This window comes from Rhinatrema bivittatum, chromosome 2, assembly GCF_901001135.1.
Source record: "Rhinatrema bivittatum chromosome 2, aRhiBiv1.1, whole genome shotgun sequence".
Taxonomy (NCBI): domain Eukaryota; kingdom Metazoa; phylum Chordata; class Amphibia; order Gymnophiona; family Rhinatrematidae; genus Rhinatrema; species Rhinatrema bivittatum.
Window position 1 is genome coordinate 52,510,281 of NC_042616.1, and position 106,085 is coordinate 52,616,365.

At 45.6% G+C, this 106,085-nt stretch overlaps 2 protein-coding genes across 3 annotated transcripts; both read left to right on the top strand.

Annotated features, from left to right (window-relative positions):
• The first annotated feature begins 10,787 nt into the window (after positions 1 to 10,787).
• Positions 10,788 to 51,535, top strand: LOC115083948 (gastrula zinc finger protein XlCGF57.1-like). The gene is made up of 5 exons (XM_029588103.1): positions 10,788 to 10,969; positions 11,469 to 11,639; positions 22,448 to 22,574; positions 31,572 to 31,685; positions 49,998 to 51,535. Exons 1-5 carry the CDS (start codon positions 10,826 to 10,828, stop codon positions 51,092 to 51,094), a joined length of 1,653 nt encoding a protein of 550 aa, XP_029443963.1. The 5' UTR covers positions 10,788 to 10,825; the 3' UTR covers positions 51,095 to 51,535.
• Positions 51,536 to 74,038: 22,503 nt separating this feature from the next.
• LOC115083949 (gastrula zinc finger protein XlCGF57.1-like) lies at positions 74,039 to 102,289 on the top strand. 2 transcript variants are annotated; one of them, XM_029588104.1, is made up of 4 exons: positions 74,039 to 74,294; positions 76,830 to 76,956; positions 86,148 to 86,249; positions 93,751 to 102,289. In XM_029588104.1, exons 1-4 carry the CDS (start codon positions 74,271 to 74,273, stop codon positions 95,499 to 95,501), a joined length of 2,004 nt encoding a protein of 667 aa, XP_029443964.1. In that variant the 5' UTR covers positions 74,039 to 74,270; the 3' UTR covers positions 95,502 to 102,289. The 2 variants fall into 2 exon arrangements, with proteins under 2 accessions (XP_029443964.1, XP_029443965.1); XM_029588105.1 differs by having other exon boundaries at positions 93,754 to 102,289.
• The last annotated feature ends 3,796 nt before the right edge of the window (positions 102,290 to 106,085 follow it).

Genomic DNA, 106,085 nt, shown 5'->3' on the forward strand with positions numbered 1-106,085 from the left:
TGCGTAGTGACGCAGTGACGCACTAATTTTTAGCGTAACGTAACGTAACTCCATTTTGGAATAATACTTTGTATTGTATTAATACGAATGACAATGTAAAATGTCTAACACGTCAATTAAATGACGAAACAATAGTCTGATCTTAAGCTACACCTACTAGAGACCACGCTAGCTATTGCTTGTTCAGCAGTTTGTAAATTGTTTGTTCAGCAGAAACCAGAACGCATGTGTGAAAGATAAGAACTGTAAAGTGCATAAAGGTTTGCTCCTAAGGGGGCGTGGCATGCAGTTGTACTGAGCCTTTGTCTTAGCTGCATCTTGCTGGCAATAAAAGTCTATCTTTACGGATCAGTTGTCTGGACCTCCTTACTGACTAAAAAGAGACGGTTACATTTGGCGAGCCAGCCAGGAGGTACCGGGGACGCTATTTTAGCCCCCCAGTGGGTCCGGTAGTTTGGTGGCGGAGCGATCCCCCAGACGCACCTGGTGAGTGGCCACCGCTGAGTTCAGCGATCAGGTTTCTGAGGGGACCGTTCCACAGAAATTCTTCTGAGACCTCTGGGCTGGTGATCTGGGAAGAAGGCTTTCGTGACGATCGGAAGAACCCTGCAGGCGAGTATTATGGGAATGATGGGAAAAGTGAAGAATAGCTAAAAGAGTAGCAAATAACCGGTCCATCCGTGAGGGGACCGAGGGGGCTTTGATCACACCCCAAGCGGTGGTTTGGTAGGAATTGCATTCCGAAAGCCACGCGCATAAAAAGAGGAAAAAAAAAAAGAAGAAGTAACGCGTACGATAGTGGGAATAGGTTTCTTGTTGTGTGAAAGAGAGTGAATGGCCTCGCAGTTCTAGACCGGGCGACCGCGTTCTAGTCGGGGCAATTGTGACCCTTTTGTGTCTGACGGATACGGACCCCTTACCTATCCGTCTTCCCTTCCCTCCTTTGTCTGTGAATTCTATCCTAATGGGAGGGGGCTATTCAACTCCACTAAAAGTTATGACGGAACACTATAGTGAAGTGTTCGATAAACGTAAATGTACGAAGCCCGGAATGGTTCAGCGATGCACCCATAGGTGGCCCGGTTTGTGTGTAAATTGGCCTCCGGAAGGAACTTTCAATTTCCAAACGGCCACAAGGGTCCTGAAAATAGTTGAGAAAGAAGAGAATCCGGGTTGCCCTGAGGATAAGCCATACATAACTGCTTGGATTGCAGTTATCGAGAATCCTCCGAAGTGGGCAAAGAAATTAGTGGAGGGAGCCGCCCTCATAATGGTGGCGCAAGTAAACAAAATGGGAGACCGGAAGTCCTCAAACCGGAAAAGAAAGGGAAGGGCGGCCATCTTAGGAATAAAGGACCATGCGTCATCTGCGGCGGCCATGTTTGTAGTGCAAGGGAACTCACGGACTCAAGAAAAAAAAATTAAACCCCTGCCGCCTGCAGTACTGCCTGACGCAGAAGATCTTCTGCCGCCACCCTATGCCCCTAGCTGCCCTCAATCGTATAATGCGCCACCAGATCCCCCAGCTCCCGCTGCTGCCCAAGTTGATCATGAAATAATGCCGATTCCCGAAGTACGGCTTGAAGCGGAAGCGGCGGCGGCAAAAGTTGAAGACGGCGGCGAGTCGTCCGTGTCCGGTGGCACTCGCAGTAAAACCCAAGCCGCAAGTTTGCAACTACCAATTAGAGAAACAACCACCGTAGTTCCCGTGGTCCCTACTGAAGAAAACGAGTATAATACTACGCAAACTATAAAGTTGTTTACTTACATACCTTTCACTTCCAGCGATCTTTTTAACTGGAAACAGCTCGGTCCCTCTTACGCTGATAATCCAGATCAGATGCTAGATTTTTTACGAGGAATTTTTGCAGCCCATAACCCCAACTGGGCTGACATTCGGCATCTCGCCTCCATCCTTTTTACCACCGAAGAACGCCGACAAATACAATTAAACATGGAAGAAGCAGCTCGGCTGGGAGCCGGGTCAGACGGTAATCCAGATGAAGTAGTGAGAGAGCATGCCCCTGTCGCCGATCCCAACTGGGATTTCCAGACGGCTGCAGGGCGAGCCCGCATTGCTGCATACCAAGTCGCCTTTCTCGGAGCTTTAAAGAAAGGAAAGCAGAAAGTCATGAATATGGGGAAGATCCACGACGTGGTGCAAGGAAAAGACGAGACTCCTGGAATCTTTTTGGAGAGATTGATGGATGCATATCGGCAATACAGTCCGTTCGACCCAGAGGACCCCAAGAGTCAGTCCGTCATAGTGATGAGCTTTGTCGGACAATCCTGTCCCGATATCCGCCGGAAGCTACAGAAATCAGAGGGATTTGAGGGAATGACTATTAGCCAGTTAAAAGCCATGGCTGACAGAGTTTATGTAAACCGAGAGCCGGACGGAGACAAGAAAGAAAAGAAAGAAAGTAGAAAGTTAAGAGAAAGTGTTAGTTTGTTAGCCGCAGCGCTGGAAGAAACGAATTTCGGAAACTCGGCCAGGCACTATCAGGGATATCCTGGGCCGAGAGGAAGGGGCAGGTCACCCTCGAGGGGACCGCCCAGAGGACGAGCTAGTAGAGGAGGATCGTTTAGGGGTGGAAGGATGCCGTTGGGAGCCAATCAATGTGCATTCTGTAGACAAGAAGGACACTGGAAGTCTGAATGCCCTGAGTCCCTGCAAATGAAGCAGGAAGGATATACTCCGTCCAAACCAAAGGAAGCTGAATGGCAGATGACTGTAGGAGAAATCTCTAGTGAAGACAGTAGTGAGGCATGACTAGAGAAGGGAATTCTTCCATTCGATCCCTTAGTAGAAATCAAAGTAGGAACTGAGACATTTAAGGGATTGTTAGATACCGGGGCACAAAGATCAGTCATGACTACTGCTATTACCACGCCCACTTCGAAAAACATTTCTATTGTAGGGGCCTCTGGAAAGCCACTTATCGCTCCCTTTCTTCAGAAACGACAAGTTCGAGTGGGAGGACAATTAGTATCTCATCAGTTTCTCTACGTCCCAGGATGCCCAGTTCCCCTTATAGGGAGAGACCTTCTTTGTAAGTTAAGGGCTAACTTACAATTCGAATCGACAGGAGAAATAAGAGCATCCTTCGCTGATAACCCAGTCTCTCTCATCTGTCCACTCCAAGAAGAATGGAGATTACATCTCCCCATAGTCGAACATACTACTACGCACCGATATGGAGGAAACACCGTCCTCAACGAAAAGCGCAGACAGCTAATGGACAGTATACCTAAAGTATGGGCTGAACAAAACCCAGGAGGGATAGCCATCAACGCTACCCCCATTTGGATCGAGATGAAACAGAATGCACAGGTGATAAATCAATCTCAATACCCCATTCCGTATATGGCCAGACAAGGAATTCAGATACACCTGCAAAGATTGTATGATTTGGGCATTCTCCGGCGAATCCGATCTGCTTGGAACACCCCTCTGTTGCCAGTAAAGAAGCCTGGATCAAATGACTATCGACCAGTACAAGACTTAAGAAAAGTGAATAGTCAAGTAGCAGATCTAGTAGCCCTCGTCCCAAATCCGTACTCAATCCTGGCTCAAGTCTCTCCTGCATCAAAATGGTACAGTGTCATTGATCTCAAAGATGCCTTCTTCTCCGTCCCGGTGGCGGAGGAATGTCAAAAGATTTTTGCTTTCACATGGGAAGATGCAGATACTGGAGTAAAGCAGCAGTACACATGGACTAGGTTGCCTCAAGGGTTTAGGCACTCACCTACGCTGTTCGGTGAGCAACTGGCAAAAGATTTAAAGATGTATCAAGTAAAGTATGGGCCAGTCATACAATACGTGGATGACCTTCTGTTGTTTCGAGAGACGTACCTCGAATGTGCGGTATCCACTCTTCAGCTGCTAAAGACGTTGTACTCAAAAGGGTATCGTGCAAGTAAAAAGAAAGCGCAAATCTGTGAATTGGAAGTAGAGTATTTAGGCTTCCAAATACGTGGAGGAACCCGATGTCTGGGGATTTCTCGCACCAGTTCTATAAGAGATCAACCTGTACCCACTTGCAAGAAAGAGCTCCGGGCGTTCCTTGGAGCTGCAGGATACTGTAGGCTGTGGATTGCTAACTATGCAGTTATTGCCCAACCCCTGTACGACAAACTGCGGGGTAAAGAGGCAGAATCTCAACCCTTCCAATGGGAAGGAAACGAACTGGCAAGCTTACGTCAACTAAAAGAAGCCTTAATTGAACCACCTGCCTTAGGATTGCCAGATGTGATGAAACCATTCCATCTATTCGTCGACGAGAAAAAAGGCATGGCCATAGGGGTATTGACTCAAACCTTAGGCTCATGGGAACGACCTGTTGCATATCTGTCAAAAGGAATGGACAATGTGTCAAAAGGATGGCCGGGATGCCTCCGAAGCATTGCTGCTGCATGTCTACTGATACCCGAAGCTGTTAAGCTAACATTTGGACAAACTTTACAAGTAACAACTCCTCATACAATCCAAGGACTGCTGGAGACCCATGGACCAAAATGGATGACAAATTCACGTCTTGTAAAGTACCAAGCGTTATTATGTGAAACTCCAGAAATTCAAATACAGGACAGTAAAAACCTGAATCCTGCAACTCTACTCCCAACCCCCACTTCAGTTTCTCATAAATGTGGGGAAATTATGGCAACAGTACATTCCAGCCGACCCGACTTACGCGACCAACCCTGGCAAGGAGCATGGACTTTATTCACTGATGGAAGCAGCCAGGTCATAAATGGAATCAGGGTCGCTGGGTATGCTGTAGTCTCCGAAGACGACATTGTTGAAGCCGAGCCCCTACCCCCAGGGACATCAGCGCAAAAAGCTGAATTAATTGCGCTCACAAGGGCTCTGCAGTTGGCAGAAGGAAAAACTGTCAATATTTATACTGATTCAAAGTACGCTTTCCTTACGATCCAAGTACATGGAGCCTTATACAAGGAACGAGGATTCCTAACTGCAGAAGGGAAACAAATAGCTAATGCATCGGAGATACATCAATTGCTAGACTCTGTATGGGCACCAAAGAAGGTAGCTGTCATGCATTGTAAAGCCCATACAGGGAGAACTGATCCCATCGCCAAAGGAAACCAATGGGCAGATAAGACTGAGAAAGAAGCAGCACGTGTGCAATCACCACATACTTCAACTCCCACTTGCCCACTTCTGCAGTTCACGAATGAAACCCCCATTTATTCAGCGGAAGAAAATGATTGGGCACAAACCGAACAATTTCATCAGCAGGATGGGTGGTGGATTGTGCAAGAAGATAGGGTATGGATACCCGACGCCCTGGCATGGACTGTTGTCAGGGAAGCCCATAATAAAACCCATCTCGGCCGAGATGCATTAGCAACCCTGTTGGCAAAAACTTACTACATTAATAGACTCTTTCAGCTAACTAAATACGCTGTTAATCAATGTGTTACCTGTGCAAGGAACAATCCCAGAAATGGACCTGGTCCAGCTCCTGGACATATATTGCGAGGAACAACTCCGTTTCAAGTTTGCCAAATCGACTTCACCCACATGACTGCTTCAAAAAGATACAAAGCAATGCTGGTAGCTGTCTGTACTTATACCGGATGGATCGAAGCCATACCAACTCGAACTGAGACTGCCAAGGAAGTAGTAACATTGCTTCTCCACAAAATTTTACCACGATATGGATTACCACGGCAGATAAATTCAGATAATGGACCAGCTTTCACCAGTGAAGTCACGCGACGCCTGAGTCAAATTCTAGGCATCCAATGGCACCTGCACTGCGCCTGGAGACCTCAAAGTAGTGGAGCAGTTGAACGAGCTAACAGGACACTAAAAAATCAGCTCGCTAAATTGTGTCAGGAAACAAAGACTAAATGGCCAGACATCCTGCCATTAGCTCTACTACATGTCCGATGCACCCCACGGAAGTCGGGTTTAACACCTTATGAAATGATGTACGCAAGGCCTCCACCTCTTCCATCTTTTCCTGAATCGCTGCAAATACAAGGGGAAATGTCTCTCAGTAACCAACTCAAAGGACTATATAACACAGTTATTGCGATTCAAAAATACACCTGCGACACTGAACCATTAGTCCTGCTAAACCCGATTCATCCATACCAGATTGGGAATTCGGTGTGGATAAAAGACTGGGATGAGTCTGATTCCCTCCAGCCCCGATGGAAAGGGCCGTACACTGTATTGCTAACTACTCCGACAGCTGTCAAAGTTTTTGGATGTTCTTCATGGATTCATTGGACACGTCTCAAACCAGCTTCAGCCAACTGGCAGGTCTCCAGGATTGGAGACCACAGATTAAGATTCACCCAAGGCAGGCCCAATGCTAGTCCTGAGTAAAACGATATCAGTAACTGCAACTGAATATTAATGTGTCCATTTCTTTCCTTCCTTTCAGAATCCATTACTTATGAATGCAGCCATCTACGTCATAAAGCAATGTCACAGATTCCAACTTCCAAGATCTACGTTGCACCCATCTTCTACATTCACTTACTACTCTTCTGTACACCGACTACATCTGTTTTCCTGTCCTTGAGCAAGAATTGCACCGAATGTATCAAGCTAATTCGTACTACCACTCAAACTGGATTTCAAGTTGTCTCAACAATCATCCACCAATCTCAACCACCAACTTCCTGTGCCACACTACCTGCTTGCGCCCTGAATACTACTCAAGGCTATCAGTCCTTCCATCGATGTTTAGAAACTGGCAAAGTCATATGTCATACCCCAACCACTCCTAAGTACTACAACATCACCCTCACTGCAGGTCTACCAAAGAGCTACACATCAAGTATTGTCCCAGAAGGAAAAGGCATCTTGTACTACATCAACTCCACTAAGGTTCTTATGGGAAGTGAAACGATTGTCACAATAACGTTCGATGCCTGTGAAGCCATTGACAAACACCCAAATGCACTTCACTGTGGGTCTCAAGCCTGGAGAAATTCCTATGTCTACAATCACAAATACCTCTGCCCATACAACCGGGCAGCTAATCCATCCAGTTGGCTGCCATGCGGAGGGGACCTGACACTGTCAGGATGGGCTTTGGTTTGTGATTACACCGGTGGAGGTTACCATGGCTGCCACGGAATAGGACGGTTAACTGCAGTAAATGGTAATACAGTATCGATACAATGGCCTCTAAGAAGTGAAGGAATCCCTTGGCAAGATACTTGGGGATTTGGTATCGACGGAACTGGAAAAGACCCCATGACCTACATTACCATCACCCAGCGAAAAGACAAACCTCGTCCAATTATTCACCAGACTACTGTGGTGGGGTATCAATCCTTCTTCGATGAAATATCTCATGCCTCTGAGGAATTAAAGAAACATACAATTTCTCAACAAGTGAAAAACCTGTTTGTCAATTTGGCAGAAAACATAGCTCTCTCTCTCGAAGTCAAGAACTGTTTTGTATGTGGAGGGACAGATACAGGAGAGCAATGGCCATGGGAAGCCAAGGAAACCTTCCAATCTGATCTTAACACCTTGAATACCACTGTAACCTATAACCGTAAATCTCATCCATATGAGTGGGCACTCCAGACTGATGTTATTGGCAGACTATGTATCTCTCGACAACATTCACGCATCTATACCGTGCCTGTTGGAAATTCTCCATGCACAGGAGTTCTTACTGCCAACCTCACCACCCAGACATGGTGGCAGACTGAAAATTTTACCATGCCAACTCCCATCTGGACTGACTCAACTTTGAACAAGACATGGACAGCTGCAGGCGTTGCCACTACCGTTTTCAATGCTCCAGATGGTTATTATTATGTATGTGGACGAAGAGCCTATGAACAATTACCAACAAACTGGTATGGAACTTGCTTCTTGGCTACAATTCGGCCAAGTTTCTTCCTACTTCCCATCACTGCTGGAGAAACCTTAGGAGTTCCAGTATACAGTCCCATGAGACCCAACAAACGTCGCAGCACTCCCAAAGTATCCATAGGAGATTGGAAAGATCAAGAGTGGCCTCCTGAACGAATTGTACAATACTATGGTCCGGCCACCTGGGCTGAGGATGGTTCTTATGGATATAGAACACCTATCTATATGCTCAATCGAATTATAAGACTCCAAGCAGTACTGGAACTCCTGACAAATGATTCTGCCTTGGCTCTCAACATCTTAGCCAAGCAAAACACTAAAATTTTAACAGCTGTTTACCAAAACCGATTGGCTTTAGACTACCTCCTAGCCCAGGAAGGTGGTGTATGTGGCAAATTTAATCTTTCTAACTGTTGTTTACAGGTAGATGACAAGAGTAAAGTCATTGAAGAGATCACTGATCGCATGATTCGCCTGGCCCATGTACCCGTGCAGACGTGGACTGGAATTCTTGACTGGACAGGTTCTTTACCCAACTGGCTCACTTCCATTCCTGGCCTTAAAGAACTCCTCTTTCCTCTGATACTTCTTGTTTTGACATGCATTCTTTTTCCTATTTGTCTCCCTCTTATTTTTAGACATCTCCGATCCATGATTGAACATATTGCTGATCGGCGAGCAGCTGCTCACGTCATGATGATTAATAAGTATGTGTCTGTCTCCACATTTCCTTCATCTGATTCTTCTGACTACGACACTAACAATGATTCGGATACTGATTCTGATAAAGAGTACCTAACTACTAACTTATAAGTCTGATAAACTCTAACCTCTAAGCATTACCATAATGGAGCCAACGTGTTGTTGGGGTAAGTCGGGCTACAAAGGGGGGTGACACCAATAGGGTCCACCCGTCTCAAACCCGTGAAGCAACCAACGACCTAACAACATATTAGGGCTCACATTCAATGTCACTGGTATTAACTCTTATTGTCGTTTCAGTTACTCTTCAGATATAAAGTGATACTTCTGCCTTCTCTTCAAAGTTGAAGTATCAAAGGGGGGAATGAAGGGGTTCAATTTCGTGACCCCCCTGAAGTACGAACGAGCAGCTGAACATCCTCCGACTAATCATGCCAGCAGTGAAACGCACAGCCATCTTGAACATACTAATATTTGCAACGCAAATGATACGTAATGCGTAGTGACGCACTAATTTTTAGCGTAACGTAACGTAACTCCATTTTGGAATAATACTTTGTATTGTATTAATACGAATGACAATGTAAAATGTCTAACACGTCAATTAAATGACGAAACAATAGTCTGATCTTAAGCTACACCTACTAGAGACCACGCTAGCTATTGCTTGTTCAGCAGTTTGTAAATTGTTTGTTCAGCAGAAACCAGAACGCATGTGTGAAAGATAAGAACTGTAAAGTGCATAAAGGTTTGCTCCTAAGGGGGCGTAGCATGCAGTTGTACTGAGCCTTTGTCTTAGCTGCATCTTGCTGGCAATAAAAGTCTATCTTTACGGATCAGTTGTCTGGACCTCCTTACTGACTAAAAAGAGACGGTTACAACCTTAGCTGGATAACTTTATCATAACCGGATATTCTTTTCTGAATATCGCCGGCTATGTCTAAAGTTATTCGGCTATGATTAGTTGGATAACTATAGGCATAATAACCTGCTATATTTTAGCAGAATATAGCCGGTTAAGTAACATTCTTGTTAAAACAAACAAAAAACTAACATTGTGGCCTGTCCCCCACCTCTCTCCCACCCGAGTTGCAAAGGCCCTATGAAACCGAACAAGCTACCCCTTCCCAATACGGCCCATTTCATATTTAAACAAAAATTCTTGGGGCCGGAAGGCCCCCCTCCTGCTCAGGCTCAGATCCCCAACACCCACCCCAACCCTTTCTCTTCTACCCCCTGCCCCATACCTTTATTTGTAGTGGGTCTCCAGGATCGCAATAGCCTTCTACCGCGATCCGGGACAAGCGCTTCTGCTGATGCTTATGTCGTTGCTAGGTTACTTCACAACAGATCTAAAGTTATGTGGTTAACTTGCAGGCCGATGCAGTACAGTGCGCTCCAGTGGAGTGCACTGTACTGTATTGGCCTTATTCAGTAAGGGGTAGGCGCTAATTCAATAACGGGTAGGCCTTATTCAGTAAGGGGTAGGTGCTAATTTCTGAAAGTAAAATGTGCAGCTTGGCTGCACATTTTACTTACTGAATTGCACGGGAATAACTAATAGGGCCATCAATTTGCATGTTGCAGGCGCTATGAGGTTCGGGGGGGGGGGGGGGGGGGGGGGTGGACACGTGTTTACTTTCAGAAATTAGCGCCTACCCAAAGGTAGGCACTAAGTTCTACCGGCACCGGGAAAGTGCACAGAAAAGCAGTAAAAACTGCTTTTCTGTACATCCTCCCACTTAATATCATAGCGATATTAAGTTGGAGGTCCCAAAAGTTAAAAAAAATTTTTTTTAATCGGCCCGTGGCTTGAAAACCCGGATGCTCAATTTTGCCGGCGTCCGGTTTCCGAACCCGTGGCTGTCAGCGGCTTTGAGAACTGAGCCTCTTTTTACCGCGGGCCCTAATTTGCATAGGCCACCCTCCTGAATCGCTCTCCCGCGACTTTTACTGTATCAGCCCGTTAGCCGGACATACCCGATATTTGCCTCTGGTAGTCGGATAACAGGATCCCTCCCCAACACACCCCTTTTATATATATCCAGCTAGATTATAGCAGGATAAAGACATATCCAGCTATAATTTAGCCAGATAAGAGGCTCAATATACCCGTGGAGGCAGCTCCTCCTCTCCCCCACAGCTTCCTGCTTACAGAAATGTGAGAGAGAGAGAGAGAGGAGAGCGGGGGGGGGGGGGGAGAGAGATTGTGTCCCTGCCTGCCCTTCGCCTCCCGTCCACGCTGTGATGCAACCCTGTGGGGAGAGGAGGCGGGGCACAGCCCGGTCCTCAGCGCCTCTGCAGTGTTTCACCGGTCAACGGGCGTCTGGGCTGCGCTCACTTTCAAACTACCTGCAGAGCCCAGAAAGAGAGTGCAGGGTGGGGAAAAGGGTGAGAGACATAAACGGGTCACAGAAGGGAAAGGGAGGGAAGGAGGGGAATGGGCAGAGCGAAGGGAGAAATACCCATCGGTGGGGGGCATGGGAGGAGACAGACACAGAAGGATGGAATGGGGAGAAGTGGTATGAAGGGGAAACAATGTCAGCTTTAGGGGGGAAAGAGCTAGAGAATGGAGGAAAGTCATTGAAGGTAATTTGGGGCCATGCTAGGGACAGGTGTCCAGTGCCCATGTTAGGTTAACTGGAGTCTTTGAAGCTTTATGCCAGCCAAAAGATGGCTGCCTCCCTGCCAACCTGAGCCCACAGGGTTCCCCCTCTAGTCTTTCTTTGCCTCCATCAGATTTGATAAACTTTATTGGCATGTCAATTTTACATGTTTTGAGAAAGTAATATATAGAATAACTAAAATAAAAGACTAAAAAAAAAGAGAGGAACCAATTACCAAATAACATTAAGTAAATTCCCTCCTCCCCTTCCTCCTAACCCGGTAGCATTTCCTGCAGCTTCTCTGCAAGTGCAAACATCAGCCGTGGAGAGAGAAACGAAGTGAGACCGGAGGGTATTTATTCCTCCTTATCTGCCACCTTCCAGCTGAGATCAAATCCTCCTGCAGCTCCGTCCCCAGAAAAGTAGGAAGAATGACCAAGGCAGCGCCTGCACAGGTACAGCAGCTTGCACTACAGAGCTGGGGAGGGGGATATCACAAGGGGATACCTATAGTTTGCAAGATTATTATTAAGGGGAGAGAAAGGAAGAGGTAACTCTGATAACAATGTTTAGAATAGGAATGGGATTGATCTCCATGTTGTAACGAATCTCCTAGGCAAACGGGCCACCGTAGATAATTATACGCACAGCAAAGGAGTAACCAAATGCTCTTAAGTTTTGACATTTTTTTTTGTATTTAGTTTTGATTTGCTCACCAACCTTATTGGTGAGTGCTTTGTTCTGTGCCTAACAGGAAAATGAAGGGGATGCCTGGTGGGAAGACTGACTGATTTAGATCCTGACAAGCTGCCTGGTGATAAAAGAAAGAACAGGGAGGGAGCATGTGTGGAAGTTAAAGGAAAACCTGGCATGCGGCTTACAATTGCATGCCAGCTTCAAAGAGCATGTTTGTGACTCCATGACCTGAATGTGTGTAAAGTAGTTTGGCTGCTGTGTTAGTCCACTTGAATGCATAAGTAGATCAACACTGCATGGGAGAGGAGCCTGAACAAAGTAATAATCTTAAACCAGAGTTTCCTAACCAGTGTGGCGTAGCACACTGGGATGCCTTCAGACCTGATCAGGTGTGCCACAGAAAACTCACCACTGCCTGATGCTCAGATCCAGGCCAGCACCTGGGCTCTGCACTCAGCACCTCACAGCAACAAGAGTCACCAGCGGTAGCTTTTAAGTGTTTATGAACTCCTTTCTGAGAATGCAAATTCATGCATGTCTTTTGTTTGGGGTTCATGCTGTAGCTAGGAATATGGTAATTAATGGGCTGCATGTAGGCCACAGATAGCTGGGCCCCTGCTTACATTTCACACAGTACCTCCTCCTCTTCCCTCCTGAGTTTACTCCTTTGTGGCCTTCCAGCCTTTCTTATCTCCAGGCTGAATGAGACAGGAGAATGTGCATTGAACACTGGATGTGACTCAGTGTGAGTATTGGAAGCAACTACAGTTACTCCTTGGGGAATTCTACACATCTGCACAGTGCAGAATTCCCCTCCTGCGCAGAATTTAAATGTTTTGTGCAAAATTTGGACTAGAGGCCTGGTGGGCCATGAGCAGAGTCCATCCCGCTTGCAGTAAAGATCAAGGAAGGCCTTGCAGACCGCAAACTGAGCCCATCCCACTTGTGGTGAAGATCGGAGAGGCCATGAAAGGAGCCTACCCCGCTCATGGCCAAAGAAACAGAAAAGAGGCCTGGCATGGCTGCAGGCCGAGCCCATCCACCTGCAGCTGTAAGCCAGCCTGTGAACCTACTGTGAGAGAAAGAGGAAGGGTGTGTGTGTGAGATAATGAGAACTTGCGTAAGGTAGTATGTATGAGAGTATTGGAAACCTGTGTGCATGAGTGAGGGTGTATGTAAGAGAGAAGTTGTGTGTAAGAGTTGAGGGTATGTGTTTGTGTGTGTGAGAGAGGGAGGGAGCCTGTGTGAGCGCGTGTGTGCGAGAGAGGAAGGGAGCCTGTGTGAGGGGGTGTGTATATGAGAAGGACAGAGGGATCCTATGTGAGGGGTTGTATGAGAGAAGGGTCAAACTCTTGTGATTGGAAGAGGTTGAGCCTGGAATGGGAAGGGAGAGATAACTAGTTAGTTAGTGCTTTTTTAATCCGGCATTCATGATTTACAATCATATCATGTCGGTTTACAAGGAACCAGGGGAACAACAACCTTAAACATTAACATAGCGAAGGGAAGTAAAAGTTACATTGAAACAGGGGTGATAGAACTGGGTCCATCAATCGTCTGGAAACCAGAGCGGTTCAATTTGGCGTTGGAGGCATTCTTCCCGCTTATCAGGGTGAAAGCGGTCAGGGTGCTGACCGACAATGCAACCACGGTAGCATACATCAATCGCCAGGGAGGTACGAAGAGCCAGCCAGTGGCGGTGGAAGCTCGATTGTTAATCGCTTGGGTGGAGCAGAATCTCATCAGCATAGCAGCATCCCACATTGCCGGAGTCAACAACATTCACGTGGATTTTCTTAGTCGGCATCTTCTTAATCCTGGAGAGTGGGAGTTAGCGGACAAGGCCTTTCAGCTCATCTGCGACAGATGGGGCACTCCATGCATGGATCTGATGGCGACGTTCAAAAACGCCAAGGCTCCACGTTTCTTTGCCCGTTGCAGAGAAACGGGGGCAGAGGGCGTAGATGCTCTTGTTCTGCCCTGGCCGACAACTGTTCTGCTGTATGTATTTCCCCCTTGGCCTCTAATAGGCAAGGTGCTCAGAAGGATAGAAGTCATCCAGCCGACGTGATCTTAGTGGCTCTCGAGTGGCCACGTTGTCCGTGGTTTGCGGATCTAGTCAATCTGGCGGTGAAGATCCCCTGAGGTTTCCATATCTTCCGAACCTTCTTCATCAGGGACCCGTCTGTTTCGACCAGGTCGATCGCTTCTGTCTAGCGGCTTGGCTTTTGAGAGGCGGCATCTAAAAGTCAAAGGTTATTCGGATGCGGTGGTAACTACTTTGTTGCGTTCACGGAAGACTTCCACCTCTCTCTCCTATGTTCGCATGTGGAAGGTCTTTGAGTCATGGTGTGTAGACCGGGGGATTGTGCCCACTCGTGCGTCCATTCCTGACATCTTGGCTTTCCTGCAAGCAGGTTTAGCTAAAGGATTGTCCTGAGTTCCTTAAAGGTACAGGTGGCGGCTCTTGGATCTTTGCATGGTTCCATTCAGGGGACAGCATTGGCGGCACATCCTGATGTCTCTCGATTCTTACAGAGGGTGAAGCATTTGAGGCTGCCGGTGAGTTCGCCATGTCCTTCCTGGAATCTCAACTTGGTCCTTAGGGCCTTGTGTTCGGCGCCTTTTGAGCCTTTGCGAGGGGCAACGTTGAAAGACCTCACATTGAAAGTGGTGTTTTTGGTGGCGATTTCCTACGCTCGGAGGGTGTCCAAGTTGCAAGCCTTATCGTGCAGAGAGCAGTTCTTGCGGATTTCAGATTCTGGTGTGTCTCTGCGGACATTCCTTCCTTTCTGCTGAAGGTGGTTTCCGCTTTTCATTTGAATCAGTCTGTGGAGCTCCCGTCCTTCTGTAATATGGATAGGTCGGATCCGTTTTCCAAGGATTTACGGAAGTTGGATGTTCACCGGGCGTTACTGTGTTATCTTGAAGTAACTAATAGCTTTCGGGTCTCTGATCATCTCTTTGTTCTTTGGAGTGGTCCAAAGAGAGGTAACATGGCATCCAAAACCACGATAGCCCTGTGGCTGAAGGAGGCGATACACTCTGCGTATTTACTGCATGGTAAGTCCTTGCTGTGGGAATTCGGGCACATTCGACAAGAGTGCAGGCAACTTCCTGGGTGGAATTCCAGCAGATTTCTCCACAGGAAATTTTGGGGGCGGCCACATGGAAAACATTGCATACCTTTGCAAGACATTACCGTCTGGATGTTCAGGCTCAGGATGTGGACTGTTTCGGTGCAGGCGTGCTGAGAGCAGGCCTCTCCGGATCCCATCCCCGGTAGGTAAGCTCTGGTACATCCCAGGAGTCTGGACTGATCCGGGCACGTACAGGGAAAAGAAAATTGGTTCTTACCTGATAATTTTCATTCCTATAGTACCACGGATCAGTCCAGAATCCCGTCCTCGTTGAATACTGCGTCAGTTAATGCATAGACATAATGGAGAGTCCGCTCGTTTACTGTTGATTTATTCTGGTCTGCAGATCAGTCTTGTTACCAGGTCTGCAGATCAGTCTTGGTTACCCGGTTTTCGAGGGTTAGGGTCACGATTGGGGTTAGTGATCTGGTTCTGTTTATGGTTTCTGTATATAGTTAGTTTGTTGGGCCATACTGCTTTGATACTGAGTAATACTGGCAGACTGTGGGTGGCACCCAGGTATATATGGCAGAGTCTGTCACAACTTTCTCTGTCTCCATCTGCTAGTGGGGAGGCAAAACCCAGGAGTCTGGACTGATCCATGGTACTACAGGAACGAAAATTATCAGGTAAGCTGGGTTCAAAAAAGGATTGGATAAGTTCTTAGAGGAAAAGTCCATTAACTGCTATTAATCAAGTTTACTTAGGGAATAGCCACTGCTATTAATTGCATCAGTGGTGTGGGATCTTCTTGGTGTTTGGGTAATTGCCAGGTTCTTGTGGCCTGGTTTGGCCTCTGTTGGAAACAGGATGCTGGGTTGATGAACCCTTGGTCTGACCCAGCATGACAATTTCTTATGTCCCTTTTGGTTGTCAGTAGTGTGGACTATTTACAAGTCCTGGGATCCATGGCTTCCATGTTGGATTTAGTTCCCTGGACGTTTGCGCACATGAGACCTCTACAACACACACTGTTGTCCAGGTGGAACCCTTTGTCAGAGGAGTATCATCTTCCCTTGCCTCTGACTCGAGAATCCAGGTCCTGTCTCTTGTGGCAGCTGTCTCGGCTCAATTTAAAGAAGGGGATGGTGCTGGAACCCCTGGACTAGGTGATGGTTTCCATGGACGCAAGTCTCTCTGGTTGGGGGGCAGTTTGCTTGGGCCAGTTGGCACAAAGTCTTTAGTTTCCTAGAGAGAGACCCTGGTCCATCAATCGTCTTGAGACAAGGGCAGTTTGTCGAGCCCTGGGGTTTTCCTGCCCCTGGTCAGATGGTTCGGATATTCTCAGACAATGCGAACACGGTGGCATACATCAATCGGCAGGGCAGTACAAAGAACCATGCTGAGGCGCTGGAAGCTCAGAGGTTGTTTGCTTGGGCAGAGCGCCAACCCAAAGGTCTAGCAACGTTGCACATAGCGGGAGTAGACAACATCTAGGTCCAGGGGAGTGGAAGTTGTCCTTTGAGGTGTGGAATTACATCTGCGCCAGGTGGGGCATCCCCCAGTTGGATTTGATGGCGACAAGAGCTAACTCAAAGACGGAAAGATTTTTCAGTCTATGAAAGGAGCCCAGTTCTATGGGTCTCGATGCTCTGATGTGCCCTTGGCTGACAGGAATACTTCTTTATGTGTTTCCCCCATGGCCCCTCATCAGTTGGGTCCTCAGGCGCCTAGAAGCGCATCCTTGGAGTGTAGTGCTGGTGGCACCGGAGTGGTCTCGCCAACTGTGGTTCGCAGATCTGGTGCAGCTTGCGAAAGAAGGTCCCCTCAGGCTAGCTCATCTTACAGGGTTGCTGCATCAGGGATCCATATTATCGGATCGGGAGGATCACTTCTGTCTTGCGGCCTGGCTTTTGAGAGGTGTTTGGGTGGATCCTTGGACCCTGTGGCAGCTGACCACGCCCACGGGGGGCAGTCTTGTGAGGGACCACGGTGTCAGGCTAGGCTCTGGACACACAAACACAGATTTGAATCTTTTATTAAACAGTTTGGGTAACCACCAGAGGTGGCAGTAGTGAGTAGTGGTTGTAGATCCCGGCTGGGCGCGACTCACACAGAACGCTGGAACAGCGGATCCTCTGCAGGGCAGTGCTGTAGTGGAAAGAGACTGAGAGTTATGAGCACACAATGAGAAAAGCATTCAGAGTCCCAATGTAGAAATAGGAGAAGCTCCGAGACAGGTAGAGCAGGCCCTTGAGGAGCGAGTACCTGATCCCTTAGGGGTAGATTTTCAGACGAGCGCGAACAGCCTACTTTTGTTTGCGCTCCAGGCGCAAACAAAAGTACGCTGGATTTTAGTAGATACGCGCGGAGCCGCGCGTATCCACTAAAATCCTGGATCGGCGCGCGCAAGGCTATCGATTTTGTATAGCCTGCGCGCGCCGAGCCGCGCTACCTCCCCCCCGTTCCCTCCAAGGCCGCTCCGAAATCGGAGCGGCCTTGGAGGGAACTTTCCTTTGCCCTCCCCTCACCTTCCCCTCCCTTCCCCTACCTAACCCACCCGCCCGGCCCTGTCTACACCCCCCCTTACCTTTGTCGGGGGATTTACGCCTCCCGGAGGGAGACGTAAATCCCCGCGCGCCAGCGGGCCTGCTGCGCGCCGGGCCGCGACCTGGGGGCGGGTACGGAGGGCGCGGCCACGCCCCCGGGCCGTAGCCCCGCCCCGTACCCGCCCCCAAAACGCTGCCGACACGCCCCCGGAACGCCGCGACGACCGGGCCCGCCCCCCGACACGCCCCCCTCCGAGAACCCCGGGACTTACGCGAGTCCCGGGGCTCTGCGCGCGCCGGGAGGCCTATGTAAAATAGGCTTCCCGGCGCGCAGGGCCCTGCTCGCCTAAATCCGCCCGGTTTTGGGCGGATTTAGGCGAGCAGGGCTCTGAAAATCTACCCCTTAGAGCAGAGAGACTCAGTAGCGTTGTACTCACTAAGCAGTAACAGAGATTCCACTAGACGAGAGGTCTGGCACCGGAGCAGAGAGCAGGCCCTCAAGGAGCGAGTACCTGGTTCCAGTGAAGCAGTACTGTGGAAAGAGATGGTTTCTGTACTCACGGATGGTAACTGTAAGTTAGTTTGCAGGGAACATGTAAGTTAGTTTGCAGGGAACTGTAAGTTAGTTTGCAGGGAACTAACTGTAAGTTAGTTTGCAGGGAACTCAGGGAACATGGGCCCTCGAGGAGCGAGTACCAGTTTCCTGATAGTACCTGAAAGAAGCAAAGAGGGGCCCTGAGGAGCGGGTACCCCGTTAGAGACCCCAAAGGGGAGTAAGAGTTCCAGATAGCGCTGGAATGGCAGAGTAGCTTAGGAACGGAGAACGAATCCCATCCGTAAGAATCCTGTTGCTAACTCAACGAGCTAGCAAATACTGTAGGCAGATATGCCCGACGTCGTGACATCAGAACATGGGGATGCCCCTGAGGTTCGCGCCAGTGTAGAGTTAAAGATGAGGGCGGCGTGCGCACATGCGCCCTAGAGGTACCTTGAAGGAGAATGGCGAGAGGCAGCACCAAAGCCGGTCCGGGAACGCCGGAGAGAACGGCAAGCAGACGCCACAGCGGCCATCAGTCCAAGGTGAGCGGGAGGAGCCGCAAATAGAGAGAGGTAGGCGGAAGCCGTCGAAGACCAATGGACGCAACAAGAGGTGGAGGCTGCGTTTAAAGCGCTACTCTGAACAAGTCATTTCCATGCTTCTGCAGGCTAGAAGACCAGCTACATCCTTGGCTTATGTTAGGGTCTGGAAGGTTTTTGAGGTGTGGTGTCTTCAGAGTCTGCTGGATCCCCTGGAGATGGATATCTCACATATTTTAGATTGTCTGCAGCATGGTTTGTCCAAAGGTTTAGGGTACAACTCATTTCGTGTACAGGTGGCAGCCTTGGGAGCGCTAAAGGGCAAGTTTCATGGGCGAACTCTTGCCGGTTATCCAGATGTTATCAGGTTTCAAGGGGGTAAAGCATTTACATCCTCCGGTGCGTAAAACTTGTCTGGATTGGAGTCTAAACCTGGTTCTGTGCGTCCTGTGCGGAACCCTGTTTGAGCCTTTATGAGAGTGCCCTGAAGGATTTGACACTGAAGGTGGTGCTTTTGGTGGCTATTTGCCCTGCTAGGAGGATTTCGGAGCTTCGGGCTCTGTCTTGTAGACACCTGTTTTTGCAGATTTACAGCGACAGGGTGTCATCGTAAACAGTGCCTTCCTTTGTGCCAAAAGTGGTGTCCTCCTTCCATGTTAATTAGAAGGTGGAGCTACTGGGGTTTCCAGAGTGGTCGAGAGATTCCCCTCAGGATAGGGAGTTGCATCTTTTGGATGTGCGGCGGATCCTTCTACGCTGTTTAGAAGTCACAAATGCTTTTTGCCGTTCCGATCATCTTTGTCTTGTACGGTGGAGTGAAGAAGGGGGACAAAGCCTCTAAGGCTACCATCTGGTTGGCTTAGGGAGGCGATTTGTTCGGCGTACACTTGTAAAGGATGGCAGATACCTGTGGGTTTGAAAGAGCACTCCACAAGGGCACATGCCGCATCATGGACTGAGTGTCAGCTTCTGTCGCCGCAGGAGGTTTGTAGGGCTGCGGTGTGGTCTTCAATTCATACTTTCACCAGACATTATCGGTTAAATGTAAGGGCGCAAGATTTTATTTATTTATTTATTTATTTATTTATTTTAGTTTTTTCTATACCGGCATTCATGAGAGTATCACATCATGCCGGTTTACAATAAACAGGGGGAGTGATAAAAGTTACAGTAAAAGAAATAACAGGTGCTGAACGAAAACAATTACAGTTACAATAAAACAGGGAAAAGTACAACTAGGAGCAGAGAAAAGTGATAGGAAATTAACAGAATATATTAACCAAAATTTAACAGAGTGCATTTACAGAGTTTATGGTATTTACTACGACATGTCGTTTGTCATTTTGTAGTTTTTGCGTAAGGGTAGTGACTGGAAGTTATAGTTTTCTGCATAAGTGTAGTGATTGGAAGTTGGTTAGAGGTGAGTTAAGATTTATTCGGAGTCACCTCCGAATAACACTCTCACCACAGGAAGATGAGGCTTCCTGTGGTGAGAGTGTTCTTTGCGTGGGTCTTCTGGGTTCTCACCCAGTTAGGGGTGGCTTGGGTACATCACATTGGTCTGGACTGATCTGGGTATGTTCAGAAACGGAAAATTGGTTCTTACCTACTAATTTTCATTTCAGTAATACCACAGATCAGTCCAGAGGCCCACCTATTTGACTCTGAAAGACTGAATTTTTCCTGCCATGTTAAAATAAATAAATAAATAAAAAAGAAGAAAAGGAGTATTTTTGTTGGGCAGGATATATAGTGTTTTTCAGTTCTTGTCTTTTTTCATTGCGGATGCACAAAGTTTCAGTTGTTAGGGGTTTCCAACCTTTGATTCCGTTTGCCCGTATGAGGGATGTTTAGTTTAATCTTGGCTTGGTGTACAGGACAGTACTGAGTTGGCACTTTGTTGTGTAGCAGTGCATCAAAGTTTTGTTTCTCTGACTCCATTTACTGGTAGGGATGCAAAACCCACTGGTCTGGACTGATCTGTGGTATACCAACAAAACAACAAGGAAGGCTATCTAAAAAAGCCATGAGGGCAACAAAGTGGATTAGAAGCCAAAATGTCCGATCAGACATTTTTTATTGAGATGTATTTCCTTCTGTGGTATTACAGGAATGAAAATTAGCAGGTAAGAACCAATTTTCCTATAGAAGGTGACACAGGGGAGAGTGAAAGCATTGTGAGACCTGTCCCCCCCGCTATCTCCTCTTTTTCATATGAAAATGTTCATTTGTTTAAAACAAACAAGGAATCTGAACCAAAAAAAGCCCATTTTAGTTTTTTTTATTTAGATTTACATTCCACTTTTCGCACTTCAGGTACTGTAGGTATTTCAGCAATGGAGTTGCCCAGGGTCACAAGGAGCAACAGCAGGACTCAAACCCTGGTCTCCTGGTTCATAGCCCGCTGCCCTAACCACTAGGCTACTCCTCTATTCATTGTCTTTTTAAAAAAAAAAAGAATCCAGGGGACACTAAAAAAGACCTGAAAGTTTTCAGGGCATTTACTTTGAGAAATAGCGCAAACTGTTTCCAAACAGTGCATGCTATTTGCAAATAGCACACACTATTTCTGAATAGCGTGCACTATCCAGAAATAGCATGCACTGTTTCCCAAGATGAGTAAAACCTGAAAAAAAAAACTCACCCCAATGAACCAAAATGAGAATTTGGGGCGTGCACATCCCTATCATATGGGTTTCCTGATTGGAAATGAAGCCTACACGGAGCTAAGAAGAAGAGCAGGCAGCCTCTGGGGTCAGTAAGCCCGGCACTTTCACTGTTCCATGCATTGCCTATGGTCTCTTCTTTAGTTGTGTTTGGCTGCTTTTCCTGAGTCCCACTGCTCCTAGGATTGTGGCGGATGCACTGTTGCTGCTCTCCAGTTGCCATAGAAGAGAGACCAATTTTAGGGAGATGGATAGCTAAAGGAGTGGGATGAAAAACTGGGAATGGGGCTGAGAGTTAGAGAAAGCAAATAGGAAGAAGTGAGAAAATGGATTAAGAGGAGAGGCTGGTTGGTGGCAGTGGGGATTAATCAAAGGTTGTGAAAAACTAATAGGGAGATGGAAGGTTGAGGGATCTGGGGAAGAGGTCAGGAGATAGGTTGACAGAGGTCTGGGAGCTGTAGGGGAAAGCTTTTTGGATGTTTATGTGGGGGGGGGAGGGGGGAGGGGAGAAAGACAGGGAGAAGGAGATGGAGTACTGGGTGATATGGGGGAAAAAGCCAAAGAGAGCAAGAGATGGGGACAGGGAGGTCTGAGATCCAGCAAAGAAGAGATGGAGGTCTCAGAAGGTTTATTAGGAAGGGAAGAGAAAGGGAATTAGAATAGGAAATGAAGAGATGAAGGATGACAAATGGGAGGGAGCGAGGTAGTTGGAGAAAAAAGATGGAGAAAAATGAGATTAGAGAAAAAGATCTGAGATACAGGTCAGGGAAAGATGCATAAAGAAAGGAAATAAACATAGAAGGAAAGGCAGACAGGATGAAAGCAGAGACTAAGGAGATTTAAAAAAAAAAAAGAAAAGTATAGTTTTTCTTAAATTTGACATTTTTTGAATGAAAGCATACACAAGATATCTCCAACCCTTCCTAAAGTATGCAGTCATGAAAGGTTGAGAACCACTGACTTAAGGAGCCTTGGATCTGTTGTGAGGATGCAGCCTTGGTTGGAAAATGGAAAGTGATCTTCAATAAATGTTCCCTCATCCTAAGGAGTTTGATTACTGATAATGCTATGGCAGTGGTAAAGCCACAGGGTCTGAGTTATTGCAGTAGGAAGGGAACATGGACAGGCCGAGCAGACCTTGCTGTTTTTATCAGCCATCACATTCTGAGTTTATATGTAACAATTTGTGTTCCAGGTCCCTGTGACATTTGAGGACGTCGCTGTCTATTTCTGGCAGGAGGAGTGGGAGATCTTAGAAGAATGGCAGAAGGAGCTTTACAAGGAGACCATGAAGGAGAATTATGAGATTCTGGCATCGCTGGGTAAAGATTACTTCTAATTTTTGAAATATTTAAAATGAAGAAGCTTTTGCCCTTGAAATTTGCTAAAATGTATTCTAATTTCTGATCTTTTCAATTTTTCATATCATTTTGATTTTGTATCCTTTCTCCCATTTGCTTACACACTTTCCATTAAGGGCTCTGTTAATCCTGTGTTTTGAGCTCTGGAGAGTGACTTATCTCAGGATATTGGGGTTTCTCAAATAGCAAATCTTTAGGGTTGGTTCAGTGACAGTTTTATGGACTCCCATGTGAAGGGACCTGTGTTTAATTCCTGGCTCAAATCTTCTGCTCCCCCGGGTTGGCTGGGGCTGGGGATGCCGCAGAGGCCTGGGGGAAGGGAGTCATCACACAATCGAGACACCTAGTAGCTGGATTTCGACCCCATGATTGAAGGATCCTGAAAGGGAATGAGCTGCATGGCCCTCAAGGTGAGGATTATCGTTGAGATGACCGGGCTCATTGATATGGAAAGGGATATAAAATAGGGGGAAAAATCCCTAGGTAGTTGGAAATGAAGGCTCATGGTGCCAGATTTCAGTCTTGGATCTGATTTGAGATGGAAGTACGAAAGAACAGAAGGAGACTCACCGTGAGACTTGTGTCACAATGCAAAGCATTGCAGTGAAAAGGCAAATAAGAATGTGGGGAGCATAATTTCAGGGGCAGCAGAATATGAAGCGGTGGCCTTAGGAGTTTAGAACCAGAGAATTTGACAATAGAGCCACAGGGACTCTGAAACTGCAGAGATCTCCTGGTAAAGTCCACGAGAAGAAAAGACACGGAAAACCTCCCAAACTCGACTCTGTTGGTGCAGCAATAGGTGTGGTCCTAATAGACTGCTTTATATAAGGAAGTCTCATTTACCACACTTTTGCTGGTACAATAGCTCAGCTAGTGTCTGCCCTGTGGAAACAGCTATTGGTTTAGCTATTGATTTTGGGTCATCTTCGTGTTCGTTGTCAAGCCTTAGATCTACATCAGACTTAGTAAGCATGAGTGGAGCATAGCGCACATCTAACAAGGTAAATCATGAGAATAAAGATTAACATTATATAGTTACAGCATCAAACATCTAGCGTATTGGAATATGAAATGGGTGAATCTAACCCTGGATCAAGGCCCGGGAGAGGAGTAGCATGAAGTGGTTAAGGGTGGGAGAGAGTAGTCTGAAGTTGAGGTGATGAGATTATTGAAACCTTTAAGTCCTTTAAGTGAAGGCTTTTGTGAAAAGCCAAGTTTTAAGCTTCTTTTTGAACGTTCGACTACAAGGTTCTAGACGAAGGTCTGTGGGGAGGGCATTCCAGTGAATGGGACTGGCAATCGAGAATGCACGTTTCTTGAGCAGTGACTTGGCTGGAGGTGCATAGAGGGTGCCTAAATAGCTGGTTCTGATCAAGACTATCCTCCCCAACCTGGACACTGCTCACCACAGATGCCAGTCTACACGGGTGGGGAGCACACTACGAAGAGTTAACCGCCCAAGGGCGTGGAACGAAGAAGAAGCGGGATGGAACATCAACCGCCTAGAAGCACGGGCAGTCAGATTAGCCTGCCTGCGGTTCGCCCACAGACTTCGAGACAAAGCGGTCAGAGTGATGTCTGACAACGCCACGACAGTGGCCTATATCAACTGGCAGGGCGGACCAGAAGCCAACAGGTGTCCCTAGAAATAGACCTTCTGATGGCGTAGGCGGAAGCAAATCTCCAGGAGATCCCCACTGTCCACATCTCCAGGAAGGACAATACCACGGCAGACTTTCTCAGCAGGGAAAGTCTAAACCCAGGAGAATGGAAGCTGTTGTCCACAGCCTAAAGATGATAGTGAATCGGTGGGGGACCCCAGACATGGACCTTCTAGCAAGCAGATCCAACGCTCAAGTATCCAGATACTTCAGCTGCAGGCAGGATCCGCAGTCCCAGGGGATCGATGCCCTGGTACAGACTTGGCCACCTGGGACCCTGCTATACGCCTTCCTGCCGTGGCCCTTGCTGGGCACAATCATTCACAAGATACAGCGACACAGGGGACTAGTTCTTCTGGTGGCCCCGGACTGGCCAAGAAGGCCCTGGTACGCAGACATGAGAAGACTACTGGCAGGGAACCCACTACCCCTGCCTCCACACAGAGACCTGCTACAACAAGGTCCGATCCTCCATGAGGATCCAGCTCAATTCTCTCTTACGGTCTGGCCATTGAGAGGGCCCGCCTGAGAGCGGATACTCGGGAGCAGTAATAGATACTCTCCTCCGAGCATGCAAGTTCTCCACATCTCTAACGTACATAAGGATCTGGAGAAACTTTGAGGCCTGGTGCGAAGACCACAACGTCAAGCCATGCTCCTCTAAAGTTCCCGTGATCCTGGAATTCTTACAGAATGGACTACAGAAGGGTCTGTCCCTCAACTCCATCAAGGTACAGGTGGCTGCATTGTCATGCTACGGCTCCAGGAGCGAGGGCAACAGCATAGCCTCGCACCCAGATGTATCACGCTTCCTGAAAGGAGTCAAACACATTGGCCCACCACTAAAGTGGCCAGTACCTCTGTGGAACCTCAACCTCGTCTTGGAGTTCCGAGCGGGATCCGCCTTCAGACCCCTCCGAAGCCTGACCCTCCGTCTGTTAACCTTAAAGACGGTGTTCTTGCTGGCCGTGTGTTCGGCCTGCCGCATCTCGGAACTACAAGCACTGTCCTGCCGTGAGCCGTTCTTTAGACTCACCCCGGGGGCCATCCAACTACGCACGGTTCCCTCCTTCCTCCCCAAAGTGGTCTCACACTTCCACCTTAACCAAACCATCTCACTACCAACGATGGACGGCTTGAAGAATTCAGAAAAGCCCGTAGTCTACGCCACCTCGACATCGGCAGATTCCTATCCAGATAACTGGAAATGTCGGAACCAGTACGAAAGACGGACCACCTTTTCGTCCTTCACAGCGGAAAGAGGCAAGGGGAAGCGGCCTCGCGGGCAACCATTGCCACTCTGGATCAAGGAAGTCATCAAGGCGGCCTACGTAGAAGCGGGAAAACCACCACCTCTACAGGTCAAGGCCCATTCTACCAGAGCCCAGGTGGTGTCCTGGGCAGAAATTAGAATGCTGTCACCTGCCAAGATCTGCAGGGCAGCAACATGGTCCTCCATCCATACTTTCTCCAGATTCTACCGTCTGGATGTGCAGGCTCAGGAGGACACGTCATTGCAAGGGCAATTCTAAGTGGGCCATGGGCAGCCTCCCACCCGGTTCGGGAGTAGCTTTTATACATCCCATTGGTCCTGAGTCCATCTGCTACCGCTAGGAAATGGAGAATTTAATTACCTGATAATTTCGTTTTCCTTAGTGTAGACAGATGGACTCAGCATTCCACCCTTGGCTGCCGTTATGCATGTTTTTTTCAATGAATCAAGGGTAAGCCATTTACCTAGGGCATCCACCCTGCTGGGTGTCGACGCTTTCCGGTTGAGTACACTGGCGGTCTCCAGCTATAGTCAATCAACCAGTTCAAGTTAATCAAGTTTTAAATGTTCTAACAAGTTATTTAAGTTAACCATATTATTAAGTTAGTCAGTCACACATATATCCACAATGCTTTTCGAGGAGAATACTGAAGAGCTGCACTTCCTGCAGGGGTATATGTACTAGGGCTGACGTCAGATTGAAATCTGATCCGTCTTCAACTGCTAGCAGGAGTACACTATACCCATTGGTCCTGAGTCCATCTGTCTACACTAAGGAAAACGAAATTATCAGGTAAGTAATTTCTCCGATAGTATGCTAAACAATACAGCTAAATAGTATTTATGGAAACTGGCAAATTTATACCATCCTCCCCCCCCCCCCTAATATTTCTGCAGTAGGTTCAAGTTTATTCTTGAACATTTATTGCCCCCCAAAGGAATCCTATAACTTTATTTAAGAATTTAAAAAACACTGATGGCAGAGTAGTAGGAATCATTGTATACAAGTAGACAGCTCTGGGTAGCCATTTCATTCATATCACATTAGCTCTACCTAACCAACTAATATATAACCTTCTCCATTTAAGCCAGTCCTCTTTAAATATCTTCAATAAGGGGACATAGCTTAAGTGATATAACTGTTAAGTTATAAGGGAAACTAACCTTTTTGTTAGGAAAGTATGTAAAGGAAAGAGGAAAAAGAGGCCACTCTGGTTTAATAAAGAATTAGCTGAAAATGTAAGAGAGGAAAGATTAGCATTCGTAAACTACAAGAGGAAGTGGAAGACAGGCAACAATATCTGGAAAAGCTAAGAGAAACTGGGAAAGTAGTCAGGAATGTAAAAATTCAAATGGAAGAAAAATTAGCAAATTTATTTATTTATTTATTTTAAGTTTTTTTTATACCGATTTTCCTGCATAAAATGCATATCAAACCGGTTTACAATGAAACAGAATGAGCAGGAAGTAAAATTCCTTAGTCTAATACATTTAAACATCAATAATGAAATAATTTTAAACAAAGCAAAAAGCTAAATAACATTAATAAAAGTTAAATTATTAACATAAACATAATTATATTAGAAGGAGCACAAAGGTTAGCATGAAGGGAGCACACCCGGCACGCGACGCCTGGTGTAATTGTGCCGTTAATCGGGTCGCCGCTGGCTGGTCGTCATGACGTGGGGGGGGGGGGGGGGCAAGTCTTCACATCGCTGATTTTCTCTTTTAACATCTCAGTTCATTTTTACTATTTTTTTGTGTCTTTTTCTCACAAGATGTAGTTTTCTTTAAGTGCCCGATGGTAGTGGGCTGCCCCTCTGTAACAGCGCCTGGTGGAATCGTGCCGTTAATCGGGTCGCCGCTGGCTGGTCGTCATGACGTCGGGGGGGGGGGGGCGAGTCTTCACATCGCTGATTTTCTCTTTTAACATCTCAGTTCATTTTTACTATTTTTTTGTGTCTTTTTCTCACAAGATGTAGTTTTCTTTAAGTGCCCGATGGTAGTGGGCTGCCCCTCTGTAACAGCGCCTGGTGGAATCGTGCCGTTAATCGGGTCGCCGCTGGCTGGTCGTCATGACGTCGGGGGGGGGGGGGGGGGCGAGTCTTCACATCGCTGATTTTCTCTTTTAACATCTCAGTTCATTTTTACTATTTTTTTGTGTCTTTTTCTCACAAGATGTAGTTTTCTTTAAGTGCCCGATGGTAGTGGGCTGCCCCTCTGTAACAGCGCCTGGTGGAATCGTGGGGGGGATGAGATTTTTAGATATCTTAATGATAGAAGGAAGTGCAAAAGTGGCATTGTGAGACTCAGAGGTGAAGGGGAGGAATATATAGAAGATGATGAGGAAAAAGCAAAATTGATCAATAAATATTTGCTTGGTGTTCCCTGTTGAAGGGCCTGGAGCAGGACGTCATAAAACGAACACAAATAAGATTAGAAGTGAGGTAAAACTCAAATCAACTTTAAGAACAGTGTATCTATAATGAGTTAACTAAACTTAAACTAGATAAGGCAGTGGGGCCGGATGGGATACATCCAAGGGAAATTAGAGAAGTCCTGGTAGTTCCACTGGCTAACCTTTTCAATGATTCTTTAGAGTTGGGAGTAGTTCTGGAAGACTGGGGAGGGGCAGATGTGGTTCCTATTCATAAAAGTGGAAGGAGGCTGGGAACTACAGGCTATTTACTCTTACCTCTGTGGTGAGCAAATTAATGGAATCGCTGCTAAAACAGAGGGTAGTGCAAGTTCTGGAATCCAATGGATTGCAAGATCCGAGGTAGCATGGTTTTACCAGCGTTAGATCTCGTAAAACAAATCTGATTAATTTCTTTGATTGGGTGAACAGACAGTTGAATCAAGTAAGGTCTTTGACACTGTTCCACTCAGAAGATTTACAAATAAATTGAGCACCCTTGCTATGGAAACTAGAGTGACTGACTGGGTTAGAAACTGGATGAGTCGGAGATTACAAAGGGTAATGGTAAAAGGATGTTGCGTCCGTCGGTCCTCGACAGCTTCGTCCTGTTTGCCTCACCTTTTTCACGGCTCCTCCCGCTCACCCTGGAAAGATGGCTACCGCCGCGTCCGCATGCCGCCCTCTCCGGCGTCCCTGGAACGGCTATGGCGCTGCCTCCCGCCATGCTCCTCCCAAGGTCTTACTAGGGTGCGCGCGCACTACCCACGTCTTCCAGCTATGGCGCGAACCTCGGGGTCGTCCCCCTCGGTGACATCATGCCATCCGGGTATTTAGCCTGTACTTGTTTGCTAGCTCATTGAGTTAGCAAGGACTGGTTTTGGATTGGTCTCGGCTGGTCTAAGCTACTCTGCCACTTCCGTGCTGCTGCTGGAAGCTCTCTCTCTGCCCTTTGCGGGTAACTACTAACCTGGGTACCCGCTCCTCGAGGGCCTGCTCTCCCTGCCTCGGTGCCTGTACCATCTACTTCAGCCTGGTGGAATCACATACCTACAGCTACCATCCAGTGAGTAATCTAACTCTCAGTCTATCTCATCTGCAGCATTGCCTTGCCTGGGAACCCTACACCAGAACCCCATATACCAACGTGGTGAGACGGGTCCCCTCTGCCGAGAGTCCCGAGACTGCTACCTCTGGATTACCCCACTACTGCCACCTCTGGTGGTACACATCAAGCTGTACAATAAAAGATCTAATTCTGTGTTTGTGCATCCTGAGTGGGTAGCCCAGTACTGTGGCTACCCACGGGGCTCCTCTCCGTGGGCGTGGTCATCTGCCACAGTACCCAAGAATCCACCCAAACACTGCTAAACCATAACAAAGGCGTTTACCCTGAGTAGGGTGTTACTAGTGTGCCTCAGGTATCAGTCTTAGGACCGGTTCTTTTCAACATTTTTGTGAGTGACATAGTGAAAGGCTTGTCGGGAAAAGTTTTATCTTTTTGCTGATGACACCAAAATCTGCAACAACATGGACAGCCAGGAAGATGTGGAAAACATGAGGAGGGATCTAGTGAAGCTCAAGGAATAGAGCAGCAGTTCTCAACCAATGTGTCGCCAATCACATGCAGGTGTGTCGTCATACTTCCCAGTCTCCCACTAGCTCGGCTGCTCTTTTCTCCTTCTCTTCCACTTCAGGGGGACACACTCTTCCTCCACCTAAGCTTGAAATGCTGATAGCCTAGACGGAATGCAGCAAAACTGCTGATAAAAAACACTTTAGTGCAGTGGCACTAGTGGCAATGGTCTCTCCTTCTTCCTGTTCCCGTGGCCCAGAAGAGGAAGTGCTGTGCAGTGTGCCTACAGCAGCGGAAAAAGAAGAAACCATGCTGCCATCACAACAAGTAACAGCAAAATCGGCCTGAGCAAGGGGAAGAGCAGTACGGCCCAGAGTAAGAAGAAGAACAGCGTCAGCTCCCGCGGCCGATGGAACTCTTCTTATCTTGAATCCGTGGGGGTTGCAGGAGATGGAGGTTGTTGCTGCCACCACTTGTTCTTTGGTGGAGGGGTGGGGGGAGGAGTATGAGAGATATTGCAAGTGACTAAGATCCTGTGTGTAAGTGAGAGAGCATGTGTGTAATTATGTGAGAGCTGTGTATGTAAGTGAGAGAGAGAGCATATGCGTCTAACGAAGAGAGAGTGTGTGTTTGTAAGAGTGGGATTGAGAACCTTTCTGTGTAATTGAGAAACAGAGGTAAAGAGCATGCGTTTTTGTGTGAGAGACAGCTCCATTAATTAGCTGTTTTAAAATAATTTGTTCTTTTTAGTAGTGTGGTTTTACTACTATTGATTTTATATTTCTTGATTTGTTTTGACAGTTGGTAATGTTTCTGTTTTTGCATTGTTGTACTGCAAACTGAGACTCTGGCTTGTTCAAGTTTCCAGTTTAGTTTTTGTCTGCATGTTTCTATTTATACTTTATGGTCTTCTTTGTTAGGTGAGGATCTGATATTCTGCTGGCATGTAGTTTCTGGTAGGAATGTGTAGCAGCCTGGTTTATTCTGTTTTTTCTAATAGGCAGTGTATTGCTGTTTTAGGGCCTGGTGTAATATTTGCAGTGTTGCCGTTTCTTAGGTAGGTTGTTACTGTTTAAGTGCTGGCAGTTAGTGCTGTTCTGGTATGGGAGGATTACTATATATGTAACTTCTGTTCAGAGAGAGTACTCTTATCTTTCCCTTGTGTCATTGTTAAGTAAAATAATACTTAAGCTTTTTTTAAATTTCCGCCATGGATTGTAATGAGTAGTGTATCACACATGTGAGTGTTGTCTATGAGGTGTGTCACGATGGGAAAAAGGTTGAGAACTACTGGTCTACAGACTGGCAGCCAAAGTTCCCTCTAAGGATTGGATTTTTGTGCAAAAATGTTTGTTCATGAGCAAAACATTTTGGTTTCATTACCCTGTCAGCACTATTTTCTTTGATGCAAAACACCTATCAATTTTATGCCCACAGCAGCCCAAACCGTAGAGGGAACATTGGAAACAGCATGCACACAAACTTTCTTACAGACACGCACATACACACACACTAACCCACTTGCATATTCAGTCTCATACTCTCTCACACATACATACTTATTCTCACAAACACACACACTCACTCTCATTCACTCTGCAGACTCTCACGCACATGCACATTCACTCAGTTCTCATACTTCCTATCTTTTTAGCCAGGTCTCTGGTTCTCTGTTTTGCGCTTTGTGTAACTTATTTCACTCTTAGAATTTTCTCTTAAGGGAATGGTTGTAAAGATCTTAAATTTGTTAAAGTTCACGTTTTTAAAGTTCATTATGTATTGTTTTCTATAATTTGCTCTTCCTTTCCTTAGAATTTTCTTTCACCTTTAGATTTTCACATCCAATTCCTCATCTATTAATGAGGATCAACTCCAGAAGGACTTTCTGTAATATTTTATCAGCAGATGTCTAGGTGGTCAAAGTGCCCTGTACCCCACCAGCTCATGTGCCTTGAATACTTTTGTAAATATCTTTTTTTGCTTTATTTGGTGAACTATATCAGGTATAATTATCTTTTAATACGAATAGGCTATCCAGCTGATAAACCTGATCTGATAGTAAGGATTGAGCGAGAGGAAGATCCGTGGGTCAGGGTTCATATGGACTCAAGCAACAGAACCAGATGGAAAAGCTCCTACACAGGTGAGTGACTGGATGGAAGAATTCTATAGATAGGATCATACAGGTCAGTGCTTTAGTTCTACGAAGGGTCTATCCTTGACCCCTGTTACAGCCAGTAGTGAGGTCAGTTAAGAAAAGGTAGCTGGTGGTGCATTGTGATAGGTGGATTTACTGCTTAGAAATAAAAAAAATAAAACAATTAAAGACTTAATGGTTGTGTCCTCCCACTGAGTCTACATATATGTCACATATGTGAGAATGATGTTCATTTACCTAGTAATTCTGTATCCCACATATACATCTTCTGCTGCAGACACTATGGGCTAAATCATTTTAGCATACAGGAACATGGTTTAATGCACACAAGAACAGTTTAGTGCATGATAATACCAGCAGTCCCAATTCCAAAACAATATGGAAGTCAAACTCGGCATAGAAACGGGATGGCAGAAAACAGTTGTATGGCCTATATAGTTTGCCCATCTGCCCAAATAATTTAGCATTGCAATTCCCATCACTCCCTCAGAGATTCCATATGTTTATCCCATGCTTACTTGAATACAGATACCATTTTTGCCTCCATCATCTCCACTGGGAAGTTGTACCATGCAACCACTACCCTCTCTGTAAAGAAATATTTCCTAAGATTACTCCTGAGCCTTTCCCTTTCATCCTCATTCCATGACCACTCTTTCTAGAGCCTCCATTCTGTTGAAAAAGGCTCATCTGTGCATGGAAATCTTGAAGATATTTAAATGTATCTGTCTTATCTCCCCTATCTTGCTTTTCCTCTGGGGTATACATGTTCAGATCTTTAAATTCCCTGTACGTACTCGGATCAGCCACCATCTGCTGGAGACAGATTAATACTGATCTACTGTAGGTGGCACCAGGGCTTATCAAGCAGTGTCAGCGAGGCTTTTCTCTGTCTCCATCTGCTGGCAGGGATGAATAAACCCAGGAGTCTGGACTGATCCGTGGTACTACAGGAATAAAAATTAGCAGGTAAGAACCAATTTTCCTTTTATCTCCATATGCTTTAGATCAAAGACATCTGACCATTTTAGTAGCCACCCTCTGGACTGGTCTATATCCTTTTGAAGGTGGTTTCCAGAGTTATACACAATATTTCAAATGTGTTCTCACCAGAGAAATCCACCTCCCTTTTTCTGCTGCCCATTTCTCTATGCAGCAAAACATGTTTCTGGCTTTTGCCATCACCTTCTCTCCACCTGTTTGTATCTGATCATCTTAAGGTGGCCAATCACCCCCAGATCCCACTCTTCTTTTACGATTAGAAGAATTTGACTCTCAGTACTGAACCTCTCCCATGGGATTTTGCAACCTAAATGCATAACGCTGTATTTTTATAGCATTAAATCTTAACTGCTGGCCTCTAGGCCATTCCTCAAGCTTTGCTAGATCCCACCTTATGTTTTGCACACTTTCCTGCGGTCCATCCTGTTGCAGATTTTGATATCTTTGGCACAAAAACAAACCTTTCCTGACAATCCTTCTTCTATGACGCTCACAAAAATGTTAAAAGAACTGGTCAAAGGACTGATCCCTGAGGCATACTACTAGTAATGCCCCCCCCCCCCTCATCAGAGTGAACTCTGTTTACCACTACACTTTGTCACCTGCCAGTCAATCACTCTTAAGACCCATACCAAGGGCATTCAATTTATTTACAAGTCACCTATGCAGAACCATGACAAAGGTCTTACTGAAATCCAAGTACACTACATCTAGCACTTTCCCTTGATACAACCCTCTGCTCACCCAATCAAAGAAATTGATCAGATTCGTCAGACAATATGCACCTTTGGTAAAACCATGCTACCTCAGAGCTTGCAGTGCATTTGTGGTAAATTTTGAATGGAAGTATTGAGGCTTCTACCCTTAGCAGAATTTAAAACCAGGGAATCCTGCCTTGATAAAATATCCCACTTCCACTTCTATTTCCCTACCCTTTCTGCCTTGAGACAAAAAGTTTACTTTCAGGGGTGTGTTCGAATCTACCACAGACATTTTTTATTAACCTTTAATTCTTGCAGCACATCATGCATAAATAAACCAGTCAGTTTATTGTAAAAATATTTTATTTCAGATAAAGAAAGGCATGAATAAATATCTCTAAATGACTAAAACACTTTTATGTTCAAATCTTAACTTTACCAGAGTATATCCTACAATCAATGCAAGAACCATTAAAAAAGTGATTGAAATTATTAATATCAGATAAATGTCTATTAATGTCATCTTTTTAGAAATTAATACATTTCTAATACATCTGCCAATGTAGAAACAATAGCAATTTAAAGGTTCTCATATACTTGAATAAAAAATTATATTTACCAATTATCTGAAGCACCCCGCTTGTGTCTCTCTCAATCACGTGCGAAGAAAGTCTAAGTAGCACCTCTCCCTCTCCCTCAAACTGCCACTGTTTTATACACTTAAGACCCTTTGATCCAGGGTCGCTGTTACACTTCCATCAACACATCTATATTTTATTCTGTTTATAGCTTCGCCCATTTTTGATTTTTAATTGGATTTCTTTTGTAGTTCTAAGAGAAAATCTTTTTCACTCCCTTCTGTCACAAGATTCACGCTTAATTGGCTGGCCATCTGTTTTTAGGGTGGTCAATCATGCCACCTGCGTTAGGATGCTCAATGTCATAAAATGCAGGTGCTTTCTTACTTGAGATAAGAGAAAGTGGTAAACAACTGTACTCTCAAAGTCTGAAAGTGGGACAAAGGTGAAATCTTGAGGTTTTAAGTAGGGGAAAGGTGAAAGCTATGTGCTGGAGCTTTTTCAGCACAGCCATGACCGATGTCATGGCTTTTAAAAGTAAAGGCTTATGGGTATTAAATGCTAACATGTTTCTTTATGGCTAATTGATTACTGACTTCACTAAATATAAGTAATTATCAATAAAGCACAAAATATTAAGATATTTTCTGACACCCCCCCATGGAGTCAGTAAAACAAATACTAGACATAGCTAGATACATATAAATCAGTAAGGCACTAATAAGCCTGGGGGAAAATAATCACACAATAAACTACATATAATAAGTTGTGTCAGTGCTCAACATTGCATAGATACAAGTGAAATAAAAATTGGTTACATTACCAAATTGATTATAAAGAGATATGAATTGACAAATCTGAGTTTGTTTCTAATAATAACCAGATATAAAGAATTTCACAATATTTCCTTATGGGAAATAGAGAACATTCATACCCAGGGAATGTAAATTTTAAATTTGAAGCTGCTCATCCAGTCAAGTAAGATGAGGGTTCATAATTAAAATAATCTCTATGGGTCAGAAATCTGTGATGTGACATCACTGATTCCATCATGTGTAGGGATCTGTGGGCATTAAATGCCTATTATACTTACCAATTGACGAGCAACGATCCTGAAATGGCAAGGTGCATTTTGAATAAGACACATACCAGTCCAGTCAATAATAGACAGTTATTCACAGTTCTCAGTAGATCCAGCCGGATCAGAGTTTCAGATATCTGTGAAGTCAGTCTGACTAATTATAGATATTGGAATCTGTTCGCTCGCCTTCCACTGCTGGTCTAGTCGGAGCAGAATCTTGAGTAGGATTTGGTTGCTGATGTTGGAGAATGACTGATTGATCATCCTCAGAGGAGAGAGCTGCATTCAGCCAAAGCATAAAGTCTTGTCCTTCATCTGTTAGAGAATTAGCCGGAGCAAGGTGCATTGGATCTAATTCTTCATCCGTCGCAAAAGACGGTGGACTAGGTACTGGAAACCAATTCGAGCTTAACCCCGGGCTGGAGGCTCTTGAATTTCCATCTGAAGCAACAGGATTGGCATTTGATAGGCCATGTCCATACCCTAATTGATATTCTGCCAAAGAGTAGATATTGAAGTAGCAGGGCACAAGTTCCCAGGGAGCACACTGACAAATGTGAGCACTCAAGGTTCTTCGTAGTGCTTCACGAACAGATGCCAGTCTTCTTGGCCAAGTCCAGCAATAGGAATATTGTGGGAACTTAAATAAAATATCACAGTTTTTATGCAGATAATAAGGTGCACATGTATCAGGATTGTTTTCTGAATACATCCAGCTTCCATAATCAGCATACTCATTTATGAGATCAGGTCCCAGGCAGACAATCATCGCATTCTTCCTAGGATTAGCTGGAATATGTATCTTTGAGTTTACACCTGCCATTTCTGGTTCGCTGCTCTTCGTTCTAATTTCTCCTAAGACAGAAGAAAAGAACACCAATTATTACTACGATTCCCAAGATTAATGGGAATAAATTGATCCCTAAGTCATGAAGGAGTCCACCTGCCCCTTCCATTATGGTTTTAACTATACCAACAGCTGTTTTAGCTATTCCACCCACTAATCCAGAAAAAGCACGACCCAGGGCATTTGAAAATACCTCTGGCTTCAGTAGCTCGTCTAGGATCAGCTCCCATTCACTAGCTGTTAGTTCTATCATTCTCAGATGCTGTAAAAACTCATCCTCTGACATTAACCAAAGTGAAGACAAATTTCTCAATAATACATTTACATTTAAAACATGAGTCAATAACATTTTTAACTCAGTGAATTGTACTGGTTTAAATTCCATGTACTTTATTGTTTCAGTTAACCGGGCACTAAGTGTAGGATAAAACTCCCACGGTCCACACTTAATGACAGATAGTGCAGTAACTAAATACAATATTCCCGGTTGAAACCCACACTGTGCTTTGTTTGACCGAAGGATATAAGATCCATTGGGTAATTTCAAAAAAAACTTCTACTAGAGGACCGGGATTCGGTTCTAGAGGACAATCAGCTTCTCCCTCTAGTGTGAGGCAAGTATTAGAGACCTGCACCAGGGAATTACACACAGTTACAGGAACTTTGTGACAACCTTGTGCTATGATCCAGTGATAACCAGCATTATTAATACACAAGTGGGTTGGTTCAAAGATTTTAATTGTTTTAATCCAGGTGTTGCTTCCATTTGAGCTTTCCAAGAACTGACCAAAGTTCTGGATTTCCCAGCAACGTTTATAGACCTGAGTAGTGATTGGGAGAAAGATACGTCTGACCCCTTGTACTAGGGTTGAACCTAAGGTTGCCCATGGTTCTTTTCCCATTTCATGTTTGCTGACCTGCAAAATAACTTGTGAAGCCTCAACATGGGCATACTGAATTTGCTCAGCTGTGAGGTTTATTTCCTCTAATATTTTTCCCAATTGAAGGTCTCCCCATTTGGGTTTTGGGGAAGTAAGACCATCAATAAAGTGAGTAAGCTGTTCTATTCTTGCTAGAACCTGTATTTTCTCATCAGTTGTGGATATGGCATCAATCCCTAACTGTAAGGTTTGAGCTAAGTAATCCCTTAATTGAAAAATACCTGCTCTTAGCTGATATTCATTGGATTGAATACCTTTTATAGCAGTTTTAATTCTATCATTAAGATTAAGGAATGTATTTTGAACCTCCTGTTTCAAAGCATTCCTGCGCTTTCTGTTGGCTGTTCTCATCACCCAAGCGGGCAAGGGAAATGAGTCATTCAGCCATTTTGTCTGTACAATTAAATCTAACACAGAAGTAACCTGAGTGTCATTTAACCCCTCAGCTAAACCCCTGATACAGGCAGCGGTCAAAGACCGGCCTAGCACAGGTGCATTTTGAAAAAAATTAGCCTCCTGAGTAAAGAAGGGTCCCCATACCCTATTAGAAAACCTTTTATTACAAAGATTAACCTGATATTGCCAACTAGGGCAACAAAAGCAATTTGTCTGGGTGGACGAGGAACGGGTACAAAAGAATGGATTATTCCCACACGCATTATTCCACAAAGATAAATTATAAAAAGAAATTCCACGCCAATGTGTAAAAGAGACAGGCAATTCATCACAAAAGACATGATAATGTGTACTATTTAAAAACAGAATTTCATAAGGTAGTCTACAAACATAAGACAGAGAGTCCTTAATCATTGGAAGGGGGAATCCTGTATCCTCTCCCCCCCATGTGGAATAATTAGCGTAAGAAAGTGTTACCTCAGGAAAGATGTCCATCCAGGAGAAAATGAGACCTTTAATAAAACCTGAAAATTCATAATTAGAGCCAGACAAGGAGTCCCCCAGAGGCACCTTCGAAAGGGGATTGATGCAGGCACAAGATCCATTATGAAAACAAGGACGAAGGGCAAACAGCCGCTGGAACTGTTCAGAAGCACCAATATGTGGTTGAGAGCAGTGCTGCAGCTTCCAGGATGGAGTTTCAAGGATCCCAGTAAGATTGACACTCACTGCTCTGACACCCAGGAACAAGTTCTGATATCTAATCGAACAGAACTCTGCACGGAAGCCATCAAGAGGAGATTCCGAAGTGATGGAAGAAAGCTGCAGGGAGGAACGCTCCAGCTGCAGAAACAGAGCAACAAGTCTGGACTCTAGACCCGCAGGCAGGGACTCCGGAGAGATGCCTTGCCAAACCTGGTGAGTGTAAAACCTGAAAGGAACATCAATATGCAATAAAACAGGATCTTGCACCAGCCAGCCATGGTATGGAACAAGAATAACACCAGAAGGCAAAGGCACTGCCAGAAGAGACAAAGGCTCAGAAGGTGAGCGCTTACTGACATGTGAGTGTGAATAACGGAGCTCCTGTGAAGCTGCGGGAGAAAAGGTGGAATGCAGCTGGGTATTAGATAAGAGATAAAATAGTGAGATAGGAGATGCAATAATTAAAAGCACCCAGCAAGCAATAACATACTTACAATAAGGTCTGTAAAAAAGAAACACAGCATGCAAAAAGGTACTGATTGGGGAACAAACCATACAGCATGCAAGCAGAAGCTTCTGCTGGAAGCGGGTTAAACATGGAGGACGCTCAGATGCGGGACAAGCTACACTGAGAACGACCTGATCTTCCTGCTCCGGGGTAGGCACAGCCATGTCACCGCTGAGAATGACATCAATTGCTGGAGCATTGGGAGCGCTGGGCAGCGGCAGATCCTCCTGACCCATTGGCATCAGCGGAAACTGCGGATGCAGCAGAGGCTGGGGGTTGAACCGAGGCTCTGGTACCGGAAAACCCCAATGTCTCGGATACCAACTTGACATCTCTAATGGACACAACTTTCCTATTCTTTGGATCCTCAGAGTCAGAAAGCAACAGTCCCGAGTCACCTAGAAGTTCTGTAACAATAAAGGGATTAGACCAGTATGGTTCTAAAGAGCCACGAACATGCGTTTTGCTCAAAACAACGGAACCAATCCGAAATGGATTTGGACTCCGAGAGGCCTTGTCAGAAGTAACCATAGCTTCTGAGGAGGCCATATTTTCAAGCATAGAGAACCCAAAGAGAGACATAGCGGGAGCTTCATGATTGGCAGTGATGGTACTATTAATCCGGATTTGGATCTCCGGAAGATGAAGGTACCAATTACTGGGGTTAGATTGCAATGCAAAAATTTGCAGACTACGCTTAACCTCACCATTAATCCTTTCAACCATTCCATTAGATACTGGACGATGTGGGTAGGAGAATCGATGAGTAACGCTATGATCAGCACAAAAGGTCTCAACCTCAGCATTTTTAAAGGCTGGACCGCCGTCGGTGCAAAGAAACTGAAAAGGCAAAATACCAAATACAATAGCCAGACGGTTAACAGTTACAATAGCAGTAATGCGTTTCTGTGCAAATAGAAACACAAAGCCAGTAAAGGAATCAAGCACAACCAAAATATGTCTGTAACCACGGGAAGAAGTAAGGGGACCAACATGATCCATATAGACCACCTGCCCTGGTCTAATTCCCCGTGGAAGTGTCCCTTCAACATAAGGGTGTCCAGTCCGTTTGGGATTTGTGCGCTGACAATCCAAACAGTCACTGACCATTTTCTTTGCCTGACTTCTAGTCAAAACCCCATCTGAATGCTGGCACAAAGTAGCCGCATTCAAATGTAAGGAGCCATGCCTAGCAAGACGTGCCCTTACAGTTATCTCTTGCTGAGAGGCAGCCAATTTAGCTGCTTCATCTGCCAAAGAATTGTAACGAGAGTACCAGCCCACGGTCTGGTGAGCAGGCACATGCAAGACAAGCACCTGCACAGTAAGTTTCTGTGAAATAGAAAAAATTAATCTCCAGTGAGCTCTGTGTGCAATAGGCTTGCCTGTAACATCTAAAAAGTCACTGTTTTCCCACACTTTCATATGTGAATTAAACCCAGACACCACATATGTAGAATCAGAACAAACCATAACGGATCTTTCAGGATCCAAACTGGGCGTCTGCTCAATATGTGTCAAAGCCTTTTGAAAGGCAATCAGCTCCGCCTGCTGTGAACTCATATCACCTAATCGCCATGTATGTGTGGCAAAGACTTTCCACTGACCCCTTTTATTAGGAGTTAAAATAACATTAGCCGCACCAGCAAAAAATGCAGTAAGATAGTCACCCGAGGGTGTGGCAGAACCATCAGTAAAAATTACCAATTGAACTTTCTGATAAATAGGAGGAAGGAGCCTATCCTGCTCAGTAGATAAGCAAAGATCCTCACAAGTTAAAATAATGTCAGAATCAGCCAAACCATTCTGATAATGGAATTGCACATCGTCTCTATATTGATCAGCACGCCATTGCACCCAGCGTGTGGAGAGAGCCCTACTCTCTGGGAGGGAATGGCGAGTGACAGCCTGTAACTGAGGAATCCCAGTATAACAATGAATAATCTTACCCTGAGCAAGAGCAGAGACTTTAGACAGGCAATATCTGACAGCCGTCAGTGTACGCTCCACAATATTAAATTTCCTCTCAGGCTGAGAGAAAGTATGTGTAATATAACATATGGGCTGAGATTCAGCATGGTTACTGATTGTAGCCAAGAAATGAGAATCAGAAACCTGCAACGTGACATCTAAATCTTTAGATGATTTACGGTGCGCCAAAGGGGCTGAAACTTTGACAGCCTCTTGCAGCGCTCTCAAACATTCAGAATGAACAGCAGTCCAATCACGTGCCACAACGGCATCTCCTTTAAGCAAATCATACAAGGGGGCTGCTAATGAGGCAAAACTAGGCACAGTTTTACGTGCAAAATTAAGTGTCCCCATGATTACTTGCAATTGGCGAGACGTCTTAGGCACCGGGAAGGATATAATCTTTTCTTGGAGGGTGGGGGCAAGGCTAGCACCTGCCACCCCGATTAAAAATCCCAGAAACTTAACTTCCTCAAAACCAATTCTGGCTTTGGCAAAATTAACTACAAAGCCTTCCTCACCCAGTACCTGTATTAGTTTAACTACAGAATCCCAAAGCATATCCAGCTTATCAGAAGCCAGATATATATCATCAACATAAGGAACAGCATTATCAATGTTATGTCGCTGAAGGAGTTCCTCAACGGCAGCAGAAAATAAAACAGGGGAATTTTTAAAACCCTGAGGGAGCCTGGTATACTGATACTGCTTACCCCTGAATGTGAATGCAGTGACAGGGGAAGTGCTAATCGGAATACTCCAAAACCCATTAGCTAAATCCAAGGTGGCTTTCCACCTAGGTCGTGGCAAATTATCAATTGTAGATGCAGGATTCAAAGTCTGAGCCGCAACTGTCTCAGAAGAGGCGTTAAGTACTCTATAGTCAATGACCATACGAGTACTCCCATTTGGTTTGGGCACAGGAAGGAGGGGTGAATTAAATTCAGAATATTCCTCAATTAAAACACCCTGAGTAAGTTTCTGAGAAATAATAATATTTAAATCATTGTAGAATTTCTTATGGACAGGATACTGTTTTTGAGGACTGAAAGGCTTATTTAAAACTATCTCTATCGGCTTAGGGGTCTGCACTAAACCAGTGTGGGTATGATAGAGCTGAACGAGCCCTAACTTAAGCCATTCAGTAAACAAATTCTGCAGCTCAGCCTCTCCAATGATGGATTTGAGCTGAGGAGAAATTGAAGCTTTTACAGCCTCAAAGCCATAAAGGGGGTCCTCCAACATCATAGAAGGCAAAACAGGCACAGCAGCCTGTGTGAAATAAATTGCAAAAGGATCCTCCACATCAAATAAACATGCCACTTTTATGGTACGGGACCCTTTGAAGTAAGGGGAAAAGATTTCTACAGTCGCTAAGGGAGCTTGAGAATGCTTCCCTGCAAACATAGTAATTGTGACATTTTCATTTAAATATTGAATTGTATCCCATTCTCTAGTCAGGATATTAATTGTAGTACCTGAGTCCATCATGCCCACAAATAGATCACCCTGCTCCTTATTCTGGATCCACAGGGGGTTTAGACGCGGAGCCAGCATTGCCATGGAAAGTGGCTCGCTTCACAGGCTTTTTGTGAGAAGAAGGGGGAGGGCGGTCCGCCTTAGTTACAGCTCCGGACACCGCTGGAGGTTTCTCAGGAGCTGGAAAGCGGGCAGGAGGGGTCCCACGATTATCCCTCACAGGATAGCGGGGAACCCACCCAGTATTAGAGGGATTTCGTGGAGGGGGGGGGTGTATAATCCTGTCTAGAATTCCCAAACCCCCTATAGACCCTCTGATTTCTATCCTGGGAAGAAGGATCCCTGAAATGAAAACTCACCCGTCTTGAAGTTTTCTCAGGCTGAGTGCGCTGGATCTCTCTGCCCCTTTCCCTGGGTCTGTCAGACCCTGGCTGAGCCTGTTTAAGTGGCTTAGAAGGGATTAATGGACGACCAGCCGCCTCGAAGACTTGCTGGATAATGAATGGGAACTGCTCATGTCGATCTGCCTGGGCCAATGCACTTAAACGATTACTAAGATCAATACGAATAGAGGTATCAGATTAACATCAGCTGGAAGCGTCCCCAAAGCCCGCCTTACTCTATCTGCTTTTCGATCAATCTCACTACGGGCCCCGAATTCTCCAGGCGTCCCCAAAGAAAACGAGGTTTGTCCGTAATGATCTCTGAGCGTTTGAAAGCAGTGCAATAGGGCATTGTAAAACGCATTCTTTTTCCCCGCCGGAATTTGATCCACAGGCGGGGCATCAAAGGACAAAATAGCATCAAGAGGCGGACGCGGTTCAGTGAACGCCAAGCCCCCTCTTTTTTCAGAAACCGGAATTACCGGATTCTCTACAAATAAGCATTTACCAAGTGAAAAAGACATCTGACAATCAGGGAGAGCAAAAGGAACAAAATCCTCTTCCGCTCTTCTATTGAGCCCCTGGTGTCCGCCCTGTGCAGTAAGAGCTTTTAAACGACAAATGTCAACATGAAAGCACGGTGACGAGTCACTGGCCACTTGTAAATGCAGGACAAAGGACTGATCTTCCCTGATATGATTGGCTTCAACCCACTTACGGAACGTTGCTTCTTGAGAAGCTCTAATTCTATAAGGGTCAGCCATTGCAACCAATTATAAAAACTGCTGCAAAAGGCAGAAGTACAAAGACTGGAAAATAATGTTTAATTCTACAGGAGATTTAAACCACGTTGGGCGCCATGTGGTAAATTTTGAATGGAAGTATTGAGGCTTCTACCCTTAGCAGAATTTAAAACCAGGGAATCCTGCCTTGATAAAATATCCCACTTCCACTTCTATTTCCCTACCCTTTCTGCCTTGAGACAAAAAGTTTACTTTCAGGGGTGTGTTCGAATCTACCACAGAAATTTTTTATTAACCTTTAATTCTTGCAGCACATCATGCATAAATAAACCAGTCAGTTTATTGTAAAAATATTTTATTTCAGATAAAGAAAGGCATGAATAAATATCTCTAAATGACTAAAACACTTTTATGTTCAAATCTTAACTTTACCAGAGTATATCCTACAATCAATGCAAGAACCATTAAAAAAGTGATTGAAATTATTAATATCAGATAAATGTCTATTAATGTCATCTTTTTAGAAATTAATACATTTCTAATACATCTGCCAATGTAGAAACAATAGCAATTTAAAGGTTCTCATATACTTGAATAAAAAATTATATTTACCAATTATCTGAAGCACCCCGCTTGTGTCTCTCTCAATCACGTGCGAAGAAAGTCTAAGTAGCACCTCTCCCTCTCCCTCAAACTGCCACTGTTTTATACACTTAAGACCCTTTGATCCAGGGTCGCTGTTACACTTCCATCAACACATCTATATTTTATTCTGTTTATAGCTTCACCCATTTTTGATTTTTAATTGGATTTCTTTTGTAGTTCTAAGAGAAAATCTTTTTCACTCCCTTCTGTCACAAGATTCACGCTTAATTGGCTGGCCATCTGTTTTTAGGGTGGTCAATCATGCCACCTGCGTTAGGATGCTCAATGTCATAAAATGCAGGTGCTTTCTTACTTGAGATAAGAGAAAGTGGTAAACAACTGTACTCTCAAAGTCTGAAAGTGGGACAAAGGTGAAATCTTGAGGTTTTAAGTAGGGGAAAGGTGAAAGCTATGTGCTGGAGCTTTTTCAGCACAGCCATGACCGATGTCATGGCTTTTAAAAGTAAAGGCTTATGGGTATTAAATGCTAACATGTTTCTTTATGGCTAATTGATTACTGACTTCACTAAATATAAGTAATTATCAATAAAGCACAAAATATTAAGATATTTTCTGACACATTGGATTTCAGAAACTGCACTATCCTCTGTTTTAGCTGTGATTCCATTAATTTCTTCTGACTTCTGTGGTGAGCAATGCTGGGCTGCATAGAGAGAGGAGTAACCAGTAAGAAAAAAGAGGTGATGATGCCCTTATACAGGTCCTTGGTGAGGCCTCACCTGGAATACTGCATTCAGTACTGATGCCTGTAACTCAAAAACGATAAAGACAGGATAGAGGCGGCCGAAAGAAGAGCAAGCAAAATGGTGAGGGGTCAGCATTGGAAGACTTAAGAGGGGAGGATCTGAATATGAATACCCTGTAAGAAAGGAGGTGCAAGGGAGATATGACAGAGACCTTCAGATACCTGACAGGTTTTAATGATGCACAATCGTCAAACCTTTTCTGTTGGAAAGAAATCAATAGAACTAGAGGTCATGAAATGAAACTCCAGGGAGAACAACTGAGAACCAACATCAGGAAATATTTCTTCATGGAGAGGGTGGCGAGTGCCTGGAATGCCCTTCCGGAAGAGGTGGTGAAGATGAAAACAGAGAAAAAATTCAAAGGGCATGGATCCCTAAAGACTAGAGGATGGAAATGAAGAAAAGAGTGCATGGGAATAACACTGGGTAACTTGCTGGTGTGGCAGATGCTACCCTTAACAAATAACAGTATCAGGGCTTAATGCAACTCCATCCTTGCTCTCTGCTTCAATGGCAGTGGGAAAAGGGGAATTGGATTCAGACTGTAAACAAACGAGGGCTCCGACTTTTACGGTCTGGGAAACTAAGTATGAGAGTAACCTGCACAGTGCAGCAGATACTGGCATAAGCTTGCTGGGCAGACTGGGTGGATCTGTTGGTCCTTTTCTGCCGTCATTTCTATGTTTCCAGGGGTGGCAGGGGGAGGGGGACCTGGGGTCTGTGGAGACCCCTATGATTTTTTAGTACTTTTGGGTGGGGCTTTCTTAGAGCCATTGGCCCCTTTTAAGCAGTGGTAGCGCCACAGCCCAGAGGCTGCCATCCTGCCTTGTTTGAGGACATTTACTGTCGTGGTATTTTTTTCCTGGATGACCAGAGAGTTGGACATTGACTGTTGTGTGCTTGGATTTCAATAAGGTGTTTGACACCCAGTTCCACATTGGTGACTTCTATAAATAAAGGGTTGTTCCTAGTATTGTGCTGCAGGGATTAGTCCTTGATCCAGTTCCTTACAATATTTTAGTAAGTGATACTGAGGAAGGACTTTTCAGGAAAGGTTTGTATTTATGAGGATGATACCAAAATCTGCAACAGGGTAGGCGCTCAGGAAGGTCTGGAAAGCATGAGGAGGGATCTAGCAAAACCTGAGGAACTGTCTAGCACTTGGCAGCTCTAAAATTTAATGATAAAAAACATGCAGGGTCATGTATTTGGCTGCAAAATCTCAAGGGAGCAGTATAGTATAGAGGGTGAAATTCTAAGCATAAATCAAGAGCAGGATGTGGGGTTATCATTTCTGATATAGCAAGATGCAGAAGGCAACAGTAAATGCTTGGTTGCATAAGGAGAGGCATGCTCAGCAGAAAAAAGGTGACACTGTCCCTGTATAATTCCTGGTGAGACCTCTTTTGGAATGCTATGCACTGTTATGGAAATTGCACTTTCAAAAGGGTTTAATTTGGATGGAGTCAGTCCAGAAGGTGGCTACTAAAATGGTCAATGGTCTTCATTGTAAAGCGTATAGCAACAGACTTGAAAACACCTGGAGATGTGTACCTCATAGGTAAGGCAGGATAAAGGCGTAATGACAGTAATGTTTAAATACCAGCAAGGTGTCAATACACAGGAGACAGGCCCCTTTCAGTGGAAATCAGGCTCTGGAATGTAGGGTTATTGGATGAAGGAGAAAGGGGGTTAACTCAGGAGCAGTCTAAGAAAATATTTCATTATAGGGTGGCAAATGCATGAAACTGGCTCTCACTGGGGACAAGGTCGATATCTGAATTCAAGAAAGCATGGGACAAACACAGGGGATCTCTGAAGAAGCAGTAGGGAATGTAGAGCTGAGCTGTTGGTGTGGGTGGGCGGACGAGATAGGCTAGTATGGTCTTTTTCTGTCATCGGGTTTCTGTATTTCTATTTACAAAACATTTCCTCCCAAGATTACCTTGACTCACCTCCGCTCCTTCTCTCACGTTGACCAAATGTACTGTTTTCATGCTTTCTTTCACAGCCCCCTTTGAGCTGCCTGGCGCCATCCTTAATTAGATATTTCTGCCCGTTTACATTTTTTTGAGTTTTTCCTCTTTTTAGATATATTTTTCTCTCTCAATATTGGCTCCCCTTAGTGTCACTGGAAGCTTCTTATATCTTCTGGTCCCATGTCCATTGTTGAACTCTGATGCTAGATTTTACCTCCTCTCACACTGAACTTTGGTTTCCCCCAGACTCTATTTGGTGCAGCGCTAGCTTGCCCCTGTTTCCCTGGCTCTTTGCAGTGACCAAGGACTGGAGAGTTCGCTATTGCCTCTGCACTGACCCATTTACTGCCACTGGCCCCAGAACAGCTGATTAGCCAGTGACAAAAATTGTATTTTATGACTCAGCTGAACACTGGAATTCCCCTTCTCAGCCTAAAAAACACAGGCTCTCTTTTTTTTTTTTTTTTCCTTCTAAACATAGAGGTTGTTGAAAATGTCCCTTGTCCCCTTAAAGGAACAGCACCAGTCTCTTCCACTAAGTGAGAGAACAAAATAAACCTCAGCAACATGTAACCCTGAGGACTGGACAAGTTTCTGAAGGAAAAGTCCATAAACAAGTATTAGCTTGGGAAAGCCTATGCATAATCCCTGGGAGAGAGTGATAAGAAATAGATCAACTATTGGGGATCTGATGGATGCTTGTGACCTGAACTTGCCATTGTCAGAGACAGAATGCAGGGCTCAATGGACCTCTTATGTTTTTATGAGAGACAGCTAAAATGATATAGAGACAGTCAAATACCTGATAGGTATAAATAATGCTCAAGAAACAGACTTTTTTTTTTTTTAGAGGAAAGAATGCCCCACCTCCAATGCATTCCTAAAGGAGCACATATTCAGTCTGGGTTTCAGAATGACCACAAAGAATATGTATTAGGTTTATATTCAGTGGAGGGAATGGTTAACGGAAAATGTCATAATGCCTCTGTATCGCTCCATGGTGAGACCGCACCTTGAATACTGTGTACAATTCTGGTCACCGCATCTCAAAAAAGATATAGTTGCGATGGAGAAGGTACAGAGAAGGGCAACCAAAATGATAAAGGAGATGGAACAGCTCCCCTATGAGGAAAGGCTGAAGAGGTTAGGGCTGTTCAACTTGGAGAAGAGACGGCTGAGGGGGGATATGATAGAGGTCTTTAAGATCATGAGATGTCTAGAACGGGTAGATGTGAATTGGTTATTTACACTTTCGAATAATAGAAGGACTAGGGGGCATTCCATGAATTAGCAAGTAGCACATTTAAGACTAATCGGAGAAAATTCTTTTTCACTCAACGCACAATTAAGCTCTTGAATTTGTTGCCAGAGGATGTGGTTAGTGCAGTTAGTGTAGCTGGGTTTAAAAAAAGTTTGGATAAATTCTTGAAGGAGAAGTCCATTAACTGATATTAATCAAGTTGACCTAAGGAATGGCCTCTGCTATTACTGGCATCAGTAACATGGGATCTTCTTAGTGTTCAGGTACTTACCAGGTTTGGCCTCTGTTAGAAACAGGATGCTGGGCTTGAATGGACACTTGGTCTGACCCAGCATGGCAATTTCTTATGTTCATGCAAGTCAATCTCCTGCATATTCATTGTGGATATCCTGAAAATCAGACTGGCTAGGTCTACAGCAGAATGTTTGTAGCGGTAGGGGATAAACTCAGGAACAAAATCAGAAAATATGTTTTCATGGAAAGAGTGATAGATACACATAGCAGCCTTGCAGGGGAGGTGATGGAGACAGTTTAAGAAGGTCTGGACTAAGCAAAAAGACTTCCTAATTGCAATCAAGTGAAGGACATGGCAGCGATAAATGGGGTATAAAGCATTGCACCAGGAATAGAAATAAGCAAACTATAAGGGCCTAATGCTCCTTTTTTGGCTTCAGATTAATCCTGGGGGAATTCTGTGCAAAAAATTTTTAAATTCTGTGCACAAAAACTTAAAATTCTGCAAACTTTATATTAGTCAAAATAACACAATTTACATGACAATTTAAGTAATTTGTCAGTCAAAATATAACAGCTTATCCACCAACAATTATATCTTTCTTATTTTAAAGATATGACCATCATATAGGGCATATGTCATATTGTGTGGGGACACATTCCAAAATATGCCGATATTTAATCATAGGTCATCTTTTGTGATATATATTTTTTTAACCATTTTTTGCTAATATCACCTTCACCAAATGAATACCATAGTATTTTTTAAATCGTAAAAATGTGAAACAATGTGTTCAAATGTTCATATAAGTCGCAAGAATGTAGAAATCAGCTACTTAGCTGGATATATTGCCAAAGTTTCTCCAATGATGCTTATTTTGTAATCCGACTGCAGAATTCCATGAAATTGACTCGTGCCCAAACCGACATTCTGTTAATTGCTATGCCTGACATGGTCCATATTTTGGAGTACTTGTCCTTCCTCAAAGGGCGATTCTTTGCAGCACAGGTGTTTCTTCAGCTTATGGGTCTCATGTCTTGGTCTTTAAGTAATTATATTTTAAATTAATACAGAAAAAAGTTATTACTTAAAGATGCAGAACTTTAAATATTTTGAGCAGAATTTGCCTAGGAATTCACTGTAAGAGTGTCCCTTCCACTCATTCGCTCTCCCTACTCCTCCACCTGCCAGTATCTCTCCCCTCTACCTCTAGGCTCAACCCCTTCTACTCTATCACCACTCCCAGAGTTTGACCCCATTCTCAGTACTGCCCCTTACACAGGCTCCCTCTTCTCTAGTGCACATACACACACCCTCATAACAGGCTTCCTCATACTCTCACACACACACATCCCCTCAAACAGGGTCCCTCTCTCTTGCATACATACCCACTCAAGCACCCTTTCTCTCTCACGCATACACCCTCACACAAGCTCTCTCTCACACATACACAATCCCTTCACACAGGCTAGCGCCCTCACATACACACAATCCCTTTTTCATACACACCAGCTCCCAATCTCTCACACACATACACACGCCTTCACAATATCTTCATATAGGTTCCCTCTCTCTGGCACCCACACTCAAGCACCCTCCCCCCCCCCCCCCCACTCTCTCACCTCCCCTGCTTACCCCCTGCTCTCTCTCACACCCTCTGCCCCTGCTCTCTCTCACACCCTGTCCTCCTCTCTCACCCTACCCTCCCCCTCCTCTCACTCCCCCTCTCTCTCACACACACACACACACACATACATCTCTCTACACACACTCACTCTCATCGGGTCCTTCATCTTCACTGCAAGTGGAGCACATCCTGTAGCACACGGGGACCTTCATATTTGCCGTGAACGGTACACGTTCCGGTCACGGCACGCCGGGGCCTTCTACCATTTTCTGCGCAGAATTTGGTAATTCTGTGCAGAGGATAATTCTGTGCAAATTCTGCATTCCGCAGTAGTGCAGAATTCCCCCAGAGCTCTTCAGATTTAATGTTCCTATGTAATATGAAGCCTGAGATCTGTTCTGTTTTTCCAAATGTGAAATAATTCCTGGATTTTTGTCTCATTTCATAGGTTATAGGATCAATCATGAATATAAGAAGCATCATAAAAGATGTGCTGAAAAACAGAAAAACAAAAACATGATTGCAGAGCATGATAAAGAAATGTTTATTGTGGGATCAGAAGGGGGAAGAGACTTGAGGAATGAGTCTAATTCAAGCAAGAAAAGAAAAATCCCTTTAGAATCTAGAAGAGAGAAATGCACCATTTACAGGAATAAAAGAACTTCTGTTAAACTCAACACACAGCTGTCAAAAAAGAAAACATCCTGCAATGAATTTACCAAAAGAAAGATTTGTGAAGACAAATCAATAGCAAAGATTCAGAGAGGTCCTACAGCACGAAAAATCTATTCTGCTGAATCTGGAAAGAGCTTGAAAATGAAGTACCAGTTTAAATCACAAGAAAAATTTCTTAAGAGTGAGAAACACTTTACATGTGCCGAATGTAATAGCAGTTTCACTGCTTCTGCAACACTAAAAATGCACCAAAGGATCCACACAGGGGAGAAACCATTTTCATGTACTGAGTGTAATAAAAGTTTTCGTGGCAAAGCATACTTGAAAAGGCACCAAAGTATCCACAAGGGAGAAAAACCATTTACATGTACTGAGTGTAGTAACAGTTTCACTTATCCAGCAGAACTGCTAAGGCACCAAAGAATTCATACAGGGGAGAAACCGTTTTCATGTACAGAGTGTAATAAAAGCTTCATGAGAAAAGAGCAACTAAAAACTCACCAAAGTATCCACACAGGAGCAAAACCATTTTCATGTACAGAATGTGATAAAAGCTTCATTTGGAAAAAATTACTGAAAATGCACCAAAGGATACACACTGGAGAGAGACCATTTAAATGTTCTGAGTGTAATAAAAGCTTTAAGCTGAAACAGCACTTGGACATGCATCAAATGATCCATACAGGAGAGAGACCATTTAAATGTTCTGAGTGTAATAAAAGCTTCACACGGAAAGAACATTTGAAAACACATCAAATGATCCACACAGGTGCAAAACCATTTAAATGTACTGAGTGTAATAAATCTTTTGTTTATTCATCAGGCCTGAAAACACACCAAAGGATACACATGAGAGGGAAACAAATCTAGTTGGATATGTTACCCTGATAACAACATCCTCAAAAATTATCTATTGGTTGTCTGCCTTTCTACAATCTACCAGCCATTCAATGTAATAGATGTAGATAGAATATACAATCCCGTGGATGTCAATAACTTCATGGAGACAGAGCAGAAGGGCAAAAAAAGAGGAGCATATGGAACCAAAGACCAGTTGATGCTGAATAAAGCCATCATGGCCAGCTTGTAAGAGAGGCAGAAACCCCAGGATAGTATGGATATAATATGAAAAAGCTATTGATACCATCTTACACTGTTGCATAATAAATTGGACAAGTCATTCTTAACATAAAGATCCAATAAGGAATATTTTGGGGAGCTTGCCTGTAACTGCTCTTGTTTTGTTTAGCATTTAATCTACTGACTACTCTTCTTATCAGTTTGGGCTGTGGATTTAATCTTAAAGATAGAGACAGTATCAGTAGATCATTAGTGTAATTGTCGTACCTACTATTTGCAGATGATTTGAAGTTGTACAAGTATTGTGGTTGTTACTTAGTGGAACAACTCACAGCAGTGAATGTAAAAACATAGGAATATAAGAAATGCCATGTTCCTGAACATACCCAGATCAGTCCAGACAAGTGGGTTTTATTCATCCTTACCAGCAGATGGAGGTAGAGGACAAAACTTTGGGCACTGCTACATATCAGAGAGAGTCACCTGCAGTCCCTCAGTATTTCTCCGCCTCCAGCAGATGGTAGACATGTTTACCTGCAGTCTTGACTGATCTTCGGTTTAGAAGTTTTTTTCTGCTCCCCGAGGTTCAGTTTCCTGTGGAGGGCATTCCTCGGGTTGAGCTGGGCAAACGGAGGGTTGGATACCCCTGGCTGGTTTTAGCCCGCAACCCCAGGACCACTGAAGGACAGGGACTGGTTCCCTCAGTGGGACCCAAAGTCTCCCCTCCGATCCTTGGGACTTAGGGAAGTACCCCCTTTGGGGGGCTCTTTTACTAGATCCTTGCGTATTTGGCTGCTAGGGGCTCCCCCTTAAAAAAAGAAGCAGCAGCAGTGGCAGCTCAGGCAGTGGGGTCTGAGCTGCCTAACAGTCATCCTTCTCGGCTGGGTCAGCTCGGGAGAAGTCTGGCTTTGGCAACGGGGGAGACGCGGCTCTGCCAAGAGTGCCTCCAGGCGGGGGAAATTGCCTCCCCGTTGCCCTCTTCAGTGCTGACTGCACGCATGTTTTCCCGCGGCATCAGCACTTTTTTCACGCCGGCTGTAACTTCTGCGGCACTGCGCTTCTCTTTCTTACTTCGGCGGCCGCGTGGTGAGCCCCCCCTGCGATTTCAGCTCGCAGCAATCCATATACAGGCCCAATGACTGACAGGCCGCTGATGGAGGCTTGTTGGGCCTGCGGAGTGTGGTCCACTTATCTCAATCCCCTCTCCCTTTGCACGGAGTGGGCAGGGAGGGAGAGGGGGCTTCTGCCAGACCTGCAAAATCATGAAGGTCCTCAAGGTCGGCGGTCAAAGGGGGAGGGCCTCAGACAGGCGGCCTTTCCTCGGGGGAGGGGGACCTGGGTAAGGGGATTCAACTCCAGGATTTTCCCTTCCCCCTCTGTCCCCCACGGTTCAGCAGAGTGCAGAGGCACAGACTGAGTCGGGGCCCGACAGTCCAGAGGGGCCCTCGGGGGGTTTTCTCCCGAATTTGTCCTGCTTCATTAGACTTTCCTAGTTAGGGAAGTTAGGAAGAGGCGTTCTAAGAACAGCCCGGCCGACACCGCCAAGAGGCCGAGGGTCCCCAGCGAGGTCTGCAACATCGCGGGAGCAGCATCTGGGGTCTTGCCCAGCGTGCCTGGCTATAGATGCCAGGGATTCGGAGGATTTGGATGACCTTCAGGCTTAAGGGTGGCTTGTCTCCAGCAGCGGATCTGGATGTGAACCCAGAAGGGGGGGAGGGCACCCTCCAGACCCGGATGACCCTAAGGATGATATGGGGCCTTTGAGGGACCCAAAGCAGAGGGCGATGACCCACAGGTGTTTCGCCCCTTCAAGAGGGAGGAGTTGCGTCCTCTTATTCCCCAGGTGCTGGAGGAATTGGGGGTTAAACTATATCCCTGGAGGAGTCAGATAATGAGAGGGTTAATCCGGTATTGGATGGCCTGCAGGGACCTTGTGCCTTCCCCATTCCGAAGAAGATCCAGAAGCTGATCGGCCGGGAATGGGATTCCCGGACTCTGCTTGGAAGATGGGGAGAGCGATGGCGAAGCTGTATCCGATCCTGCAGGATCATTTGGATGCCCTTAAAATCCCAAAGGTGGATGCCGCCGTGACGGCAGTCACTAGGAAGACCATTCCAGTCGCCGGAGCAGCTGCTCTGAAGGACATTCAGGATTGTAAGCTGGAAGTACAGCTTATGCAGGCTTTTGATGTGTCCGCTTTGAGGGTCCGAACTTCGGTCTGTGCTAGTTTGATGCAGCGTACCTGTTTTGTGTTGGATCCAGAAGCTCCAGGAATAGGCTTCCTCTAGGATGCTGTCTCCGCTCCAGGCAGCCCATCTTGAGGCGGGGGTTGCTTATGTGGCAGATGCCTTATATCAGGGGTCAGGAACCTTTTTGGCTGAGAGAGCCATAAACGCCACATATTTTAAAATGTAATTCCATGAGAGCCATACAATATGTTTAAAACTAAATATAAGTAAATGTGTGCATTTTATGTAAGATCACACTTTTAAAGTACAATAAGTCTCTGAAAATATTACACCAGGCCTTAAGACACCAATACATCTCCTATTAGGAAAACGGACCAAGTCAGGCTGCTATAGAGTCCTACACAGAAACTACATGCCAGCAGAAAACCTCACCTGAATCACGTGCTGTCCCTCACCTAACATAGAATAAAGAGACCAAAACGCATAACAAGAAGCATGCAGAAAAAACTGAATTGGAAACTGCAACAAGCCAGAGTCTCTGTATGCAGTGTAACAAAGGAAAAAAGAAACATCACCCATCCTTATAAAACAAATCAAGAAATATAAAATCATCAGCAGTAAAACTGTACTAACAAAAGAACATATTTCGAAACAGCTAATGAGTGGAATATCCAATAATTAAAAACACATATAAAACATTTCCAGATACCAACAAAATATTTCAAAATAGCAGACACAAAGACCCAGTAATGAAAAATAATAAGGATACAAACATTTTTTTGCTCTGCATACCTGGGAACGTTTGATATCCAGGTGTCCTGAGATTGTTCTGAATTAGCAGGAGGTGGGGTGGTTTGCTTGGAACTTTCTCCTCTCTCAGTCACATACCAGCACTCTCTCTCACACTGGCTCTCAATGACACACCTATACACACATGCTCTCAGTACTCACATATACACGTTTTTTCTCACTCACTTATATAGGCTCTTAATTACACATTTACACACATGCTGTCTATCTTTTCACGCTTACACACACACACAGGCTTTCAATCACATAAATACATGCTGCCTTTTTCTCTCACACACAGACTCATTCACATGCTTACAAACATGTTCTCTCTTTCTCTCATTTACACACAGGCTCTCAATCACATACTCACATGATCCCTCACCTAAATCAGCTCTCAATCACACACAGACACACATGGTCTCTCTCTCTCATTTAAACACAGGCTCTCAATCACATATTCACATGCTCCATCACCTAAACCAGCTCTCAGTCACACACAGACACACATGATCTCTCTCTTACTTATACACACAGGCTCTTAATCATACATACACATGATTTCTCTCACACACAAAGGGTCTCAATCATACACACATACTCTTTCACACAAACAGGTTTTCAATCACAAACTTACACATACAGGTTCCCAATGGTAAACTTACATTCATGCTCTCTCTCTCTCTCACAGGCAGGCTCTCAATCACAGACATACTCTCTTCACATGTACAGGCTCTCAATCATTCACATACATGCAATCTCTCACTCTCTCTCACACACACACACACACAGGCCCCCCCTCGCGGCCCGGAAGAGGAAGTGAAGAGTATCGGGTGCCTGCGCGGCAAGAAGAGGCCACGCTAGTGCGCTCGGCATCGGCCCGAAGAAAAGAAGACTGCAGCGCGGCTCGGAGGAAAATGAAGAGGTTCAGCCGCGGCCGATGGGACTCCGCCTCCGCGAGGGCTGAAAATGAAGAGGTTAGCGTTGGGAGGAGGAGGCTGCTGCTGCCGCGAGTTCCCGGGGTGGGGGTGGGGGGGAGAGAGAGTGAATGAGCGAGCAAGCATGTGTGTTTGCTCGCTCATTCACTCTGTCTCTCCCTCACCCCGGGAACTCGCGGCAGCAGCAGCCTCCTCCTCCCAACACTAACCTCTTCATTTTCAGCCCTCGCGGAGGCGGAGTCCCATCGGCCGCGGCTGAACCTCTTCATTTTCCTCCGAGCCGCGCTGCAGTCTTCTTTTCTTCGGGCCAATGCCGAGCGCACTAGCGTGGCCTCTTCTTGCCGCGCAGGCACCCGATACTCTTCACTTCCTCTTCCGGGCCGCGAGGGGGGGGGGCGAAGAGAGCACGCCGGTGCCGCTGACTCCAGCTGTCCTGCCGTGTTCCGCCCGGGCTGACAGCATTTTAAGCCCGGGCGGAGGAGGACCGGGGAGCAGCTGGGTCAGCGGGAAAGTGTGGCGACTGTCTGCGAGCCAGATGCAGCCCTCAAAAGAGCCATATCTGGCTCGCGAGCCATGGGTTCCCGACCCCCTGCCTTATATGATCTCGTGCGCACCACAGCTTGAAGTATTGTTTCGGTGGTGGCAGCCAGAAGGCTATTGTGGCTACACAATTGGTTGGTGGACCTTTCGTCCAAGTCGCAGTTGTGTAATCTTCCCTTTAAAGGCAAGCTTCTGTTCGGGGAGGACCTCGACCAGCTCATGAAGGCTTTGGGGGAGACCAAAGGAAACAGACTGCCAGAGGATAAGGTGGCGTGAAAGCCTTTCTCTCTCGTCCCCAGTTCCGGGAGGTGCAACATTTCTGTTCTGGCAGACTGGCTGGATCCTCGACAATGCAACTGCCCTCAAGAAGGCAGCAGTCCTTTCAAGGTTCCGGAAAGTCTGCTAGAGGCGGGTTCGCCCCCAGAGCAGGTGGCATCAAATCTTCCCAATGAAGTTAGGCCGGTCCACTCCTTGCCCTTGGCGATAGGGAGCAGGTTGTCCCTGTTTTATGAGGAGTAGACCAGGCTCACCTCCGACCAGTGGGTGCTACAGGTTGTCAGGGAGGGTTACGCCTTAGACTGACCTGAGAAGTTGAGAAAACTCTTTCTCGAGTCGCACTGTCTTTCCTGAAGCAAGCAGGGGGCCATCAAGGAGACTTCAAAAGTTAAGTCTGGAAGCCATGATCCGTGTCCCGGTTTCAGGGGAGGTATTCCATCTATTTCATGGTCCCAAAGAAAGAAGAAACTTTTTGACCAATCCTAGACCTCCAAAAGGTCAAGAGGAGTTTAAAGGTACCGCGCTTCCGGATGGAGACATGGACCGTGATAGCGGCCGTCCGGAAAGGGGAGTTTTTGGTGTCTCTGGATCTCACTGAGGCCTATCTGCACATCCCCATTCGGCAGGACCATCAGAAGTTTCTTTGCTTCAAGGTGCTAGGTCAGCATTTCCAGTTTCGGGCCCTTCCTTTCGGCCTCGCCACGGCTCCTCGTACCTTTACAAAGGTGATGGTCGTCATCGTGGCAGCCCTGAGGCAAGATGGGGTCCTGGTACACCCGTAGCTGGAAAATTTGCTCATCAGGACGAAGTCGCCGGAGGAGTGCTTGTGGTCGCTGCACTGTGTCTGGGCTCTTCTGGAGTTGCCAAAGAGTCACTTGATGCCTTCTCAGGTCCTGGAGTACTTGGGCTCCCGATTCAACACAAAGCAGTGAAGGGTGTTTCTCACTGCCAACAAGGTGGTCAAACTCAGGTAGCCCGGTTACTTCGCCTTCCTGTCCCCAAAGTCTGGGACTATTTGCAGATCCTGGGGTCAATGGCCTCAATGTTGGAGTTAGTTCCTTGGATGTTCACGCATATGCGTCCCTTGCAAAAGGCTTTGTTATCCTGCTGGAGTCTGCTTTTGGAGCAGTATTTTCTTTCTCTGCCCTTTCCAAGGGAAGCCAGGTCCAGTCTGACGTGGTGGATGACACGGAACAATCTGGAGAAGGGATTGCCCCTCGAAGTCCTGGATTGGGTGATGGTGACCATGGATGCCAGTCTCCGGGGCTGGAGTGTGGTATGCCTGGGCAGAACAGCGCAGGGCCTCTGGTCGGTCTTGGAGCAGTCATGGTCCATCATCCGTTTGGAGACACGAGCACTGCGCAGAGCCCTTCAGCAAAGTGACCCACCTTGAGGGAGCATTTATTTCTAACTCCGGACAACTTTTGTAGACTTCCCAGCTGATCGTCTCCTTTTTGCTGGTGACGGCGTGACTGCGCAGGAAGGGCAATGGCGCCACAATCCAAAATGGCGGCCTGCCTCGTATGGCGTGTTCTGACTGCAGCTCTGGACAGGAGTGATCTTCTGCAGATGGAAGGACAGGAAAACAAGGGCTCCGGTCGACTGGGCCGGTGTCCTCTTCCACGGGGGGAGGGGGGGCCGCGTCGGAGGTCACGGGAAGAGGAATCCCTCCCCCGTTTTATCCCCTGTAGAGCAGGATTGCTCCTTTGGGGGGACCCAGTGCTGCACGATTCCCCTGGCGAGGGAGATGAGGTCGCAGGGGAGTTCTCTCCGGAGTTCGTTCTTCTGCTTCACCAGGCTTTCCTGACCAGGAAGCAGGCACATCCAGGGGATCTGTCGGAATGTCAGCCCAAGCGGGCGTCCAGGGGGCTCTCTGATCTCCAGTAACGTTCAGGGGACCAGCAGGGACCGGGAGTCGATGATAGGTCACCGGTTCCGCAGGAAGGAGCTCCAGATTCAGGGGTGGATCAGGATCCTGGGCTTGGTCATGATCTGGGCGATGGGACCCAGGACGACCCAGATCTGGATGAGTTCCTATCTTCGGAAGGTGATGATCCCAGCATAGTGCACTTGATAAAGTGTGAGGAGCTATGGTCACTTATCCCCCAGGTTTTGGATGTCCTGGGAGTCAAGGTCTCCCAGGACGAGTCGGACAGCAAGGGGATTAACCTGGTCCTGGATGGGATTCGGGGGGCCATTGACATCCTTCCCTTTGCTGAAGAAGATCCACAAGCTGGTGAACTGGGAGTGGGACTCTCCAGATGCAGGCTTGAAGGTGGGCAGAGCAATGGCAAACATTTATCCCCTATTGTAGGACATTTTGGATCTCCTTAAGGTCCCAAAGGTAGATGCGGTGGTGTCCACAATTCCTGTGGCCGGGGCTGCCGCATTGAAGAACATGCAGGACCGCAAGCTGGAGATCCAGCTGAAACGGGTCTTTGAGGTCTCCGCTCTGCGCCTTTGGACGGAGGCTTGTGCCTGCCTCATGCAGAGGCATATCTGTGCTGGTTCAGGAGGCCTCAGCTGCTTCAAGTGCTAGTGGGCCTTTGCAGGCCAAGCATCTAGAAGTGGGCATTGTGTATATGGCGGACGCTTGTATGATTTGGTATGTACCTCCGCATGTAGCATGGTGTCTGCGGGTAGCAGCTCGTAGGCTCCTCTGGTTGCTAAATTGGTCAGTGGATTTGTCTTCCAAGTCTCAGCTTTGTAACCTCCCCTTTAAGGGTAAGCTTCTTTTTGGGGGGATCTGGACCAATTGGTAAAGTTACTGGGGGAGTCCAAGGGCAACAGGTTACCAAAGGATAGGAAGCTTCTAGGAAGGTGTTTCACCCTCAAGCTCGTTTTTGGGATTCACACAGATTTCAGGCTTGTAGACTTTCTACTCCTGTCTGTGCCCAAGCAAGCCCTGAGGAACCAGCAGTCCTTTTGTGGTGGTTGCCGCCCAGGCAGAGAGACCGCTGGCCATGGCTCAGGGAATGGGAAGCCCTCCCAATGAGGCCAGGGGCATCCATTCCGATGTAGAAGCTATTGGAGGCAGATTGTCGAGCTTTTACGTGGAGTGGGCAAGGATTACCTCAGACCGATGGGTACTGGAGATAATCAGGGAAGGTTATGCTCTCGGGTTTTCGCAACCGGTTTGGGAGGCCTTTGTGGAGTCCCACGTTGTCTTGTATGGCAAGCGCAAGGCGATGCAAGGGACTCTATGGCGGCTTCCTGTTCCCCTTGCAGAGCAGGGTCAGGGAAGGTACTCGGTGTATTTTATAGTTCCCAAGAAGGAAGGCACCTTTCACCACATTCTAGATTTGCAGAAGGTAAACAGGTGTCTTCGAATCTCCCATTTTCGTATAGAGACTTTGCAAACAGTGGTGGCCGCGGTTCACAAAGGGGAGTATCTCGTGTCCCTGGATCTCACCGAGGAGTATTTGCACATCCCGATCAGGCTGGATCATCAGAGATTTCTACGGTTCATGGTACTGGGCCAACATTTCCAGTTTCAAGTGCTGCTGTTTGGCCTGGCAACGGCTTTGCGCACCTTCACCCATGGTCATGGTGGTAGTGGCAGTGGCCCCTTCGTAAGGATGGGATTTTGGTTCACCCATACCTGGACGATTGCTTGTTTCGAGCAAAGTTGAGGGAGGACTGCGAGAGATCAATCCAGAGCGTGATGTTCACTTTACACTCGCTGGGCTGGATCATAAATATACAGAAGAGTCACTTGGAGCCCATTCAGTCTGGTATACTTGGGAGTGCGCTTCGATACCTGTCTAGGCAAGGTCTTCCTGGCAGTGGACTGTGTGACGAAGTTGCAATCACAGGACAGGGCTCTCCTTCAGAGAGAGGTCCCCATGGTTTGGCATCACTTGCAAGTCCTGGGGTCCATGGCATCCACTTTGGATTTGGTTCCTTGGGCGTTCACTCACATGCAACTGTTGCAGCATGCTCTGTTGTCCAGGTGGAGTTCTATGTCTGAGCAGTTAATTTACCATTGCCTCTTCTTCCAGAGTCCAGAACCAGTTTGTCGTGGTGGCTCTTATGCAGCTTTCTGGAGCAAGGTGTGGATTTGGACCCACCAGACTGGATTATGTGGTCTCTTCGGATACCAGTCTCTCAGGCTGGGAAGCAATTTGTTTAGGAAAGTCTGCTCAAGATCTATGGTTGCCAAGGGAAAGGACCTGGTCTATCAACCGTCTCGAGACAAGAGCGACCCTGCAAGCGTTCCTGCCCCTGGACAGAAACAGAATGGTCCGGGTGTTCTCAGACAATGCGACGACTGTGGCTTACATCAACAGACAAGGCAAGATGAGGAGTCACGAAGTGGTGCTGGAATCGAGGCGCTTGTTCACTTGAGCGGAGCACCATCTCAAAGGGCTCGCCGCATCACATGTCGCAGGGGTGGAGAATGTGCAAGCAGATTTCCTCAGCCGGCGACAGCTCGATCTGGGAGAATGGGAGCTGTCTCCCGAAGCATGGGACCACATTTGCGCCAGGTAGGGAGTATCTCAGTTGGAACTGATGGCGACATGAACCAATGCGAAAACAGTTCGCTTCTTCAGTCGACAAAGAGAGATGGGCTTTGTGGGCACAGATGCGTTAGTGTGTCCTTAGCCCACGGGAATGCTTCTGTATGCATTCCCTCCGTGGCCTTTCATCGGTCGGCTTCTCCGCATAGAACTGCTTCCAGGAAGCATAGTTCTGGTAGCTTCAGAATGGCCACGATTACCTTGGTTCGCAGATCTGGTTCAGATCGCCCTGGAGGGTCCCCTTCGGCTCGCTCACCTTCTCCGCCAGGAGCCCATATTTTCAGCGCGGGAGGATCACTTCTCTCTCGCGGTTTGGCTTTTGAGAGGCAGCGATTGCGATTGAAAGGATATTCAGAAAATGTCATTTCCAATATTCTTCAGGTGTGACGTCCAGCTACTTCTATGGCCTATGTCAGAGTCTGGAAGCTTTTTGAAGGGTGGTACCTTCAATGCTCCTTAGACCCTCTATCGACCGATGTTCCCCAGGTTTTGGATTTCCTACAACAGGGTTTGGCTAAGGGTTTGGCATTCAGTTCCCTTCAGGTCCAGGTGGCGGCTTTGGGTGCCTTACAGCAGTGGTCCTCAACCCTGTCCTGGGGGCCCACCAGCCAGTTGGGTTTTCAGGATATCCACAATGAATAGGCTGAGTGCCAGCATCTTTTGCTGCAGGAAATCTGTAGGGTGGCAGTTTGGTCCTCCCTTCATACTTTCACCAAGCATTATTGTTTGGATGTTAGGGCGCAAGATGAGTGACTGCCTTGAGATGTAATGATTTGCTGAAGAAAATTTCCTATTGCAGATGCTCTGGAAGGAGCAGGTTCCGAGGTGATCAAATTGTTTTGTCGTCCAGTTATGGGCGAGTTGGTTGACAGTTGTGTTTTGGGTTCCAACCCCCTTCACCCATTAGTAAGGTTAGTTGTTTGGGCTTGGGCATAGGTCAATACTGAAGGACTGCAGGTGGCACTCTCTGCTCCATCTGCTGGTAGGGATGCACAACCCACTGGTCTGGACTGATCTGTGGTATTACAGGAACGCAAATTAGCAGGTAAGAACAAATTTTCCTTTCTGTCACTGAGTGGCCAATCCAGATCATAAGTACCCAGTAGGATCCCAAAACAGTGCTTTCTTAAGTCTACAGGGCTAATAGTGATTTATGGAATTTTCCTCCAGGATCTTGTCTAGACCCTTTTTAAACCCAGCTATGCTAACTAGTTTCACCACATCCTCTGGCAACAAATTCCACAGTTTAATTGTGTACCAAATTAAAAAAAAAAAAACTTTCTCCAATTTATTTTAAATGTATTTATTTGTTGTTTTTATATACCGACATTCGATCGAGATATCACATCGGTTTACATATAACTAAACAAATAAGACATAATCTGCTTATTTTACATTGTAACATGGTAACTGATAAGAACGAACATTTGACTATACATATGTCTAAATAAATAAGGTACGATCTGCTTATTTACATTGTAGCATGGTAACTGATAACGAGGAAGAGAAATATTTACAGGAATATTCTAACATTGCACTTGGGAAATGCTATAAAGGATACTATCTAAGGGAGTCTTTGGAAGGAAAAATGTGGAGGGGTTCTTGAGGTGGGAAGGGGGGAGGATAGGAATGCTGGGTGAGGGGGCGGGGCTGTGGGTGGCGGTGGTAGGGGTATTGTTTTCAAGGGAGGGTTGTGTGCGGAGGGGGTGAGTTAAGTATCTGGTGGGAAAGCTTTTCTGAAGAGCCAGGTTTTGAGTTGTTTTTTGAATACTTGAGTGGAAGGTTCATTTCTGAGAGGGGGCGGGAGGGAGTTCCAGAGTGCGGGGCCAGCCACGGATGTGGCACGTTTGCGGGTTGATGAGAGGTGTGCTGTTTTGGAGTTTGGGACGGCTAGGAGGCCAGTGCCCAAGGACCTAAGGTTTCTATGTATGGAATGTGGGAGTATGGCATTGTTTAACCAATTCATCTCGTTGTTGTTTATTTTTTTGTGGATGAGGGTAAGGGTTTTGTATTGAATTCTTTAGCTGATGGGAAGCCAGTGAAGCTCTTTTAGTGCTACTTAGTAGGTTCATGGAGTGTCCACTAGTCCTATTACTCATAGAAAAGATACTTATAAAATAAGTAATAATAGTATTAATAAATAACTATTCCCTATTTGCCTGTTCCACACCATTCGTGATTTCATAGCCCTCTATCATATTTCCTCTCAGCTGTCTCTGCAGCTGTTCAATCCTTTTATTAGTTTGGTCACCTTTCTTTGTACCTTTTCTAGCTCTGATATATCTTTCTTGAGATAGGGTGACCAGAACTCAAGATGCAGTCGCACCATGGATCAATTTTTGCTTTTTTTAACCACTGCTGCACACTGAGCTGAAGATTTCAAATTATTGTCCACAGTGACTCCAAAGATCCTTTTCCGAGGTGGTAATACCTAGCACAGAATCCAGCATCCTGTAATTATACTTTGGATTATCTCTTTCTATTTGTTCATATTAAATTTCATCTGCCAGTTAGATGTCTAATGTCACAATGTCCTCTTATAATTCCTCACAATCGGCTTGTAAGTTAATGATTTTGAATAACTGTGTAGGGATGTGAATCGTTTTAGGACGATTAAAATTATCGTCCGATAATTTTAATATCGTCTTAAACCGTTATGGAACACAATACAATAGAGATTCTAACGATTTATCGTTATAAATCGTTAGAATCGTGAGCCGGCACACTAAAACCCCCTAAAAACCCACCCCCGACCCTTTAAATTAAATCCCCCACCCTCCCGAACCCCCCCCCCAAATGACTTAAATAACCTGCGGGTCCAGCGGCGGTCCGGAACGGCAGCGGTCCGGAACGGGCTCCTGCTACTGAATCTTGTTGTCTTCAGCCGGCGCCATTTTCCAAAATGGCGCCGAAAAATGGCGGCGGCCATAGACGAACACGATTGGACGGCAGGAGGTCCTTCCGGACCCCCGCTGGACTTTTGGCAAGTCTTGTGGGGGTCAGGAGGCCCCCCCCAAGCTGGCCAAAAGTTCCTGGAGGTCCAGCGGGGGGCAGGGAGCGATTGCCCGCCGCGAATCGTTTTCGTACGGAAAATGGCGCCGGCAGGAGATCGGCTGCAGGAGGTCGTTCAGCGAGGGTTCCGGCGCCTTGCTGAACGACCTCCTGCAGTCGATCTCCTGCCGGCGCCATTTTCCGTACGAAAACGATTCGCGGCGGGAAATCGCTCCCTGACCCCCGCTGGACCTCCAGGAACTTTTGGCCAGCTTGGGGGGGGCCTCCTGACCCCCACAAGACTTGCCAAAAGTCCAGCGGGGGTCCGGAAGGACCTCCTGCCGTCCAATCGTGTTCGTCTATGGCCGCCGCCATTTTTCGGCGCCATTTTGGAAAATGGCGCCGGCTGAAGACAACAAGATTCAGTAGCAGGAGCCCGTTCCGGACCGCTGCCGTTCCGGACCGCCGCTGGACCCGCAGGTTATTTAAGTCATTTGGGGGGGGGTTCGGGAGGGTGGGGGATTTAATTTAAAGGGTCGGGGGTGGGTTTTAGGAGGTTTTAATGTGCCGGTTTTGCGATTTTACGTTTTTTCGATTTTTTACGATTTTTCACGATTTTTCACGATATTTACCCCCCCAAACGGCAACAATACGATTCCCTCCCCCTCCCAGCCGAAATCGATCGTTAAGACTATCGAGGACACGATTCACATCTCTATAACTGTGTGCTCCCTGTATGTACCCGGATCAGTCCAGACTGTGGGTTATGCCTCCCTTCCAGCAGATGAAGACAGAGAAAAACTTGAAGGACACCCTCTCTTAACCCGGTGTGCCACCTGCATCCCTTCAGTATTTCTCTGTCTCCAGCAGATGGAGGTGGTGCAAACCCTGCAGTCTTGCCCTGATTATAGGGTTGGGACTATATCCCTTAAAAAAAAAAAAAAAAAAAAAAAAAGATTTTGCTTCTTGTACTTTACAATTAATAAAAAAAAAAAAAAAAAAGGTTGAGAAATCCTCCCAGGGAGTTCTAGTGAGCCATTCCCCCCCCCCCCCCCCCCATAGAAGGCTGAGGCGCTGGGGTTGGTTACCCTGCAGGGCTCCTAGAAGGTAAGGCGCAGGAGAAGATTACCGGTAGTCCAGTACCTCTCTTCCCCTTGCTGCCCGACCCGATTTAAAAAGAAAAACAACAAAAAAAATGAGCAGCCTGTTGCTAATTTTTTCTTCTTTGGCTATGTGATTCAATTTGAGGCAGTTTTTTTCGCTGACCTCAGTGTCCTCCAGCTCCCTGCCATTTCTTCTTTCTCTGCCGCGTCTTTTCAGCTCCCCTTCAGTGCCTTGATGATGCAACCATCTTGCTGCATTGCCTGCGGTGACTCTTCTTCTAGACTCTCCCATGCAGGCCTTTGTTCTCAGTGCCTCTCCGGAGGTGAAGGCAGCTCTCTACACGTGGCAGGCAGCTCGTCTAAGCCCCGAGGTGCTTTAAAAAGATGAGCACCTCGGGAGGCTAGGGCCAATCCATTCCCCCTCAGCATGGGAACGGTGGCCATCTTGAATACATTTGCAGCAGCAGGAGCCAGAGCAGTGGGGGCAAGGGAGTTACCTCCCAATTTATCCCCAGTCCTGAGGATCCTTCTGACCAGGACCAGGATGTTTCTGAGGGTGAGCCCGATCCCCTGGTAGGGGAAGGGGCTGGTTCTAATACTTTCACCCTGGACTTTGTGCTTCTTATGCACAAAGCCTTTTTGGCTTCTCAGACTCAGCAAAGCGGTGCTTTGCATTTGAGTCGTCCTGCTGAGCCTCCAAATAAGATTGCCAAGTGCTTAGATTCTCAGGAGTCCCTGCGGGTCGCTAAGCTGCGTGGCTTATCCGCAGGAGCGGACGCAGTGGATGGTGGGGTTCCGGATGCGCTGGCCCCTTCCTTGCCCCCTCCCGGCATAGGCTCTGAGGAGGACCTGGTAAAACACTCCCCTCTGGATGGTGACTAGCTGAAGGTGGTCCGCCTGTTCCACAGGGAAGAGTTAGAGCCTTTTATTCCCTCAGAACTCGGGGTTGACCTCCCCCAAGATATTCTCCCACAGGATTCCGTGGATCCAGTTTTAGCAGGGCTATGGGCTCCAGCCAAAGCCTTTTTGGTCGCCCTTCTCTAGACCGCCTCCATTCTTTCTATGTCCCTATGTTTCCCACCACCGAGGTGAGGCTAATCGGCCTGTAGTTCCCAGCCTCCTCTCTGCTCCCACTCTTGTGAAGCGGAACCACCATCGCTCTTCTCCAATCACTCAGCACCATTCCTGTTTCTAGGGATCTATTGAACACGTCACAGAGCGGACCTGCCAGTACATCTCTGAGCTCCCTCAGTATCCTTGGATGAACCTCATCAGGCCCCATGGCTTTGTCCACTTTCAGTTTCCCCAGCTCTTCCCATACATCCTCTACTGTAAAAAGAGTTGCATCTACTCCACTCTCCTCCAGTTTCTTGTTAACTAGCGACGTTCCTTCTCCAGGGTCCTCTTTAGTGAACACCGAACTGAAGTATTCATTTAATATTTCTGCCATTTCTTTATCTCTCTCCACACATTGATCTTTTTCACCTTTCAATTTCATTATACCACTTTGAACCTTTCTCCTTTCTTTGATGTATCTGAAAAATGTTTTGTCACCTCACGTTACCGCTTTGGCTATCCTTTCTTCTGCTTGACTTTTTGCCATCTTGATTACATTCTTAATCTCCCTCAGTTCCACCAGATATTCTTCTTTGTGCTCCTCCCTTTGGGATCCTTTATATTTCTTGAACACTGTTCTTTTAGCTTTTATTTTGTCAGCCACCTCCTTTGAAAACCAGATAGGTTTCATTTTTCTTTTTCTTTTGCTTTTCTTTACTTTTCTAACATATAGATTAGTTGCCTTGGTAATTGCGCCTTTTATGTTGGTCCATTGTTGTTCCACATTTCTCTTGTTCTCCCAGCCTTCTAGTTCTTCCTTCAGGTACTTCCCCATTTCATCAAAGTCTGTTTTTGAACTGCAAAACTCGGGTCTTTGTGCTTCTTCTCTGTATTCTATTTTTGATATGAAACCATACCGTTTGATGATCACTGGTGCTGAGGTGGGCACCCACCTGGCCATTAGAGACATTATCTCCATTAATGAGTACTAAATCGAGTATAGCTCCCTCCCTCGTGGGTTCCATTACTATTTGTTTGAACAGAGCCCCTTGCAGAACATCCACTATCTCTCTACCACTGTTAGATTCTGCAGAAGGGATTCTCCAGTCTACATCCAGCAGATTAAAGTCTACAACATTCACCACTTCTCCCTTCTTTCCCATCTTTTGGATGTCTTCAACCAGATCTCTGTCAAGCTCTTCCTTTTGATTTGGAGGCCTGTAAACCACTCCAATAAAAATGGATGCCCCATCATCTTTTTTTTCAGGTCAGCCTATAGTGCTTCTTCTTTGCCCCATCTTCCTTGCAGCTCCGATGCTTGGATATTGTTTCTGACGTAAAGAGCCACTCCTCCCCCTTTCCTGTCCTCTCTGTCCTTCCTTAACAAGTTATAGCCCGGTATTGCCGTATCCCAATCATGAGATTCTCTGAACCACGTTTCTGTGACAGCAACAACATCCAAGTCTGCCTTCACCATTAGCGCTTGTAGATCTGTTATTTTATTGCCCAAACTACGAGCATTTGTGCTCATAGCTTTCCAGCTTTTCTCGTTCAGGTTACTGCTTTTCCTGGACTCCTTTTGTGGCTTATTTAGTTGAGTTTTGTTATCCACGTCACCCTTTTCCTAGCATTTGTGTTTGGGGGGTGACATTCTAATTTCTTTCTGTCACCCCCAGCATCTAGTTTAAATGCCTTATGACATAGGATTTGAATTTATCTCGTAGTATCCTCTTTCCTGCCCCAGACAGATGTAAGCCATCTTTGATAAAGAGCTTTTTATTGTTCCATACATGGCTCCAGCCCCCAATAAATCCAAAACTTTGTTCCTTACACCAGGATTTGAGCCATACATTGAAGTTATTAATATGGCTTAGGCTCTCCTTCCCCTTTCCATGAACTGGTAACACTTCTGAAAAGGCAATGGTTGTCGCCGTGTGCCTAATCTGCTTTGCTATAGACTGGAAATCTCTCTGTACAGCTTGGATGTTATTTCCAGCAAGATCGTTGGTTCCCAGATGGATGATATCAACTTTAAAGTCTTTGCTTTCTTCTTTGATCACATTGACTATTTGAATAGCATTTCTGCTGGCCGATGATCCTGGGATGCTTTTAACTGTAGTGTTTCCCTCGCTGAGAGTTCCTAGATTAGTGCCGCTGATAACGGAGTCACCCAGCACAATGAGCTTTTTCCTTTGGTTACTAATTGTTTTATGGAATTTGTGTATGCATTGGGTTTCTTCTTTCTTTTCAGATAACACTTCAATCTCTTTCTCAAGAACTTCTTCAGTATTTAATACAGAGAAGGCGTTTTGTACTTGTGTCATTTGATACAGTGTGTGTCTCCACATCACAGGTCTAATTCTACTAGAGCCCACTGTAATCCTGTTTTGGTTTTTTTTGTTCCTTAATGCCTTGGGGGGGGGGGGGTAGACTTGTGGGCTGCACAGCTGTCAAGAATGGGTATCTGTGGGTCATAGGTCTTATCCTAACTGAGCCTACTGTAAATATTATTTCCTTGACTTTTGTTTTTTCTGTGGTAATGGGGAATTAATTCCTGAATAATGTAAAGTGGATGAAACTTTCTTTATTGCAGCTAATTCAGCAAGCTCCTTTTTCAAGGCAGAGAGTTCTGAACAAATGGGGCAAGCCCTAAGTTTCCAGATGATTTCCCTCAGAATAAAGGCTCCACAATAGTTACACTGGATAGTCCTCATTTTGGTAAATGTATTTGATGGATAACACCTAAGGATTTACCAATTTATCTTGTTGCCAATTATGTATTTAGGCAGACTTTGTAAGAAAAACAAACCTAGGGGTGAGTGGGCAGAGGAGCAGGGAGAAAGGGAGGGAGGGAGTTAAACAGTTAACTCTTGGTCAAGGTTGTTCTCAGGACCCTGTATCTGCAATTGAGTTTGAAAGGACCCTCCCCTGATTGTCCTACTTAGTTATACTTAAACTTTTTACTCAGCTGGACCACCAGAAGCTTTAGTACTTCCTGTCTCCTGGCTGCGCACAGCCCACAAGGGATCACATTGCCTCTGTCCCTCTTCTATTCAGGACCAGAGATTCACAAAAATGTGGAAAAACAAAACTTTCCAAAAATGGTTTCAAAACAGTTCACTGAATCCAAAAACCATGAGGAAGATGCTGCAGGCATGGAGTGCACTGACCAAGAGCACCTCACTTCTTTTCAGAGGCCCAAACTAAAGGACTGCAACAAAAACAGCTCCTAACACATCAAACTCCACCTTAAAATACTACCCTACACTACACTACTGCCTCTACTTCCCCCTCTCTTATTCACACAGGAACTCACCACTCCAGCAAGCCTCGGGAGGAGGTGCTATTCAGAATATATGCCTCTCTTTTCACTTATTAACCTTAAGGCTTAGACTAGGTAATCTAATGGAGACCTAGAGCAGGGGTGGCCAACTCCAATCCTCAGGAGCCACAAACAGACCACGTTTTCAGGATATCCACAATGAATATGCATGAGTTAGAAAATAGCCACTGCTATTACTAGCAACGGTAACATGGAATAGACTTAGTCTTTGGGTACTTGCCAGGTTCTTATGGCCTGGAATGGCCACTGTTTGAAACAGGATGCTGGGCTTGATGGACCCTTGGTCTGACCCAGTATGGCATATTCTTATGTTCTTAGATTTGCATGCACTGCATGTATTGTATGTAAACCTACCTCGTGCATATTCAATGTGGATATCCTGAAAACCTGGTATGTTTTTGGCTCTCGAGGACCACAGTTGGCCATCCCTGACCTAGAGGGTCTCAACACAAGGAAGATAATTATTGAATGAAGTAAATGGAGTCTTACTAAGTGCATTCACATGGTAATCCCATTGCATAATATACAACACCAGAGGTTCCCAAACCTGTCCTAGGAGACTCCCAGCAGTCAGGTTTTCAGAATAGCAACAGTGAATATACATGAGAGAAAATTTGCAAAAGGAAGTGCATGCTATTCTAACTCATGCATATTCATTGATAATATCCTGAAAACTTGACTGGCTGGGGATCCTCTAGGACAAGTTTGGGAACCACTGATGTAGAATAAATCTCAGACAGGTAACTGTTATTATTGAAATGTAAAAGTAAGCAAAAAGAAAATTTCATACTTGCCACACATCTCCCAGGTGGAAAAGTTGAATACGTTTTAGCCTAAGCACTAGGCCTAATGATGGTGACCGTGATAGTGCTCAGTCTTCAGGTGAAGAAACAACTCTGGTTCAGCTATAGCCCATGTTGAATCTGTTCATGGGCTCAATGAATCAGTAGATAGACCATAGAAGCTAATGAAAAAATGAAGAGGATTACTGACACTTAAACAGACTCCTTGTAAGATCAGCTGTGGGTTTTAAGCCACCATCCCTAGAGGTGGCAGAAAGGAGCTCCGCAGCAAGAGTGATTCAGCCTGTGAGGAATTGGGGCAGCTGTAGTGTTATTACCTTCCCAGGTACTGTGGGCTAGGCTATGCCCAGCCAGGCTCCCAGCTGTCTTTAAGTGCTAGCCAGCAGAGTTCTCTGCTAGCACAACGTTTCCTGAATGTTGTATTCCTGGTCTGAACAAAGCTGCGCTGAAGTATTGTAATGAGCAGCATGGGCGTGAGCCCTTTATGCTGTTATGCGGTTGATGCAGCCTCATAGGCGAACCTATGAGGCCTATGCCAGCAGCTGGCGAATGCGCACTGGAGCGGGACAGTCTGGAACTTCAATTATACCAGCCCCTCCCCCGCAGGTTGAGCCCTTGGGTTCTGACAGCCAGCAGGACTTATGCGAGCTCCTAGGGTGGTGGAAAGAGCAAGAGTCTAAGGGCACGCTGGGGTCAAGACAGGCCAAAGGTTGGGGCAGGTGGCAGGCAAATGTGATCAGGTCCAAGTGGGTGGTCAGGTCCAGGAGGCAGGCAAATGTGGTCAGGTCCAGGCAGCAGGCAAACATGGCCAGGTCCAAGCAAGAGGTCACTACCAGGAGATCAGGCCAGAAAAGACAAAGAAGATACATGAAGGTACTAGATGAGACAAGGAGAAGAGATTGAGGCTGGACAAGTTGCAGGCATGGGTTATGGGGGAATTCCTTCTTGAGGTGCTGAAAGGCTTGAATGGCATTGTTGGTCTAATTTTTGCTATCTGCAGTCTTCTTAGTCAGGGCGGTGAGAGGTGTGGCCAACATAGAGTAGCCATGAATGAATTGCCAGTAGTAGTTCGCAACTGCGAAGAAATGCTGCAGGGCTTTGAGGCCCACTGGTTGTGGCTATTCCAGGATGGCTTTCAGTTTCTTTGGGTTCATGGTAGGCCTTGCCAAGAAATGATACTCCTCCTGTTCAAAGTACATTTTTCTAATTTTGCATAAAGATGGTGCTCATGGAGCCACTAGAGAACTTGCTTGACATGGAGTCTGTGTTCTTGCAAGGAATTTGAAAACACAAGGATATTATTCAGATATACCATCACATGGGAGTATAGCAGGTCCTGAAAAATCTCATCAACCATAAACTGAAAGACCAAGGGGCATTGCATAACCCGAAAGGTATCATCAGATATTTATAGTGTCTAACTCTGATATTAAAAGTGGTCTTCCATTCATTTCCCTCACAGATCCTAATCAGATTGTATGCCCCCTACAGGTCAAGCTTGGTAAATATCTGTGCCCTCTGAGGTGATCAAAGAGTTCGGTGATGAGTGGAGAGGATAATGGTAGTTGATGCAAGGGCATAGAGAATCATCTTTTTTCCCCACCAAAAAGAAGCTGGCTCCAGCAGCCAATGAAGAAAGACCAGATGAACTCTCTGTCCAGAATTTCTTTAATATATTTAGACATGGCCTCTGCTTTAGGTGCTGAGTAGTAGAGTCTACCTCTAGGTGGTACCTGCCCTAGGATCAAGACAATGGGACAATCATAGGAACGATGTGATGGCAGGACCTTTGCCTGCTGTTTACTAAAGACATCCGCTTATTCTGCATACTGCGGTGGAAAACTGGACATAGGCCTAAGATGACTGCATTGACCATTTTAGCCAAGACATATAAACTGATCTGTTATGTACTGCGGTGTAGATGACACAGCCTCAGAGGTGAACCTACGAGACCTACACCTGCAGTTAGTGTACGTGCCTTGTAGCGGGACAGGCTGGAGCTTCATCTTTAGCAGCCGCCACCCCACAGGTTGAGCCCTTGAGTTCTGGTGGCTGGCAGGACTTAAGCAGGTCCCTAGGGCAGTGGAGTAAACAAGAGTCCAAGGGCACGCCAGGGTCAAGACAGGCAGCAAGGAGATACAGAGACAGGCCAAAGGAAGGGGCAGACAGCAGGCAAACATGGTCAGGTCCAAGTGGGCAGTCAAGTCCAGGCAGCAGGCAAACATGGTCAGGTCCAAGCAAGAGATCGATACCAAGAGATCAGGCCGGAATCAATGAAAACATACAAAGATATAGGCAAGGCGGAACAAACAGGAAACAGAAAGACAAGGCAAACAGGAACCAGGAACTTGAGAGCAACATGCACTGCTGATGCAGGAGACCCATTGTTGAGGTGATGCTAGGGTGTGCGGCTGGAACTTATTTACCTAGCTGCGTGACATCATCCAGAAGCGCCAGCAGTCGAGGTTCCCACCTCAGGGCCTTTAAGTGGCCACGTGCCGTGTATGTGTGCACCTAAGGAAGCCCATGGAATGGCAGAGTCAGGGTGGCATTACTGCCACAAAAGAGACTGGCTGTTTTCGGCCGCATCAGAGGCTTGTTGACATCTGCGGGTGAGTAATGCCAGTCATGGATCCTCTTGTGACCAGCGAACATAACAAGTATAACGGGCTAGACTGGGTATCATCACTAAAAAAAAAAAAGGGGGGGGGGGAGCATGGAACCAACACTACAGATCCCAAAAGGCTTGAAATTGAAAAAGAAGAAAGCAATGGTGTAACATTTCTACATGGGGAGTTACTACCCTTAAGGGAACGAATGGGGTAATCTGCATGAAGCAGCAGTTACTATCCTAGACAGAACTATATGGGGGTAACCTGCATGGAGCAGCAATTACTACCATAAACAAATTGCTGGGCAGACTGGATGGCCTATTTGGTCTTCATCTGTCGTTATTACTCTATTACTATGTTAGTGTTGTGGGTTTGGTTAAGAAATGTGAACCAAAGTGACCTTGTCTTTCATTAGTGGCTGACACATTGCTGTCCATTATGTTTTCTGGACACAATCTCCCCATTTTATGTACAGCTGAGCTAGTGTTGGAGCTGAACTTCATCCTTCCCACCCTGAACCACCAATGTCACTCTGGACCCCACCCAGCCAATACTGGCCTACCAATGACCATCCCAGACCAGTAGCCCATTCCACATATCCCGGCTGCAGCAACAATGCCAATCCATGAGGAAGGGCATTGCAGAGCCACTGAACCACTGAAATGGTTTTCTTGTCCAGTTTTTCCCTTCTGACTCCTCTCCCATTTCTTGCACCTTGAAGATAATATCCTCAATATACACTGTATATTGTGACCCATCTCAAAGATGGGTCACAATAACTTCCAAAAAGCTTCAACTGAAATCCATTGGAAAAAAACCCTCAAACTCACTGAGTCCCAAGACTCCAGAACACTCAAACGTTCTTCACTCTTGCTATGTTGAATAGCATAAGCAGAGAAAAAAAGCCCTTGTTCCAGTCTGTGACCAGGAGGTGAGAGGGGGGTTCACTTTCTTGATGATCGATCAATAGCTCCAAAAAACCTCTAAATCTTCTCAAAATCCAAAAAAAGTCCAAAACCACTGGGTTTGAGATCCTAAGGGGATCTTCAGCTTCTTTCCTCCACCCTAGTTCTCCAACCTCTCCCTGGAGATCCTGAAGGGAATCTCATTCTCGTGACTCTCGTCAGCTTCTATCCCTCTTAAAAAGCAAGCATGCTCCAAGGGATTGTATATCCCTTGAAGCCTATCTTCCAAAAAATGCGGTTTTGGCAAAGGGGAGGATTCAAAAATACAAAAACCCACTCCCAATGCCTAATGATGGAAAAATACTGGAGATTTGTTCCTTCTTATTTATATTTTATTTTTTATCTGATTTTATTTTTAAGCACTTGATAGTATTACACTGGCCACAGATTCATAAACTGTCAAATCATGGCACTGACTAAAATAACAGAAATCTCAGAATGCTTAGAGAAGGGAAATTTACAAACTTAGACCTGGATCAGAGCATCTCCTGGCATGGAGTTGGTAGGCAGCTGTGACTGATAACCGGACTCTCAGCAGCTTTTTGCCAGTCAGAAGATGGCCGCCTGCTTGCCAGCCTCAGACAGCTGTGAACCCAGAAGAGTTTCCCTTCTAGTCTTTCTGTTTCTCTGCCTAGATCCCTCCTTCCCTTCCCCTCCGCTCCCTCCTAACCCGGTAACATTTCCAGCCGCTTCTCTGCAAGCACCAGCCATTGAGAGAGAAGCAGAGCCTGAAGCTTCATCCCAAGAAAGAGAGAGAAGGGAGCGCATTCCTTCTTATCTGCCACCTTCCAGCTGAGAGCGCAAATCCTGCAGCTCCTTCCCCAGAAAAGAAGGCTAGAGAATGGCGGAGACAGTGTCTGCACAGGTACTGCAGTTTGCACTAAAGGGAAATACACCCAGGAGGGAATATTATTATTAGCGGGAGAGAAAAGAGATTGAGAGATCTGATTACAGTGTTTACAGTAGGGATCGGAGAAAATTCTTTTTCACTCAACGCACAATAAAGCTCTGGAATTTGTTGCCAGAGGATGTGGTTAGTGCAGTTAGTGTAGCTGGGTTCAAAAAAGGTTTGGATAAGTTCTTGGAGGAGAAGTCCATTAACGGCTATTAATCAATTTTACTTAGGGAATAGCCACTGCTATTAATTGCATCAGTAGTGCGGGATCTTCTTAGTGTTTGGGTATTGCCAGGTTGTTGTGGCCTGGTTTGGCCTCTGTTGGAAACAGGATGCTGGGCTTGATGGACGCTTGGTCTGACCCAGCATGGCAATTTCTTATGTTCTTATTATCTAAGGTTTGCACGGTGGTTATTCGTTATAATGAAGCTCTCAGAAAAAAAGGAGGCATGTATTTCAAAAGCTCATTCAAAACTAACCACATAACAAAAACACCACAGATAATTTACATGTAGAGCAAACAGCAATGAGGAGTAACCAAAATAATCTAAGTTTTGAATTTATGGTATTTTTTACTTTACTAATTCCACTGGTGGGCTCCTCACTCAGAACTCGAGGAAAGGTTGCGTGGAGAGGCTGACTTTTACAGACAGGCTGCTTCATGATGAAAGGAAGGGCAGAGAGAGAAAGGGAGCTAGAGTTCCTGACCCCAGCCCTCATTTTACTGCAGTTACTGAGTTTGTGTGAAAACTAAGGGAAAACAAAAAAAAAAGAGAAGTTTAGAATTGCATGTCAACTTCAAAGTGCATTTTATGACTCCCTGACCTGGAAGTGTGCCTAACAGAAGCTCCAGGTGTGAGGTGTCTTCAGTTTGCTTTGTGGATGAATGGATTAATGGGAGGAATCAAAGAATGTCTGAATATGTGGGGTTTGGTGGGAAAGGAATGGGGCTGTATGGGTAGATACATTTGCAAGGAGGAATGTGGGAGATTGTCTGTGTGTGGGGGGTGTTGAGAGAAGAGGAGTGCGTGCATGTGGGGGGTGTTGTCAGAGAGGGAGGGGTGTGCATGGGTTTGTTATAGGAGAGGGAGAAATGTACTTGTATTTGGGTGTTTTGGAGAGGGAGGGCACATGCGTGTGGAGGGAATTGGAGAGAGGGGCATGTGAGTGGGGGTATTGTAGGAGAGGGAGGGGGCATGCGTGTGGGGGGATGTCAGAGGAGGGGCTTTCATGTGGGGGGGCAAATTGCCGGAGGAGGGCATGCGTGTGGGTGTTTTGGAGAGGGAGGGGGCTTGAATGTAGGCGAGTGTTGGAGAGGGAGGGGTGTACGTGTGGGGATGTTGGAGAGTAAGGGGACTTGTGTGTGTCTGGGTGGGTGTTGGAGAGGGAGGTGTCATGAGTGTTGTTGGAGAGGGAGGGGGGAGTGTGTGCGGGGTGTTGTGAGAGAGGCAGGGGGCATGCGTGTTTGGAGTGTTGTCTGAGAGGGAGGGGGTGTGCATAGGGGGCTGTTGTTAGAAAAGAAGGGAGCGAGCAAGTGAAGAAGGTGTTATCAGAGAGGGGGGGTATGCTTGTGGGGACCATTGCTATCAGCTTCCTTCTCCAAATCAAAAACCAAACCAAAACTACACTTCTCTCTTGTGCATTTATACAGACTTGTTGACCAATCCAGCCAGTCTCACATGAGGTGCCTGCAAGGGATGATCTGCAAATTACTCCTACCTTAAATCTTAGCCTAGGGTTTAAGCTAATGACAAAGTTACAGGCTGATGCAATATCGGGCGCTAAGGTCAGCACCACCGCTGAATGCATGGTTGGATGTGCGTTTTCGATGCACTAGACTTACTCCCGATGCTATACCGGGATTAGGGTATCCAAAACGCGCGTCCAAACCAATGCGTAGCTAATAACGCTCTTCACAAGTAAATTCATGCTGATAAGGCTATTAGCTAGCATGCCTGATATAAAAAGTTACCACGCGCTGGGCATGCACATTTTTACACTCAAAAATTTATGCCAGCCCTGGAGCTGGCGTTAGGTTTTGAGGCATCCCAAGCCATGCATGGAAAAGCAGAAAATGCTGCTTTTCTGTGGTTCCTCCGACTTAATATTGTCGCGATACTAAGTAGGAGGAACCATAGAAGAACAGTGTTTACAGTAGGGATGGGAATATTTTCTAAGGTTTGCACGGTGGTTATTCATGGCTGTGCACGGGTTAGGAAAATGGACGCTCGTAAAACCGAGTGTCCGTTCCCTAATCTGCGCACAGCTATGTCTCCTGGGCGCTCGATGCCATGGACGCGCTAGGAACGCACAATTTGTCCCTAGCATCTCAGCATCAGACAGTGGTGACTTTTCTGTGGCACACCCTGTTAAATTCTGAAGGCACGCAGGTTGGGAAATGCTGGCCTAAACAGCTGAGATACTACAATAGGAAGAGAACATGGAGCCTCGCTGTTTTTATCAGCTTTCACATTCTGAGTTTATATGTAACAATTTGTGTTCCAGGTCCCTGTGACATTTGAGGACGTCGCTGTCTATTTCTGGCAGGAGGAGTGGGAGATGTTAGAAGAATGGCAGAAGGAGCTTTACAAGGAGACCATGAAGGAGAATTACGAGACTCTGACATCATTGGGTGAGGATTACTTCCAGTGTTTGAAATGTTGAGATTTTTATTCTTGTTGCTTGCTAAAATCTTAATCTTCATTTCTTTTCAATTGTTGAAGATCATTTTGATTTCTACTACTGTTATCCGAGGTGCTTACATATTTCACATTAAGGTCTCTATTTATTCTGAGGTTCATATTCAAAAGCCATTTAGACCGGATAATGTAATACTTATCCATCTAAATGGCTTACCCAGTTATAATCAGCCCTTATCCAGCGAAATTCTAGCCGGCTAATAAGTCAGGGAGCTAGAATTTAGCTGGATAAGTTAGGGGGCAGTCCAGGGGCATATCTGGGAGGAGCTGAGTTAGCTGGCTAAGTTAACTAGCCAACTCCAATATTCAGAGTCAGTCGGAGAGGGTTGCCAACTGCCAGTTTTGGACTGGACAGCCAGGTTTTCAGGCATTCTGTACAGTGTCCAGTCAGAAGTACCGACTGGACACTAAGGGGGTTATTCACTAAAGGTTTATCGCGTGCGTTAGGCCCGTATCACACCCGATAAGGCACACAATATGATGTAAATGAGCTGGAGGGGAGGAGTCGATTGTGGCAGTAGCGCGGCGAATAGCTACACCTTTTACGGTGTCGCCATTTGCTGTGAAAGGCTGCAGCCGGCCGCACCACGGCTGGCGAAATCGCACCACTGTGGTGCGAACGGCTGCGACCTTTTGCAGGCCTGCCCTCCCTTCGCCCCCACCCCCCCTTTTCACGGGATTTATCATTCCACGAGGAATGATGAATCCTGCCCTAAATGTCCTGTTTTGCAGGTGGCTCCTAGTTAGAGGAAGAGAAAGACAGGTCGGAGTCTATCGGAGGAGAGCTGTGCTGTATTCCTGCCTCCTTTCCCATGCTGTGATTGGACAGTATAGGGAGAGGAGGTGGTGTGTAGCACTGCCCTGAGCTCCAGTGCTTCTGCAGATACATAGATACACTGTATAGGCAGTTCACTGGCAAGATCTAAAGTTTATGCAAATGAGGGGGTACCATTCCCCCCCCCCCTGTTCTCAAGTGTCCAATCCTGGTCTATGGAAAAGTTGGCAACCCTATAGTCGGATGACTTAGCCAGCTAAGTCTGGTTGAGCTAAAGAGCTGTCCTAAATTTAGCCGGCAGAGAAGACATAAGTAGCAATGCCACCCTGGTGGCTTGGGGGCGGTTCTGTGTGCTGCCAGACTGAGGGAGCCGAGTTTGATTCCTGGTGCAGATCCTCTGTTTCCCAGGGCTTGGGATGCTGCAGAGGCTGCGTTCATTACTCCTGGTGGATTTGGGCTCCTTGATTGCAGGGTTGTGCAGGATCCCCGGGTGATAACTGGGGTTGGTAAGTTGAGAGGGGAGGAGATAAAACAGGGGGAAAAAATTCCTGGGAAGTTGGGAAATGAAGGCTTGTGGCGCCTGATCCCAGATTTGGTTCTGATTGGGCTGGAAGTACAAAGGAAAAGGAGGAATCTCACCCTGGATGGACGTCTGTCGTCACAATGCACAGGCAGGGTTGCAAAAACCAGGCACAACTGCAAAATAAATGTACAAAATGTAAGGCGCACGTGTGAAAAAGCTGTGGTTGCTTTATTTAAGGTGTGAGCAAGCCAGTTGGTGTGTGGAAAGATACGTACCATCACCCAGTCTTATCTCTCATCCTCCTTACTAACTAAAGTGTCCCAATCAGACAAAATAAGGGGCGGATTTTAAAACAACCGCGCGCATGTTATAAAATCAGGGGTCGGCGCGCGCAAGGGGTGCACACTAGTGCAAATTGCACGCGCTGAGCCCTTAGGGAGCCCTGCTGGCTTTCCCCATTCCCCCCCCCCCCCCCCCACCTTCCCCTCCCTGTCCCGCCCCCCCAGCCATAAAGAAAGGCCCCCCCCCCATACCTTTGTTTTGGAAGTTACACCTGCCGGCCAAGTGCCAGCGCACGATCCCCCTGTGCCGGAGTCCTCAGCCACACCTCTCGGACCGCCCCGCCATGCCCCGGACCATCTGCCCCGCCCCCGTCACGCCCCCCTGCCCGCCCATTCAGAAAAGCCCCGGGACAACCGCGCGTCCCAGGGTTTTACGCGCGCCGCTGGGCCTTTTGAAAATAGGCCCGGCGCGTGTAGGTCTTTGAAAATCTGCCCCTAAGTGTTCTTTCCAAATATTTACAGAAAATGGTGTCCCAAGTGTTAGAAATAAGACCCCTGCCATCAGCTGATGTTTCATACGGGGACTGCTTCTGAGGGATAACTTATCTGTGGAAGGCGAGGTGCTCCAGCGGCTGCTCCTCATAGTAGCAGAACTAGCTGGACACACTTCCATCCTCAAGACGCTCAAACTGAGAGACCTGTTAACATCAAGAACTCCATTGGCTCCCAATATTCAATAGAATTCATTATAAAGGGTAAACTCTATTGCATAAAATCAGCTACAGACCGGTTATGGTCTGGTTAGGGGCAAACTTACATCTGTCTACCCCCACTCACTTTAAAGGACAGCAAACACTGGACTTGTAAACATTCCAACATAAGAACATAAGAAAATGCCATACTGGGTCAGACCAAGGGTCCATCAAGCCCAGCATCCTGTTTCCAACAGTGGCCAATCCAGGCCATAAGAACCTGGTAAGTACCCAAAAACTAAGTCTATTCCATGTAACCATTGCTAATGGCAGTGGCTATTCTCTAAGTGATCTTAATAGCAGGTAATGGACTTCTCTTCCAAGAACTTATCCAATCCTTTTTTAAACACAGCTATACTAACTGCACTAACCACATTCTCTGGCAACAAATTCCAGAGCTTAATTGTGCGTTGAGTAAAAAAGTACTTTCTCCGATTAGTTTTAAATGTGCCCCATGCTAACTTCATGGAGTGCCCCCTAGTCTTTCTACTATCCGAAAGAGTAAATAACCGATTCACATCTACCCGTTCTAGACCTCTCATGATTTTAAACACCTCTATCATATCCCCCCTCAGTCGTCTCTTCTCCAAGCTGAAAAGTCCTAACCTCTTTAGTCTTTCCTCATAGGGGAGTTGTTCCATTCCCCTTATCATTTTGGTAGCCCTTCTCTGTACCTTCTCCATCGCAATTATATCTTTTTTGAGATGCGGCGACCAGAATTGTACACAGTATTCAAGGTGCTGTCTCACCATGGAGCGATACAGAGGCATTATGACATTTTATTTATTTATTTATTTATTTATGATTTTTATATACCGACATTCTCGATACAAATATCAAATCAGGTCCGTTTTATTCACCATTCCTTTTCTAATAATTCCCAACATTCTGTTTGCTTTTTTGACTGCCGCAGCACACTGTACCGACGATTTCAATGTGTTATCCACTATGACACCTAGATCTCTTTCTTGGGTTGTAGCACCTAATATGGAACCCAACATTGTAATTATAGCATGGGTTATTTTTCCCTATATGCATCACCTTGCACTTATCCACATTAAATTTCATCTGCCATTTGGATGCCCAATTTTCCAGTCTCACAAGGTCTTCCTGCAATTTATCACAATCTGCTTGTGATTTAACTACTCGGAACAATTTTGTGTCATCTGCAAATTTGATTATCTCACTCGTCGTATTTCTTTCCAGATCATTTATAAATATATTGAACAGTAAGGGTCCCAAAACAGATCCCTGAGGCACTCCACTGTCCACTCCCTTCCACTGAGAAAATTGCCCATTTAATCCTACTCTCTGTTTCCTGTCTTTTAGCCAGTTTGCAATCCACGAAAGGACATCGCCACCTATCCCATGATTTTTACTTTTCCTAGAAGCCTCTCATGAGGAACTTTGTCAAACGCCTTCTGAAAATCCAAGTATACTATATCTACCGGTTCACCTTTATCCACATGTTTATTAACTCCTTCAAAAAAGTGAAACAGATTTGTGAGGCAAGACTTGCCCTGGGTAAAGCCATGCTGACTTTGTTCCATTAAACCATGTCTTTCTATATGTTCTGTGATTTTGATGTTTAGAACACTTTCCACTATTTTTCCTGGCACAGAAGTCAGGCTAACCGGTCTGTAGTTTCCCGGATCGCCCCTGGAGCCCTTTTTAAATATTGGGGTTACATTTGCTATCCTCCAGTCTTCAGGTACAATGGATGATTTTAATGATAAGTTACAAATTTTTACTAATAGGTCTGAAATTTCATTTTTTAGTTCCTTCAGAACTCTGGGGTATATACCATCCGGTCCAGGTGATTTACTACTCTTCAGTTTGTCAATCAGGCCTACCACATCTTCTAGGTTCACCGTGATTTGATTCAGTCCATCTGAATCATTACCCATGAAAACCTTCTCCATTACGGGTACCTCCCCAACATCCTCTTCAGTAAACACCGAAGCAAAGAAATCATTTAATCTTTCCGCGATGGCCTTATCTTCTCTAAGTGCCCCTTTAACCCCTCGATCATCTAACGGTCCAACTGACTCGCTCACAGGCTTTCGATACATCAGGCGCATTTGGGGATGATTTGTGACAGAGCAATCTCAGTTGCAGGCCCCAGGTTATGGAACACTATGCCCTGCTCTCTTCGCACTGTGTCAGATGCCAAAGAATTTTTTTAAAGTTTTAAAAACATGGCTCTATAAGGCAACATTTGAAAGGGAACAAAATGGCAGATGAGGCAATGAAAGGGGTTGATATGCTGTCTGTTAAGTAATGTCATTGAAAGTTGTTTGTATGTTTTTAGCTTGTTTTTATGAATATGTTTGTATGTTTTTAATGATTATGTTTGTTAAATTGTGCTCTGTTGCGATCAGTGGAGTATGCAGCAAATATATTTTTTAAATAAATGTCATATTCCAGTATGAAACAGCTGATAAGTCAAAACAAGAAAACAAACAGATGAGTAAATGAAAGAGAAAAGAGAAATATATATAAATAAAGTTCACAAGAAAACAGAGGGATCCTGTTCTGTATTTAATTCAGTTGGAGATGAGATGCACAGATCACAGATCCAAGATGGTTCTAAATGTTAAAAGTTGTTCAGAGATGTCACCTCCACACCAATCACTCTGAATATGATCCAAAACACAAAACCACAGATCTTCAAAAGTATGGCCAAATTCAACACAATGAGACACCAAAGGTGCATTTAAATGCTAATGTTTTAGGCAGCTCCTGTGTTCAATCATGCATGTGTTAATAGCGTGAGAAGTCTTGCCAATGTAGAGTTTCTTACGAGGGCAGCAAATTGTGTAAATAACCTCTTTGGACAAACATGATGTTTGATGTACTAATTTAATAATTTTCTGAATTGGAGGTATATGCACCTCAATAATATCAAGAGATACAGCACACACCGAGCAGGAACCACAAAGTTTGTGTTCAATTGATAGTTTGGCAGTGCGAAGTGAGCTTTGTGTACAAAAGTCAGGGGGCACTAAAATATTACTCGTTAGTGCCCCGAGTGTAAGTTATTCGTAGAAAATCTTGAAAGATTAGGAACATTAAGATTAGGAAGATAAAGCTATCGTATTTGCTTTGGTGTTTATAAATGAAGATGTTGGGGAGTTTCCCGTTCCAGAGACAGTTTTTAAGGGTGATGATTCAGATGAACTTAACCAAATCATGGTGAACCGGGAGATGTAGTAGACAATATTGGCAAAAAGAAGATATACCCCAGGGTTCTGAAAGAACAAAAAAATGAAATTTCATATCCATTTCTAGTAATTTGTAACTTATCATTAAAATCATCCATTGTACCTGAATACTGGAAGGTAGCCAATGTAACCCCAATATTTAAATTGGTTTCCAGGGGTGATCCGGGAAACTATAGATGGGTGAGCCAGGAAAAATCATGGAAACTATTCTAAACAACAAAATCACAGAGCATATACATAGACACGGTTTAATGAGACACAGCTAGCATGGATTTACCCAAGAGAAGTTTTATCTCACAAATTTGCTACTCTTTTTGAAGGAATGAATAAACATGTGGATAAAGGTGATCTGGAAGATGTGGTGTATTTGGATTTTCAGAAGGCGTTTGACAAAGTCCCCCATGAAAGGCTTCTAAGAAAATTAAAAAGTCATGGGATAGGAGGGAATGTACTTCTGTTGATTGCAAACTGGTTAAAAGATAAGAAACAGAGAGTAGGAGTAAATAATCAGTTTTCTCAGTGGAGTGCCTCAGGGATCTGTACTTACACCGGTGCTTTTTAATGTATTTATAAATGATCTGGAAAGGGGAACAATGAGTAAAGCGATCAAATTTGCAGATGACACAAAATTATTCAGAGTAGTTAAATCACAAGTGGATAGTGATAAATTACAGAATGACCTTGCAAGACTGGAAGATTGGGGGTCCACATGCTAGCTTTACCCCTCATACAGTAAGGGGTAATAGCGCGTCGAAAACATGCAGCCAAACACCCCCCCCCCCCCGAAACCAATAGTGCCCGCAACATGCAAATGCATGTTGATGGCCCTATTAGTTATTCCCGCACGATCCAGAAAGCAAAATGTGCAGCAAAGCCGCACATTTTACTTTCAAAAATTAACGCCTGCCCGCGCCGGGGAAGTGTACAGAAAAGCAGAAAAAACTGCTTTTCTGTACACCCTCCAACTTAATATCATAGCAATATTAAGTCGGAGGCCCCCAAAGTATAAAAAAAGTAAAAAAAATTTTTAAAAAATTTTTAATCTGCCCGCGGCCTGCAGATCGGAAGATGGACGCTCAATTATGCCGGCGTCCGTTTTCCGAACCCGTAGCCGTCAGCGGGTTTGAGAACCGATGCTGGAAAAATTGAGCATCGGCTGTCAAACCCGCTGACAGCCGCCGCTCCTGTCAAAAGGAGGAGCTAGGACATACTAGTGTCCCTAGTGCCTCCTTTTACCACGGGCCCTAATTTGCATAGGCCACCCTCCTGAATCGCGCGCCCAGGAGAGTGGCCTGTGCGCGCGCTGGGAGAGCAGGTGCTCACCGGCTCTCTTGCGCATTTTTCTGTATCGGCCTGTTTGTTAGGTTTCATGTTAGAAGTTACCACCCAGGAAAAATATCTAGGCATCATAGTAGACAATACATTGAAATTGTCAGCTCAGTGTGCTGTGGAGGTCAAAAAAGCAAACAAAATGTTAAAAATTATGAGGAAGGGAATGGTGAATAAAACAGAGAATGTCATAATGCCTCTATATCGCTCTATGGTGAGACCGCACCTTGAGTACTGTGTGCAGTTCTGGTCGCCGCATCTCAAAAAGGATATATATGCACTGTAGAAGGTGCAGAGAAGGGTGACCAAAATGATAAAGGGAATGGAACGGCTCACCTATGAGGAAAGGCTAAAGAGGTTAGGGCTGTTCAGCTTGGAGAAGAGACAGCTGAGGGGGGATATGATGGAGGTCTCCAAAATCATAAGAAGACTAGAATGAGTAAATGTGAATCTGTTGTTTACTCTTTCAGATAATACAAGGATTAGGGCACACTTCATGAAGTTAGCAAGTAGCACATTTAAAACAAATCATAGAAAGTTTTTTGCACTCAATGCACAATTAAGCTATGGAATTCATTGCCAGAGGATGTGGTTAAGGAAGTTAGCTTAGCTGAGTTTAAAAAAGGTTTGGACAAGTTCCTGGAGAAGTCCATAAACTGCTATTAATCAAGTTGACTTAGGGAATTGCCACTACTATTACTGGCATTAGTAGCATGGGATCTATTTACTGTTTGGGAACTTGCCAGGTTGGCCATTGTTGGAAATAGGATGCTGGGTTTTATGAACCTATGGTCTGATGCAGTATGGCAACTTCTTATGTTCTTATGGAATATACTTGTAGTGTATGCTAATGTAACATCATCACCGCTTGAAGCTATTTGGCTGCTGCAGAAAATGGTAAGAGACAAATAATATGGGAGACCATCACCTTCGGAGGTGGTCCGGAAAGCCTTTTTACATGCCAAGTATAGCCACCAAGAATGACTTTTACAGAAACCTCAGAAGATGAAGGACTGCAGAGTAATAGCTAATAAGGCTTAAAAACCTGCAAATAGCATGATACATGCTAACATTGTTGTGGGTTTTATAGCTCGGGTTTTTCCCACACTAAAACCCCTAGTCATACTAGGGATAGGTTATTGCTGAAAACCCCATGCTAAAACCGAAGATAAAACACGTGGTAGGATCAGAGTGGCTTACTACATTTGTGTGAGTGTGTGTGTGTCAATAAAGCTTCCTGAAACTGAAAACTTTTATGTGTGACAGAGAGAGAGTATATATATCTTTGTCAGAGGTACCAAGAGTTTGTGTCTGTTGGAGAATCAAATGTGTGTGTCTCAGAGAGACAAAAGTGTGAGAAGGTGAGTCTGTGCCTGAGAGAGAGAGTGCATGTCCATGTCAATAAAGCTTCCTGAATTTGAAAATCTGTGTGTATATTTTTGTCTGTGTCAAATAGACTGTGCATGTCTGACTGTGTGCAAGAGAGTGCGTGGTAAACTGCTTCTGCCAATCTTTGGGTGACCAGAACTCAAAAGTTTCCAGCTATGCTGGCTCCACACCATCGCAGTGTGCTTCTAGCTATTTTTGTCCCCGCAGGTCAGCCTTCTGAAAGGTGATTGGTCCTTTCACTGACAAATGACAATCGGCATTAAGTGAGGGACTGAATAAATTAAGTACCCAACACTTTAATATTGATTTATATACTCTCCTTAGGTGCCGGTAGTCAGGTTCGGAGAATGGACGCTGATAAATTCAACGTCCGTTTTCTTAACTGGCGGACAGCTGCCGACCGTGGACCTCTCTCAGGTGCACGCTGTCAGGGAGGCGCACAATCGCCCCTAGCGCCTCCTCAACGGCGCGAGCCCTAATTTAAATATTACATCGCGCCCCAGGAGAGGCGCCTAGGGGCGTTATAGGAAAGCGGGTGCTGAACACTCAGCGCCCACTTTCAGTACAACCTTTTTGCATCGTCTCCTAAGTTTGTTAAAGTTCACTTTCTTGAAATTCATTGTTCTTTGTTTCGTTTTTGCTTTAACCTGCTCTTCCTTTCCTGGCAATTTCCTTTCAGCTTTAGGTTCTCCTCTAAATTGTCTCTATTAATGAGGATCAACTCCAGAAGAAATTTTGTAGTGTTTTATCAGCAGATATCTGGGCACCTGAAGTGCCCTATAACCATCAGTTTTTAAGTATTCAAATTTTTGCTTTGATGATTTGTAACAGATATAATTTTCTTTTATTAGGCACAGGCTGTCGATCTGAGAAACCTGATCTGATAGTAAGGATTGAACGAGAAGAAGATCCGTGTGTCAGGGATGGAACAAGGTGGAAAAGCTCCTACATAGGTGAGTGATGCGGGATAGAAGAACTCTATAGATGGGATCATACAGCTTAGTTCCGGGGCCCCCTCCAAAACTTCCTTTGCTTTTTGACCATATATCCCTAACATCTGTCACAGCCAGCTGTGGGGTCATTCATAATAAGGTAGTTGGTGGTGCATTGTAATAGAACACTGCTTAGAAACAAAAACAAAAATAAACAAATAATAGCTGGGTCCTCCCACTGAGTCTATGCATATGCGAGAATGATATTAATTTATCTTGGGCCTGATAATTCAAATTGCAGATAGCTGAATAAGCAGGATTTATCCTGCTCAATAGCATGTCCAAACTTAGATGGGTATAACTTATAAGTTGCAATATGTATGCGGAAATTCAGAGGCATAGCCATGCCACTGAATATCCTTGCAACTTAGCCAGATAAGTGTTATCCAGCTAAGTTACTTAGCTGGCCAGGATTTGAACATTGACCCCCTATATAACTCTACTTTCCACATACAGTTTATATCATTCTGTTGCAGATACTGAATCAATTTAGTGTGCATGGTTTAACACATGCATTAAACCTGTTTAGTGCACAATAAAGCAAAGCTGCTTACCTTTAACAGGTATTCTCCTAGGACCGCAGACACCATAATCCTAGAAGAGGTATGAAGCAGATCATATAAGGCGTCAGCCCCATAAGCCACCACTGCTTCTAATCATTCTGCCTGCTCAGATTCCTGGGGTGAGAGATTTCTAGCAGATCTCTGGCAGTCTGTAACTGCTGTACCCATCTCAGGCTAGCTCGAAGCATAAAACTGCTACACACCGCAGCCTGGATGCCCAGGGCCAAAACCTCAAATATCTTCTTGAGGTGCAACTTGGGTTTCCTATCCTGGAGATCCTTCAGAGCTGCCACACCAGCCACTGGGACCAATGAGATGGAAGCATCCACCTTCGCTACCCTCAAGAGCTCCAAAGTCTCCTCAGACAAGGGATAAAGCTTGTCCATAGCCCTACTGACTTTAAGACCTGTCTGAGAAGTATCCCACTCCTTGACTATTAATTACTTAACCTATGGAAAGGGAAAGTCCTGGCCGGGCCCCATAAATCCGCCATGACCGGATCTACCGTGTCCTGGTCTGGCTCATGGAGAACTGCTATTCCCAACTCCGCCAGGACATGCGGGATCATAGAACCCAGTTCTTCTTTCTGAAAAAGGCGAACGTCCTTCGGATCGTCCTCTTCCATGGAAGGAATCTTCCCCGACTCATCCTCTTGATCCTGACCACTAAAAGAAGGGGGGCACCAGGAAGACCATCCCCTGAGGGCACCCCGTGGTCGGACTCCTCCGAGGAAGGGTCATCTATGGTACTCTGCACCGCTGGACCTCTGACGTACCAGATCCTCGTGGCTTCTGGTGTCTCCGACTGCCTGGGCACTTTTCTAGGCGGCCTCTCAGAAAGTCTACACCTGGGGGAGCAACACTGCTTGGACCTGTCTCAGAAGTATCCCACCTGTCTGAGAAGTATCCCACTCCTTGACTCTTAATTACTTAACCTATGGAAAGGGAAAGTCCTGGCCGGACCCCATAAATCTGCCATGACCTGATCTACCGTGTCCTGGTCAGGCTCCTGCAGAACTGCTATTCCCAACTCCGTCAGGACTTGCGGGATCATAGAACCCAGCTCTTCTTTCTGAAAAAGGCGAACGTCCTTTGGATCGTTCTCTTAATTACTTAACCTATGGAAGTCCAAGCAACACCACTTGGACCTACTGGCCAGATATGCTTTGTGCAATAAAAGCAAAAAGACTGGGAAAAAACAAGAAGAACCCCCCAAATCCCCTTCCAGGGGATCAGGATCTTCACCCGACTGCTCCTCTAGGGCCTCGTCGGGGCTCAAATCGGCTGGCGACAGTGCTGGCGGAAGATACCCTCCCCCTGCCGCTCTTTCCTCAGCTACCTTAAAAGTTTTCAAGATGGCCGCTGTTCCCGTACTTAGCGGGACCAGATCGGCTTTGTCCACCAGAGCAGCCGGCAACCTGCCAGGGCCATGCTGCTTAACTGATGCTGCTACAGCACTCCACGAAAACACAGCGGGAGCATCAGCTGACCTGGGAGAGCCAGGAAGATTGCTCTCCATAGGCAGAGCAGCAGGTCATGCGTGGCATAACCTGGTGCGATTGTGACCACGCAGCAGGCGCCGACAACAGCAAGTAAGATCGGAGCCGGGAGCCGCGATAGCGCTACTGCCTAAGCACCCTGTCTCCAGCCACCACCAGCGACTGGGCGAACAGCATAAACCAACCACTGCTTTACTGTTCTTTCTTATCCTCTTTTTTTTTTTTTTAACTTTATGAAGAACAAGTGAAAAAAACTACTTCCTTGAAGAAGGGTGGCAGATGTTGTTTAAAAATGCCGTCTTGGAAGCCTAAATAAAATGTATTCCAGTTATTAAAAAAGGTTGAAGTAAGACCAAATGACTGCCAGCATGATTTAATAGCAGGAGAAAGAGGCAATTAAAGCATAACGGGCATCTTTCAAACAATGGAAAATAGACCCTAATGAGGAAAATAGGAAAGAGCATAAGTACTGGCAAGAGAGATGAAAACCAGTAGTGAAACAGGCCTAGAAAAAATTTTGAGGAGCAAAATCTATTAATAAAACCTTTTTCAAGAACATTCAAAGTAAAAATCCTATGTGGGATTCATTTAGCTTACTAAATGACCGAGGGGAAAAAAGAGATATTCAAGTAGGACAAGGAAAATAGAAGAAAACCTGAATTAATTCTTTGCCACTGTCTTTATTGAGGACATACTGTTAAGCACCATGCCATTTTTTATTGATGCTTATGTCCAGGGATACAAGAACACTTAGATTTGTATTGAAAGCATAATTTTTTATTGAACAATATAGGTATTCTTGGGAGATGCTGATGCCATGTCTCTGACAAACAGACCACCAGCATCTCATCGTATACAGGAAGTGATCCTTCTTTTATAGATAACATACAATATTGTGGAAGATTCTAGTGTGCGTGACTGCTTTAGAGAATCTCTTAGCCTGAAGTTCCCAACCGTTCCCTTTTCCTTTTATGACCCTATAATTAGGCATCATAGGTGGCTCCAGCTTCAACTGCCTGTCCAGATGAATTCTGTAAGTCATTCTCAGCAAGTCACTTTGAGGTCACATAGGCTAAGAGAGCAGAGGATTCTGGGGCTTTCTTTCTCCATGTTGGTTTTCTGTTCAGGCATACTTCTCAATACCCACACCTAAAACATTTTTTTGATGGGAAATATTCTGGGCAACTAAAGCACATCTCTGTGATAATGGAAGATATAATAGATGAAACTGAAAAATTAAGAGGTAACAGATCAATAGGACTAGATGTTAGTCACTGCAGAGTTATGAAAGAATTCAACCATGAAACTGAAATCGGTAATTTAAAACAGCCACATTTCCTGAAGACCAGTGGGTGGCCAATGTAACATTTTTTTAAAAGGGTTCCAGAGTGAGGCTGACATCACTGCTAGGCAAGTAGAAGCTATTCTTAAAAACCACCCAGGGACAAGATCTAGGCGTCATAGTGGATAATACTTTGAAATCGTCAGTTCAGTGTGCTGTGGCAGTCAAAGAAGCAAACAATGTTAGGAATTATTAGGAAGGGAATGGTTAATAAAACAGAAAATGTCATAATGCCTCTGTATCGCTCCATGGTGAGACTGCACCTTGAATACTGTGTACAATTCTGGTCACCGCATCTCAAAAAAGATATAAAGTACAAACAAGGGTGACCAAAATGATAAAGGGCATGGCACGACTCCCCTTTGAGGAAAGGCTAAAGAAGTTAGGGCTGTTCAGCTTGGAGAAGAGATGGCTGAAGAGGAATATAATAGAGGTCGATAAAATCATGAGAGGACTAGAAAGGGTAACTGTGAATTGGTTATTTACTCTTTCAGATAACAGAAGGTCTCCATTAAGTTAGCACTCCAAATCAGGGAAAATTATTTTTTACTCAGAGCATAGTTAAGCTCTGGAATTCATTGCCAGAGGATGTAGTTGGAGCTTTTAGAGTAACTGGATTTAAAAAAGGTTTGGATAAGTTCCTGGAGGAGAAGTCCATAACCTGCTATTAATTAAGTTGACTTAGGAATTAGCCACTGCTATTATTGGCATTAGTAACATGGGATGTGTTTAATGTTTGGGTACTTATGACCTGGATTGGCCACTGCTGGAAACAGGATGCTGGGCTTAATGGACCCTTATTCTGACCCAGTATTGCAACTTCTTATGTTATTACATTCTATGTTCTTAAGTGGCATGTAACCAATTCGCTCATACTGTATAGTACCACTCAGGTCCACTGTTCCCTCTAATCTGTGCGCATGTGTGCATGCACAGAGGCTGTGAACTCCTCACATACATCAAAACATAACTTATACAAGAAATCTCAAGATTATTTGATTATACTGTCTCATAGAACACAAATTTGAACTTATAAAAAAATTGCACAAAAAGAAAATTTTGTGCACACAGTGTTTCAAAATTTTGAGGGAACATTGGCTAGGACCTTATCCCCTCTTGATCTGTCATAGACCTTCTTATCCTTAACAAAAGCGCTTGCTTGCCCATAAGTAAGTCATTGTACTGAAGGCTTTCAGCTCCAACCACCCCCTTGGCTGATAAGACCAACTCACTCACCTGCAGGGCTACGAAGAAGGCCAAAGAAAATGCTGCCCTAAACAGTTGTATCTTGTAGCTTGAGTTGCACATCACTCCCAACACTTGTGCAAATGTAGCAAATCTGATTGGATGCCTTCTGTTCCTTTCCTTAGGGGCCTCTCTGTCTCTTGTCCATGCCTGTATGAGTTTCCTCAGAAAAAATGAAACAGATGTGTCCATATCTCCCCAGACTTTCACTAGGAATGAAATACTGGCCAAGGATGGCTTAACTGAGGTTAAAGGCAGACCGGACAGTCTGGCATGCATTAAAAAACTGACTAGCTGGGCCGACTTTATAGGCCAGGCACTATTCATGTCTGAAACTTACTGAAATGCACAAAAATGGTCCCATCTTCTGGAATATGCCTCCCAGTGGATTGCACCTACACTGATCTGAATAAGCACTTCACGTCAGTGCTCCAGTGGCCCATAGGTGCTGTGGCATCCGCTTCTGGGACTAACGTCCAGAAAAGAGGCCACTGGCAATGAGAGAGAGCATCAGCAATTGCATTATGAACAGCCGGTGTGAGTCTAGCCATTATTATGTTTATTTGCAAAGCTCTTAGCCCTATCATCCTCATCAACCCAGCTAGCAAGGGGCATCTCACTGTTGATTACCATTATCTGATGAAAAATGGGCTCGCCTGTTCACTAACTCACTCCCCCATATTTTGAGGATGCAAGTATGGGGAACAGCTCTAGAAAGGTAATGTTCCTGGATACTCCTGACTGCCTGCATTCAGACGGCCACAGTTCTGCGCACCATCTGCTGCTGAAATATATACATACCCGCCGCTTCCAGATGCATTGGAGAATAATTTGAGCTCCTTGTTGGAGCCCTCAGATGCCTGCCATATGGAAACCCCATTAATGCTTGTGAGGAACGCCTGACAAATCCTTTTTCATGGCTTTACGGCCTACTAAAGTGATGCTTTGCCCTAATATCGGCTTTTGCTAATGCTAGTGTTGCTTTGCTTTTTCACTTGTTGCTTCTCGTAAACCTCTTTTCCAGAGTCTCCAGAAACTGTCAGCTGCATTTTTCTGGTTATCCCTTGTCACTTTCTATTAAACACAGACTTCCCTTTTCTGCTATTCCGTTTCACAAAAATTTACCTCAGAGACTACCTTGGTTCTCCTCAGCTCCATCCTGCACACAAACCAACCCTACTAGTTTCACACACTCTCTCACAGATCCCTCTAAGCTGCCTGGAGCCATCCTAGTTGGGTAGTCTAGTTACATTACATTTTTATATTTTCCCTCTGATTCGGACATCTTGCTGTCTTTCAACATCAGCATCTCTTAGGATCACTGGAAGCTTTTTACAGCTGCCTCCTCCCAGACCATCACCTATTGCTGAACTCTCGCACTGAAACAGCTCCCACCAATACACCTGATGCGAGCCCTTTACCTCCTCTTGCACTAAACGTTTATTTCCCTCCAGACTCCATTTGGTGTAGTATCATCTTGTCCCTTGCATCCGTTTCCCTGTAGGGCATACTTTTAGTTGCACTGGCTCTTGGCCTTACCCAGGACTTCAGGGTTCACTGCTTCCTCTGCTCTGATCCCTTGAACGATGCTGGCCCAGAATGGCTGATTGGCAGGTGATGAAAAATGTACTTCCCTCCTCAACCCCAAAATAGAAACAGGCTGAATGTTTTTTTCCCCTCTGGCAATAGAGGCTGCTGCAACTTCTCCCTGTTCCCTTAAAAGGACCTTACCAAGAAAGACAGGTACAATGATACAGAGACATTCAGATACCTCAAGAAGCAAAACCTTTCCAGAGGAAAGAATGCTCCAGAAAAGTGGTCCTTGTTTCCACCCCCTGTGCATATTCTTTGTGAATATCCTGAAAACCAGACTAGCTAGAATCAGGATGGGGACCACTTCACTAGAACAAAATGTCACTGCGTGCAGCTGCAAGGGAGTAAACTCCCATATTACAACACCTACACTGGCTTCCCATAACCCATCGCATAAAATACAAAATCTTAACCACCATTCATAATTTGCTCTACAATCCCAATTCTGTATGGATCTGCTCTATGCTACACATATACAAACCAACAAGACAACTACGATCAACAGACAAATGCTTACTAGAAATTCCGTCAGTCAGGACTACCAGCTTAGCATTGACAAGGAAAAGAGCTTTCTCAGTCATTGGCCCGTCTTTGTGGAACTCCATACCAGACCTCATCCGAATGACATCCAACCGAAATGACTTTAAAAAGATGCTTAAACCTTTTTATTTAACGATGCTTACAAATACAGTATCTGAACCTAACTTAACACCATTGAACCTAACCTAAACACTTTTTTGACACCGCTATTCTTAAGTATTACTTTGTTTTATTATGTATGTAAATCTTTCGTTTTATTATGTATGTAAACTTGTAAACCGCCTAGACGGACACGTAAGTGCCCTTATGCGCGGTATATAAAAAACTTTTAAATAAATGAATAAATAAATAAACTCAGGAGCGACAGCAGAAAAAACGTCTTCATGGAGAGACTGGCGGATGCGTGGAACAGGCTCTCAGTGGAGGTGGGGCAGACAAAAATGTAACAGAAATTAAGAAGTCATGGGTTAAGCACAGAGACTCCCTAATTGCAAAAAGGTAAGGAGCACAGACGGGATCAAACGGGGCCTAAATCATTTCACCAGGAATTGAATTGGGTAGAATTGATGGGTCTAAATCTCCTTATCTGTCATCAGTTTCTATGAGTGTGTATAATCTGAAGCCAGAGATCTGTTGTTTTTCAATATATGAAATAATGCAGGGATTTTCTCTCTTATTCAGCAGGTTATAGGATCAGTCATGAAAATAAGAAATATCATAAGAGATGTACTAAAAAACAAGAAACCCAAAAGATACTTCCAGACCATGAAAAAGAAATATTTATCCCAGAATCAGAGGGGGAAAGAGACTGGAGGAATATGTCTAACTCAAACATGAAAAAGAGAATCACTATAGAATCCAGAAAAGAAAAATGCACCATTTACAGAGACAAAAGAACTTCTGCTGGACTCAAGATACAGCTGTCAAAACAGAACATTTCCAGCCATGAATTTACGGAATGTGAGAATCAGTGTGAAGACAAATCAATAGCAAGGTATCAATGGAGGGCACCAGCAGCAAGAAAAATCTGTACTGCTGAAAGTGGCGAGAGCTTCAAAATGAAGCACCAGCTTACATCACAACAGAAATGCTGCATTAGAGAGAAATGCTTTACTTGTACGGAATGCAATAAAAGCTTCCTCTATCCAGCACAACTAAAAATGCATCAAAGGCTTCACACAGGAGAGAAACTGTATACATGTTTTGAGTGTGATAAAAGCTTCATGTTTTTATTGGAATTGAAACGTCATCTAATAATCCACATGGGAGAGAAACGATTTCCATGCACTGAATGTAATAAGGGCTTCACTTGGAAATATCATCTCAAAAAGCATCAAATGACCCACACAGGAGAGAGACCATTTACTTGTACTGAGTGTAATAAAGACTTCTGTCGGAAAGAAAATCTGAAAATGCACCAGATGATTCATACTGGACAGAGACCATTTACTTGTATGGAGTGTAATAAAGACTTCTATCGGAAACATCATCTGAAAATGCACCAAATAATCCACACGGGAGAGAGACCATTTATATGTACTGAATGTAATAAAAGTTTCAGTCGAAAACAACAGCTGAAAATGCACCAAATACTACACACAGGAGAGAGACCATTTGAATGTACTGCGTGCAATAAAACTTTCATATGTGCATCAAGCCTAAAAATGCACAACAGGATCCATACGGGACAGATGCAAACCCAATTGGAAACACTGCCCCAAGAAAAACAATTTGCATGTACAGAGTGTGATAAAACCTTCATTGGGAAAAGACAACTGAAAATGCACAAAAGGATCCATGCAACAGAGAAACCATATACATGTACTGAGTGTAATAAGAGCTTTCTGACTCTATCAGAACTGAAAAAGCACCTAATGAGCCACACAGGAGAGAAACCATTTGCATGTAGCGAGTGTAATAAAAGGTTCAGCTGTAAAAAATATGTGAAGATACACCAAAGAATACACACAGGTGAAAAACCATTTGCATGTACTGAGTGTAATAAAAGTTTTATTCTGAAACAACGACTGAAAATTCACCAAAGGGTCCATATCTCTCCAACAAGATCTGATGAACAATTTGCCTGTACGGAGTGCGATAAAAGCTTCATTTGGAAACAACAACTGAAAAGACACCAAAAGATCCATGCAAAAGAAAAACCATTTGCATGTACTGAGTGTAATAAGAGCTATCTGATTTTATCAGAACTGAAAAAGCATCAAAGGAGACACACAGGAGAGAAACCATTTACATGTGCTGAGTGTAATAAAAGCTTCAGCTGCAAAAACTATGTGAAAATACACCAAAGGATCCACACAGGAGAGAAACCTTTTACATGTACTGAGTGTAATAAAGGTTTTATTTTGAAACAACATCTGAAAATTCACGAAAGGATCCATATCTCGTCAATAAAACCTGTAAAAATCAATTGATGAACCATCCAGAACTAACACATTAATGGCTTATAACAGAAAGAACATCTCTTTTTCAAGGGAGACCCAAGTAATATCCCAGATAATGTGTCTATCTGCAAAAGACACAGATATCATATATAATCACATAGATGTCAACATCATAACAACAGAAGAGCAATAAAAGAAGAGCATAAGGAACCAAAGACCAGTTGATGTTGAATATCATCATCATGGGCAGCTATAAAAATGGTTGAACCTCAGTGTAGCATGGATTGATTTCTATATACAGTATGTGTGTACTTATGTATAGATATATTTTACATACACACATTAATCGGAGTTGTTCCACTAAATGATGACAGAGGAGTTATAAAACTTCACATCATCTACAAATTGTAGGTGCAATGTTAAATCCATAGCACAAGGTTAAGTTTAAATCCATAGCCCAAGGAGTTAATAAGAGTTCTTAGTAGATTCAGTGCCAAATAAAACAAAAGTAGTGACAGGAAATCTCCCAGAAATATTCCTCACTGGATTCTGATGTTAGAAACGACATATTGTCCATCTTCATAATTCAGGCGAAGTGCAGTCTGCCAAATTTTCATAATAAACTTGATATATTCAGTCAATTTATGTTTCACTCTGTACATTTCAAAGCAATTTCTTATCCAAGAGTGTGGGATGATATAGCATTCCAACCTTCAGATATTGAAATTGATATTGAAAAGTACTTCAACAGCATGGAATAAGATACAAGCTATCAGTAAACTTGCAATCCCTAAATTATTCTACAGTTTTTAAATTTATGACTGGCCTGATAAAGATCTCAAGCAGTTGGATGTAAGAACACTCTTCCATGCCTACTAAGTAATCTACAAGAATAAGTATATGCTGAGATTGTACATTCCAAGAGCTCAAGGCAATATGAGCCTTCTAGAAATAGATTATATGAATACAGCTGCTTTTATAGGCCTCCAAGCATATCTAACAGTATCAACTGATCCAAATACTCAAAAAGTGCGGAAGTACAAAAGTAAATGGCCAAAATTGGTCTCCATCCTTAAAAGAAAATTGGTTCTTACCTGATAATTTTCATTCCTGTAGTACCATGGATCAGTCCAGACTCCTGGCTTTTGTCCCCACAGCAGCAGGTGGAGACAGAGAAAGTTTGACAGCCTCTGCCATATATATACCTAGGCGCCACCCATAACCTGTCAGTATTACGTAATGTCAAAGCAGCATAAATGCCAACCAAACTAACTATATACAAAAAAACCATAACCGGAAAAGAGCATTGACCCCAACTGTAACCAGACTCCAAAACAGGGAACACCAATTGAGATAACCATGAGAAAATGTAAAACCAACGCTGATGAAGCAGATTCTCCATTACCTCCATACAGTAAAAAGGGCGGGACTCTGGACTGATCCGTGGTACTACAGGAATGAAAATTATCAAGTAAGAACCAATTTTCTTTTCCCTGTATGTACCCAGATCAGTCCAGACTCCTGGGATGTACCAGAGCTAGCACTTAATTGGGATGGGAACTGGAGAGGCCCGCTCGAAGCACACCTTCCCCAAAGTTAGCCACTCCTGGCGCCTGAACATCAAGTCTGTAATGCCTTGCAAAAGTATGTAAGGACGTCCACGTAGCCGCCCGGGAGATCTCTTGTGGTGAAATCTGCTGGCATTCTGCCCAAGAGGTGGCCTGAGACCAAGTCGAGTGTGCCCGAAGACCCTCAGGTAAAGGCCGACCATGGAGTAAATAAGCTGAATGAATAGCTTCTTTCAACCATTGACCTATGGTGGTCTTAGAGGCCATGTTACTTTCTTAGGGCCGCTCCAGAGCACAAAGAGGTGGTCTGAGTTCGAAACTCATTAGTAACCTCCAGATAGCGTAGAAGAGCTCTGCGAACGTCCAATTTCCGCAAATCCCGCGAAAGAGGGTCCAACCTATCCAAAGCGGAGAACAACGGAAGCTCCACAGATTGATTCATATGGAAAGAAGAAACAACCTGAGGGAGAAATGAAGGGACCGTGCGCAAGGAGACACCAGAATCGGAGATCCGTAGGAAAGGGTCTCTACAGGACAAGGCTTGAAGCTCGGAAACCCTTCTCGCCGAAGGGATTGCCACCAGAAAGACAACTTTCAATGTTAAGTCCTTCAAAGTCGCCTTTTGTAAGGGTTCAAAGGGCGGAGCACAGAGCTCCGCCCTTTGAATTCAGATTCCAAGATGGACAAGGGGAGCTCACTGGGGGACGCAAATGCCTCGCTCCCTTAAGGAAACGAGCGACATCTGGATGCGTAGCCAACGGTACGCCCTGCACAGGACTGCGTAAGGAACCAAGAGCTGCCACTTGGATGCGCAAGGAACTACAAGACAATCCCTTGGCTAAACCCGCCTGAAGGAAACCTAGAATATCGGAAACAGCGGCCCGAGTGGGCACGATTTCCCTCGCCATACACCAGGAGTCGAATACCTTCCAGACTCGAACATAAGACAAAGAAGTAGACGTCTTACGCGATTGAAAGAGCGAAGTGACTACCGCATTGGAATAGCCTTTGCCCCTCAGACGCTGACGCTGCCTCTCAAAAACCATGCCGCTAGACAGAAGTGATCGACCTGGTTGAAACAGACTGGTCACTGATGAAGAAGGTTCGGAAGCGGAGGGAAACGCAGAGGACCGTCCACTACCAGGTGAAGCAAATCCATGAACCACGGCCTGCGCGGCCACTTGGGAGCTACCAAGATCACTTTCGCCGGGTGTCCTTCTATGCGCCTGAGCACCTTGCCTATTAGAGGCCAAGGAGAGAACACGTACAGGAGAACCATCGTCGGCTAAGGAAGAACCAGAGCATCCACTCCTTCCGCTCCTGTTTCCCTGCGGCGAGTGAAGAATCACGGAGCCATGGAATTTTTGGACGTCGCCATCAGATCCATATGGGGGACGCTCCACCTGTCACAGATAAATTGAAAGGCTTTGTCCGCCAGCTCCCATTCGCCGGGATCGAGACGATGCTGACTTAGAAAGTCCAGTGAACGTTGTCCACCCCTGCTATGTGGAATGCAGCTATGCTGAGGAGATGCTGCTCCGCCCAGTCTACTAACAGGTGAACTTCTTCTGCTACGGCGCGACGTTTGGTGCCGCCCTGACGATTGATGTAAGTCATGTGGTCATATTGTCGGATAACACCTGACCGACTTCCCCTCAATCAATGGGAGGAACGCTTGTAGCGCTAAGCGGACTGCTCTGGTCTTTAGCCAATTGATGGACCAACGAGATTCTTCCGGAGTCCACTGCCCCTGCACAGAGGTCCTCAGACAAACTGCACCCCAGCCTGAGAGACTGGCATCTGTGGTCACCACCGTCCAATCTGGAACCACCAAAGGGACTCCTCTGATCAAATTGTCTGCGATCAGCCACCAATATAGATTGGAGCGAGCGGAATCTGTCAACGGCAGAACCAGGTGGAACTGTTTGGAGGTTGGATTCCAGCGGGAAAGCAAGGCTGACTGTAAAGGCCGCATATGAGCGAAGGCCCAGGGAACCAGCTCCAAAGTAGAAGTCATAAATCCTAGAACTTGTAAATAATCCCATACCGTGGGCCGGCACTTGGAGAGTAAGGACTGCACTTGCCCCTGCAACTTGACAATCCTGCCGAGTGTCAAACAAAGCTCCCAAATACTCCAAGGATTGGGAGGGGATCAGGTGACTCTTGGCCATATTGACCACCCAGCCAAGCGCCTTCAACAGCTGCAACACTCGCTGGATCGTTTCCTGGCAAAGAGCTTCCGACTTTGCCCGAATCAGCCAATCGTCCAGATAGGGGTGCACCAACAACCCTTCTCTGCACAGCCGTGCTGCCACGACCACCATGATCTTGGTGAAGGTCCTGGGCGCTGTAGCGAGATCGAAGGGCAGATCCTGAAACTGATAATGCCTCCCCAATATTGCAAATCTCAGGAACTGCTGATGATCCTTACTGATGCCTACATGCAGATACGCCTCCGTGAGGTCCAGAGACGCCAGGAACTCCCCAGGATGTACGGCCGCGATCACAGACCGGAACGTTTCCATGCAGAATCTTGGGATGCACAAACATCTGTTTACCTGTTTTAAATCTAGAATGGGACGGAAGGACCCCTCCTTTTTTGGTACCACGAAGTAGATGGAATATCGGCCTGTGCGCTGGTCCGAGGAAAGGACTGGAACAATGGCCCCCAGGGCGAGAAAACACTGCACCGTCAGCTTTACTGCTTGACGCTTCGCAGCATAGCCGCAAGGAGAGACCAGAAACTGTTGGCGTGGTCGGCGTGCAAAATCTAAAGTGTAGCCATCTCTTATCACAGATAGGACCCACTGGTCTGACATGATCTTGGTCCATTCCTCGTAAAACAGAGACAGTCTGCCCCCTACCACTGGTACCGAGGAATGGACCGGCTGCCCATCATTGCAAAGTTTTGCCTCCTGGAGCTGACAGAGAGGTACCGGGTCTACAGAAACGGCGCCCTCGAAAGGACTGAGGCCAAGACTGCTGTCTGCCTGTAGTCTGACGGAATGATGAAGTGGGCGCCCATGGCGTATGAGTCCTCCGGCCACCACGAAAACGATATCTTGAGAACAAAGATCTCGGCTTAGGCCTGTCTTCGGGAAGGCGATGGACCTTATTCTCTCCCAAGGATTGAATCAAGTCTTCCAGCTCCTTACCAAAAAGCAACCTTCCCTTAAAAGGAAGAGAGCCCAACCTTGATTTAGAAGGCACATCCGCCGCCCAGTGCCGCAGCCACAATAAGCGTCTAACCGAAACCGCTGAGACCATGGACCAAGCAGAAGTCCGCAGAAGATTATACAGCGCATCTGCACTGTACGCTATCACAGTTTCCAGGCGCCTGGCTTGACAAGCTTCCTCCTTGGAGAGAGACTCGTTGGCCAGGAGTTGCTGAACCCAGCGCAGGCCCGTTCTCAATCTGAAGTTACTACACACTGCTCAGACCCCCAGCGCTGAGACTTCAAAAATTCTCTGCAGCTCAAGCTTCCGGTCTTGCAAATCCTGGAGAGCCATACCGCCTGTGACCAGAATAGTTGTTTTCTTCGTAACCGCAGCCACAGTGGCATCAACCTTCGGGACTCGCAGAACCTCTAGAGCCTCTTCAGGTAGAGGATAGAGCTTATCCATGGCCTTCGTAACTTTGAGCCCCATATCCGGCGTATCCCATTCCTGGTACAGCAAATCCGTTGCCGAAAAATGGAAAGGGAAGGTAGTAGGCGGGCCCCTCAGACACAATAAAACCGGATCCATAGACCCTAAGAACGCCAGATCCTGCGTCAGTTCAATGCCCAACTCCTTCAAAATAGCTGGGATGAGAGGGGCAAGCTGATCCCTACGGAACAACCGGACTACCTTAGGGTCATCTCCGTCCATGGCATGGGACTCCCGTGCAGCACTCTGCTGCAGGTCCCCCTCACCCTCTAGCCCCCTCGGGGGAGGGGGGGGCCAGGCCCTGATCCTCTGGATCCAGAGAGACTTCAGAGAATGAACTAGAGTCACCCTGATGCGTCTGGGACCTTAAAGGGTGCTTATCCTTGGGGGCTTCCTGCTCCGAGCGGCTCTTGGCCGCTCGGAGCAGGAAGAGGGTAAAGGTGAGGAAGGACTTAGAGGGTAAAGGTGAGGAATTCCTGCCCCTGCCGTGTCTCTTCGCGGCTCTCTTAGCTCTAAAGGCCTTATGTAAAAACCTAATATAATCCGAATTAGATGAGGAGTACGAAGAGGAATCTTCCCTATCTGTAGGGGCGTCCCCCCTCGCAGACCGCGGCGGTTTTGCCACACAAGACACCCCACCACCACCATGGGCAAACGCTGCTGCAAGCGAGGCTGTGGTAAAAAATTGACTCCCGACGTGGCCGGCCCTGCCGCGCTGAAACCATCCAAGATGGCGCCCGTTCCCACGCTCACTGGTAACGGAGTAGAAGGAATCACCGGCATCTCTCCGAACGCGCAAGTGACCGAAGAGACTCGCAGCATGACCCCCCCCCCCCCCCCGGCATGCCAGTAGAACACAAATCGTCCCTGGATAAATGACCGGGCGCTGAGCCGCATGCTCTGCACACCGCCCTCCGGGACATGTCGGGCCGATGTCGATTGGGAGCAAAAACCGCAAGAACCGAATGAAAAAACCGCCGAGGGAAGGGAGGGTCTTAGCATTCAATAATTTTTTTTTTTTATTTAGAAGTACTTGCCCAGCACAGGAAGGGGTCTTGCCGCTAGGTCTCCAGGGGTGAGTGAGCCGGGCTCCCCCAGTATCAACCCCTCAGCTGCTGAAGGAAGGCTATCTGGTCCTCGACCACAGCCGCAGCTGCCTCTTAAACCAGGAGGAACTGCTCTTCCCCTGGGAGGCTAAGGAGAGACTTGCTGAAGAAAAGCTGCTTAGTCCTCTCTCTGTTTGTTTGTTTTTGTATCCAATTAAGAACCAAAAAGAATAGACCAAATTAAAATGGAATCTCTAACCAACTGCCTTAAACAAACACAGACTGTGGGTAAGCACACCTAGCACCTCTGGAGACAGAGTAATGCTGACAGGCTGTGGGTGGTGCCTAGGTATATATATGGCAAAGGCTGTCAAACTTTCTCTGTCTCCACCTGCTGGTGCGGGGACAAAACCCAGGAGTCTGGACTGATCCGGGTATGTACAGGGAATGGGCAATCATTTCAATAAGTTTAGTTTAATATCTTGTTAGACCAACTTTCCAACATAAATCAAAGCTGTTTACAAAAAAAAAAAACCCACTTAAGTATAACATAAAAGTTTCATATAATAAAACATCAATAAATACTATGAAACTACAAAAATAAAATCCTAAGCAACTGATGCTGTAAAATACCTAAAATAATTTTAACTATTGTCACTAGGATGAATAAAAGAATAATGGAAAAAAGGATTTAAAATTAATAAAATATATTACCCTTGAATGTCCCTGAGGTCATCCTTGGTGTCTTGGCATGGAAGGTAGATGTTCTGTGGTCCCATGGGCTCTGGAAGCTGGAAAGAGGGCCTGAGAAAGCAGCATTAGGCTTTTGTGCAGCCACAGGTTCCAGCGGGGTTGAGGAGTTTAGAAAAAAAAAAATCTAAAAGATGCCAGTGGGGCTGCAGGAGACAGGAGGGTCAGGTGGGAGAACCGGCATCATGCTGCTGGTGGTCTGGAGCTGCAGTGATGGAGAACTGTGGGAGCAACAAGAGACTTCCTATGGAGGTGAGGAGATGGGCGCAGGAAAGGGCCAGAGCAAGCAGCTTAGCATTGGGTTTCTGCAGCTTCCTCTGATCTCTTTTGTTTCCTGGCCATAATGGCAGCTGGGAAAGTTCTGCGCTGCCACGGTTTACGTGAGGCAGGTATGCTGAGGCTTTTGGGGGTCCCAGACAACCCCTCTGTGCCGAGTTGAAGTGCAGGCTGCATTCTAGTGACATCACATTGATAGTGGTTGCAAGCACATCACGTTACCAGCCTGGGCAATATTAAATTAAGTAAAAATAAAGCCAAAACAAATCAAAAGCATTCTGGATGTGTTCCCGGGTGTGCCAAAGTTTTCTGGCTAAGTTTCACTTCTCTCTGGCTAAGCCAGATAACTTTAGACCTGCTTCAGCGCTGAGTGCTGCTGGAAACGTAAACTATGGGTAGCTTATCCTTTCAGCATTGTTTCTGACATAACGGTGCTGGAAGCTTTGGGAATGGGTAAGTGCTTACCTCTCTCCCGGCAGGAGATTTTAGGGATCAGGTGACGGCTCGTGAGGGGCACAGGATGTAGGGACCGTGGGTGTATGAGGGATCCAGGGAGGTAGACCAATTTTTATATTTAAGGAGAAGGGGGGGGGGCAGGCCTGACATGGAGACCCTGGAACATTATTTGCCCATTTAGGAGGGGTTTGGGGGATGGGGGGGGGGGTGCATGGCCTGACAAGATCCTATATGAAATTGGAGGGAGGGGAGTGAGGGAATCGGGCTGCAGGAACTTTTACATCTTTTTTTTTTTTTTTAGCTTAACAGTGCCACTTAACCGGATATCTTTTGAAGATATCTGGCACCATTTTATCTTATTGTCTGCCTTTTTTTTTTTATCTGGCTAGATTTTAGGCAGATAATGAGTTATCCATCTAGAATCTAGCCAGTCACTCACATTTCAAAAACATGCCATTTAAATGGATAACTTGCGAGTTATCAGTCTAAATGGCTCTGAATATTGACCTTTGGGTGTTTTTTCCTCTGAACCACTTGTTTCAAAATTCTTTTCAATTTCCCTTACTGTATTTACTGATTATTGATCTTGCCGTGCCAATCTGATGCTTCACACACTGGCTGCACCTCTCATCCTCCCTCGTGATGTTGGTACCACTTTGTTCTTCTTGTGGTTCCTTGATGTGTTGATGTCACTTCTCTCGCTGCCTTGCTCTGCACCTGTGGTTTGTGGTTTTCATGCGAGTGCTCCATCTGCTTTGCCTCCTGCTGCTGCCTTGCAGTGGTTCTGCCTCCTCTCCCAGTCTTTTACCCTTTACTGAATGCCTGGTTACATATTACACAGGTGGTGGCAAGCCACCATCTGGCATACTGCATGGACCATATTAATGGTTTCATTCCTACTTGGACTCCTTTAAACTTCTAGTCAAATTCCCTTCAGGTTCTTACTATTGGCCTTGTCTGGAATTTAGCCTTTGATGGATTATACCACTCATCTTTGGCTGCATTCCCAAGCAAACTATGAGGAAAGCCTGATCTTTCTGAGCCATGGCCACTTCTGTCCTAACACCATCTTCAGTTTGAGCCTCAGCCTGAAGGACTTTGCCTCCTCGATTTCACTCAGGTACCAGTCTTCTCTGTGTCAGTTTTCCTCCACCCAAGGAATGAGAAGGCTATTGGTGCTGTGCTGTATTGAGATGTTTTTACTTCAGCATAGACACAGCAAAGGAGTAGCTAATCTCCAAATCTGATTCCTTCAGCCTCTTCCTTAATTAATGCCATAGGGAAACTACATCAGGACCACTACAGACCTCATTGAGAGATTACTTCTGGCTTCTAGATTGTTGAATTATTCTTTTGTCCTATACATGAATCTGAGGTTCAACTGACATCATATGAATGCTACAGGCCTCCTCCCAGATATTTCCTCTGGCTTCTCCCTGCCCAAATATAGTAAGTTCACCATTTTCTGGCTTCTAGATGGCTTAATTAATCTTTTTTTTCCTATGCATAGGTCTGAGAACCAATTTAAACATCAAGACCACGTTGGACCTTCTCCAGCATTTTCTCTGGCTTCGGGTCACTGTAATAATTTTCCCCTCTCATGCAGGTTGATGCAATATCATTGTGTAAAAAAAATGGGCATCCAGACTGTGAATGGGTGCACATCCACCTCTCCTGGGCGCTCGATGCAATAGGCAAATGAGCTTCCCCACTAAAAGGGACGAGCAATGGGTAATTTGTGCATCCCTAGCGCTCTGCATTGGGAGTCGTGGCTGTGCACCCTCCCCACCCCCAGCAGGGCTGTTCCCGATTGGTCCTTTTCACAGAACTTGTCAGTGTAAAGGACCAATCTGCTTTCAGGACAGCCTTCAGAAATGGGATTGGTCCTTTCACTGACATGTGACAGTTAATGGACCAATCAGCAGTAAGTGAAGGCGTGAATAATTATTACTGCTGGCAGGGGTTCCAGTTGGGCCAGACCTTGGGGATGCTGCTTTCTGTGGTTTCCCCCTTATGAAGACCACAGAAAGCAGGATTTTAGTTGTTGTTATTGATGAGCCCTTGAGCGCGGCATGATTCTGCTTTCTGTGGTTCCTCCTTCTTAGTATTGCGATACTAATAGGAGGAATCACAGAAAGCAGAATTTCTTGGGGGTTTTTTTCAATGAGCCCTTGAGCATGGCATGTTTTTATGCCAGATCCCGGGCAGGTGTTAAATTTGCCGTGTTAAAATGGGCGCCTTGGCTGTGTGGCAATTTTTGGCATCGTGGGGTGATAGCCAATAGCCTCATCTATATGGAATTTGCATGTGATGAGCGCTATTAGCTATGTGCTCGATTGGACATGCGTTTTGGATGTGCAGATCCACATATTGCATCGGGAGTTATTTTACCCTGTCCAAAACGCGCGTCCAATAGAGTGTTACCCAGTGCACTAGCCTGAGCGCACTATATTGCATCGGCCTGATGGTGTTTGGAGGTTCTAGCAGGGGAGCACAACTGCTCCTATAGCCTTGATTAAAGAAAGGTACTTCTTCTATTGGGGAAGGTCATCCTCTTTGACCAAGCACACAGCGTCTGGAGGGATAAGCCTAGAGTGATGAGGGAGGAAGGTAACACCCAGTCAGATCAGCCAAACCAACCTTAGGGATTCATGGGATGACAGATGTCACAGCCAAGTGCCCTCACATCCCTCTCACAATATGTTGGTGTTTTCATCCTGCTGTTTTTGGTTCCCTTTACCCATCTCTGGGAGCCTTGGGGTGTCCTCGCAACTGTGACAGCTGCTTTGCCCCTCTCATGGTGCCTTGGGGTGTTCGTGACAAGGTTCATTCTGCTTTGCCCTGTGATGGTGCCACTTTTAGTGCCACTT

Coding starts and splice junctions, on each gene's coding strand:
- LOC115083948 (XM_029588103.1), top strand. CDS start 10,826: ATGCAACCCTGTGGGGAGAGGAGGCGGGGCACAGCCCGGTCCTCAGCG. Junction 10,970..11,468: donor AGTGCAGGGTGGGGAAAAGG/GTGAGAGACATA, acceptor CTAACCCGGTAG/CATTTCCTGCAGCTTCTCTG. Junction 22,575..31,571: donor TGAGATTCTGGCATCGCTGG/GTAAAGATTACT, acceptor TAATACGAATAG/GCTATCCAGCTGATAAACCT.
- LOC115083949 (XM_029588104.1), top strand. CDS start 74,271: ATGGCGGAGACAGTGTCTGCACAG. Junction 76,957..86,147: donor CGAGACTCTGACATCATTGG/GTGAGGATTACT, acceptor TTCTTTTATTAG/GCACAGGCTGTCGATCTGAG. Junction 86,250..93,750: donor GTGGAAAAGCTCCTACATAG/GTGAGTGATGCG, acceptor TCTCTTATTCAG/CAGGTTATAGGATCAGTCAT.